The 136,896-nt window shown below is 44.6% G+C and overlaps 1 protein-coding gene across 4 annotated transcripts; it reads left to right on the top strand.

Moving 5' to 3' along the window:
* The first annotated feature begins 27,924 nt into the window (after window positions 1-27,924).
* On the top strand, window positions 27,925-129,954 carry UBE2R2 (ubiquitin conjugating enzyme E2 R2). Of its 4 annotated transcripts, none has more exons than XM_045020728.1 (5): window positions 27,925-28,116; window positions 107,355-107,441; window positions 116,585-116,682; window positions 124,151-124,285; window positions 129,077-129,954. In XM_045020728.1, the coding sequence occupies exons 1-5, from the start codon at window positions 28,036-28,038 to the stop codon at window positions 129,294-129,296; spliced, it is 621 nt and encodes a 206-aa protein (XP_044876663.1). In that variant the 5' UTR covers window positions 27,925-28,035; the 3' UTR covers window positions 129,297-129,954. The 4 variants fall into 4 exon arrangements, with proteins under 4 accessions (XP_044876663.1, XP_044876661.1, XP_044876662.1 ...); XM_045020726.1 differs by lacking the exon at window positions 27,925-28,116 and adding an exon at window positions 32,603-32,844; XM_045020727.1 differs by lacking the exon at window positions 27,925-28,116 and adding an exon at window positions 33,241-33,379.
* Window positions 129,955-136,896: the final 6,942 nt, after the last annotated feature.

Genomic DNA, 136,896 nt, shown 5'->3' with positions numbered 1-136,896 from the left:
GGGGATAGATCATTTGAGGATTGCTGTTCTGTTCATTCCCTCTGAAGCACCTGGCATGCCACTGGCGGAAGACAGGATACTGGCTAGATGGATCATTGGTCTGACCCGGTATGACTGTTCTTATGCGTGAAAAGGACGGTCTGAGAGAAAATTGAAATCAAACTATAGCTGGACAGTTGTGGATTTGGAATTATACAATAAAACAAAGAGCAAGACCATCAAATATGAAAACCAAGATTTATGAGTTTATCCATGGCAAATGGAGGCAGAGTGGGAAGGGAACAGCCTTTTGTATCCCTGAATTTGGAATGAAGAGATCTATTAGACTATCCAGTTTTGTGGTCATTGTGATGGCCAAACTGATGAGCCGACTGTTGGCATTGACCTGGATACGGGATGTATGACCAACCGTGACTGGTATCCTGACTCTTTATCAATTGGAAAGAGAGCCTGGAACAGCAGGGATGACTTCGTCAGTGAAATATTGTTCCCAGCTATGGAGCTAGTACAATTAGATATACACATAGTAATAGTGTAGATTCTGGCACGTCAGGATACCAGGCAATTAAATGGCAGATACAGCATGAAAAATGTGTGGTTTTTTTTTTAAGAGAGAGTAAAGAGGACTTAAAAAGTTTGGTAAAGAGAGAACTTAGGAAGGAATGGCGCAAACTGTGGACCAAAGAGAAAAAAAAAGATGAAGGTTGTATGAAATTTGTCCTAAACTTGAGTAATGGCACACTTAATAGCTATGATAGAAGTGAAGTAACTGTATTTAGAGCAGGGGGACAGATAGCTCAGTGGTTTGAGCATTGCCCTGCTAAACCCAGGGTTGTGAATTCAGCCCTTGAGAGGGCCACTTAGGGATCTGGGACAAAATCAGTACTTGGTCCTGCTAGCAAAGGCAGGGGGCTGGATTCAATGACCCTTCAGGGTCCCTTCCAGTTCTATGAGATAGGTATATCTCCATTGTATACGATAGAGCACTAACAGGTCACTCTGACCCAAATGGGAATTTATATTTACTAAACAAGTTCAAAGACAGGTTGTACAACACATTTTGAAGGCCATGAAAGAGTTGAGCATCTGCTGTGGCAATGCAGGGAGAATGACATAAACACCTTATGAAGAACTGAGATGCCTCAAGGTCAGGGCCGGCTCCAGGCACCAGCATTCCAAGCTGGTGCTTGGGGCGGCAGTCTACAAGGGGCGGCAGTCCCTGTTGTTTTGCCCCCAAGCAGCGCGCCGAATTGCCGCTGCAGACAGCGGGGGCAGTCCGTGTGCCATTAGGGCGGCAGGCGCTGTCCGCGGCGGCAATTCGGTGCACTGCTTGGGGCGGCGAAAACTGTAGAGCCGGCCCTGCTCAAGGTGAAAGAATACAGTCTGAAGGACTGGCGAGAGAGTACTGGGAAAGTGAGGTAGCATCAAAAAACCCATTGCTTTGCTTTTATAAGGCTACAGGACTGGGTGAGAGGATGTAGACTTTTGCTCATGCGAAAACTGCGGTAGATGCGGGTCAGAACCTCACATGCGGAGGCTGCTGCCCCACAAAATGACAAGAAAGTATAAGAACGACCATGCTGGATCAGACCAAAGATTCATCTAGCCCAGTATCTTGTCTTCCAACAGTGGCCAATGCCAGGTGCTTCAGAGGAAATGAACAGAACAGCAATCATCAAATGACCCATCCCCTGTCACCCATTCCCAGCTTCTGGCAAACAGAGGCCAAGGACACTTGACCATGGTGTTGAATCCCTGTCCATGATGGCTAATAGCCACTGATAAATTCATGGAGAATAGGTCTATCTAGTTCTTTTTTTAACCCTGTTATAGTCTTGGCCTTCACAACATCCTCTGGCAAGGAGTTCCATGGGTTGACTGTGTGTTGTGTGAAAAAATACTTCCTTTTGTTTGTTTTAAACCTGCTGCCTATTAATTTCATTTGGTTCTTGTATTATGAGAAGCAATAAATAACACTTCCCTATTTATTGTCTCCACACCCATCATGATTTTATAGTCCTCTATCATATTCCCCCATAGTCATCTCTTTTTGAAGCTGAAAAGTCCCAGTCTTATTAATCTCTCCTCATGACTAGTAGGGACTGCTGAAAAACTACCTCTGATTTCTGGGGATACTCAACTAGGGCCCGATCCTGCAACCCTTACACATGCAAGTAATCCTTACTCACCGAAATAACCCCATTGAGTCCCCCAGGTCTACTGCTGTGAGTACAGGTTGCAGGATTATCACATGATTCTAAAGGAACATATCCCCTATCCCCTCAGTAGGAACAGTTGCTAGGGTGGAGGGATACTACACACTGTACAGTTGTTGTTGTTTTGTTGTTATTCTCGGCTTTGTATCCCTTTCTCCAGGTGCTACGCTGAACCTGACTAAGGTTCTCCATCTCCACTCCATCAGGCACTGTCTTCCCTGGGACGACAGCCAGGTTTAAACATGGATCCACATCGCACCCCCAGAATTTCCAGTGGAGTTTTCTCACTACTGCTATGCCAGGGACTTTGGTTGATCTGGTTGTGATGCTGGCAGACAGGTGCCAGCTCATACCAAGGCCCCAACTGGATACTGATGACTGCATAGCTGGAAACCAGTCCGGCTCACCTGTGTGTTAGTATTATTAAAATAGCTATTAGATTTATAAAAATGTGTTTCATATTTAGACTCTCTGAAATGCTTGCAAGGTGCTGCATGCAGTAACCTCACTTAGAATATCTGTATCTCACATTATAAGGGAGTATTTAAGTGTTTGTTCTGTGATTGTAAAAGTATTTGTTCTTAAATTGGAAACCTCTCTCCCCAGTCAGGAGAGACACATTGCCAAGTTTCCCATGCTAGTTTACCGCAGAAGGTGTTAAGTCCTGCCCACAAGGTGGGTCATTGAAACCAAACGAGCCATTGTGGAACATCGGAGGACAAAAGACTTTGTTGATGCTCCTCCCACAAGCAAGAAGAGGAGACATGCATGGAGACTTGCCCCGTCGGCTTGAACTCTGGGGGAAGAGAATACAAATCCCTGACAGGAAAGGGCTGCATCTTTATGCCATTTGGACTCTGAGGAGCAAGGATTATTAAGCATAAGCAAAAGCTCCCCAGGGTTGGCCTGGGTTAGCCCTAAAGGACACACAGCTTGCATATTACAGAAGCTTCTATTGCCTTTTATAATCTAAGACTAACTCATTTGTGTGTATGTTTACCGGCTTTAACCTTGTAAATAACTCTCATTTCTTTTTCTTAGTTAATAAATCTTTAGTTAATTTATCATAGGATTGGCTTCAAGAGTTGTCTTGTGTAGGATCTAAAGTGAAATTGACCTGGGGTAAGTGACTGGTCCTTTTGGGGCTGGGAGTAACCTGAATATTGTTGTGATTTTTGGTGTCAGGGACCATCTGTCACAAAGGCAAGTTTGCCTGGGTGGCAGGATAGATCGGAGAGCCCAAGGAAAGAGTCTGTGACTCCATGTGAAGGTTGTTGTAGTGCCTGAGGAGTTCACACTTGATACTTGGTTGGTGAAATCTAAGTTCAGAACTCACAACCGGTTTGGCGTGGTGTGCCGCACTTCTTGGCAGTTCTGCCCTGATGTTTATACTCATTTTCCTGAGCCCCTCCAGACAGCTTGAAACTGGTCACGTAAAACAAGATTCATTGGACAACATTTCCCTATGCCATAGACACAGGTATAAAGATGTAATGGCCCAAGTCTCTTCTCATTGACACGGGTTTAAACAGAGCTGTCCTAACCTTTCACTGTGAAAACGTTTTTTGCTGCTCCCCTCTCTTAACCTAACCAAGTCCTGTCCACCACTACCACATGACTATGCACAGGAGTTTTAAGGAGGGTTAACAAGGCGATTCTTTGCAATCACACATCTTTAATGCAAGGCCAGATTCTGATATCCTCACTGAGTAGCAGTGAGACGTTAATGGGACAATTTGTTGAGTAAAGCCCTCCACAGCATGAGTAAGGGTATCAGAATCTGACCCACAGTCGACTCATTTGCTGTTCAAAGTGGGAGAATTCTGAATCTTCCCCCAGCCTCAGGCTGCAGGTGCCTGCTCCTTTCAGTCCTAGTGCTTGGTTTACACTAATGCGTAGTGTCAGGGCTAGCTTTTCAAGGTGGAATGAGACTGTGCACCCTGTCTCCAGGAGGCGCCGCACACATAGTTACAAACTAGAGAGCAGGAGAAGCCCCCTTTGCCCGATTGACAGGCTGGACTGGTTAGAGGACCAAAATGGCTCCCAGTGTAATTGGACTGCTCTAGGTTATGACTGGCCTGCCTCTGGGCAAGTCTGCAACCTGGAGCTGCCTGGATAGAACTGGTATAATGTGCTTAGCCAGATGACCTTACAAAGGGTAAAAAATCAGGGGCATAAAAGTCAAGGCAACATGACGAAAATGATGAGCTTCCTGCAATCTGCCAAGTAAAAAGGAGTGCCAATACCCGCCTAGCACATTTGATTGCTCATTGATTACGTGCTGCCCTGCATGAATAAATTATTTGTATTAATAATAATAATAAAGTGCTTCTATAGTGCTCTTCATCAGCAGATCTCAAAGCACTTTACAAAGGCAGTTGGTGTGATTATCTCCATTTTAGTGCAGCATTTACAGACCTCCACCCAGATTAGGGTTTTATTGCACAAGGCACTGTGTAAATGTAGAGTGAGAGACAGCCTCTGCCCCACAGAGCTGAAAGTCCAACATGACACGGAAACAGAGATGGGAAGTGATCCACCCAAGGTCTCGCTGCAGGCCAGTCGCACAACAGATGTCCTGAGTCCAAGGAGCAGGCCTTATCCACTAGGCCATGGTGACTCTTTGCAGCTCTGCTGTGCCTTTCAGTTGAGGATCTCAGAGCAATTTACAGCTTATTTAACTGACTTCCCAAATCTCCTTCATGAGTCAATATCCTCACTTCACAGGTGAGGAGACTGAGGCACAGAGCAGCGAAGAGTCTAGCCAGTGGCAGAGCCAGGCGTCCTGACTCCCAGCTTCATTCTACCCCCACCCCCTCCAATGTGTCTCGTTTTTCCTGAGCTTTGATTTTCTTCTATCCTTTGCTCACTTGTTTGTGCTGTTTTTAAAAGCATCCCTTATTTCCTCACCCGCTTAAATGCTGCCAAGCACAGACAAGATTTTGTTCTATTTCTCTTGACTAAGGAATTGGGAGGTTTGAAAAAGGGAAGGAGACTTTTTTGCAGCCTCTAGCTGGATTTCCCCCCTTTGATCTTTTTTGCTTTCTTTCTGTTTCTCATGTGGTTGGCTGATGCTCTTTGACTAGGAATTCCTGCTGTCACCATGCTGCACCATGGCCATTTTTTCCCTTTCATTCAGGTTCTCAGCCGCGCAGCACGCTGGGATCTGTAGCCTCCTATTAAAGAGGACTCCAGAGGGGAAGAGAAGAGGTTTGTCTCTCCCTCCCCCCAATCTTTTATGTTTATGATGTAGAAAGAAAGGCCTAGCAGTTATTTGTGTGTCTTTTACAGGTGGACAAGCCCCCTTCTTTTCCCTTGGCAGGTCACCTCTAACTGGGAGAGGGGCTGTGGCTCCATTTTGTGGAAATTAGGGGCAGCCCTTGGACTTTTGGCAAATTGTCCATAAACCCCTGGCTCTGTTGGGTGACATTAGGAATGTGAATAATAAAGGTGAACTACATAGAATAGGATGCGATTCCCTATATCGCCTTTCATATCCAGACTGGAGTCTCATCTTACTAGCAGTGGGGCATGTTCAGAGTAATGGGGTAAAATCCTCAGGCTTCAGTGGAGTTACTCCAGTGTAACTGAGATCAGAATTTGGCCCCAGGCATCCCAAAGCCCTTTACAAACAAGGAGCTGGATAGCAGCAATGCAGCACGTGAAGCCAGCGTTTGGTAATCTCTTGCCTGCAGCCTTGGACCTGTGAACCTGTTTTGTTCAGAGGGGGGATGTCAGCCAGAGCACCAATTATTTCAGCAGAAAACACCAGAGCCACTTTTCAAGGGTGGAGGGTGAACTCAGTGACATCTTGTCTCTTCTGTAGTTTTGGCTCACTGCAGGCTTCATAAAAACCTCCGCATACCTGGCTTTTCCTCTTCTGCACTTCAAAGCTGTGGTTATAATTCTCGCCCTGCACTTCCTAAGCTGCGAAAGGCAGGATGGAGTAGCTGCTGGCATCCCAGCCATCAGCAATTGCCAACGTGGTCCATTAATACGCCAAGTCACTAGCTCTTACGATTAAGACGGAAGAAGCCCAAGATGGAAACAGCTGCTCTGTTGTCCCCGACAGTACGTCACCCATCAACCATCACATGCAAAGCACCATCCCCCGCCTTGCCAAGTTCCACCTGTGAAAATGCACACACGCTTGCACACAGCCCCTTGTGCCCACCCGTGTCAGTTTCACTTTCTGTGCTTGGATTGCAAACACGGCGGTCGTGGAAATATTTCTGTTGCTCATGGATGGTGAGAGGTGGATCTAGTGTTGCCCTTTAAAACAATCAGATTGGCTACATAGTACAGTCCCATGGCATGAAGATGCCAACACCTCCCTCCTCCCAATTTCAGAGCCAAAATCAAGCATCACCCATTGATTAGAAAAAGGGATTCCTTCAATATGTGCACAGCCACTTCAGGGGGCAGGTTAAGGCACAGGCACATGATGCTTGCACTGCAACCCCAAAGTCTTATTGATCGCTGCCCTATTTCCACCCGGTATGTGCAACAATAGAAACTTCTTCTCCGTCATACCGGACCCTACATCACAACCTATGGCATGCAGGACCGGGAATAGAAGGCACGAAAGGCAAGTGCCAAGACCTGGCAACCCATGTGGAAACATGAGTAAGGTGCTAATATTACTCCTCCGTTTGGGATGAGACACAAAACCAAGGTCCTGACCACTCATGGGCATTAAAGGGCCCATGGCACTTTTCCCAACAGGTGTCCTGGCCAAATTCTAACTCGGGTATTTGCATTTTGCCTACCTAATTCCTCCCTGCAGTTTCAGTAGGCTATGGCATGATTTCTTACTTCCTGTCCTAAACTGGCATATAGTGTTGCTGTTGGTCCCAGCCCAGAAGATGCATTTAACTCTGGAATAAACCATTCCTCTAAGGTTTGTAAAGTGCTTTAGGATTCTTCAGGAGGATAGGTTTTTTGTCTGGGAATGATTAATAATCACTTTGTAGAGGTATAGAGTATACACCTGGACAATGGGATTAATAATAATTCATAGACACAAAACTCTTAAAGTGGAGAGTATTTAGCAGTATTTTAAGGGAAAGAAGACATTATGAGAATTCTGTAATTATTCCCCAAATGTGTTACATTATGTAAATGCACAACTGAGGCACCCAGACAACTATAACTTTGCTTTATAGTGACACCACAGAGGGGAAAAATATGTAAAAAACTAATTTTAAAAAATCAGTTCCAGCTAATCTGTCACCAAAAACACTTAAGTGCCTTTGGTTGCACATCAGCAAGGTCTTTAAGTAACAGAGAGTGGACAGTGCTAGACTGGGACTTGGGAGACCTGGGTTCAAATCCCTGCTCTGCCACAGACTTTGTGTGTGACCTTAGGCAAGTCATTTAGCCTCTCTGTACCTCAGTTCCCCATCTGTACAATGGGGATAAAATAGTCCTGCTCTAACTGCCAAGGGTGTTGTGAAGACAAGCGTATTATAGATTGAGAGGCTGAGGTGCTAAGGAAATCAGGACTCGATAAGTACCTGAGATAGATGGGAGTATTCCTGCTGAAGTCAATGGAGTGACTCGTGTAAAGTTAAACACATGCCCTCCTGACTCAGGGCGTCATTTGGCTAGAATGGATAACCTGGCCCATTGTGTCTTGCACAGGCGCTGCCTTTGTCATTTCCTGGGGGGTACTCAACCCCCACTCTGCCCAGGCAATGCCCCCACTCCACCCCTTCCCCCAAAGCCTCTCCTCCTGCACACCGCTGAACAGCTCATTGCAGTAGGTGGGAGGCACAGGGAGGAGCTGATGGGGGGAGGGCACTGGTGGGTGCTGAGCACCGACTAATTTTTTCCCATGGATGCTCTAGCCTCAGAGCACCCGCACACACATGGAGTCAGGGCCTATGGTGTCTTGTCTTCCCTCTCCGTTTCACACCAGCAAGCAATAGGAAGCCTTTATCTTCTCTACTGAACCACAGCAACGCTGACTCACCAAATCTCACGCTCTTAGCACAAGTCTCACTGTATTTCTTGTTTTCCTTAAAGCCCCACTTCCTGGAGTTCAGTGATTATGAAACTCTCCACTTTTTAAATTTGAAGTAAGTTTCTAGCCCTCAGGGTTGCGGAGTAAAGCTTGAAAACATGACCTCTACAGCCTTAAAAATCTGAAGGCAAATACAGAGAATCCCCAAATCTTTTTTTTTTTAAAAAGTCTCGTGAATTTTAAGCCAGTCTCATGATTTGTGTGGGAGGAGGGTTGAGGCAGGATTTTGAAGGTCTGGGGTCAGCAACCTTGAAATTACATTCAGAGAACAATCTGACCTGAATTAAGTGGGGATAGGGGAGCTAACAGATGGCTCCAGGGAATTTGCTAGCAAGGTTTTTTCTTTATTTTTTGGATTTGTTTACCTTGTGACAGGACTTTTCACCTTTTCTCCTGCATGGTCAGTTTGTTTTTCTTGTTGTTGGTGGGGGCGGGTCTCTTGTCTTACCCACCAACAGGGAAGAGCAAAACATTTTTAAAAGATACCATAAAGCTGCCCAAAACACAATCGGAGACTCAGCGGGAGGGATAGGACCTGAACCTACTTTTAACCCATTTCTTGAAATTGTTTGGTTTCTAAGTGCCTGGTATCCCTTTAAAAGGATCCTCTGACCTGTTTGGGTGAGGATTCCACTCAAATAAAACTCCACATTCTCTGCAGATCAGAATCTCATTCTGTTTCCCCCAAAACAGGCTTTTTATTGGTACGTGCAACTCCTACAATTTAGATTTTCTTGGAAAGAATCAAGAAAATGGAAATCCTGTGTTTATTTATTCATGCATTAAATCGGCTGCTGCCAAATTGGCCAGCAATCTGGGTACACTTGCTCTCTGACTCACTCCCTTCTCTGCAGGCAAAACCTGAACCGTATTTTGCTTGCTACAGTGAAGGCCTTTATTGCTGGCTCGTTGCTCTCTGCTTTGCCGCTGTTTGCTGAAACAGAATGGAAACAGTAGAGAAACTGTGCTGTGTGTGTTTGTTGTGCAACAAGCCATCCCGGCCCCAGTGCCTCCTTCTTCCAAATATTAACTGCGCTCTTGGCAACCGTGAGGAAGAGGGAATCTTGACTTTCTGCCACCTGCAGCCTGAAAACCAACTCCAGCAGCACAAATGTGCTAGAATATTTACATCACTATAGAAACCTGACACCCCTTTCATTCCCAAAGGATCCCAGAGCCCTTTGCTATGGATATCTAGGCAGCACCTCTGCAATGCAGCCACTTCTGGGGGGGGAGGGGAGGAGGGTGGCAGCAAACAAGAGATGAATGTCAAGAGATAGAGGGAGAAGTTTGGGCAAAAGCACTAAGGGTAACCCCCTGCTTCTACCAAAAGTGCCATGAGAGGATGATTGTAGCACAGCCCCCCACCGAAACTGATTGCGGGGGGGCGGGGGGGGAAAGCACCTGATGGGTGGAGCCGGGCCCTTCAGATGCAGAGGGGCAGGACAGGAAGCTTAAAAGCCAAGCCCAGTTGGGAGGGAATTGGTGAAGGAGACAGAGGTGTCCTGCCCGCTGCTGAGGCTGAGCCCTGCAGTGCCGAGGACCCAGAAGGGCTGCTGGCTTGGACAACTGACAGGAGCACAGAGGAGCTTCTGAGGCTGCTGGTGGCCATGTGCTCTGGGGAGACGGAAGACACCCACAAGACAGAGGCACATTGCAACAGGGTCGTAGGAAGTAACCCAGGGACATCAGCAATAGTCCAGTCGTGTGGCCAGAATACTGGTCAGTGTGTTTCAGTGTGACCCCATGGTGGAGCCTTCCGCCACTATCAGGGCCCTGGGCTGGGACCTGGTGGAGTAGGGTGGGCCCGGGACCCCCTATCCCCTGCAGCTGCCCCACCCCTGGGGTGGCAGCCTCCCCACATTAGGCGGAGAGACCTGCATTTGTCTGCTGTCTGCCTGGGCCAGGAGAAAACTGCCTGTTGCTCAGCCCTGTCCTGAGGGCCTGAACTCCTCAAACTGTTTGTTGCCCTGCCGTGCTTGAGGGCCTCGCCCATGGGGTCAGAGCCCTGAAAGCACTAATTCCCCCTGAAGCTTTGTTGGCTAGCCATGCGGTAGTGAGGGGGCCTGGCCCCCCCACCCAGACTGATGGGGAGGGACAACCACGGACCCTTGCGGTGATAAATAATACAGTTATCTTATACTTGGCACTTTTCATCTTCCAAATGCATTGCACCCATCCACAATGAATCCGCACCAATCCCCTTTGAGGGAGGGGAATGTTTTATTCCTGTTTTGAAGATGGAGAAACTGAGGCAGAGAGGATCAATGCCTTCCCCAAGGTCATGCAGGAAGGCAGAACAGGAGCTTGCGTGAGGATGCATCTATCTTTTGCAGAATGGACAGAAGCTCAGTTCTGAAGATCTCCCCTGTGGAATCCAACCATTGGAAATGCACAGCTCAGTTTCTTCAACTCAGCTGGATGACGGGGTTGAGTCAGTCTTACTGGGATTCACGCTCATGGTCCAAGAATCCCAGTCTTGTTGCTTATACCATGGGCACCTCCCTCTAGGAAAAGGCTGGATACAAATTAGTATCTTGACTTCAGATTGAAATAACCTTCTCTCCCCCACCCCACAAGATTGTGCTGATGTTATCATACAGTGTCTAACCTCCCAGTGACTTGACAGGAGCAGAAGCAGGCCCAAGTCTATAACGAGAATGAGTCAGAAGGCCCTGATGCAATCAGGGACTGAGCTGCCCTTCGTCCGGGAGATGCCCGCCATCTCTACACGGCAGCCAGTACCAATAATCTCGCCCTCAGCACCGCTGTGTGGCACAGGCCCCTCTACAAACACAGCCCACAGCGAGAGCCTGTAGGCTCTTTGGTCCGATCACACAGCTCAGTGAGGTGCTGTGGTCTAGGGCGCTGCATTTGGGACTAGGGCTGAGGATTTTCAGCCTGAGTTCTAGTCCTGACGTTGACCTCCTCTGAGGCCGTGTGCAAGTCACAGAGAATTTGCCAGTTGAACTTTAGGCACCTGAAACTCTAGTAGTGGTAGGGTGACCAGATAGCAAGTGTGAAAAATCAGGACACGGGGTGGGGGGTAATAGGATCCTATATAGGAAAAAGCTCCAAATATCAGGACTGTCCCTATAAAATCAGGACATCTGGTCACCCTAAGTAGTGGGCAGGTGCTGGGTGGTGTTGGTGGCTTGTGGTATACAGGCAATCAGCCAAGATGATCCCTTCTGGCCTGAAACTCTAAATTAGAGATCTAATTTTCAGGGGTACTGAGCACTGGCAGCTCTTAGCAACTCCCCCTGGAAACTGCGAGTGTTCAGCACCTCTCCTCATCAGACCACTGAGGGTTTTAGGAGCCTGACTTCAGGCATCCAGATTTGAAAGTTACAGCTTTACCTCTCTGCACTTCCATCTTCCCCTCGGGTAAAACAGGGACCAAAATACCAACCTACGTCCCAGCAGCTGTTGTGAGGCTTAATCAACCCCTGTTTGTAAAGAGTTCAGTGCCATTATTATTTATTTGTTTGTGCTGAGCAGGGCAGCAAGGACTGCCCTGAGAGGGCAGCTTCCCCTGCTGGAAGCAGTATCTACGTTTCACTTCTCCCTCTCTGACTGCAGCCACTGATAAGCTCTTGGGAAGTTCCCCTCTGCGGGCCAAGCTAGGACTTCGGAACAAATAAAGCAGAGGCAGCTCAGAGCACGCGGGAAGAGGACACTTGGAAAGCTCTAGTTAGCTCTGTTTGGCTGGACGACTGTTTCAATAAACGCTCGTTATTACATGCTAGTTCTTTACGTGAATACGGAGCCTGACTTCTGTATTCAGTTCAGATTTCCAGTGACTTGGCATGAGAAGAATATGCCTCAAGAATATTGTTACCAAAAATTAGTACCATTTTTGGGGATCCTGGGAGCGAAAGGGGAAGAAGGCAAATCAGTCAAAATCAAGGTTTAATTTTGTGCCAGGGCTGAGCCCTGGCACCTCTGGGCTTGGCAGTTCCTAGCCTCAGCACCTCTGGGCTTGCCGCATCAGTTATGAAAGTAAACAAATTGCTTGAGCCCCAGCACCTCTTTCATTACTGATTAAGCACTGGTCAAAAGATATGGAAACAGCATCCAAAGTGAAGCTGAAATCTGTACAGGTGGCAGAGGCCAGACCAGGGCTGCAGATGCCTAGTTCAGCACGGTTAGAAGGAACTGAAATGAAATGTCCTAGAGGGGACTGTTGGCTCAGAAGATGTCTGACCTGCCTGTGCCACCAACGTCCAGAAATCTTTGAGAATGCTCATAGAAGAGTTCCCTACTATAGCATGCGAGGGACCTGAGAACCAGGAGCAGGAATCCAATCCATGTGGCATCTTCAGAGCCCAGATCAGCAGTAATTCACACCCGAGGGTTGCCTAGGCACAACGGTGTGCACCCCTTTACATTCGTCGCTGAATGAACAAACCCCCATGAGGACACTGTGCTTTACGAAATCAAGGAGGGAAAGGTCACCCTTATCCCAGCCATTGATTAGTTTATGTCCTGAATGAAGATTAATAATAAGCATGCACCGAATCTGCCTCTCACCACTACTTAGCCAGTTGCCTCAATATGCAGCAGAGAGTTCCACAGTTTATTATATTTCTCCTGGGTTTCTGTAACATCATGGAGGTGCATGGCACATTAGAGCGGTGGCTCTCAACCTGTCCAGACTACTGTACCCCTTTCAGGAGTCTGATTTGTCTTGCGCACCCCCAACTTTCAGCTCACTTAATAATTACTTGCTTACAAAATCAGACATAAAAATACAAAAGTGGCACAGCCCGCTGTTACTGAAAAATTGCTGGCTTTCTCATTTCTACCATATAATTTATAAAATAAATCAATTGGAATATAACCATTGTACTTACATTTCAGTGTACAGTATACAGAGCAGTGTAAACAAGTCATTGTCTGTGTCAGGGTCTATGCACACTCCATCTCCATTTGGGGCAGGGCAGGGTGGCATTAATCCACTGGCATTAATCCCCCCTCGTAACCTTCGGGGTGACTGCAGAGTCAATATGGCGGCCCTCAGACACAGGGTAGCACAGCCTAATGGCTAGCGTCAATATGGCAGCTCTCGGAGTGTGGGGTTAACCAGGGGTGAGCTGGAGCCGGTTCGCACCGGTTCGCACGAACCTGTTGTTAAATTTAGAAGCGGTTTTAGAACCGCTTGTTAACTAGCTTCCCTGGGAAGCTTTGATGGGCTCTGCCTGGGAAGCCTGTAATTCCTCCTCCCGGCCGCCGGGGGGCGCTGCGCTGTGCTGCGAGAGCCATGTGAGCTGCATCCTGGCCCTGTTGCTGCTCCTGCTCTTTGGACCTCTGGCCCTGGGGCTCCTGCTGCTGCCCCGTGAGTCCCCGGCTGCGTCCTGCTGCTCCCAGCCCCCCCCCCCCGTGTGAGTGTCTGCGCCCCTCCCCCGCCTTCCCTGCCCCCAGCCAGCCCCTGCCCCCCCCGCCCCTGCCCCACAGCCAGCCCCTGCCACAGCCAGCCCCTGCCACAGCCACCCCCTGCCCCACCCCCTGCCCACAGCCACCCCCCTGCCCCCAGCCAGCCCCAGCCAGCCCCTGCCACAGCCGCCCCCTGCCCCACCCCCAGCCAGTCCCTGCCCCCAGCCAGTCCCTGCCCCCAGCCACCCTCTGCCTGCAGCCCCTGCCACAGCCACCCCCTGCCTGCAGCCAGCCTCTGCCCACAGCCGCCCGCAGCCACCCCCTGCCCACAGCCACCCGCAGCCAGCCCCTGCCCACAGCCGCCCTCTGCCCGCAGCCAGCCCCTGCCACAGCCGCCCTCTGCCTGCAGCCCCTGCCACAGCCACCCCCTGCCTGCAGCAAGCCTCTGCCCCACCCCCTGCCCACAGCCACCCGCAGCCAGCCCCTGCCCACAGCCAGCCCCTGCCACAGCCACCCCCTGCCCCACCCCCTGCCCACAGCCACCCCCCTGCCCCCAGCCAGCCCCAGCCAGCCCCTGCCACAGCCGCCCCCTGCCCCACCCCCAGCCAGTCCCTGCCCCCAGCCAGTCCCTGCCCCCAGCCACCCTCTGCCTGCAGCCCCTGCCACAGCCACCCTCTGCCTGCAGCCCCTGCCACAGCCACCCCCTGCCTGCAGCCAGCCTCTGCCCACAGCCGCCCGCAGCCACCCCCTGCCCACAGCCACCCGCAGCCAGCCCCTGCCCACAGCCGCCCTCTGCCCGCAGCCAGCCCCTGCCACAGCCGCCCTCTGCCTGCAGCCCCTGCCACAGCCACCCCCTGCCTGCAGCAAGCCTCTGCCCCACCCCCTGCCCACAGCCACCCGCAGCCAGCCCCTGCCCACAGCCAGCCCTTGACACAGCCACCCTCTGCCCGCAGCCAGCCTCTGCCTGCAGCCCCTGCCACAGCCACCCCCTGCCTGCAGCCAGCCTCTGCCCACAGCCGCCCGCAGCCACCCCCTGCCCACAGCCACCCGCAGCCCGCCCGTCTGCATCACCTGCCCACAGCCAGCCCGTGTCACTCCCTGCCTCCAGCTAGCCCTGCCCCACGCCCCTATCTGCAGCCAGCCCCACATCCACTGGTGCCCTGCAGTTCCCAGGGCAGTAACCCTGCACACCTGCTTTAATGAGGGGGGGGGGCAGGGAGCAGCTGGGACCCACACATGTGCACACCCTAGAGTGACCAGACAGCAAGTGTGAAAAATCGGGACGGGGGTGAGGGGTAATAGGAGCCTATATAAGAAAAAGACCCAAAAATTGAGACTGTCCCTGATCACCACCCACACATGTGAAACGGAGCTCATTTCTAGTTCAGCCCCATCTTTTTAAAAAAGAACTTTAGGTAGGGTTAAAATACATCTGTATTTTCCTGGACATGTCAGGCTTTTCGGTTCTTAATCACCTCCTGGGAAAATATGGACGTATGGTAACCCTATTGGTACAAAAAATACATGCTGTCGCACATCCCTTAAATCAGAACTTTTTATAGGGAACCCGTTGTTAAATCAGAACTTTTTATAGGGAACCCGTTGTTAAGATTTTGGCAGCTCATCACTGGGGTTAACCCTTTCTTCTTCGGTGCGGTGTATACGCGCCCCGACACAGTATGAAATTTTAGTTTGCACTGACTTTGCTAGTGCTTTTTATGTAGCCTGTTGTAAAACTAGGCAAATCTCTAGATGAGTTGATGTACCCCTGGTTGAGAACCACTGCATCAGAGAACCAATAGAGACCGCCTTCCCGGCCAGAAGACCTTGCAATCCAGGACAGCAGCAACAACAGAGGAAAGGGGACAGTGAAGAGGGAGCATGAGCAATAGGACAATGTGAGCTCACTGGGGAAGCTAGTTCATGTCTCTTGATGGTTCATTTTGATTTAATTTTTGGAACAACGGGTGTTTGTCGCTATAGAGCTTCATGGCTGGTGTCATTCCACGGGCTTCACAACAGCAGTCCTCAATCTTTGCCATACAGCAACCACATCTTACAACAGAAAAAAGTTTTCAGACTTTCTAGCAGGGGCAGCTCTAGCAATTGCACCGCCCCAAGCAGGGTGGCATGCCGCGGGGGGCGCTCTAGCGGTCGCCAGTCCCGCGGCTCCGGTGAAGCATCTGCAGGCATGCCTGCGGGAGGTCCACCCGAGCCGCGGGACCAGCAGACCCTCCGCAGGCATGCCTGCGGCAGGTCCACTGGAGCCACCGGACGACCGGACCCTCCGCAGGCATGCCAGGAGAGTAACTGGGACCTTCTAGCACGGTCATGACCCCCAGCTTGAGAACCCAGAGGAAACACCAATGGGTCAAGTTCATCCCTGGCATAGTTTCACTGAAGCCAATGGATTTTCACCAGGACTGGAATGGGCCCATTTGTTGAGACTAGCTCCCAGCCCCAGGGAGCTTATGCTGTAAACTGAATGGGTGCAATACACTGAAAGGGTGAGGGGCAAGGGTTGGAGAAGACAAAATGGTGGCTGAATAGCAATGGAAGGTGACAGAAGATGGATTTAAAGAGATAGGAGGGGCCAAATTCTGCTCATTTACACTGGTGTAAATCCAGAGTGACTTGGTTAGTGATATACACCAGCGTAATGAGCCGAGATGCAGGCAGGGGTGGCGCTAGGAGTAGCCATGGTATAGCGGAGGACAGCCTGGGTGGGTGCAGTGTTTCCAACTGTGTTGCTATGCAAGGAGTCTGTCATGGGCACGGAGCCTGGCGGAGGAAGGAGCAGCACTTGGCAAGTGATGTAAGAAGATAGCGTCAGGCTGAACTAAGTCAGCCAGCCAGTCCTTGAGATAGGATAATTTAGGGTGAATAAGTCTAGTGTGAAACCCTGATAAAGGAACAGCTGCTTGCTCTGAAGGGGAGAAGCCTTGTCTGAAGGCCACACGATAAGGGACAAGCAGAGGCCAGAAGACAACCACTTCAGAATCTCTCCTCGCTTTCTTGTAGGGTGACCAGACAGCAAGTGTGAAAAATTGAGACAGGGGCTGAGGGGTAATAGGAGCCTGTATAAGAAAAAGACCCAAATCAAACAGGCACTGAGCAGCTAGAGCAGCACGTCCACTCCAGTGTCCTAGAGGGCAAGACGGCCTATTTCGGCCTTTCTGCCACTACTGAGATTTCCAGTGGGGTCAGTGCTGATGGTGGGTTTGATGATGAAAGCACTGCACTGGTAGCAACGGGACCGAGCTGACCCAATCTCCGAACAGCCAGTGGCCAGTTGCAAGTTTTGATCATTTGGGCTGGGTTCAAGACCGTAACTAGAAGGTGAAAAGTTCCGTTATCCTGTTATCTTCCCTGCCCTAGTAAGTAATAATGGGGCTGTGCTCTTGTTTAGCACTTTATATCTATATATATCACAAAGCACTTTACAGAGGAGGCAAGTATCATAATCCCCCTTTCACAGGTGAGGAAAGTGAGGTGAAGCAACTCACCCAAGGCCAAACAGCAGGCCAGTGTCAGATATTGTAATAGAACCCAGCCCACGTGTCCTGAGTCCAGGTAATATAGGATGTGCTCATTTCCTTCCCAGTAAGAGATGAGTCTGGATTAAACAGAAACATTCACAATATGATGAACAGGAGCTATGACACCAATTCCTGTTAATAAATGATAACTCCTAGGCTTACCTGCTTAGCAAATCATTTGGAAATACGCCTCCCAGGGAGAGAATTTCCAGGAGGGCCGCCTGCTTATAAACATTGCAAATGAATGGTCCTGGCAGTCTCAGATAAAAGACTATTCTAATGTGTTTATTATTTATTAATCATCAGAATAATAAGAGTAACAGCAGGGCATTTTCATAGCCCTCTTTCATCAGCTGCTGAGCCGCCCCGAGTCCTGCGTGAATTTTAAAAGAGCAAACTAGATTTGAAAGAAAAAAATTGTCTTTGCTTGTCTTAATTTGAATGGACAAATCAAAATGCTGAGCAAATGTACCATAAACACCAGGATCTTACCCATCACCTCCAAGGAACCAGAACAGGATAGAAGGTAGAAAGAGTGGGAGGATCAAAAAGGAGGTGCAAGGAACCACAAAGTAACACTAAGGGGAAATATGATACTGACAAGCGTAAACACCCAGGTGTGACAGCACATGGGTAGGGTGGGCAGAGAGAGTATAAAGAGGAGCAATGGGATGAAGTTAAGCACCAACAACATAGGCTAAATATCAGGACAAGTTTCCCGAGGGTGAGATTGTGTCCCAGTCTCCCGAGGGAAGTATTACAAGTCCCCACATTGAGCCATTCAAAACTGGCCTGGAGCAGGCTCTTGAGGGGACAATCCTGCACTCAGAAGAGACTGGGATGTTACTAATCTTTCCCATCACTAATTTCTATCACTAATTACTGATAAGACAGTAAATATACAGCTCAGACCTGATGTAGCACTGCTCTGCCACAGACATCCTCTGGGACCTTGGGCAAGTCACTTAAACCCAGATCCTCAAAGATATATTGAGGCACTTAGCTCCTATTGAAATCAACAGGGATTAGGCATCCGAATACCTTTGAGGATCTGGGCTCCAGCAATTTGTGCCAAAGTTCCCCATCTCTAACCCAGAGATGATAGCACTTCCCTGGGATTTTGTGAGGTGCTCAGAGATCTACTGATGGAAAGAACTATATAAAAGCTAGCTATTCTTTTCAAAGCTGCCCAGACTGTATATGCTCCATTGCTACGTGGAGGACTTGAGTTCCCTGGGCTCTCATTTTAGGATCTTTTACTAGAGTTGCACTCAGGATAAATAAATAAAAATTAAAAACAGATGCCAAGAGAGGATCTAGATGTATTTCAAGAGAAGCATTTTCAGAGTTTTTCATTCTTTGCAGCATTTTGAGATCCTTGGCAAGTCCTTGGCCTCTTCTTTGTAAGGTATAAGAATCACTTTACCTGTCCATAGGAGTCTCAGTTACTAATGAAATCTTTCCGTTCCTGGGGTCAGTGCCACTCCCACTCCTGGTGTGTCTTTCCATACACAAAAAGAGCAAACGGATACTTTGTCAGAAAGACCCTTAATTCAGATTGAGAGCAAGAAAAAACAGAGGTATGGTCTCAGGCTGGGAGGAGGGGAGGGGAAGAAGTGAGAGAGTGAGCATGTGTCTTTTCTCAGTTTGCACTGGACCAGCCCCTGTAGACACTAAGGTGCAAGCAGGGAGCATGGTGCTGACTGGCTCTGTAACCTGTCACGAGGTAGGATGAGGATAGGCCATGAAGGGCGTTGAACGTGAACAGAAGTAACTTAGTTATGATATGATAAAGAGGCCGCCAGCAGAAGGATAGATGTTGAGAGAATTCTTGCACTCTTGACACTGGATCTATAAAGTTAGTTCTCCTATGGATGGGTGGGGCTTAGTGCTGAGCCTTCACTTTGGTTTCTTTCCTATGGATCGCCTCACATTTATTTTGGGAACTGCCATGTAAGGGCCAAATTCAACCCTGGTGCAAGTGGGACCAACTCTATTGACTCCATTTTGTCTAGAGTCCACAATGCTCCTACTTAAAAATGAAAAGTGAATCAATAGAATTTGGCTTGCTAATTAAATTTCTGCCCTAATGGCTGGAGGGGAGCTCTTTCTATTTAGCTTTCAAAGCATTGCTAAGGATTTGAGCTTCTGGGATAGCTAACCCTAGCCGGATGCCTTTACAGGCAGTGTCTGGTTACACTGCCTCTGGAGGCTGGCCCACAGAGTAACAGCCACTGGGGATTGTTCTTTAGCTCAGGTGGCAGAGGCAGTTGTTTCCTAAATCAACGGTCCTAGAGGCTCTGTCCACACTGATGACCATGGTATTGGTATGTATGCAGCACATGGTTTCAAGGCATTGAGGCAACTCTTTCAATGCATTCTGCTTTGCTTCTTCTGCTCTCTTCTTTCTTTTTGCAAAAGGCTGCTGCTGTTTTTTTCCTGTTAGGCAGGGCCGCCCAGAGGAGGGGGCAATTTGCCCCAGGCCCCGAGCCACACAGGGGCCCCCATGAGAGTTTTTTGGGGCCCCTGGAGAGGGGTCCTTCACGCGCTCCGGGGGCCCTGGAAGACTGTCACAGGGCCCGGGCCCCTGGAGCTTCTTCTGTTCCGGGTCTTCGGCGGCAATTCAGGACCTGCCGCCAAAGTGCCCTGAAGACCTGCAGCGGGGGGTCCTTCCGCCCCGGGACCCACCGCCGAAGTGCCGGGTCTTCGACGGCAATTCAGCAGCGGGTCCCCCGCCGCCGAAGGCCCCAGGCCCCCTGAATCCTCTGGGCGGCCCTGCCGTTAGGGAGATCAGTGGGTGGTGGGAGAAACCAGGCCTTCCCTTTCCTCTGGGTTCCAGTTCAGGGACCTAAGCAGCCACGGTTGGCTGCACAGACCCATTGGTGCCTCCCTGGTCCCTTTCCTATTTTGCCTTCTCTTAGGCCTTTCCCACGGCCTCGTCCCCATGCAGCCAGGGTATCAGCCCCTCTCTGCAAGCCTCTTTCCCCCCAGGCTCACTGCAAAGCTTCTCAGCATTTTCTCTACCCCAGCGGGTTCTGCTGCAGGGGCATTTTCTCCACTCTTCAGGCAGGGCCGTCTCTGACCCAGTAAGAATTCTCCTACTCCCTGCAGGCCCCTTGGCCAGCACAGAGAACCCCAAGCAGACTCACTTCCTCCAGCTTTCCTTCCCCACAGCCTTGTACGCCCTGTTGCAGGCCCCTCTACCTGTCAGGAGCCTGGACACCTTGCACAGACGCAGCAGGTTGGGGCTGACTGAGACCACAGCCACAGGTGCTCATTAACCAATTCTGGCCCACTGTGGGATTGGCACACCCCTCCTGCCTCTCTTCCCCCATTGCCCTGCACCTGCTGTCAAGCTACCTCCCGTCCCCAGAGAGAAAGAGGGGAGTGGGAGGCTCTGCGATTGGGGATGGGATTCCAGAGACTTTCATTCTAGGTCACTGGTTTGAAGGCAGCCCCATTGCTACGGGCTGTTGTAAGTTGTAAGTATCCCATGAAAAGCAACAAAGAGTCCTGGGGCACCTTACAGACTAACAGACGTATTGGAGCATGAGCTTTCGTGGGTGAATCCCCACTTCGTCAGACGCACGCGTCAGATGTCATGCGTCTGATGAAGTAGGTATTCACCCACGAAAGCTCATGCTCCAATATGTCTGTTAGTCTGTAAGGTGCCACAGGACTCTTTGCTGCTTTTACAGATCCAGACTAACACGGCTACCCCTCTGATACTTGAAGTATCCCATGGTCGCTCGGTGACCCATGAGAAATTAGTTTGGTGTGTCTCAGTCCTATTCCTAGGGACCTGGGGCCCATAGTACCAAACCACCATCAGAACGGAGCCAGTTCCAGGGGGCCTGGGGCAAAGCGGGGGAGCTGTGGCACTTGTACTCACCCGGCGGCGGTCCGGGTCTTCGGCAGCATTTCAGTGGCAGAGGGCCCTTCAGTCACTCCGGGTCTTCGGCAGCATTTCAGTGGCAGGGGGCCCTTCAGTCACTCCGGGTCTTCGGCAGCATTTCAGTGGCAGGGGGCCCTTCAGTCACTCCGGGTCTTCGGCAGCATTTCAGTGGCAGGGGGCCCTTCAGTCACTCCGGGTCTTCGGCAGCATTTCAGTGGCAGGGGGCCCTTCAGTCACTCCGGGTCTTCGGCAGCATTTCAGTGGCAGGGGGCCTTTCAGTCGCTCCGGGTCTTCGGCAGCACTGAAGGGCCCCCCACCGCCGAAATGTCACCGAAGACCCTGACCGCCACCGGGCCAGGGCTCACGGGGCCCCTATGGGGCCTGGGGCAAATTGCCCCACTTGCCCCCCCGGGCGGCCCTGGCCAGTCCACAGTCTCAGCTGTGTTCCTGCTCATAAACGATTATATCCCAGGTATACCTGCTTTGCAGATGCAGTGTCCATCATCATTTTTTAGCCAACACTGGGGATTGAACCAGGAACTTCTATAGGTAAGAGCATGAAGCTCTGCATCTTGAGCTAAAGGCCAGATTTTTAAAGGTTTTTAGATGCTTAACTCCCATTGATTTCAGTTGGAGTTAGGGGCCTAATTACCTATGAAAATCTGACCCTAAATCCCTTAGTTGTCAGCTCTAGCAGACATATTCTTCTGTGGGTCAGGCACTTGGGATGTAACATGCACTGAACAGAGGTTTACACACACTTTTGGAAATGCAAGCCATTGTCTCAGGGCCTTCAGGAGAGACATCAGGACATAAGCATCCAAATTTCAGGGTACTAGGAATCACAGATAAAATGGCATTCTAATGTGTTTATTTATTAATCATCACAATAATATGAGTAAGAGCAGGGCTTTTTCATAGCACTCTTTTGTCATTCCCTCCTCCCCACACACACACCCCCGACGTACCTCATGAATTTTAAAAGAGAAAGCTACAGTTGAAAGGAAAGAAAATGTATAACATAATTCCATTCAAATTAAGAGAAGCAGGAAAAGGGAGACATCAAAATAAGGAAGAAGAAATTAAAACCATTTTTTGTTTTTGTTGTTCTTCTAGTTTTTTCTTTGGCTTTATCTACCAATTTCTCTCAAACTCACAGACTCTGGGGTCCCATTTTGGCATCAATAGGTGCACGTGACTTCTATTAACATGAATAAGTGTTGAGTACTTGTCATAACAACATAGTGCTTTTGCATTCCTATAGTACCTCCTTGTGTCTGAGGAAGATTGCAAAGCACTTTGCAAGGTCGTTTGGTATCATTAGCTTAGTTTCATGAAAGAGGAAATTAAGATAAGTTGAGAGTAGGACCCATGTCTCCTGAGTCTTAGTCCCTGGTACTAACCACTAGACAAATCTGCCTCCCAAATACAGTAACTCTCCTATTGATGACAAAATCTACAGTTATAGTGGAAGTCATCAGATGATGCTGTTAAACATCGTCTTAAAAGTCCTTTTTCTTAGCATGCGAGCAGTGTTCAGTCTTTGAAGAAATGTTGATAGTTTTGTGAAAAGGGTTCTTCTGGGGAAGATGTTGCAAACTGCAAAAGAGTTTACTCTGTGCTTTAATCTCTCTAACTAGAGTCAGTTCTTGGAGCGGAATTGTTCCCTGTGCACCAGGCTTGGGTATGTGGGCTGAGATTCCTGAAAGAAAGATTTCCCTGTATGCTGTTTGTGACCACCTCTGCTCCAGGACTGGTGTATACGGTATAAATAAAATAAGTTGCATTAATAAAACACCCAGACTCCATGTCACAGATTTCTCCTCCAATAGGAAACCAACCTGCAAAGCCTCAAAATCTGCCAACATTTGGCAGATGAGCAGCAATTATCTCTAGACCAATCATCAATATGAGTCTCACACAGTTTTTCCAGGGCCTGTAGGAGGCTCTCAGAGAATCTACAGAACTAAGCAGAGTTCCCTGCCCTCTGACTGATTCTTCAATCACCAGAGTACTCTCTGTGCTGCCTGACATGGGTGAGGCACTTGGGGAGATGAGGGGTGGAGGGTTGGGTGTGTAAAGGTTGAGCAAATGCAACATCGTTACCAGGAGCTCAACCAAACATCCAAAAAAGTAAGAGAGGACATAATGGAGAGAGAGGAAACAGTGTCATTTAGAGTTGCAGGGAACAGGATGTTGACAACCCTACAAATACTTGAAGGGTATAAGTATCTAGGTGACAAATGCTTTGGGGAGAGCAGAGTAATGTGATGAAACCGAACACATGAAAATGTAAGCTAAATAACTGGAAAAATGTTCTGGGTGACACCTATTAGGCAAAGTTATAGTCTCCTAGAGGAAGTAATAGATGCCTCATTTGAGTTATTCAAAAAATAGATTGGCTAAAGGCGTGAAGAATATGGTGCAGGCAGGGGCCAATCACTCCCTGGTCAAAGAACAGACAAGCTGTGACCCCTTACCAATCTTTCCCACTTCTAATTTCTATCACTCTATTAACTGATGGAGCAGTAAAGAGATGCTTTAGCACTTTGCATTTTCAAAGAGGCTCGGTCTGGACCTGTTCTGTTGCTAAGCAGAAGATCTGATTCTCAGTTTGGCATCTTTCACAAGCGTGGCACTAGATCTACACAATGTCACCAGCAGAATTTCAACTCTTATTGTCAGGCCTAACAGGCCTTGGAGCTGGGTTAGCATGGGATCCTTGCAGCCAGCACACTCCAATCCTCCACCCAGCAGATCATGGACAGTCGTTGGGACCGGTCCCCATGAAGGACACTAGCACCACACCTACTCTGTGATTGGGAGAGCTCGAAAGCTTCCGATTGCTTTGCTCTGCTGCACCTATTTAAGCCAGAAGAGGAAGCAGGAAGTTGTTTGCACAAGTGGGTTCTACTCTGCTAAAAAGTCCTTCCCTGGTGTTTATTTGTTTCTGCCATCTAATCCTGATCTCGTGGTGACCTGACTATCCCTGTCTCCTGACACCTGTCTCTTGGTTCTGGCCCTCTGGTTTGTCACTGGACTCTGATCTCCTGGCGTTCCAAGCTGGCCTGGTTCCTGGCAATTGGCTCCTGGCCCCTGGATCATTGGCTTGTGCCTGATGTTAATCCCTAGATCTAGCCACCCATGCCCTGGCCTTGCCGCCTGCACATAGTGATAGGTTCTTGGACTGTTCATTTTAGATTAATTATTTATATACCCAGGATTCTTCTTTCCTGGTGAGATATTTTTCTCTTTCCATGCCTTAGTGTCTTTCTCATTTTGTGCACTCGTGTTACACTTTCAATACACAAAAAGCAAACAGAAACATTGTCGGAGCGACTCAAAGTCAGACTGAGAACAAGAAACAAAGTATGGTCTCCATGACAGGGCACTCAGTGTTTGTGTTGGAGTGTGTGTATTTCTTCTAACAATCTGCACAGTAACTGGACACCATATGGCTGCCAGTCTCTGCAGCACATAGAAGCCTCAGATATATAAAGATGGGAAAAGGCATAAATTTAATAGCTAAATGTTAGTGCTGGTTGGACTAAAAAAAATTTCCATCGAAAATGTTGACCAACACACATGCATATACAAATTTTTCATTAACAAATTCAAAAGAAAAATTTGACTTTCCAGTGAAAAATTTAAAACTAAAAAATTTTCTGTTGATAATAGAAAATCTCAATTTGAACAATGTCATCACACTATCTAATGGGAGTTGTAGTTTGGGTGCCTCGTGTCCCCATTTTCCTGTATGGGTCAGGCTCCCTAGCTGGACTACATCTGCCATGATGCATCATGCTTTCCCTTCTTGCTGTGCTACCACAGTGCATCATAGGAGATGTAGTTTGTCTGGGGAACCCAGCCCACAAGGAGAATGGGGTCATCAGGCACTCAAACTACAACATCCATGTGGCAGCCATTCAGAATTGAAACTTTTCAGTTTTTGGCCAAAACACCAAAACAATTTGGGGTATTTGGTTTCTTGGAGAAGAGTCTACATTTTCTGTGGAAAGCAGACACTTTTTGTGAAAGATCTTGTTGTGTCAAAACCCCAATTTTCTGTGTAAAAGCAGCTTTGATGGAAAATGTTTAGCCAGTCCTCTAAATATATCAGAGCTTTCTCTATATTCTGCCTCACACAAGTAACTCTGTTACTACATTCTAGAATGGCAGTAGGCACGGCTAACTCATGAGTAGTTGTGAACTCAACTTTTCCATCAATCCCAGCAACAGGCTAGTTCAGTCAGCTTTTGTTTGAGGCTGGCTGCAATGAAAGGTGCATTGATTATTGTGGCACTGTGTACCTCAAAGCAGCACCCACATTCACCCCTCTCATATAATTATTATATATTTAATACAAAGCATGCCATGTAAGATATCATATGAAAAGTCATGACCTTCCGAAACCCATTGTTCTGTCAGTGTGTATATCATTTGTGTGTAGGAAGCTATGAGGTTTTGCTGTATGGTTGTTACTGAACTATGTTGTAAATTAGAGAGTCTCCACTTCTGGTTCTCCAGTGACAACAAAGGAGGTGACCCACTCCTAGGAGGGTGTTAAATGACCATTAATCAGCAGGAGAGTTGTAATCAAGGGATTTCCAATGCTGTAAGAGGGCTGGGCAAGCATCACACAATGGGGTATTGCTCAACTCTGTGACTCAGCAAAGTCCACCAGGACATGTCTGGACTAGTGTGTTCCAGGAACCTGGACTGAGGATATAAAATAGGGGACAGTGGCATCATGCTTTTGCCTTTCTCCTTCCCCACCTACGCTGGAAGCAACAAGAATGCTGGGAAGACAAAGACTTGAACTGAGGAGACTGGTCCCAGGCTTAAAATGGAAACCTATGTATTAGAACTGTAACCTATCTACAGCATCCAATGGGAGGAGAAAACTGCTTCATACAAATACTGCCTAGTCTAATAAGGTTCAGGATTTAGATTGCGTGTTTACTTTTTATTTTTATTTTGGTAACTATCTCTGATCTTTTATGCCTACCACTTATAATCACTTAAAATCTATCTTTCCGTAGTTAATAAATCTGGTTTATATTTTACCTAAAACAGTATGTTTTGATTGAAGTGCTTGGGAAATCTCAGCTCAGGTTACAAAGGCTAGAGTGTGTCCTCACCACATCAAGGGAGGGGCAGACTGGATATTGAACTTCTACTGTTCAGGCTTCTGGCCAGGACAAGATGGTACAGTTCTGGGGGCTTGGGAGGTTTGCTGGTGCCTTTCTCTGTGCAATTCATGAGACGCTCAGGGAGTGTTCATGCAATTTAGCTGGGTGTGGGGCTCCACAAGCTGTTTTACTGAGTGATGATAATGTCTGGAGAGATTTGCTGCTTGTCACTGGCAAAGCATTGTGAGAGACAGCCCTGGCTGGAGGCACAGGGTACACCAATTCCAGGTTGTACCCTGGGGATCCCGTCACAATTATTGCAGAGATAGGGACAGCTCAAGCCAGAAAGAACTACTCTAGACTCTAGACAGTTCAGCTAAATATTTCCCATAAGGCACAAGTGAAGAAATGAGGCTCTTTGATCTGTTTTACAGCAGTATGGGAAACAAAGCTAGGCTAATTAGACAAAATGTGCAGGTAATCAAAACCCAACATCAAGGGCGCAGGAGGCAACATGGCCTCGTGGACTAGACCTTTGGGAATAACAGTTGTGAATGGGAATTAGGATCTGACCATTGGGAATGGCAGTTGGAAAAGGACAAGGGGAGGGATAGCTCAGTGGTTTGTATATTGGCCTGTTAAACCTATAAGGTTGTGAGCTCAATCCTTGAGGGAACCACTTAAGGATCTGGGGCAAAATCAGTACTTGGTCCTGTTAGTAAAGGCAGGGGGCTGGACTCAATGACCTTCCAGCTCTACAAGATAGGTATCTCTCTCTCTTTTTTTATATATAGACTTGGGCAGTTGGAAATCACAGTGGAGAATAAATTAGACTGGGGCAGTTAGGAGTAACAGTTTAAATGGAACAGTTAGATTTGGGTGGAATAACAGCTGGGAATGGCAATTAGAAGGTAGCAGTCATCATAGCATCAGTGATCATTGCTCTTTCACTACATCAGATGGGATCACTATAGATAGATGTGAAGCACTCTCTCTTTCTGAGGGCCCTGGTTCTGCAATACTTCCAGCCTTGGCCTAGGTCCTCAGATATTACAGTGATGAGGACAGTATAAGAACCTACATAGAGACAAATAGACTGCAAGTTGGGACTGCTTCAGAACCCAGTGCAGATCATACATGTTCTAGTACAATGTATTCCCAATTGCTTTGGACCCTGAGGGATTGAATATTATGTCCAGGGCACCTATGTATTATATTGAGAGGCCAAGGATGTATTTGAAAAATAAAGAAGTAATAATGTGGAACTGAACGCTTATCAGCAAAAATATCTATCATCACCTCAATGTCCAGTCTAATCGCTGCAGAATATATAGTATCTGTCAGAGGCACTGCAGGGAGACCACGCTGACAGTTTATGGGTATGTGTGCACTTGATGGCTGCCACTGGCTCTGAGGATGAAGAGTTTGAGAATTGGATTAAAGAAAGACTCTTACTACTGCAAACACTTTCATGTCAATGGCAGAGCAAATGCTTTGGAAGACAGTGACCCCAAATTTAATCCCATCAGTAACTATGTTCAGGAATTAGGTGCATGAGCAAGTATATCAGGGACTTTAAATGGTTCAGAAAATGTTGCACCTGAGTATGATTGCTCTCATCAGGAAGAATTCCACTGCAGTTGCACTGGTGTCAGAGAGAAAAGACTCACACCCATTAACTTGTGATCAGGGAAGGGGCTTGTCTGTCAGCCTCTGAGTAGGAACTCAAGTTTTGTGGTGGCCTAGAGGAAGGCTATGCAGGGAAGCCTGAGTGAAATGTAACAGGCATTCCTGTTACTTGTCCTCCTGCAGCTGCTCCTTTAGCTCAACAGCAGAGAATTCATTCAAGGACATGGGAGACTTGGATACTAGCTCCAACTGCGATTTCCACCAGACTTTGATCTCACTTATTCACAGTGCTAATACAATACAGGTATGGATCTCATTGGGGTATAGGCCTCGTGTTTAGGAGGTAACAATAATGGACCCAGGGCCAGTATTACAGGGTGGCAAGCAGGGCAGTTCCATGAGGCCACATGCCACAGGCGGCCCAGCAAAGCTAAGTTGCTCAGGCTTCAGCTTCAGCCCCTGGTGGTGGGGCTTGGGCTTCTGCAGGACCAGCGTTAGACTCACTGGGGCCCAGGGCAGAAAGCCCAAGCCCAAGCCCAAGCCCTACCACCTGAGGCTGAAGCTGAAGCCTGAGCCCTGCCACCCAGGGCTGAATCCCTCAGGCTTCCACTTCAACCCCGCGTGGCAGGGCTCGGGCTTTGGCTTCCTGCCTGGGGCTCCAGCGAGTCTAACGCTGTCCCTGAATGGACCTGTTTAGGCTTAAACGTTAGCTAGAATGACAACTTTTTGCTTTAACGGCTGATCCATGGAAGGCAAAATCATATATGACAGCTCATTAACGGTTGAACAGGGGATCCCATGCCATGTTGGAATTTTACTGGATTGTATAGGGGAACCCGTGTCTGATACTGACTCCTGAGGGATTCTGTGTGGTGCGAAGATGCTCTTATGTTTGCCAGTCACTGTAGAAGTTTTTGTGTTTCTCATGTTCTCTAGCTCAAAGGAACAACTGTAGTAGCCCACTACAAGCACACGGTTTTGATGAGGCACCATTTTTGGTGGGTGAGATGGCAGCTTGTGGAGGATTATGAGCGTGACATGTGAGGCGGTCCCACAAATTGGACATTTGAGAACCTCAAAGCAGCTGCAGGTCCCCCCCTCCCCCACTCCTTTGAGGCTGGGCACCAATGTCAGCCCTGCAAAAAACACCCTGTGTGCAGGGGGCTGTTTGGGACATGGGAGAGGAGGGGGTGGATCAGTGGTGGAAGAAGGTGTGGCTGGAGTGATTCAGTTTCTACTGATTCCCCACTGCTGCAGAAGCCAGGTTGGGAATTAGCCCCTGCAGCAGCAGATGAATAGGGAAATCACAAACTGCCTGCTCTCAGTGCCTCTACCTGCATTAGTGATGGTTCAGGGATGAACCTGGCCCCTAATCTTTTCCTGTCGTCTTCTCTTCTGCCCACTACCACAGGGATCGAGGGACCCAAACCTTCATAGCCAACCTTCCACCCTGGACCGCCATATTCCTGTCTGCCAGCTTTTCTGTGGGAGTTCAACAGGCCTCTGTCCTTGGTCCTCTTCTCCTGCTAGGCTGTATCTCTGGCTAATCTCATCTGCAAACACAAATTCCACAACCTTCTCTCTAACGATGATCCATTGGCTCCCCCGCTCGCAGTCCTGGTTCTGGAGGAACTGTCAGTTTCCCAGAGGGCTGAAGGAGCTCACTCTCTCCACCATGGCCCCGAGGCTGCAGTTCTGTGGTTGATTATTGCGAGGGGGAGGGGGTAACCCTACTTGCCCACCTTGTGCACACCCTTGGCTATATCTAAATCTTTCTGATTCTTCCTGCATAACATCCTTAAGATACAACGTACCTTATCCAGCCACACTGCTAAAAATCTCATACAAGCTCTCATCATCTTGTGTCTTATCACTGCAACATCCTTCTCTCTGGCCTTGACAAAGGCAGTCTTGCCTCCCTCACATCCATACAGAATGCTGTTGCAAAGCTCATTTTTCTAACCCGTCGCTTGGACCCTCTCACCCCTCTTTGAATCCCTCCACTGGCTCCCACTTCTCTATGGCATAAAACATCAACTGCTTGTCTTCACTTTCCAGGCCTTTCATGGACAATCCCCATTCTACCTATCATCTCTCATTCACTATCAAGCTGTCCATGATCACCTCCGATCGGCCCATGACACCAGCCTCCGTCACTCAGTCGTTACATTTTTAAACAAGCTTTGTGTTTGCTAGGCAGCAAGAGAGAATACGTGGGTGGTGCTTCCCATGAACATTCACAAAGCTACCAGCTTCAAATCCCTTCTCAAAATGCTCCTTTGCTATGAGGCCTTCAAAAATCTTAACAACAATTAGGCTGTTGGTGGGCTGCGACGACCACTGTCTGTCATGCTGACCAATATGTTCTCATTGTTTCTTTGTACTCCCCCGTCTATTTGTATCCATCTGTTGTCTCTTGTTTTATACTTAGACTGTCAGCTCCTTAAGGTCTGGATCCTGTTTTTATTCTGCTTGTACAGCACCTGCTACAATGTATCCTGGTCTATGATTAGGGCTCCTTGGTGCTATGATAATACAAAACATAAATAAAAATAGTAAAATGTGGCCACTCTCTTCAGCCATCTCATCCATCCTCAGATGACTATTGAAGAGAATCTGGTCCTGAGTGCCAAAGATTTAAGAATCCATCTATAATCCAGACTCCCCAAAGGACTACCCTTCCCCACCATCAGCCCCAGTTTTGTTTTATCTAGTTGGAACAAGGAGGAGAGGCAGATTTCTTTGGACCACCAGCATATGTTCTTCAGACCACTAGTTGCATGTGGGAGCCAGTATTGCCAACCCTAAATGTTTACCAAAAAATCACATATGGAGTGGTGGGTTGTAGCCATGTTGGTCCCAGAATATTAGAGAGACAAGGTGGATGAGTAAATATATTTTATCGGACCAACTTGTGTTGGTGAAAGCAACAAGCTTTTGAGCTACCCGAAGAAGAGCTGTGTGTAGCTTGAAAGCTTTGTCTCTCTCACCAACAGAAGTAAGTCCAATAAAAGGTATTACCTCATCCACCTGGTCTCTCTGAAAAAAATCATGACTCAGGCCCCAAACAGGGCCGGCTCCAGACCCCAGCGCGGCAAGCACGCGTGTGGGGCGGCCCTTTCCCCGGGGGGCGGCAGGCTGGGCCGGCGGACCTGCCGCAGTCATGCCTGCGGGAGGTCCACCGGAGCCCCGGGACGACCGGACCTGCCGCAGGCATGACTGCGGAGGGGGCGCTCGTCCCGCGGCTCCAGTGGACTTCCCGCAGGCATGACTGCGGACGGTTCGCTGGTCGCTCGGCTGGACCTCCCGCAGGCATGACTGCGGCAGCTCAAGCGGAGCCGCCGGACCTGCGAACCGTCCGCAGCTGCGGGAGGTCCAGCCGAGCCGCGCGACCAGCGGACCCTCTGCAGTCATGCCCGCGGGAGGTCCGCTGCTCCCGGGGCTCCGGGGCGTCTCCTGCGCATGACTGCTTGGGGCGGCCAAAAAGGTAGAGCCGCCCCTGGCCCCAAACACATACAATATATTTTGGGGTTAGTTTTTGTTGCCTTCTGTTTGTTTTAGCTTTTAGGATGCAGTCGGGTCACATTTTCAAGTTTTCTCTGCAACCATGAAGGCTAAAGCTTATTTTCTTTTTCAAATGAAAGCTGAGATTCTCATATATTGCCATACCTCCTGCAGCTGGGGCTTTAAGAAAATCACTAATTACTGAAAGACTCATGACAAAATCATGAGAGTTGGTAACATGGTGGACCACAGTTTGGGAACCTCTGCTAGGCAGATGGGAATTTCTGCCAATTATAGCCACCAGTATAGCTGCACCTGTGCACACTGCTAGTGGCGACACACAAAACATTATTTGCACTCATAACCTTTACCCTGGTGCCAAGCAGTCATTAAGTTTCATTGCTGCAAACAGCAGCTTTTCCTGCCTACTCTAGGGGTTGCGCTGATGCAGCTATACTGATGGCTGTGAGCAGGGAAAACACCAGTAGATCGCTGGATCAGTCCAGGCCAGCGGTTTCCAAACGGTGGCCCACAGCATTGCCCACTCTCTTAATGTTACCTCTGGCTTTGACCAAGAGAATCCCCTGGGCCGACAAGGCCATAGAGACTGGGCCAAATGTCCCCGAAGCCCCAGGCCAAGGTAACTGTTACCCTGCAAGTGATGAAGCCGGCTGCTCATACAAGCACCATAAAAAGAGGGAAACCACTTCCCTAGGGTGGGGGAATGATGGTGCCAGGTCCAAGCCATGCACGCCACGGTGGGCGGGAGCCATGAGCCCTGCAGGCGGGGTGACCTGGGGGGGCTGCCCCAGGGCCGTACAGGACGGCAGCCAGCAGGGTGACCCTCAGAGACCGGGTGGGATGGCCGGGGTGTTCACTTCTGCCCCCAGCAAATCACTAGGGCTCCAGCCAGGGGAGACCGAGGGGGAAGGGCCTGGTTCTTTGAGAGGGGGCGGGGCAGCGTGGGGGGAGCTAGCTATGTGGGGGTGGTGGGGGATGGGGCGAGAAGAATGGCGGGCAGGGGGCGGGGCTTCGGCGGGCAGGGGGCGGGGCGTAGCGAGGGGGCGGGGCCCGGCGCGGAACGGCGCGCTGAGGTCAGCGGCGAGCGGCGCCGTCACAAAAGGAAGTGGCGGCGGTGGCCGAAGGGGGGTCCGGAGCCGGGCGCGAGCGAGCGAGAGAGCGGGCGGGGAGCTGGGCCGGAGGCCCCGAGGCAGCGGAGCCGAGCCGCCCCCGCAGCCCGAGGGCGCGGGCGGAGCGCGGCGCCCAGGCCCCGGCGGAGGGAGGCGGGCGGGCGGGCAGGCAGGCGGGGGCCCCGGGGCGGGGGGCGCCCCGGCCCGCTCGGCGCCGCGCCATGGCCCAGCAGCAGGTGAGCAGCTCGCAGAAGGCGCTGATGCTGGAGCTGAAGTCGCTGCAGGAGGAGCCGGTGGAGGGCTTCCGCATCACCCTGGTGGACGAGTCCGACCTCTACAACTGGGAGGTGGCGATCTTCGGGCCCCCCAACACCCTCTACGAGGGCGGCTACTTCAAGGTAAGGGCCCGCCGCCGCCGCGCGCGCTCAGCCCCTGTGGGGGGGGGGCGGTGCTGTGAGGTGAGGGGGGGCCCCCCCTCTGTGTGCGGGGGTGGGGGGGTGCTGTGAGGTGAGGGGGGGCCCCCTCTGTGTGTGGGGGTCGGGGGGTGCTGTGAGGTGAGGGGGGGCACACGGGGTGTGGGGGGGGTGCTGTGAGGTGAGGGGGGCCCCCCCGGGTGTGGGGGTGGGGGGTGCTGTGAGGTGAGGGGGGGCCCCCCTCTGGGTGTGGGGGTGGGGGGTGCTGTGAGGTGAGGGGGGCCCCCCTCTGGGTGTGGGGGTTGGGGGGTGCTGTGAGGTGAGGGGGGCCCCCCTCTGGGTGTGGGGGTCGGGGGGGTGCTGTGAGGTGAGGGGCCCATGTACTCCCAAACACCTCTGTGGTGGTGGTGGTGCTGCTGCTGCTTCAAGTGTAATGGACCCCCAAACCCTTCTGCTACTTCAAGATAAGGAGACCCCACTTCCTCCGATCTCCTCTATTGTGGGGGAGGGTTGCTTCAAGGTAAGGAATGCATGGGTCTTGACACTTGTGCTTGGGTCTCCCATAACTCTTGGAGTGGACTCCTCCTCCACCCTGTATAGGGGGCAGCTTTAGGGCCCCCTGACACCACCCTCAGGATTCCCTGTGCCCCTCTGAGTAGACCCATCATCTCCGTGTATGGTGGTCCTTCAAGGTAAGGTATGGGCTCAGGTTCCTTGCCTCTCTCTGGGAGGGGAGTGGGGGGGATGGGCTGCAGGTGTATGGGTGAGTTGCTTCAAGACAAGGCATCTGCTGCCCCCACCATCCTGTATGTGGGGGTGTGCATCAAAATAAGGGCTCTCTCCCCCACTCACTCTCAGAATTAATTATCCCCTCCTTCTGGGCCCCCCAGTGTTCCAGTTTGAAGTACTGTACTCCATGAGGGAAGCTACTTCAAGGTGAGGGCCCCCATCCACTGGTTGCTTTTCAGCCTGTATGAAGGAGTCCTCTTCAGGATAGAGAACCTCCATCCCTGGGACTCCAGAACTCTGCATCTTAATTCAGAATAAGGGACCCCATAATTGAATCCCCATAACCTTTGTAATGGGGAACACCACCCTCTGCCTAAGAATAGCCTGTGGGGAGGCCTTTCCAGTCCCTGTGGAAGGGTATTTCAAAGTAGGTGATATCACTCATCCCCAGGTTGTTGAGGTGCCCCAACACTCTGCACAGGGGATCCCTTCAAGATAAAGGATCTAGGGGCTTCTGTTGTCCCCAGTGATTCCCCTATATCTTTCAGCTCCCCTATACTTGTATAAGGAGTCTACTTTAACTTGAAGAACCCAGAGTGGTCTGTCATCTCCTACACTGGCAATGGTGGTTTAACATTCTGTATACAAGAGGGCTGCTTCAGTATGAGGGTTCTGCCCTCTGTTTAGAATGGGGGCCATTCTTTCTCCTGATGGTTCTACTGCGAGCATCCCTTCATCCCCTTTACAAGTAATGTATCTGTGCCAACACCATATAGAAAGACAGCTACTTCATGATAACCCCTATGGCATTCTCCCATCCCTTCCCCCCAAGCTGTCCCTGGGTGAAAACATGTATGAATGTGACTGTTTCACAGTAATGGGTTGACCTTGGTGTCTCTTCTCCTCCCCCCGCGCGCCCCCCCCAACTCTTAACTTCTTTCAACAGCACCCTTTATCAGGATGGATACTTCATGCTAAAGGTTCTCCCTGCTGCAGGAATGCCTCGGGTCATCCAGTGTTTGATTTACCTGTTACCTCGCAGTGCATCCCTCCTCCATCCCAAACTTGGAAGAGGGGCTAAAAGGGCTATAAATCTGCTTCAGTGCAGAAGGCAGAGAAATGCTTTCAGTTCCTCTTTTGATCTTCCTGTCTTTCCAGAAAACTGCATATCTATTATTTCTCCTCTTGTGACTAAACAAGTCCTTTGACTTATGAGAAAGGAACTAAGGGGAGCGGGCTCCAAAAATGTGGAGACATTGGGGATGTTAGAAGAAAACTGCCCTGATGAAGGTATGGGGAAGTAGTTAATCTTCTATTTGTTACAAATAGCATATTTGAGGGTTGGCTGCTGCAGATGGTACCCCATTGGTCAAATGTGGCCTGCCAGAATTTTGCAGTGTCAGTGGCCTCTGATATGGCATCACCTGCTGTAACTTATTTCCATGGGATTCCCCCTGTCTAAGAGTGACTCCAGTCTGCTCCATTTTATGCCCACTAGCTGGTGTCCTTTGACTCCTAGCAAGTTGAAGAAAAACTTGAACATGTTTACATCCGGTTCTTTGCACCTTCACTGACTTATTGTGTCTCTGGGTCAGAGTGTTGGTACTTTCTTTTGGGAAACCAAAATATTAACAGCCTGTAGCTTTCTGAATAAATCTGAGTCACCTTTCGTTTAGCCTCATTGTTTTGAAAGAAGAGAATACTTTGGCACAAGTTGCTTTCCTTTTGTAATGAGTATGGTTGACTTAGTCATGGCAGTGTTATGTTTGTATTTTTAGCCTTACCGCCATTACTACTTAGGAAGCAGCCCCAGTTTTGGGCTAGTAACTGGGTCAGCTTTGCATCATATAAGGTGGGGTTAATCTTTCATACCTATACTTTGGAATTGGTGAGTAACACTAATAAAACAGGGAGGGTGGGTCTCAAGTATTTTGTATGTGTTTAGTTACTTGCTGGGTCCTGCATTTGTCTTTGGGCTTTAAAATGCTTGAACAAGCTGATAAGTGCATTTCCGAAGAATACTTTTAAGTTTAGGTTTCGGCTAGGAGGCCACAGTTGACTTGTAGTAAAGTAAAGCAGTGAATGATTATGGCTCTGATGCTCTTCCCCTTGCTGTACTGTATCTGCTGTAGCTTTTCCTGGGGAGAGATTTGTGTTACGTTTGGCACAACTGACCTATTATACAGGTCTGGGGTGCTATATTTAAAAAAATATTTTATTTCTATACTTCTATATATAGATTTATTCCACTCTCATTACTATAGTATCAGAATGTTTTCCAGTAGTGCAGAAAGTAATTTGACTAACATTGTCACATGTGATTTGTTCTCTCTCCTTTTCTCCCTAGGGGAAGACTTGTATGTGCTGTGTAAATGTTCCTTGTTTTGTCAGGATTTTTTTGGGGGGGGGGGGGGGGGGGGGGCGGGGGGCACATTTCTTTTAAATATACACATAGCTCTTTGTTTGAGAAGGCAGGTCAAAGAAGTGCACCTTGCAGTTGGAGCAAAAGGTGGTGAGGTTTGTGATATACCTCGCTTCTTGCGGGAATTCCCGAGAGAGCTTGACCATCTCCTGCACAAGTTGGCTTTACCATTACTGTACGCAAATTCCATTGTACCTCAGGAATGGAGTTACTGACAAAGGTTGTCATCCTGGAGCTTTGGCAATTGTTCAGATATGCTGGGCCCAGGCCACTGAGTGCCTTGAAGATAGGGACTGGGGCCTTGGACTTAACTGTGCTCTATGGGATGCTAGCATAGAGAGAGGAATGGAGACTTGATATACTTGTGGCAACCTGTGTTGCTGAGGAGACTAGGCACAGTGTTCTGTAGTAGCCGAATCTCTTGGCCAACTGGAGGTATTAAAAGTATTATTCATTGATGCTATGTGAGATCTTATTGTTGGCAAAGAATCCAGGAGCAGTCTAAACTACTGCTGGATTCACCAGGTGTGCGTGCACCTTTGCAGCTATGGAGTAGTCTCCCTTGGTTGCACTCCTCAGAGTGCTTTCCTCTGCCCACCAACATAATGTCCACCTTGTTTGGATTCAGCTTCAAGTAGCTGTTTATTTACCAGCTGATCCTGTCCAAACATTGGGCTATCTTGATGAGTGGTATGGTCAGAGTGGTAAAGGGTAGCTAGAATGGTCATCTACGTATCATTGACATGAGAGCATGTTATCTTGTCAGTTCACCTAGTGGCTGCATATAGATCTCTTTAAATAAGAGCAAAGAGATGCTCCTTATGAGACCTCCACAAGTGATGGGTCTAGTGGCAGAGATGCAGCTTACCACTACTCTTTTTTTAGTGTTTCCCTCCAGGAAGGATTTAAACCTTTTTAGAGTATAGGATCTCTGTCAGTTCTCCCAGGCAGTGCAGAAGTATCTTAATGTTAACAGTGTTGACTGGAGCAAAGAGGTCCAGTAGGAGGAGGATGGATGTCTCCATCCTCTGATAGCAAGAGATAATCTATCACTGCCACAAAATCAGTTTCCATCCTGTACCCTGGCCTGAATCCAGATTGTGCAATGTTCACTTCAGTTAGATAAACTTGTATTAGGCCTTTGGATAGAGTCTTGTTACACTAGGAAAGTTTTAGCTGGGATAGCTATACTTGTATAACTTGCTGGTAAACCCTTGTAGTGTAGATGTAGCTTATACTGACACAAGTGCTGCTGGTAACGTAGCTTGTACCAGTTCCCCAAAACACGTAAGTTATATCCGCAAAACACTTTCATGGCACTGTAAGTGCATCTACACTGGGACTTATACTGGTATAGTTATGCTTAGAGCCCTACCAAATTCACTGTCCATTATGGTCAATTTCACAGCCATGGGATTTGAAAATGTTTAAATCTGAAATTTCACCCTGTTGTAACCAGTGGGGGTCCCAAGCCAAAAGGAGATTGTGTGGGGGGTGTTGCAAGCCTGTTATGGGGAGGTCATGGGATTGCCACTCACTCTTGTGCTGCCTTCAGAGCTGGACTCTGAAGGTGGCAATTGCAGAGCGTCTTTCAGCTGCAGCAGATTCCCGGAGGTGATGGTGGGATCTCTTATCTCTCCCCCTTCTCCCCCAGTAGCTGTGCAGGAGATGGACAAGTCCTGTCCCTCCCCTGCCTCACCAGAGCTAGGAGCCCCCTTACCTGGGATGCTCCTGGGGACGTCAGATTTCACAGGGAAGGGCTTATTTCACAGTCTGTGACATGTTTTTCATGGCCCTGAAATTGGTAGGGCCCTAGTTAAGCTGGTATAAATTAAGTGTTGCCCACATATGGGTGTTTTAGCAGCTTGTTCAGGAATGGAAGTTTTGATACTGGGTAGTAGTTGCCTAGAACAAATGTAACCGGGTGGATTTCTTCTGTGCTGGTTATACTATTGTCTGTTGGAGGAAAGGATGATTCCTTCTGAAATACCAGTTCCTCATTCAGGATTATAAGCGGCACTGGTTGGTCTTCTCTCTTTCACAAGCTGAGAAGAGGTCTTGGGTTGAAATGCCTCTAAGGTATCCAGTAATTCTTGAATGAGTGTACTAGACTCCAGGAATTCATGTGGGCTCTTATTTGGCTGGTACAGGGGGAGTAGACCCATGTTTGAGAAGCATTCCTGCAAGTGCATATTCTTTTCCATCAAGTAGGATACTAGTCCTTTGCAGTGCTTGGTACTATGTTCTGATGTGGCCTGTCAGGATTGATGAAGGGGTTTGCCATCCTGGACAGCTCCTTAGGGTGGGATTTGGCAGCCTCATTGGAGGCTGATAGGAAGGTTCTCCTACCCTGCAATATAGCCACAATACAAGCTTGGAGAAAATCTTTCAAGTCTGTTTTTTCACCATCAGTGCTTAAGTTTCTGACCTTCTCTTTCTATTACAAGGTATAAAAAAACCCCAAGGAGATCTGTTGTGGGTGAAGAGGAGCTGGGTGTGTGTGTGGATGGTCAAGGTTCACCAGATTAACTCCTTGCCTTGTGGGTGGAGTGCTGTTGTCCATTGGCATGCTTTGGAATTCAGTGCAGTTTGCCTTTTATTGAATCAGGGTCATGGGTCTTTCACTGATTCTGGGAGCTGGGAAAACTCTTGACAACTGCTTTAATGAGATGATGGTCTGTCCAGAAGACAGTGTCTGGATTGTGGTCATCTTGATATTGGCATCTAATCTGAAGATCTGGTCCAAGGTGTGACTGGCTATGTGGGTTGGACTGGAGAGAATCAGAGAGGCATATGAGGAGATGGGATTTGGGGTTTTGAGAAGAGTATCAGACACATGTCTCCCTTTAATCCTCCCCAAAACTGGGAACAAGGTAATATAGGAAGCCTAAGAAGATGTGGGTGTAACTTTCTGCTAAGTTATATAAGCTTGTTTTTTTGTTTTGAACAGTGTTTCTGTATAAAACAGGCTTGTGGGCAGTAGTTAAAACTGGGTATATAAGTAATGTCCCTGATGAGGGATGATTAACATGACAGCATTGGGGTAGGGCAAACCAGAAAAGGGAATGTATATAATCCTTGGGATAAAAACATTTGGGAAGTTGATAAGATGCATCCAGAAGCAGAGTCAGATGAACCCGAATTCAGTCACACTAGTCAAAATTGCTTATGTAAAGGGTGTGACTTTCATCATGTTAATAGAAACAGTGGGTAGCACAGGCATTAAAAATAGTACATAGCAACTAATAGACTAATATATTTAGTAGAAGAGCACATTTTTAAATTTAAAGGGACACAGTTGATTTAAAAATCACACTTGTCTGCAAAGTTATATATTTGATATGATGTCCTAGATGTTTCTCCAGTCATTCAAGATGGGATGGTTCCTGCCTGGAGGAGCTCACAGTTTAAGTATAGGCATGTGGATAGAGGCTAAGGAAGGGCACAGTAAATAGAGATGGTTCTTATACAAGTCAGCTAGATTCTCTATAGAAAGCATGACAAGTGGAAGTTGAAGAGGGGCTTAAATGTGGACAGAGTAGTGGCCTTGTAGATGAGCTAAGAGGTCCTGCCATGCATACAAGAGACATAATCTTGTGAAGCTGACGGGTGGTCAAAGACATGGCTGTGGAGTGGAGGGAGCAGGGTGACGTGAAGCTTGACAAACAAAATGGGGCAGAATTGCATAGAGCTCTGAATATGGTAATAAGTTATTTGTAACAATTTAAGGTTAATACCTTTAAAATTTTTCTCTAATCCTTCACTTTATTGTGGGTTTGTGTATTTGGTGAAGTTGTGTTGTTGTTTACACAAATCATCACCCATCCATTTCCATTGCTACTATGATCAGTACTTTGCACAATAACTTTCAGTATCCCTGGGTCCTAAATATGCCTATCACAACATGTGGTATACCTCATCCTGTGCAGCAAATGTCCCAACTACTACTATGTGGGTGAAATCAGAGAATCGCTACACTGTGGAATGAACTCACTCAGAAAAATAGGACCAACACACCCTATCTGGCCCATAAGCAAACACTTTTGACAAAGCGATCACTCCATATCCGGCCTTTCAGTCTTTGTCCTCAAAGGAAACCTGCACACCACCTTCAAAATGAGTCTGTAAACTCAAATTCATAACTCTGCTTGACATTAAAAATCATGAACTTAGCAGAGATGTGGGTTTTATGGCTCATTACAACAATTTGTAATGCATCCTGTTATAGAACTGCACAAGTGTTAATTGCCCACTTCATTCATGGTCTACAACATGATTGAAGCACTGATACTTAACAGTCTGTCCTGCCTTGTATTTAGATAAGACCGCTTCTGGTATCTATTGGGTTTCCGGGAAACGGGGCGGGCAGAAGCCCGCCCCATGCTGATGGATCTCCCCCCCAGCCTAAGGGGAGGATCTACAGGACTCAGAAACCCACTAATAGCGGGGGACAACTAATAAAAGAACAGGGACAGGAGTGTGGTCAAAGGGTCATAAGAAGGGAGCCTGACGGGGACACCGAGCTGAGAACCCTGGACAGCGCCTACCGCTCCTCGAAGGCGTCAAGGGAGCCAGCGGACGCTGCCCAGAGGAACTCCGCCCGGAGACGTTGGTTACCTTCTCAAGGCCTGAGGAAGAGCTTTGTGAGGCTTGAAAGTCTCTCCAACTTCTGTTGGAGGAAGAGTCCAATAAGAGATACTGTCACCCACCTTGTTTCTCTCAGATCTTGGGGCCAACACAGTTACAACAACACTATAATCATTGAAGAAAGAAAGAATGGAGATATACCTTTTTTCTATCTCCTAGAACTGGAAGGGACCGAAGCGTCATCAAGTCCAGCCCCCTGCCTTCACTAGCAGGACCAAGTACTGTTTTTTTTTGTTTTGTTTTTCCCCCCAGATCCCCCAGTGGGGTCGCCTCAAGGATTGAACTCACAACCCTGGGTTTAGCAGGCTAATGCTCAAACCACTGAGCTATCCTTCACCCTGTAAATTGTTACAATCATTCTTGCTTTCTCCTGTATAGTGAAATTCTTTTCCTCTTTGTGGGTCTTTGTTATAAGAGAAGAGAGATTATGGTTAAAATAGGGAAATATTGTAAAACCACAGCCTGGCTGGAGGATTGAGGGGGCAGGTTTAACCCCTGGAACTGTTTTATATTTCTTTTAATAGATGCTGCCAACTTGCTCTTTAGTCAAACTTTTCTAACAACATTCCAGATTTCAGGATCTATTTTCAAGTATTCCAGAATCAATTTTTTAACCTTTTTATCTGGAGTTGACATGTCACATTTAGTAGTACAAAAAGAGGTAGAACAAACATATCTAATTGCTTGTACACGGTCTCCTTCAAGTCACCCAAATCTTCTAGTACATACTGTGTGGCTGTTAAAGTGCCTGGGGATGCGTATTTAGAAAAATAGACAAACTCATGGTGAAGGAAATTCAAGCAATGGTGACAGCTTCAAACACTTGTTTTCCACTTCACTTGATGACTGAACTTCTTCTAGCAAGGAATTCAGTGTTCCTTCATTAACACTTAGATAAAGCTAGTATCTGAACTTTCCTTTGTACTATCCTCTTATCAAACAGGCATTAGTGCCCAATATATCTATCTACACTTCATTTTAAACCTCTTTTATACTAGCATATTATTCTCAAAGAAGCTGCCAGTCATTGATTCACTTCAAGATTTTGGCTTACTAATATTAGATAGCAGTTGGCTTCTTATATTCTGATCAGTTGCAGGCTTGGTGCATCCAGCTTGAGCCACTACTAGTTTAACCTTACCGTTTATTCAGATTGAGGCCTCCCATTCACGCTTTCTTTGACCGCTTACTGTATTTGTCTCCAGTCTGTCTCTTTTGAACAGCTTGTGACCCTTGCTTTGGTTTTTCTCCAGTGCTCCAGAAAAGCCTCGTGTATGAAATACTACATCTAATATCTTGTATAATTTCTTGGATTTTGAAGCTAGCTGACTTCTTGCTGCTTTGTCTCTGACACTCAACCACTTTTCTTCATTGACCAATTAATAGGGCAGTGTGGAAGACCACAATGTTGCTGTGACATGCATGTTTGGTCTTCCACACTTAAAAGTAGCCACTAGCATAGTGTGCCCAAACCTTGCTGTCTGTTACTGGCATAGTAAAAAATCTTTTTTTGGTGGAACCAAGTATTAAACCAGCCAGAATAATGGTGGGAAATATCTGAACCCTCTGTCCTCCAATTTCCTGGTAGAGGAGCTATCCTGATTCACAGATTTCAGCAGATAATGCTGAAAGAGCAAATTATGGCTGGTGATCCCAAATAGTTCTTACAGCAATTCCTTCTATCTACAAGTATGTTCCCTGGAACAAAGGATCTTCCAGTTAACAATTGACTTGAGAGGTGACCATGAACCAGAGTAAAAGCTGTTTTTAATGGTGATGTAAGTATGAAATCATTATCTAAACATTTTATTGTTAATCAGATTAATTGAAATTTTAGGGAATGTTGGCCAAATACATCATGACAAGGGAGTCCAAAGTTCTGTTTGATGTACAGCAAAAGCCATTACAATTTTCAGTGACTTGTGTTGGGGGAAGATAGAAGTGGGTACTCCTAAAAGGCAATGTGCAAGATTAAAGACTACTTTTTCTTAAGGCAGTTCATTATTTCACCAGGTATTTTTCAAGAAGCATGGCTTGGCAAATGTAAATAAAAATGTGACTTGCCTTTGGCTGTCTTGAGCAATCAGTAGGCAAAGTAACTTTTAGCCATTGTTTTCCTTGATTCTTGTAACAACTATGTACTGTTGGGTCTTGGTTTCTTTCAGGTGATTTAGATTTGAGTTCTGTGTAATGTTCAATACGTGGGTATGTTTGTCTTCATTCTGGGCAGTCAGACAGAATAAATATTCTTAACAGTTTAGAGTGAGTAGAAAAGAGCACTATATTTAGAGATCAGAAATTGTGGACTACTTTCCAGGAAGCTTAAAATTCAGCAAATAGAAGATCAAATTCTTAACCATTCAGTCTACAGCCTGTTGGATTATTTAATGGGTAGAATATTAACATAAAATATTACACAGTGCTGTGGATGAATTGTGCTGTTGGTCTTCATGCACAGTAGATAAGGAAGCCTTAAATTGTCCTCTACAAAGCTGTCCCCTCTAACCACACTTCGGTGTCTTGCAGTTTCAATTTTTGATTCCTACACAGATCACGTCATAATCCTATTGTGCAAAGAATTGTCAGAACAAAGGGATGTAAATATTGTACATTACTGAAAGGTTGGAATTGCCTGCTGATCATTAATGCTTTAAAGCTTGTGGTGTTGCAGTGTGCTATAGCTAGAGTGAATAGTGACAGGTAGGCTGTTCCTATGTACAGGATTTTTTTTTTTTTCAATTCTTGCTGTTCTAGTACTAGTGAAGCTCCACTGGTACTAGATACAGTTGGAATCTGAGAAAGTACTGATTGATAGATATGGTCCCAGGGTTAAGGTAACCTGTACATTGCTATTCTGTAGGGACTTCAGTTGTCTTAAATTTTTCACCATTTGGGCTGAAAGTTTTCAACTGTCTGCCTGAAAATAATTGAGGAAGTTAACGCAATCTTTGAGTACAGTCAGCAGTGGGAAGAATTGTGACCTCTCTTGAAAGTTCTAGCACTTTTAAACTTCAGCATGGGTGGCTAGTCATTTGACCAGATATTCTTTTCTGGGGATTAGTAGAAATGTCTCAATTTGGCTGAGTTATCAAGATTGATGTGAAAACTTGACTTAATAAATATCTCCCAACGTTGTAATGACACTTGTGTGGTTGCGAAATGAAGTACTCAAAGCTAGGAAATGCCAACTAAACTCTGCCACTTGTTATACATTGATACTCTATCTGACCATGTCATTTAAAGCTATCCATAGTACCCTTTCTGTTCCTTATGTAGTTCACATGATGGCATGAATAAATGAGAAATAGTTGGTGAATGAGAAACCCAAAGGGCAAAGATCTGCAAGATCCAATTTTTTTGAAGAGGTACAAATTCATAAACTTGAATTTACTTGACTCTATACTAGTAACTACATTTGAGGACAGTATACATTGTGTATTTATTTGTATTAGCATAGTGCAGGGGTCGGCAACCTTTCAGAAGTGGTGTGCCGAATCTTCATTTATTCACTCTAATTTAAGGTTTCGCATGCCAGTAATACATTTTAATGTTTTTAGAAGGTCTCTTTCTATAAGTCTATAATATATAACTAAACTATTGTATAAAGTAAATAAGGTTTTTAAAATGTTTAAGAAGCTTCATTTAAAATTAAACTTAAAATGCAGAGCCCCCCGGACCGGTGGCCAGGACCTGGGCAGTGTGAGTGCCACTGAAAATGAGCTTTCATGCCACCTTTGGCACACGTGCCATAGGTTGCCTACCCCTGGCATAGTGCCTAGCATGCTTCTCATTGACCAGGACCCCATTGTGCTAAGTATAGTACAAACACACACACAAAAATTCCTGTACCCAAGAGTTTACAGTCTAAGGGTATGTCTACACTGGCAAGTTTCTGCGCCACAAGTTATACCACTTTTATTAAAACGCTGGAATTAAACCACTGTTGCATGTCCACACTGTGCTCCTTATGACGCTGGAGCACATCCACATTAGCAGCTCTTGCAATGGCAAAGATAGCAGTGCATTGTGGTAGCTATCCTACTGTGCAACTAGCCTCAGGATGCTTTGGGAAGGGTTTTCAGTGCCTCATGGGGCCAGGCACAGTGTAACATGATGCAGGTTGCCCAATCGCATTGTTCCATGGGCATCCTACTACATTGCCTGCTGATTTTCAACTGGGGTGTGTGTGAGGGGGGAGAGTGACAGGGAGTTTGTGTGTATGGGGGCAGGGGGAGAGTGTCAGTATGCTGTCTTGTAAGTTTAGACAGTGGCAGGAAACAACCAGTCCTGGGGGAGGGAGAAACCTTGACATCAGTCCCTGCCTCCCTCCCTGGACTCTGCACAACTCTCCCTCTCCATCGCACCGATGCCTCTGTGTTCAACAGCATGAGTGTTCCACATTAATGGTTTGCTTTGTGTCCCGGAGAAGATCAGCACAGCACGCAACAGCTGTCAGAAATGGTGCTTTGAAAGGGGAGGGGTGCATGTCTCCAGGGCAGCAGAGTTCAAAACAATGAGCTGAACAGTCACTTGAGGCATTATGGGACAGCTCTGGAGGCCAATTACAGCATAGAGAGCAATCAAGTGTCTACACTGGCAACAGAGCTCTGGAGCCTCTGCGCAAATAGCCTTACGACTCTTGTTGAGGTGGTGTCACGGAGTCCCCGGCTGATGGCTTTGTGGGGAGCAGTTCCAGAGCAGTCAGGACTTTGGGGAGCCGCCTCTCCCTTGGAGCAGACTGTCTTCAGGGCAAGAAGCTCACATGGCTTCACCTTCCTGGGTCTGACCTTAGTGCATTCAACATATGCCCCTCCGTGCGCTTCCCACAGCAAGTCCGCCCAGGCAGGGTCCTGGGGAAGCCAGAAGGTCCTGCATGCACCACCACTTTGCAGTCAGACGTGACTCTTAGCCAGCCAGTAAAAGAGGTTTATTAGATGACAGGAACATGGTCTAAAACAGAGCTTGTAGGTACAGAGAACGGGACCCGTCAGCGAGGTCCATTCTGGGGCCCAATGAGCCAGACAACCCCGTCTGCCCTCACTTCCCGTCCCCAGCCAGCTCTAAACTGAAACCGCCCTCTAACCCCTCCTTCTCTGCTGAGTTCCTTTCCCGGGCCAGGAGGTCACCTGACCTCTTTGTTCTCCCACACCTTTAGCATCCCCTTGCAGGGGGGAAGGGCCCAGGCCATTATTTGCCAGGAGACCGTGTAGGCCAGAAACTGAGGCACCCACACAGTATTCAGAGGAAACATTAAGAACAGTCCCACTTCGTCACAGGTAGGTTTTTTGCAGCACTGCAACTGAGGAGTTTCTGCGCACGAAGTGGCTTGGCAGTGTGTACACATCTGCAGTTTGAGCGCAAAAAGCTGCTTTATGGTGCAGAAACTTGCCCGTGGTTTTCATCCTATTTACCATTGTGGGTCTCACATGGGGCTCTGTTATGTGGGCCACATCCACACAATATATATTAATACCTGGATGGCCTTGAGGTTATCACATGGGCCCTGGGTTGAGAACCTCTAGTCTAGGACAAGTAAAAGATAGATACAAACTTGGGAGTACAAGAAAACAGTGTTAAGTAAGCATGATAGACAGTGGTCTCAGCACGCCAGCAGCTGTAGTGAGGGAGGTATTGATCATGTATGTATAATATCAAATGATCATGTAACTAAAAACTATACATAAATGCAGATACAGAAATGGGCAGTTAAGATTGTGTGGCATTTTCTGACTTGTGTGCTTCATTTTATAGCCTTAATATACCAGCTAAATTAAGCAATGTTAGAGGAATGTTAGCTACATCTGTGTAGACTGATGGTTCTCAGCCAGGGGTTTGGTACCCCCGGGGGGGCCACATGCAGACTTCAGGGGGTCTGCCAAGCAGCACCGGAGTTAGACTCTCTGGGGCCCAGTGCAGAAAGCCAAAGCCCCCCCGCATGGGTCTTAAGCCCAGGGTTGAAGCTGAAGCCTGACCAATGTAGCTTTGCGGGGGCCCCTGTGGTGTGAGGCCCAGGCAGTTGCTCAGTTTGCTACTCCCTAATGCTGGCCCTGGCTTTTATATGCAGAAAAACAGTTGTGGCAAACCTGGGCAGTGGAGTTTCTATAGCATGTTGAGGGGGCCTCAGAAAGAAAACAGTTGAGACCTTCTGGTGTAGACTGAGAGGTTTCTTTTTTGCTCTGTGCACTGAGTTGATGACTGGTTATATGGTGATAGAATTCTGTAACCTCCATTTAAAAGACGAGCAGTCAAGACTAGCCCCAGCACCTGCTATCAGTAACTTGATTTATTAGCAAAACACATCAATATACAAGACGACTACTACATCTTTCAAATCTATAGTATTGCCAAAAGTGAACTGCACACAACTCTTTGAAGTCCCAAACACTCAAGGCTTTTTTTAAAAAAAAAAACATGGCTATTGTTAAATATAATTGGCACTTTAGCTTAACAGAACAGTTTGAGATCCTAAGAAATCTGACCTGAAGGCTTTTTGTGTGTGTGTGTGGTGTGAGCTCATTCACTGGCTTAAAAAACAACAACACAAGTGCCACAAACAAAAAATGAAAATAGTGGGTGTTTATGGCAGCTGCCATAAACAATGAGGAAGATAGCAGGGTGCAGCTCAGATTCCTCAGGGTCTCGAGGTGGTAATCTGACTCTCTAATTGAATTACAGTACTAACTATAGTTCAGTGTCTTTTAGAATCTTACCTGTGATTTGGAACACAGCGAACAAAAAAAACACTGCTTAAACAGTTAACCTAATTTTTTTTTTAATTTCCCCCCTCTCGGGGACAAAATTGAGTCCATTATAGTGGATGCATGCTTCCAAGAGGTAAGTAAAATTTGTCCAATTAAAGAGGGGTATCTGTGTTTAAGAGCTCATCAAAATTTAAATATAGGGTTTTCCTTATGCCCTAGTCCCACCAAGGTCTTTGAAAAAGGCTGGTATTCCATAATATGAGACTATTTGTTAGATGGCATAAGAATACTGTACAAGATACACATTTAGTGGGGCAGTCCAGCTAACCATTTAGGCCATGACTTACACCGACAAAAGTGGCAGTGTATTTATGTTGCTCAGGGGTGTGGAAAAAACTCACCCCTCTGAGTGACATAAGTTACACCAACAGAAGCACCAGTGAGGACAGCGCTGTGTTACCTGGAAAGTTGCTACTGCTGTTTGTGGAAGTGGTTTTATTATGTTGATGAGAGAGCTCTTTCCTGCTGTAAGCTCCCTAGTGTAGATGTGGCCTTTGACTGAATGACCTGCTATATTTCTGTGCCGGTGTAGGTTTGTCCCCTACTGTAAACTTTCTGTTAGTCTGATTTCTAAAACTCCAAAGCAATGGGGGTTATTTCTTTGGGAGACTCTTCTACAGCCAAAGGCACATCACTATCAGATTTCTTTAGATATGGTCACTATAGAAATATCTGAAATGTGATTCTTTTCTACATCCTTGGGGCTCTTATAAAGAGAGGTTATACCACTGTGACCCTACTGGTGCAGTTTCAGCAATACTGTGTCCACACTAAAGGGGTTGTATCTGTATAAAGGTTCTTATTCCAGTATTCACCTTCCTTCGTGGGAATAAGTTATACTAGTATAAGGCACCTTTGTACTGATGTAACTGCACCCAAAACCCCCCTCCCCCCACAACACACTCCCTGTCACACTCCACCCCACCCTACCCTCCAATTTGAAAAGCATGTTGCAGCCACTTGCATGCTGGGATAGCTACCACAATGCACTGCTCTCTGTGGCTGTTGCAAGAGCTGCTAATGTGGCCACGCCAGTGTGCTGTGATTGTGGACAGACTACAGCACTTTCCTGACTTGTGCTCTATGAAGGCCGGTTTAACTCAAAGCGCTCTACATCTGCAAGTGTAGCCATGCCGGCAGTGTACTCTACTGAAACATTACAGCAGCGTAGCTGCACTGGTGTAGTGCTTTGAGTGTAGACTTACCCTCACTCTTGGTGTCAAGTGGTTTGATAAGTATCCTGTGATGCACCCAAATGCCTTTGAACTTTTGTACACACAATCTAATGTTTTCTCTTGTATGGAAAGGCTAGTGAACGTTCAAATGTTGTTGCATATGAAGACGTTAATTGTTGTATTTTCAAACTGAGCTGAAAGCTTCATCTCAAATTGATCACTTAATTATTGTCTTCCACCAGTTATGATTTTAAGATAGTTCTCCTCTAAAGCACACTTGTGGGTGCTGTAAAAATAATTCTCCTTCCACTTAAATTTCACTACTTCAGACCAGCTACAGACAAATGTTATTACATATGGTCGTGACTGTAGCCAAAAAGGCTTGAGCCTTATGATTGCAGCAAGTTGAATTTGGATCTTTGATGTCAACTTGTTAGTGCTTAGACTGTAGTTAGCAAACTTGTCTTCTTTCTTTGTTGTGCTGCTTGCACTAAAGTAAGGGCTCCCAAAGCTTTCCCTTTCATGCATTTTGATGGACCAAATATGTGTAATGCCCCTTCTGTGTATATTAATGAATCCCAGGCCACTGGGCTGAATGTGGCAAAGCTTGAACATTGGAGGTGTAAAATGGGAAACAGAATTATTTTGTGGAGTGGCCTAAATTCTTGTGGCTATAAATCAAAGTAGCTGCTTACTGACATACAGGGCTATTATATCAATATTGCATCAGTGCCTAGGAACCCCAGTTATTGACACTGACCTCATTGTGCTAGGCACTGCATACACACCCACAAAAGATGATGTATGTAATATACAAGTTAGGTAGTACAGTAATAAAAAAAATAAACAAATTCACTCACATTTAAAATAACAATAAATGTATAACACCTGTAATAAACTCCTCCACTCCTGAAATCCTCCTCTTGCTAAAAGACTGAGGGGTGGGAAGATGAGTGGTATGTGCTTTGGAAGATTAGACTGTAGCTTCTGGCAGACGAAAGGTGGGGAACAAGTTCCAAAGCAGAATGCCCTGCTATCAGCAATCCCTAGCGTGTATCGTGGAAGTGCCAACTCGGCTGCCTCTGCTGATCTCAACAGTGGCAGTATTGCTGCAGGGAGGCAGGCAATCTCAAGTGAAATGAAGATCCAGCCACTCAAAGCTACTAATGTTCGTATCTGAAACTTCTGCATAGCCAATGCAGATCCCAGAGCACTGGTGTATGTCTACGATAGCCCTTGCACTGGTGACAGAAAAATGTGGGATACTGTCAGAGGACACTGAGCTGCCATATTCTACTCTAGTTTCCATTTAAATGGTCTCTGCTAATAGCAATCAATCTTGAGCTCATAAAATTGTGATTACTATGGCAAGTCCCAATTGAAGAGGTCTTCTCACTAGGTACAGATACGGGAAGAAGGGAACAAAATTCTATTGCGCTTGGCCACATCTATTATGTCGGCATCCAGGAGCAGCTCAAATTTTAACATGTCTAAGTTGAGCATCAGTGTTCCAAATGGCAGTCACAATCCCTCAGTTAGAGGTACCCATACATCTTGACTAGTTCCCCAGTCCAGTAACATTGGTCTTACACAATTTGAATGTGACTGGTATTTTATGCTTTTAACATAAAGTGGAGTAGTGGGCCTCTGTTCAAAGTCAAGCAAAAATCCTTCTATTTTAAGGGTAGTGGTTAGTCTAAATGCTGCAGCTGTTACAGTGTAAATACCATGGAGATTCTATGTTAACATAATGTAATGAGTGCCCTGTATGTAGATGAGCACCTATCGTTCTAGTCTTCAAAATAACCCTTTCAGGGCAGGATGCTGTATTTGCTCCCTTGCTCCTGCTCACATCCACTATAGAACAATAGTACATATCCTTCTGGAGCATACAAGCACACTGTGTACAATGAACAATTGCCTTTGATACACTACATTTCATTAGTCTAAAACTAACTTCCAAGAGACCACGTTGGCTCATTAGAGGGGCAGAGAGCATGCCAGGAACTTCCATTCAGTTTGGGAAAGGCTGTTAAAGTGCCACTTCACAAAATGATCACTCCATATCCTACCTCTCAGTCTTTAGAGAGAAAAGGAGGGTGAGATAATATCTCTTACTGTACCAATGTCAAGTCCTGAAGAAGAGCTCTGTGTGGCTCGAAAGCTTGTCTCTTACTGGACCAACTTCTGTTGGTGGAAAAAGACACTGCCTCACCCACCTTGTCACTCAACAAGAGTAGCCATAGTTAATGTAGTGGATGGAATTTCTTATGCCAGGAATGATGGGACAAAATTGAGCAAAGCAAAACTTTGACTGAATATCAAACCATCCTACCATTGATCTAATTTAACTGGAAGTGATCTCCTAAGGGAAGTTGTATGACACGTCTGTATCTAGCACAACATACTAGGAAAACGCACTGTATGTAATCTTGCTTTGACATGAAGAACTGCTTAGTACTCTTCCAGGTCTAGTTCCTGTTTTATTTGTGTTGTGAAATCATGATGCATCTTGATACTCCCAACCTTTGGATTTTTAGGCTATGTAGAGGATTGTGGAACTCTGTAGAACTGGCAGACTGGTTCAAGGGGTAATGATAGGCCTGTAGCTGTGATGGTGTGGAAGTTAGCAGAGATAGCTGTTGGCTTGTAGAAACCTTGCCTTTTCAGTTCTTGGTAATTCACTAAGTCCTCTCCACACATGTACTTTAACACCATGCTGCATGGTGAACTCTTATGAATCTCTGAACCTAAAAACCAGTGTCTAGAAGCAGTCAGTTTGGTGGACTAAAGGATTAAGGGAAACTCTAACTGCTTCATTCCAGCAGAAGGACACCATATGTCTTTCAGAAGGTATCAGATGCTTTTATGTCAGACAATGCCCAGTCAGTCCTGTTGTAACAGCAGTAAAGATTGTTTCTTCTAGTTTCTATACTGCTGATCTCCCTTAGATAGTATACACCTACCCTGATATAACGTGGTCCTCTGGAGACAAAAAATCTCACCGTTATAGGTGAGACCGCATTATATCAAACTTGCTTTGCCCCCCCTTCCTTGTTCCCTGTCCAACCCCTATCCACCCCCTGACAGGCACTCACTGGCAGCAGCGGGAAGTGGAGCAGCCTGGCCCCAGTGTGCTCCACTCCGCCAGCTCCCAGCCACGGTGCTCTGCTTCCAGCTGTTGGGGAGGATGGGGTAAGGACGCCCCCCGCACTCACCTGCGGCAGGAAGCGGAGCGACGTGGCCCCAGCCCACTCCGCTTTCCTTGCCCTGGCCCCAGCTGTGTCGCTGGAGGGTGGCTGGGGAAAGGTCCTGCACTCACCTGCGGTGGGAAGTGGAGTGCCATGGCTGGGAGCTGGTGGAGTAGAGCTGGCTGGGGCTGGGCTGCTCCGCTCCGCTTCTGCTGGTGAGTGCGGGAGGGATCTCTTCCCCCAAGCCCTCTCCCCCGAGCGACATGGCTGGGGCCGGGGCGAGGGAAGCAGAGCGGGCTGCTCTCAGCACCTCTAATCCCCCGGGCCACTCTGGGACTGCAGGGCCCCCAAAAGTACCCTCCCACAGCTCCTGCCCCCCCCGACCCTGAGCTTTATCGCATTGTATGCAAACCCGCTTTATATCGGGTCGTGTTATATCGGGGTAGAGGTGTAATATTAAAGTATGACACAACTTTTTTGTAGCTACTATCCTGAATTGTGATGGTCTCAGCTTGGTGTCAGACTGAATGAAAGGGACAACAAAACCCAGAATTCATCTGTTATGCTCGTTGTTTGCAGAGCATACTCTGCCTAGAATGGTCTGCAATTACCACCTATGTTGTGTGAAAGGAAAACCAACACAATGCATCGTTTGAGATCTTTTGGTGGTTGCATAAGGTACTCATGTGAGAGACAGGTGGGTTGGGTCAAGGGCAGGGGAAAAATGCAGAAGCCACGAGTCTGTTGCCTTTGTTAAATATAATGTAGGACACTATACTGAACTTGTTATGAAACTAATTAGCGAATATACCACTAGGATACAGTGTGGTCTAGTGCAGGGGTTCTCAAACTTCATTGCACTGCAACCCCTCCTCTGACAACAAATTTCTACACGACCCTAGGGGGGGACCGAAGCCTGAGCCCACTCAAGCCCTGCCACCCTGCGTGGGAGGGCCAACGCTTGAGCACCACTGTCCTGGGTGTGTGTGTGGGGGGGGTGTCAGTCGAAGCTCAAGGGCTTCAGCCTGAGGTGGGGCCCTGTAACCTTTCTTAATCCAAAATGTTGTGTGGTATCAATTCAGATACCTTACAGAAGTCTATATTTGGGGCATCTAGTAAAATGTTTTTAAACAATCCTCAGTTTTCACTCACTTTCCATTCCAATAGTAACTCAGGATGTCAAAAGTTTGCCAAACCATCAAAGAATTCTTGAACTGCCCTGTCTACTCTACCTTGTTTTCTCAGAAAGCCAATCCATTATACCATCCCTACAGGAAGACTCAGATCTTCGAGCATTCTAAGCAAGGCTTGTTTGTCTTCATTATAAGTGAAATCTTAAGCTGGGAAGGAGCCCCCTACTCTGCGGATATTATACAGTTCAGACATCTTGGGGAGAAAGGCATGAAGTGCATGTTCAGGTCTCTGGCCATATCAGTCTTAAAAAGCCCAGAATGACTTTCACTGGAGGCAAAACTCCCTTATTGGCTGCCTCTGGAACAGGTGTTGCTGCATTTAGGCATCAACTTTTGAGGATGTGCCAGAGGGCCCTGTGCTGGTTTTAGTGGAACTGTATCTTCTACTTCCTTCCCCTTCTACACCTCCCTTTGAGGGTCAAATGTTTAAATTTTTTAGATATTGCAGGTAACTCTTGTGCTATAGCTAGGCTGACTTTCCTTCTTCCCTGTGTGTTGAAGTCTAGTTTACAGTAAGGCTTCTGGAAGTAGAGAAACTGAGTGCCTAATAGAAGAAGATTGGTATGTATGCCCTTGGCATGTAGGGCTTGAGGGATCTGTGTGTCTTAATGCGACTGATACGTAAAGATTCTGTAACCACAAGGTCAGGTATGTGCTTTGCACAATGTGGTTCTGAATAAACTGGTAAGTTACAAATTGCTAGAATAGTATTGCTGGTTATAGTTTGCTATTAGCAGAACCTGGTGAAGGCATGTTATGCTTGTCTAAGTGTAATTTCCCAGTCTATGCCATAATTTTGAGTTTAAAACACATGGTCAGAAAACCAGTCTCTACATTTAGAGAGTGTTTTAAATAGAAAACTACAACATGGATGACCTGCAGGTAATTCTTTTCCTGGTTGTAACATAGCTAGTATTTCCAAGTTTTAAACTCCTGTGAATTTAAACTGATTACCATATGTAGTGGCTTAATGCTTATTATTTTAGGCTGAAAAATGACTGATTGCAATGGAGAGTTTAAGAACTATGCTATCAAATTCAAATGTTTGTTCAATTTTTTGCTTGTATTAATAGGTACAATGCAGGAACACGCGCTTATTACTGTCTCTTAACAGGTCATTTGATGCTTCATTCTATCATAATAAAGTTTCACGGTACAAAATTGTTCCTGAGTTCCCTGATACAATGTTATAATTTTCTGTTCTAGACTCAACTCCTTTATGCAGCCACACTTCCATATAGTAAGCCGATTAATATATTTTCAAGATAAAAATATGCAGGTAACTATGGAAATATCCACCCATAGAACTCTGAGAGAATAAACATCATTTGTAAAAATGTGTGCGCATGGATATTCACTTCTGAGTCGTCTTGGCCCTGCCACATGTTCTGATGGATATTGAAAATCATTTTACATTTCTCTTGGTAACATTATAAAAATTATTAAAGAATGAGCTTCCATGGCTGCTTCAGTGTTTACTACAGAAACAGTAGATTCATAAACATGGTGTGGTGATTGGATACCTCTTTGGATATGTCTACTCTGCATTGAAAAACCCACAGCTGGCCCAAGTCAGCCGACTCAGGCTTGGGACTCTAAAATTGCAGTGTATGCATTCCAGCTAGGCTGGAGCCTGGGCTCTGAGACCATGCAAGTAGAGAGGGGTTCATTCCATCAGCACACAGGATGGACTGTACTCTGGGAATTAATCAGGGTTGTGTAATGAAGGAGTCCATCCTGTGCACTGAATGAGGCAGGAGTCTGGGGGACTTGGGTTGGGGGAGGAGTATTTGATCATGTAATTAGTCTGTTAGAATCCATATACACAATGGAACTGAATTAAGGTGGACCAGGCATCAAGCATTTTTCAGCCTTAGGGTATGGCTACACTGGCGATTTGCAGCGCTGGAAAGCCTCCACCAGCGCTGCAATTAGTAAGTGGCCACACCTGCAGGGCACTTCCAGCGCTGCAACTCCCTGGCTGCAGCGCTGGCTGTACACCTCACTCAGCATGGGGAATAAGGATTCCAGCGCTGGTGCTGAAGCGCTGGTCATCAAGTGTGGCCACACACCAGCGCTGTGATTGGCCTCCAGGGTATAAGGTGTATCCCAGAATGCTTTTATAAATTACTCTCTTTGTTTTGTTATGCAGCCTCTCTTTGTTTTGATCGGAGCTTGGTTGCTTATCTAAAAAACACAGAGCTCCTGTTTGCTGTGATCATCTGTACCTGGCTGTAAACAATCAAATGAGAGGCAGGGAGGGAGTGAAACAGCGGGGAGTCGTGTTGGCTGCAGGCTGTTTGCAATTAAGAGTTAAGACTAAGGGGTCGGAAATATGTTCTGATTTTTCAATGCAGGAAGCTAAACACACAGTGTTGGCTCCAAAAATCCCCTCTCTCTTTCCCCCACTCCCTGTCACACTAGACCCTACTCCACCCCCCTCTTTTGAAAAGCACGTTGCAGCCACTTTGAACGCTGGGATAGCTGCCCATAATGCATCACTCTCAACAGCGCTGCAAATACTGCAAATGTGGCCACACACCAGCGCTGGTAGCTGTGAGTGTGGCCACACACCAGCACTGGCCCTGCACAGCTGGATGACCAGCGCTGCAAACCGTAAGTGTAGCCATACCCTTTGAGTGCTTGACTTTACTACCTTAACATTCTGACTGTGGTTTAATCGCTGTAAATGCATACACCTTTTGTCCTCTATCATGCTCTAGATAGCAAAACAATACCAAACTTTATCATGAATCCATAACTTGGTTTTAATCTTCTGCCTTTTTCCTTGTGAAGCACTTAATTAATTTGTGCCTTGGCAACAAAAACTTGACATCTGAATAAACTAAACGAAGTTTGAACTAATAGCTTGTCTTTTTGCCATAAGGATGCATTTGTATCTGCCAGCTGTGACATGTTTGTAAAGGCACCACTTCATGTTAAGCAACACCAGGTGTTAATTTCTTGGCAGAAGAAAATTACAGAAGGCTAGTCATAAACTTTCTGAATCTCTGATCTGCTATCTGAACCTGTATTTGTACAATGTCTTTGTATAAGAGAAATAGTGACGGGTGAGTTGTAATGGTTAAGCTCTGTATTCAGATGGAAGCAGGGATTTTTCTAGTGCACTTTCAGCTGTGAAAGAGCTCTGGGCAAAAGTAGGTGGTAGGTTCAAAATCTATTATGAAAATGACATCTCTGTTCCTAGTTCAATAAAATAGCTTTGTGTAAATGCTAGCATCTGTTTAAAAGCTGCCTCATTACTTTGCTAGTGTTAAGGATTTGTCTAAGGTATCTTCTGAATTCAACTTGTTCTTAATTTCCCACCAGCGCTTCTATGGTGCAGCTCTGTGGGTGGTAGCAATTTGAGCACTCTAGCTCATACAGAGTCCTGAAGACCTTTTTAACAATGTCATCTAGACCTGCTCTAAGCAGAACTAGATGACATGGTGGTTAAAATGTTGTATGATCTGCACTAGCAACATCAGCAAGCCTGTGGGTAACAATTAATACTTTGAAAGAACTCAAAGCGATACTGGAGCTTCCATTTAAAATTTTAAAAAAGGACTACATACGTAATCCTTATGGCTGTGAAGGTAATGCAGTGTTTTCTTCCAAAGTCTGTTTTTGTGGGAAGATGCATAGTAATACAAAAATTAATTCATTCTGGCTAGGAAGCTAATTCCTTAGGCTAGTATGTTTTGGATAAGCTTTCCTAACCCAATTCTTGATATGTACTGTAACTTTCATCCATAGATCTCAAAGCACTCTATTAATTGAAATGGATTAAAAGGGCTAACAGTGTTAACATAACCCAATCTCTGTTTAATATTAAACAGTGTTCAGCGAGGTCCAGGGATTGTTATACAGATACCTAAGCCTGGCACCATGGCACAAACACCATTAAAAATCTTTTTAACCTTTTTACTAAAAATACAGAAAAGAAGGAAAAGCTGTTTAAAGCATTTGAAATATAAATTATGAAATACGGCTTTCATTTTAGCAACATCCCCTTCTACCTTTTCCCTTTAGCTGGAAACCATCTTTAGAAGGAAAAACTCCCTGTTTGAGAGCCTTAGGTGTTATGAGAGAAGGTGTCACTCCAGAAGATGTTTGGGATTCATCAGGAACTGGTAGGGGTGACAATATCATCCAAGTCCCTCTCTCTCTGGCCTGTTCTGGTTCCAGAAAACCTGTGGGGGACAGCCATAATGGTGGAGCTTGGTCCAGTAGCCTTTGTCTATATTTCCATCAGTTTTTTATTTATTCTTTTCCCCCACAATATTTTCTACCCACCACTCCCTTTTGGATATTTAATCGTCCATGCCCTCATTATTTTATCTTCCAAATAGGCTTAATATCTGACACCAATTTTGGCTCTAACGTTAGGCTCCACATCTGTTGGTTTTATCTTCAACGCAGTCCTTGAATCATATTAATCTCTTCTGTTTAGACTAGACTAATTCGGTTTTTGCCTCCCTTTTCCAGTCAACGTTTGTTATAGGATATTATGACATCTTATAAACATTTTACATACTTCTTACAATTGAGCTCACAACTCAGGTACATTTGTAGGCCCAGTTGTCACAACAATTCACAAAGCTGCTTTTATTAATTTTCAAGGCCCTTTATAGTCAATCCCCACCCTATCTCTCATTTGCTGTTGAGCTATTGGTGCTTGCCTCTGATCAGCCGTGATGGCAGCACCCACTCCTCACGTGTTAAACTTTGTGCTTTCTCATATGTCTGCCCCACGTGCTTGGGAGGAGATCCCAGTAAATATCAGCAAAGTTACCTCATTGTTAACGTTTTGAGTCCCTCCTCAAAACTCTCCTTTGCTATGAGGCCTACAAAAGACTTGACACCGGTTAGGCTGTTGGTGGGCAGAGACCACTGCATGTTATGCTGACTAGTGTTGTCTCATTGTTTCCTTGTATTCCCCCATCGGTCTATCAGTCAGTCTCTTGTCTTGCAATTAGATCAGGGGTCTCAAACTCAAATGACCCCGAGGGCCGCATGAGGACTAGTGCATTGGCCCGAGGGCTGCATCACTGACACGCCCCCTTGCTGCCCCTGGCCCCACCCCCAATCCACCCCTTCCATGAGGCCCCGCCCCTGCCCTGTCTCTTCTCCACCTCCTCCCCTAAGCGCGCGGCTCCCCGCTCCTCCCTCCTGGAAAGTGCTAAGCGCCACCAACAGCTGTTTGGCGGCTTGGCGGCGGGAAGCGTCTGGAGGTAGGCAGAAAAAAAAATGAAGAGTAATATAGTAGTATAGTATTAAAATATAGTATGCTATTAAAAGTCAATTTATTAACTTTTTTATTAACTTCTTTAACTGTAATGTGAAACGTCAGTGCTAATTTTGACAGTCATTTCATTTTTGGCCACTTAGCTGGCAGTGTTTTGCATCAACCAGAGCATCAATATTAGGTTTGATATCCTGAGACGAAACCAATCTCAGTGTTGCTTGCAAATGTTCATCAGTGAGCCTTGACCTTAACACAGATTTGTTAATCTTCATGGAAGAGAAAAACTGTTCACATATATATGTACTTCCAAACATTGCCATTATCCTTGCAGAAGCAGAGAATAACATGGGAAATCTTTCTTGTGAAAGAAACCTGTAGAATTCTGGAATTCCAACATCTGTATACTTCTGCTTCAAAATCGTGTCACACTGAAGCTCCACTAACTCCATCTGCATTTCCTCTGCAACATTGTCAATTTCAACAGCAAATGGTGTGGGGGAAAAAGTTGAAAATGTGGTTCAAGTGCCTTGAAATCTTTAAACCGCACATCAAACTGTTTGTGTAAGTTAGAAATGATCTCTGCATATTCTTTCAAGGATTTGGGTTCAACTTTTCCTAAGGAATTCAGAGTTGAGAAATGGACCAAATTGCCGGCAGTCAGCTGTTTCCCCCCATAAAGTAAGCTTGACTTTGAATGACTTAATACTGTCATACATCTGTGTTATCACCTGTTTTCTACCCTGAAGTTTCAAGTTCAGTGCATTCAGGTGATCAGTTACATCTGTTAGAAAAGCAAGGTTGCAGATAAAAGTGGAATCAGCAAGCTGTGGAACCTCCTTGTTCAGTTTCATGAAGGAATCAATCTCCTCTTTAAGTGCAAAAAAAACGCTTCAAAACATTTCCACGACTCAGCCATCTAACTTGAGTGTGATACAGAAGTTCCCCATATTCACTGTCCATACTTGCTAGAAAAGAAGTGAACTGTCTGTGATTCAGCCCTTGTGCACTTATAAAATTAACAGTTTTAACAACTACATCCATAACTTCTTTCATTTGTAGACTTTTACTACACAGGGCTTCTTGGTGCAAAATACAATGTATACTGGTGAAGCTAATTCCTGGTATATTGAGGCTGTTCAGTTTGGTCTTCAATAATCCAACCACACCAATGTTTTCAGAGCACATTGATGGCGCACTGTCCGTAGCCAAAGATACGAGTTTGTTCCATGGCAGCGCAGCTTTTTCAATGCACTCTTCCAATCCTTGAAATATGTCCCGTCCCGTTGTGGTACCCTTCAGTGGCATTAAGTCTAGCAATTCTTCAGTTATATTCAAATTGCAGTCCACACCTCTAATGAACACTGCACACTGTGCGGTATCTGATACATCTGTACTCTCATCAAGAGCAATTGAAAATACTTCAAAGTCTTTTGCCATTTGAATCAATTGTTTTTGCACATTATCAGCTAAATCCGTTATCCTGCAGGCAACTGTATTTGCAGACAAGCTTATGCCTTCAAAAACTTTCTTCCTATCAGGACATAAAATTTCACTGGCCTTCATAAGACATTCTTTTATGAATAAGCCTTCTGTAAAAGGTCGCGATGATTTAGCTATCATTTCGCTTATCACAAAACTTGCTCTTACTGAATCTTCGCTAGCCTTGTTAATCCCTGAAAATAAATTTCTTTGCTTGGCAAATGCTGCTTTAAGTTGCTGAACTTTTTCCTCTCGGATTTTTCCGGTGAATGCATCATATTTTTCACAGTGCATCGTGTCATAGTGCAGACGCACGTTATACTCCTTGGGAACAGCAATCGTTTGCTGACAAATAAGGCATTGAATTTTATCTTTTACCTCTGAGAAAAAATATAAATTCTCCCATTTGTCTTGGAAAACTCTCTTTTCTTCCATGAGTGTTCTTTTTTTTAAACGGTCATTTCCAAGCAGTTTTAATAAATATATACACTCAGTAATGCACCTCACTCAAAGGACAAAACACGCACTTAGATTTACTGCCTAAGGCTCTGGGCTGGAGTTTGGGTGGGGGAGGGGGTCTGGAGTGCAGGCTCTGTGCTCGGTTCAGGCTGCGGCAGGGGGTGGGGGTGCAGGCTTTGGGATGGAGTTTGGGGATAGGAGGGGGTGCAGGGGTGAGGGCTGTGGGGCTGAGGGGTTTGAGGCATTGGAGAGGCTCGGGGCATTGGAGAGTCTCAGGACTAGGGGGGGAAGGGAAGCCTGCCCTGGCCCTAGTGCAGGGGGGCGCTAGGACCCTGCGGCAGCAGGTGATGCCGGAAGCCGGCATAGCGGAGGAGTGGAGTCAGCGTGAGCTCCCGGGCGGTGAGGGGGCAGCAAGTGGGGGCCGGGAGACACTGGGGGGAGGCGCGTGGGGGCGGCAGGTGGGGCCAGGGGAGAGACCCGGCCCCAAACATTGGGGAGCAGCGCGCGGGGAGCTTAGGCACAGAAAATAACTCGGGGAGGGCGGCGGGGGTGAGGGGAGTTTGGCGGCAACAGGAAGTAACTGGGGGAGCTCCGCGGGCCGCAGGGAAGAGCTCCGAGGGCCGCATGCGGCCCACGGGCCGCATGTTTGAGACCCCTGATTTAGATTGTAAGCTCTTTAGAGCAGGGGCCATCTTTTTGTCCTGTGTTTGTATAGTGCCTATCACAGTTGCATCCTGGTACATGACTCAGACTCCCAGTTGTTATGGTAATACAAATAATTTAAAAAGGTATTGCCGATGCAGAGGCATTAAGAAACTAATTTTTTTTCCCCAGAGGAACTGAGAATCTGCTGCTGCCATGGACTTCAGTTGAATGAGTGCTCAGTAAGTGTGAAAATTAGGCCCTACAGTAAAAGTGCCAGAGACCCATTTTCAAAAGTCACATCTAAAATATGTGCAAATCATATAGGGCAGTGGTCCCCAACGTGGTGCCTGTGGGCACCATGGTGCCCGCTGGGGCATTTATGTGCACCCACTTAGTGCCCAGCAGGGGAGAGAAGCCACGGCCCTGCACCTGCCAGGGACAGAGAACTCCGGGGCTGCAGGAGCCAGTGTTCTCGGTCCCTGGCAGGCGCGGGGTTGCGGCTTCTCTCCAGCTTCTCCGGGGCTGCAGTCTGCAGCCCCCGGTGTTCTCGGTCCCTGGTAGGCACAGGGCCGCGGCTTAAGCCGGAGAGAAGCCATGGCCCCACGCCTGCTGGGGACAGAGAACTCTGGGGCTGCGGGCACCGCTGTTCTCAGTCCCTGGCAGGTGCGGGGCCGGGGCTTAAGCCAGAGAGAAGCCGCGGCCAGAGAACTCTGGGTCTGCAGGCGCTGGTGTTCTCTGTCCCTGGCAGGCACAGGGCTGCGGCTTCTCTCCGGCTTCTCTCCAGCTTCTCCGGGGCTGCAGACTTCTTCGGTGTTCTCTGTTCCCGGCAGGCACAAGGCCCACCTAGTGCCCAGCAGGGGAGAGAAGCCAGGGCCCCGCGTCTGCTGGGGACAGAACTCCGGGGCTGCAGGCTGCGGGCACCATGTTCTGTCCTCCCAGCTTATCTCTGCACTGCCCAGAACTGGCACCAAAACCAAAACAAAACAAATAATGCTCTGACTCTGCAGAACGGATGGAATGTTGCCCTGTAGCATGTGCTGCCCCAGGCACGTGCTTGCTCCACTAGTGCCCGGAGCCGGCCCTGTATGTGAGTAATTGTTGGTGCCCGCCATGCTCTTCTGAAAACATGAATGTGCTACTGGCCACAAAAAGGTTGGGGGACCACTGATCTAGGGTAAAAATTTCAATAAATGCCTAAAGTTGAACAGTGAGATAGTGGCTGGTCTAGGACTTAACATCTAAGTTATATTATCAGAGGGGTAGCCGTGTTAGTCTAGTTCTGTAGAAGCAGCAAAGAATCCTGTGGCACCTTATAGACTAACAGACGTTTTGCAGCATGAGCTTTCGTGGGTGAATACCCACTTCTTCGGATGCAAGCAGTGGAAATTTCCAGGGGCAGGTGTGTATATATAAGGAAGCTAGAAATAACGAGGTTAGATCAATCAGGGAGGATGAGGCCCTGTTCCAGCAACTGAGGTGTGAAAACCAAGGGAGGAGAAACTGGTTCTGTAATTGGCAAGACATTCACAGTCTTTGTTTAGTCCTAAGGTGATGGTGTTAATTTTGCAGATGAACTGGAGCTCAGCAGTTTCTCTTTGAAGTCTGGTCCTGAAGTTTTTTTGCTGTAGGATGGCCACCTTAAGATCTGCTATTGTGTGGCCAGGGAGGTTGAAGTGTTCTCCTACAGGTTTTTGTATATTGCCATTCCTAATGTCTGATTTGTGTCCATTTATCCTTTTCCTTAGAGACTGTGCAGTTTGGCTGATGTACATAGCAGAGGGGCATTGCTGGCATATGATGGCATATATTACATTGGTGGACGTGCAGGTGAATGAACCGGTGATGGTGTGGCTGATCTGGTTAGGTCCTGTGATGGTGTTGCTGGTGTAGATATGTGGGCAGAGTTGGCATCGAGGTTTGTTGCATGGGTTGGTTCCTGAGATAGAGTTACTATGGTGCGGTGTGCAGTTGTTGGTGAGAATATGCTTCAGGTTGGCAGGTTGTCTGTGGGCGAGGACTGGCCTGCCACCCAAGGCCTGTGAAAGTATGGGATCATTGTCCAGGATGGGTTGTAGATCCCTGATGATGCGTTGGAGGGGTTTGAGCTGGGGACTGTATGTGATGGCCAGTGGAGTCCTGTTGGTTTCTTTCTTGGGTTTGTCTTGCAAACAAGTCAGAACTTAGATGTTCTGACTTGAGCTTGTGCTCTGCCTATTTGGATCATGCTGCTTCAGGGTTATGAGCGTTCTTAATGTGTTTGCAGGCTTTTAGTTACAATTCTTAGTAGAAGGCATGAACATGTAAAGCTTACCTTCTATTGATAGTATAGTGACCTATTCAGATTCAGTTGGTCCAGTAATCTTGTTGTGAACTTTGTATGGTACTTTCTATTAAAGCGGTACAAAAAACATGGCATAGTTGACACTGGCCTCTGGAGCGATGTGAACCTTGGTATACCAGATCTTGCTGAAACTGTGCACTAGAGTATTCCATGCTCTTACTACATGTTCTTTTCAGAATCTGATATTTCAGCTGGCACTAATTTTGATGATAAAGGAATTTTAATCACAATTCCAAAAGGCCCGCTTTACTTCATGGGTCTAACATCAAATTTAAGCAGATTTCTAAAGAGCAACAGAAACCAAATATTTTAAAAAGAAGGCTAACCCATGCTTTAAATGTCCCTAAAGAACCTTGCATGTGGGATGAGTGCACATATCCCAAGTATCAGACCTAAGTGTTTAAATTTGTCTGAAACAAAATTTGATAGCAATATTAACAAAAACCCTTCATTCTGCTTGGTTATGTTCCCTCTAAGCTGCGCAGCACCCTATTAAGTGCTGCGCAGGCACTCAGGGCTGTGGCGGGGAGAGATGCCTCTGCCGCAGCCGGGGGAGAGGGCCGGGGGGGAGTCCTCTCCCTGCTGTAGCCCCAGGACAGCCTGCACCCCAAGCCCTCATCCCATCTCAGAGCCCTCTACACCCCAATCCTCTGTCACACATCACCTCCATATTGGTGCACATAACAATTCATTCCACACATGCGTGAGGAAAAATTAGAGGGAACATTGCTGCTTGGTGAACCTTGGTGCTTCCAGTGATTAAGGTCTTGTTTAAATGATCTTTTTTTATAAAGCACCCCTTGCAAAAGCACACAGGGTGCTGAGCAACAATTATAAATCTGACTTCTTATTCATTAACAAAAGAACATCCTGACCTCGGTGAAATTACTGACGAGGTGGGTAAAGGGTACATTTTAAGAACATTTTAGCTAATATGTTTTCAAACCGTGTAGGCGGGGTGAGGTTGAACCTCCAAGGTTTCTAAAGATGAACCTTTAAAAGCCTAGTCTAGACAAGCCCCAAATGACACTTAATCACTGACAAGAGCACTTCAGTGCTCCCTTGAATCCTAAAAATGTCATGTTGCGTTGTACAGTCAGATTTAGGGCTGGTCTACACACACAAAATTGCACTGAAATAACAAGGTATTACCTTTAAGCCTGTTTAGTTGTCTTGCTGCAAGTCAGTGAATGAAAGTGGTTACAGTTGATTTAGGCAAAGTTGGTTGACTTTGAGCCACTTTTTTCCCAAAATAACTGTCTGCGAATACTTTTAAACCCATCTAGTTATTTTAGTTAAAGGGAACTGACTTGAGCTGATTTAATTAAGTTTTTGTATGCTAGCGCTTAGTAAATTGTTTATCCCATTGGTCTAAAAATTGTAATTAGCTTCCAATGCTCTATTCCAATCACGAAGGTTTCCTGAGACTGATATGGCACTGCAGTTAGTTGCTGACGTGTGTCCTGAAGCATGAGAGTTGGTATCCCTTTAATCCTTTTTATAAACTTTTATCCTAGCTGATGTAATTGTGGATGTTGTTATCCATATAAATGTCTAATCCTTTTTTGAATCCTGCTAAGCTGTTGGCCTTGTTATTGCTTAGCAGTTATTTCCAGAGGCTGCTTATGAATTGCTTGTTTCCTAAGATCCGTTTTAAATTTGTTATTTAGTGCTGAAATCCCAAAAGTTTTGAATTACAACATGTATTGTTATGAGGTGGATGTCAAACCTTCCTGGTTGTGTAACGCCAAGACGTGCCTTATAGGTGTCTCCAAACTTCCAAGAGGCCTTGTGTGTCTCACCTTCTGGCCCCCCAGAATTTTTACTTTTTAGTCCCCTCCCCCCGTTTCTTGAAGCCTATCATCAAATACATTAGATGGCCTGCCTTGTTACTCAGAAGTCCCCAGCGAAAGGCTTCCTCCTCTTCCTTTGGGCGTCTGTAAACTCTGAACACTCATACTTTTTTCCTGTAGACTTGAGAAATGCCCACACTGAGACCAGTGGGACTTTTTTCAGTCTTTTTTTCCCCTTGAATTATAAAAAGGAAGGAGAAATTATTTCCTTGTTGGTACAGGATGATAGAGGGCCCCCAGGGCAAAGTGACGGGTTCAGTTTTACTCGCGGATAGCTGTTAGTTAGAAGTCATTACAAAAGATGACTTATTTAGGAATTGCTCTGTTTAAAGCCTAGCAGAAGACCCCACATTTGTTTTCTCTTATCTGCTGTTTCCTCTCTTCCCAAACACAGTGCTAGCTAGTGTTTTGAGCATGGCCATTTAAAGGCAAAGTATGCTGCAGGATTTTGTACTCCTTTCTAATATTTTAAGTGTTTCTACGAGTGTGGACACAGAGGATACAAATCATCAAATACTTTCCTTGTGCATTTTTTTCTGCCCTGGTGATACTGATTATATTTGTTTACAAACAAGTTTCATTTCTGGAAACTGCCTTGGCTAGAGGGTGCAGAATTCCTTGGTTCTTAACTGCTACTTACCTGTAACTGAAAGGTCTACCAATAATATGTATTGGTGTGAATAAGGATCCAAGGGTATGATATCCACCAGCACAGATTCTTTAGTAATCGAATGGTGCATGCTGCTGTCTTTTTTTATTTTTATTTTTTAACCTTCCCTTTTTCACCTAAGGAACTTAATCTGAAATGGTTATCTAAAATCTGGCCCTGTAGCAAAGCTCTAGCATCCCTCTTAATTTTTCAAGTATCAGAGGGGTAGCCGTGTTAGTCTGGTTCTGTAGAAGCAGCAAAGAATCCTGTGGGCACCTTATAGACTAACAGAAGTTTTGCAGCATGAGCTTTCGTGGGTGAATACCCACTTCTTCAGATGCATTGGATGCTTGCATCCGAAGAAGTGGGTATTCACCCACGAAAGCTCATGCTGCAAAACTTCTGTTAGTCTATAAGGTGCCCACAGGATTCTTTGCTGCTTAATTTTTCAGTAACTTCAAAGCATAGTTCATATGTCTGGCTTCATAATGTCATTGGTGAACATCTAAGAATATACAAAAATGCCTTTATTAGTTTACTGTCTTTAGTTTTTTTTAGATGCAGTCCTGACTTAATAAGGAATGGCTTCATTTTAACACTAAACTGTTTTAACATCCTATAGCAAATGCTGACTAATTTGACTTTCTAGTACATGTTTAATTTGCAAACTAAAATCTTGCTGTTGTGGCTTTTGTGTTAAACAACTGAACTGTACAGGATAATGAACTAATGATGCAGACTCACAGGATCATTAATCTGTTTTATTGCTCTAGCTGTATTAAAATCAACTCTAATCACAGTTGAAAAGCAAATGAACTGTGTTTTACCTTTAGGTATAATTGGACATACTGCCTTGTAAGTTTGTTTTTTGTGCTTCTGTTTCATCTGTAAAATAATGGGCTATTACATATGCTGCAAAGCCTAATACATAATTGATTGTGGGATACACACACTGCAGCACATACCATTATCTAGGCTGCAGGGGCTGTTTTTGTATCTGATTTGCTCAGAACAATTATTTTTATAATAAAAGCTAGAGGATTTTCAATCCTGTTATTGGGGGTACCTGATTACTCTTCCCCTATCCTGATAAAAGTATCCAAAATGAAATGCTAAATCCCTCATCCAAATGCAGACTGACTTTTTTTGAGGATCCAGTGTCCTAGTAAACATCAAGCAGTTAGCACTGCACATGCCATTGCTCACATACTCCTGAGGTCACTTCCCCAACATCTGACTCCTTGGTTTTTCCATATGAGGAAGATCCGGGTACTGGAATCTGGAATCCTGTCAAACATACGTAGTGCTGCTGTGCTCTGTAAAGTTGCTATGTTCTACTTTCTCTGTATCTCTCCTTGGGATCTTTTTGTTCAAAAGATGCTGTTCAAGTGTAGCTTAATGTACGCATATCAACAGGTACTTACATGGATGTCCTCCAGACATTTTATTATTCCTTGTGGTGGAAGCCTTCCTTTTAAGGCCATAAAATATTGGCAGTTTCTGATGCAGATCTTGCATACCTGCTTTTTGGGATGGGTGCCCTCTTTGGGACTGCCTTCAAAACTGTGGTGTGGTCAGGTACAGCTTAGTTTTTCTGAAACAAGAAACAGCAGGTAGTACTTTAATTTAAATGAGCCTACTAGTATATGAGGAAAGGTCTCTAATCCAAACACTTAGGATGAACAAACACTCCCACTATGGAAATTCATTTTTTTTCCTGAAGGTAGAGTAATGCTTCCACCCTCCCCGCTCACAAGAACTTGGTAGCTTGTAAAGCAGAGCTCAGTCAATTCGGACAAGCAGCAAAAATAAGTGCCATGTACAATCTATAGCATGGATAGTGGCTTTTTTTGTACCTACTTATTCAAGGAACATTATAAACTGTCGTCAGATTGTTGGGCACAAAAGAGCTTCTCTTCTTCCCCAGTCTCTTTCAGTTACAGCAACACAGTACCCAAAGAATAAAATAGGGTCAAAACTGACCAGAAAGCAAGAAGTGTCCCACTTTGAGATTGAATTTTCTAAAACACTTTTAAATTTACTCTTCACTTTTGCTGAATATATTTGCAAAATACTTTTAGCATTAAAATATTTATACACATTGGGGCTGAATTTTGCCTCGACCTTCTTGTGAGAAAATTTTGTGACTTAAATGCCATTTGCATATAGCCAAAAAAATCTAACTGTAAACTCTTCAGGGCAGAGATTGTCACTTTATTATTTTTTTAATAGAACCCAATACTATGGGGCCCTGATCTGACTGGGAACTCTGGGTGCTGCAACAGTATAAATAAATCTGTGAAGTTAATCCCAGTACATGATGCAGTAAAGATTTTCTGGATATTAATGTGCTGCACAAAAAGAACACTTGTTCAGTTAGCTGTACAGCTTGTGTGGATGCAAATATAGGCAAATTGATTAGTGTATTACATAACACTAAAATTCTCTGAGTTTCTATTTGGCAAGCCTCATGCATACTCCTCTGAAGCGAACAAGTAATTTTTTAGTGACTGGGTTATGAGTGAGCAGAATTTTGCATAATGTTTGGTTGTTTTGTAGCTTTGAAAGAGAATTTATGTACAACAGAAGTAGATATGGCATCTTTTGTTCTTGTACAGGGGTTAGTGTTTTTTAGATTGTCAATTACTAGATTAAGACAAACTTTAAAATATCCAAGACTGAAGCAATAACTTAAGTCTGGTTAAAATGGTTAGTTTGGTCTTGTATATACCTATATTTGAATTAGTGAGGGAAAGTCCATTAAACTGACCAACTTGGAATATTCCATTTTCTTGCAAGTGGAATAGTCAACATTGTGTGTATCTAAAATAACACCATTACTGTTTAGATAAGTAAGGTATCAGTTGAGACTGAATGCATATCACTTGATTTTGATAAATGCTATAGTTTACGTATGCAAACCCTAAAATTCTTAGTCCATGGATGAGTCTTGTACACACTCTGCCTTGAGAGAGTACTGAAAAAGAGTGCAAAATTTTATTATAGTAGCATCTAGAGGCTCTAATCAGAGTCTATTCTGTGTGCATACTATATGCAGTTTCAAACGATAACATTCATCAAAATCTGGCAAATACTCCATCTAAAATGTTTTCTAATTGGAAAAATACAGATATATCAACACTTCACTGGTCATTGAACTCCTGAGTGTTTACATCCATAGAATACTGGAAAAATGGTTGACAACTGTGGCTCTAGAGGTTTATTAGATCTGAAGTGGTTACACCACTTTTCAATGGAATGCCTTCTTTAAATTATGCAGTTTGAATCTTTCAGAAGTGTGTAAGTGTACTGACACTTCCCTCAGTCATACAAGATACCTCCATATTAAGCCACCATTTCACTGTTGCTTGTATAACTAATTTAGTTTACTAATCCCATTTCACTACCTGTTTCCCAGAGTGTGTGGATGCAAACAAAACTTAACACTGTTTGGTAAACCTGTTGTGATGCTAGGATGCCACACTTAGAATTCCAGGCGGCAAACCTTCAGTCCTTACTTGGCTGAGTCCTGTGAGCCTAAATAAAAACTGGTTCTTCATTCTCCTGGTATTAATGCCTCTTTTCCTCACACTGAGGTTATTGGCAGTTTTCCCTAGCAACCAGCACACTGCAGCAGTTTACACATGAGAAGCACAGCTGTACAAGGCACAAGAATATCAGTAGCTGCAACTTTAGATACTCATGGGTTGGGGAGAAAGCATGTTTATTGAACAAACTTAGCACCATGAAATGGACTTCTGTAGAGTTCCTTGATTTGCTCTCCAGAACTGACTTTGTTCATTAATACTAGAGTGGAATAATTAACTCTCAATTTGAGGCTTCTCATGAACAGAATCTTAGTTCAAAGCCTCTTTACTAGCACTCATCTTCAATAGTTAATACTTTTTCCCATTCACTGTGGAAAAGCAGTGACTTCTGTTTCTTGTAGAAATATAGGCCTTGATAAGAGACTTGATAAGTCATCAAGTCTAGCCACCCGTGCAGAGGTAGGACCAAACATACCTAGATTTCTGACATGGATCTTGTCCAAGTGGTTCTTAAAAACCTCCAATGACTGGGATTCCATAACCTCCCTTGGAAACCTATCCCAGAGTTTAACTACCTTTATAGTTGGGAAGTTTTTTTTCCCAGTATCTATCTTAAATTTTCCTTTCTGCAGAAGGTTTGTCCATCTCTTTCTTAAAATGTGGCATCCAGAATTGGACACAGTACTCTAGTAGGTTCACCAGGGCTGAGCAGAGCGGGACACTGCCTCCTGCATCTTGCATACAACACTCCTGTTATATACCTCAGAATATTAGCCTTTTTTGCCACTACATCGCAGCTGTATTACTGCATAGCCAGTTAATCCCCAGTGTGTAGTTGTACACTTGATTCCTTCCTTGTCCTTGTTGATTTCAGACCAATTCTCTAATTTGTCATGTTCATTTTGATTGCTAATCCTGTCCTCAAGTGCTTGCAACCCCTCGCAGCTCAGTGTCATCCACAAATTTTGAGTGCATTCTCTTGACACCATTATCCAAATCATTAATGAATATATTGAATAGTATTGGACCCAGGACTGACCTCTGAAGGGATCCCACTGGGTCCCCGCCTTTCAGTTTGACAGTCAACTATTGATAACTACTCTGAGCTTAGGTGCTGACTCCATGGGTGCTCCAGCCCTGGAGCACCCATGGCGGGGGAAATAGTGGGTGCTCAGCACTCACCAGCAGCCCCATGGATCAGCTCTCCCCCCCCCTCCCTCCGAGCACGTCCCACCTGCTATGATCAGCTGTTCAGCAGTGTGGGGAAGGGGGAGCAGCGGGGTGCAGGAAGAGGAAATAAAGAACTCCTCTCCCATCCCTCCCTCCCCGCCATGCTTTCCCTGCCACTCTATGTAATTTGCATCATTGTAGCTTCAGCACTTTATAACACAGGGAAACTGAGTGCGGAATAGTTCTTGGGCTCAGGACAGGATCTCTTCTCCCTGTATGGTTAGAAGCAAAAAAGGCCTAGAGCCAAATTCAGGTTTTTGCCTCAAGCCATGCTGGCTTCCACCTTTACATTTGCAACAAATTTCTCCCTGTTGGTTAGAATTGAGTCTAAAATGGAAGAAACCAGGGGGACAGCCTCCACTTTCTGAAACACAATGTTGTCCCTGATACGTTCCAAGAATTTAAGGGAAATTCTGTGTATTGCTGTATTAAAGCCCCCATTACTACCGGGTCTTGGGTATTGGGTTTTTCTGTTCATTCTAGAAATGCCTCATCCACTATCTATTCCTGATTTGCTGGTCTGTAATAGACACCTACCATGACATCCCCTTTATTTTTTTTCTCCTTTTATCTTTATCCAGATATTTTTCAACTTGTCTGCCTCATCTCCTTCTGGACCGTAGAGCAAGTGTATACATTCTTGATGTATAATGCAACATTCTCTATTTTTTTTTCCTTTGTGACCAATCTATCTCCCTCGGTACCAATATTCCAGTCATGAGATTTATGCCACCAGGTCTGTCAATACATCATCATTTAGTTTATATACTAATACTTCTAGTTGTTCCTGTTTTGTTCCCCATTCTCCTATTTGTTTATAGGTATCTGATATTGAGCAGATTTTCCTCTTTTTGCTCCCAGCATCCTATTGCAACTTTGCATATCCCCCCCCCCCTAAATCTAGCCCTTTGCTAAAGTCCCTTTTTTATTCTTTTCTGTGAGCTTTGTCACTTGCCCTCTTTGAATCTAGTTTAAAGCCCTCCTCATTGAGTTGGTGAGGAAAGATGCTGTTCTCCTTCTTGGCCCCATGGACCACATCTCTTCCTAGCAGTCCTTCCTGTGACCACATCCTGAGGTCAAGAAAGCTGAAGCCATCCCATTAAAACCTTCTCTACAGCCATGCATTCACATCCAACGTGTATGTGTCCCTCCTTGGGTCCTTACCCGCAACTGGGAGGATGGACTAGAACATAACCTGCTCCCTGAACTCCTCCATCCTTGCTCCTGAGCTCTGCAATCACTGTTGATCTGCTCAGGGGCATATCTGGTGGTAATAGTGCCCATGAAGATGAGCACCATGTGGTAGTGGACAGAGGGACACCCTTTCCATTATGTCTTGCCTGCCTGGATCCTGCATCCATCACACTTCGCAGGATATCATGTCGTTGTCAGGGTGGCAGATGGATACCTGTTACGCCAATCACCAGCACCATTGTTTCCTCCTCTTCAGTGTGAAGACTGAGCCTCCCAGTTCTCGGGGGGGGGGAGGTGGTTCCTCCTTACCCATTGTGGGATCTGCTTCTCTCCTTCTGTTGCCAGTAGAATATACAGGTTCTTGACCCAATGGGCAGGGTACAGAGCCATGAGTTCTCCTTCCTCCTCTGGTGTTACTGTAGTTGGCTAGCATCCTCTTGTCCCAGATGTTTCATCGACAGGATGCACACAGCAGTCCATGGGCTCTTGGATGATGTGCATACAAGCCATCTTTCTGCAGTTCTTACTTGCTTTCTGAGGGACTCCACCAACAGACCTCTCACACTGGGTGTTTCCCCCTACCTGGCTTTTGTTGGTGGGGACATGCAGGCCACGTTGCCAGCAAGTCAAGACTGTGGCCTGGGTGGAAGCCTTGAGGGTTAGGATACTTGTCTGGCAGGGCTCCCACAGGTGCAGGTAGAGGAAGAGCTTGTGGTGGTGATGTGTAACAGTTGAACCCATACAGTTCCAGCCTCCTTTCCCTGAGTTGAAATCTTCTATCTATTCACCTGGGAAGTTTTTAGGTTCCATTTCAAAATCACATCAGTTTTAAAAGAAGCTAAAAGTAGTTTGTGTCCCACCCCCACCCCCCAAGTCTCCCCGACTATTTTTATGGCGTCATGATCACATTGTTTTTAAAATGCCTACTTTTTTTCCCTACTGCAGTGTGAAGGACCCGTGGGGGTGGGTGGAAAGAGGGGAATGAAATTGATCTTGCATAAAGTAAGTTTAAGATTCTCCATATTTTGTTTTTAATCTATAATCTTAGTGTTAATTCTAAGACTAGTTAGTGTTCAGATAAAGTGACTCAAGTTGATGTCCCTTTAAGTCCTGACACCAATGTATGCATTACATTTCAGATTGCATGCCTTCTTCAGTTCATCTTCCCTGCATTATATTTAAAGAGGATAATTTTGTTGGTAAACACCACGTGACTTGCTGAACATGTCTACAAATTCATTTCCTTGTAAATTCTTACCTTTGTATGTTGCTTGGTAAACTGAGTGCTAAATTAGTATGTGGTTATGCATTTTGGAGGAGAGGGACATGATGAAATAAGTGTGTGAGTGTGTGTTTTAAAGCCACACTTTCTGAAATAGTCTGAACATGGCCTTGCCTTCTCTACACTTAAACAAATACAGCCTGGGTAGTCGATAGGTGGGCCGTGGGCCAAATCTGGACTGCCAGATGCTTTTGAACGGACTCCAAAAATCCTATTTACTTATAATTGTTTTCTCTGGAGTCTGGACCTTGACAAAAAATGGTTGACTGCCCCTGAAGTACAGTGTATCTCTGCTGCAAACAGATGTCAGCAATAGGTAGCCTGTCTTGTCTGGGCAGATATTAAAGAGCTAATGTAAGTAACTGTAAGACAATCATCACTGTCAGAAAGGATGTTGGGCTAGCTAGCCCAGTATGGTTTTCCTTATGTTCTTAAGTCCCCTTTAAAGTGCATTTGTACTTTGAATTGTCAGTGTGAAAATGGCACTACCAGAGTTGACAGATCTGATCTAGGTCATCTCTTTAGTAAGCAAAACTCTTTTCTGCAGTTTAGCCCTACTAACACTGCAAAGCCAGTATAACTGGGCAGAGAGATTCTATTTTGGCTTGTGCATCATCAGAACTGTTAAATCATTTCCAGCTACGGGAGCAAATTCTGGCCTCAGTAGTTGCATCTTTACAACCAGATGCTACTGAAGGAATGCACAGATGTAAGTAAAGGGTAGATTTGGCATGCTGAATCTATTACTAATGCCTGAGCCAGAAAGAACAGTGTGACAATTTTGTTTGCAGCACTGGAAGTCTAAAAACATTTTTTTTAAAAAACCTTTTTCAGTTTGCTTGTGTTTACTTAGTTTCTAAATGTAGCTAGTTCAAATAAACAGTTTCTTCTGTGTGTAGATGCTTCATACAGTAGCTGATGGATGTGCATTTTAAAAACCACAAATTGGTAGAGGACTAAGTAGTAGGCATAGTACATGAAACCTCTTTAAATAATAATAGCCCAGATATCCAGTTCAAGTCCTAGTAATTTAGTAGCATAAACAGTCCTAACCGCAAAGAGCATACAATCAAATTAAGACAAATATAGCCAGGAGTAAGGCTTTCACAAAAAAAGGACACAAGGCTATATGCACTTCTTCACTGCGTTGGGTAGCTTTTTAAATTTTCTTTTTTGATATAGGAGTCTGGGTCTTCATTTGTCACAGGGCTGTGAAGGAAGAGGGTAGGTTGGTCCCAAGTGTAGAGGTCTTTTGTGTAGTCTTATGTGTTTTTAGAAATGTTAAATGTCTAGCAAAAGAATACTAGACCTGATAAAATTGGCTTGGTTAGACTTGAACTATCACTTCACAGAACTGTAAAGCAGGGATCTCAAACTCAATTTACCTTAGGGCCAGTGCCAGTCCTCAAATCCTCCCAACAGGCCAATGTCACTCATGCTGCCTGGAACCCGCCCCACCCCCTAAAATAAAAAACGACAAACCTCTGTCCCCACCCACCTAAGGCTCTAGGATGGAGTTTGGGTGGGGGAGGGGGCCTGGGGTGCATGATCTGGGAGGGAGTTTGAGGGCAGGAGGGGGGGGGTGTGGGGAGGGGGTTGGGGGTGTGGTGCTTGCTTGGCGCTGCAAGGCAGGGCGGGCTGGGGGGGCCTCGGCACGCTTCTGCCTCCAGGCACTGCCCTCACAGCATCTCATTGGCCGCAGGGGCGCTTGGGGCAGGGGCAACACGTGGAGGCACAGCCCTGCCCCTCGGCCGCAGGAAGGGGCTGGCAGCTACTGGAGTGAGCAGGCAGATGCTGCTCTGCTCTGCTCTGCTGCTGGGGCCCCTGAGGGGGGAGCACCTGGGGCCAGCAGGTGGGGCCAAGGGAGAGACCCAACCCCAAAACTGCTGGATCCCTGCGGGCCACGCTGGGGAGGCTTGTGGGCTGGTAGTTTGAGACCCCTGCTCTAAAGGATGGAAACTGTTCACTTCACTTTGAAAATATCACAAAATATGGGAGTGCAGTCAGCCAGGCATGCAATCAAACAAGGGATTTGGGGTGATAACTCTTTGTTCAGCAGATGTCTCTGAAAAGTTACAGCATGATAAACAAAATATTCAGATATTTTATGTGGGTATCATGTTGCAAATACCACATGACCGAAACTTATCTTAGTCAGCTGATGACTTAGCAGAAAATTTTGAAATGAAGTGTCCTCACTTGACATTGGATAGCCATCTGTCTTGGATGGTTGAGACACAACAAATCCTGCATGTTGGCAGGGGGTTAGACTAGATGACCCTTGTGGTCCCTTTTAACTCTGTGGTTCAATGATTCTATAAAATTGTCCACACTTTCTCAATAGTTTATATTGGGTATGAAGTAGCTGCTATTTGAGGGAAAGTCTTGTCTTGCTTTATAACCACAATTTAGTGGTGGTGGGTGAGGCCTTAATTATTAGAACTGAATTGCAGGCATTTCTGTCATAAATGCTAACTGAACAAGCAGCTGTATCTGGTTTCCTGGGATACCAATGCAGAAACAATGAACAGATATTAGATGTTGTGCCCCTTCCAATGTCTGTCCATTGTAGAATATGGTAAATGCACTTACCAACCATATTTTGTCAAAGTGCTGTCTAATCAACGGAATTGCTCCCCAGGTTTATCATAAACCTCTAGTATTTGGACAGCAGTAAACACCTAGTGGTGGAATGATTTTTATATTTTGTAATGCACAAAGTTATGATTGGTAATGCAGTCAGTGACTAGGCATGTATAGCATCCATTTAGTGCTTAGTAGCTTTTTTCATAGTCTCTCACTATAACCTCTCACTAAGAGGGAATGTTGGTCAGCATGCTGGATTTAGCCATACTCTCGAGAAACTCACGGGATCTTCAGTGTCACTGCTAGTCTCTCAAACTGGAAGGACCTCTGTTTTAATGACAGCCAGGGGCGGCTCTAGGTATTTTGCTGCCCCAAGCACGGCAGGCAGGCTGCCTTTGGCAGCTTGCCTGTGGGAGGTCCCCGGTCCCATGGATTCGGCGGCACGCCTGCGGGAGATCCACCGAAGCCGCGGGACCAGCGGACCCTCTGCAGGCAAGCCGCCGAAGGCAACCTGCCTGCTGCCCTTGCGGCAACCTGCAGAGCGCCCCCTGTGGCTTGCTGTCTCAGGCACGCGCTTGGCGTGCTGGTGCCTGGAGCCGCCCCTGATGACAGCAGCTACTGAATAACAGTCTAGTGCCCCACCAGTATTGCATTCCATTGTTAATGTCCGCTCTGAATCAAAAACCTGGCATAGGGAATAAAACTCTCTTCAGGCTTATGCTACTAGTTGTGTTAAGTGGAACTTGTGTGCTATTCCTGTGTACTTGTACTGAATTTCTTATAGTGAATTTTGACTTGAGTACTTCAGTATAGCATCTGAAGTGTAGGGATGTCCTCTTACTTTAGAACCTTTGCTCCCTATTTGGTATATGAACTTAAATGTTGGGGCAAATAGCATATTTGCCATAAACATTTGAAATAAAGCTTAGGGAGGAAGCTATAGGAATTCTGAAGCATCTCTCATTGTTTGCAATGCATGGTAATTATTACATAGTGTGAAGTAACAGTAAATGAAATTTGGATATGGGTTTTTTCCCCAAAGCATAGTACATTAATTTAAGCCTTCAAGGAAAGGGGTGTGTATGGGTGAATTCCAAGCTATATTATTGGAAGAATAAAGTAACTGTTTTGACCAAAAACCTCAGTTGTCTTAAAATCCAATTGTCTAAATTAATAGCCAGTTTGACTTGAACAAGTACACTTAATTCTAACTCCAAATCTCCTTCACTTCAGTAACTGAGCCTGGCCACAATGTAAAGAGGTTACGGTTTGAAATCTGTATCTGTAAGAACACAAGTGCAATTCTGCCTGGTGAAGAAAGGTCTTTAGGATGCGGCCCAATTGACAGCATTTAAACTTGACCTATATGAAAATAACTTCTGGAGAGCATACACCATAACTACTCTCTCTACCAGGGGTGGGCAAACTTTTTTTTTTTTGGCCTGAGGGCTGCATCAGGTTTTGGAAAATTGTATGGAGGGCCGTTAAGGGAGGTGGTTGTGGCCTAGCCCCCACCTCCTATCTGCCCCAGGACTCCTGCTCCATCCAACCCTCACCCCTGTTCCCTGACAGCTGCTCTGGGACCCCTACCCTATCCATACACACCCGCTCCCTGTCCCCGACGGCCCCCTTGGGACCTCGCTACCCCATCCAACCCCTCCCCTCATTCCTGAGGGGACCCCCCCGGGACTCCTGCCCCATCCAACCACCCCTTCTCCCTGTCCTTTGATTTCCCCTGGAACCCCTGCCCTTGACTGCCCCCTGCCACCCCATCCAACCCCCCCTCCTTCCTGACTGTCCCCCAGGACCCTTGCCCCCATTCAATCCCGTTCTCCCCCCCCGACCACCACCCACACCCCTGACCACCACCACCACCTTGAACTCCCCTGCCCTCTCTCCAACCTTCCCTGCCCCCTTACCGTGCTGCCTGGAGCACCGGTGGCTGGCGGCGCTACAGCTGCACTGCCCAAATGGAGCTGGGGCACACCGCTGCCACCACGTAGCACAGAGCGCTGGGTCAGGCCAGGCTCTGCAGGCTGCGCTGCCTCAGGAGCTCACAGCCCCGCCACCCAGAGCAGCATGCTGACGGCGGAGCGAGTGAGCTGAGGCTGCAGGGGGGGAGGGATATCAGGGGAGGGGCCAGGGGCTAGCCTCCTGGGCCAGGAGCTCGGGGGCCAGGCAGGAAGGTCCGGTGGGCTGTAGTTTGCCCACCCCTGCTCTGTAGGCTCGGCTACTTACTGATAGAGAGCGCGCTTAGGGGGAAAAAACAGTTCACGCCACAATTGTATATGAGCTTTTCTTTTGCTTTGCAGTAATTTTTTTAAAAATACCGATTCCTGCAGACCTTACTGGTGGTGTCAAAGGCAATGATTGTTACCTTGGTGTGAACATCCTAGGTGATATGGCCATAGCTAGGTAGTTAATTTCTGTGTATTAATTATTGTAATGCATCTTGATCTTAAAGTATTTATTAAACTAAAATGTATAAACTGTCAGCTGATGCATGTATAAAATGTGCCAAAACTACTAAAATGGGAAACTGAATTTTATTTTTACACTTCCAAGAGATTTTTCTAAGAATTGAGAAATCATATCCAGCTATAAAACACAGCTTAAGACTTTAAAAGAGCTCATCTATATCTTCTGATACGAGATGTTAATGGTGAGGAAATCTTCTGTTACAATAAGGGCATGTCTACATGAACACTTGGTGTACAGCAGGTGAGTGCAGGGTAGATTCATGCCCAAGCTTGCTATGACGTAAGGTTATGGCTACACTACAGTTGTGCTGCTGTAGTGACCTATTGTAGATACTTCCTACATGGATGGAAGGGTCATTTCAATCTACCTGTCCAAGAGGTGGTAGCTAGGTCAACAGAACAATTCTTCCATCAATCTAGCCGCCTCTATGCTGGGGATCGGTTGACCTAACCATGGCACTCAGGCTATGAAACCTTTTAGTGCCCTGAGCAACATAGCTAGGTTGATCTAATTTTTAAGTGCCTTAGTGGTCATGTAGAGTAGCCCTATGTGTAAGTGTTCAAGTTCTTGGAGAAGCAAGTCCATGCTAGGGGGGAAGAAGGCCTGAGGTGGCGTGTGGTGGTTTGCTGAATGGTTGCGTTCCTTGAGGTGTTTAAACTTCCACAACTTAGTGTTTTTAAAATGGTATTTTTAAAAGTGCTTAGCATTGGCCTTGCTCTGTCATATTGAAGTCAGTGGTAAAAGCTCCTACTTTTCAAGGGGGGGAGTGAGGTAAGCCAACCGTGAGCCACTTTGAAAATATAACCATAAGTTTCTAGCCTTTGTAGCAGAGAACATTCTGAACACAAACTGATACAATTGTCTGTTCCAAACTCACTGTAAGGGCCAAATGTACAGAAGGCTCTAAATATAGGAGCCACTGTAGTTCGTTTGTGCAGAGAGGAGATACTTCCCAGAAGAAGTCCTTGGTGGCATGGCAGACTGTGGTCAGTAGATGAGTCATTACCCTTTTGTAAAATGCTGTACATATAGCTCAGTGTGGTGTTTGGTGCTGCTCAGTCTAAGCAGAGCAGGTGTTGCAGCCGGTAAGGAAGCATCTGCAGCGGGTTACCTCTGCATTCACTCAAGGCCAAGCTTGTTGTTTGGTGGGTGAGACCTTAGAAACAATTGCCCTTAAGATCTTAAAAATGCCTCACTCTTCTCAATAAGTTGATAACAGTGATGCCTAACAACTTAAATGCTAGAACTACATATTTCCCTGATGATTTGAACAGAAATATCCTTCTACTCTGGGATTAGAGGCACAGTTTGGGAAGATTGCCACTATTTCCTTCCCTTCCCCCATCTTCAGTGTGGTCTCCGGAATCCATTCTGTGCTTCTTGGATGAAAATTGTCCAATTAAACATTTGCTCCAGCAATTATGAAAAGTGTTTGTGAACAGTGGGGGGAATGTTACTGGTTATATAGTGATACGTGCTGACGTTTTCAAGAATGAAAACAAAATCCCTTTTTCCTGAGAAGGAACTTGGAATCAGTTATTTTGCAGTAGCATCTGTCCCCTTTTTGGCAGGGATGCAGTGCAGGTAGTTCACCAACTATTACTTGAAATTTTCTTAATTTGCAATTTGAGACGACACATAGTGTCCCTTAACACATTCTTCCATTAGCTGATTAAGTGTGTTCTGCAACTTGCTCTTTTCCCATCACTACTTATATGGCTGGAACGCTAAAAAGTTACACATACAAGAATGAAGATTGTCTAAACTGAATACAGCTGAACAGAAGCCAGATATCCATTTCTGAAGTCAAGTCATCACAAGAGTAGAAACATAGTATTTTTGACAAGATGGCCTATGAGAACTTCTGACAACTAGTGGAAATCATCTAAGGGCTTGGCTATACTCGAAACTTCAAAGCGCTGCCGCGGGAGCGCTGCCGCGGCAGTGCTTTGAAGTGTGTGTGGCCGCAGCGCCAGCGCTGGGAGAGAGCTCTCCCAGCGCTGCACGTACTCCACCTCCCCGTGGTTGCAGCGCTGGGAGCCGCGCTCCCAGCGCTGCGGCACTGTTTACACTGGTGCTTTACAGCGCTGTATCTTGCAGCGCTCAGGGGGGTGGTTTTTTTCACACCCCTGAGCGAGAAACTTGTAGCATTGTAAAGCACCAGTGTAGCCAAGGCCTATAAGATTCATTGTCAGGGTACACAGTGTATCCTGCTATTTTTTCCTAGTACCACCACTGCATGTAAAAATAGCAAAAGTAGCTTCTAAAATGCCACCTGCCCACTCTACGAAGAACATAAGAATTTGCCATACTGGGTCAGACCAAAGGTCCATCCAGCCCAGTATTCTGCCTGCTGACAGTGGCCAATGCCAGGTGCCCCAGAGGGAGTGGACCTAACAGGTAATCCTGTCATCCATGTCCACCCTCTGACAACCAGAGGCTAGGGACACCATTCCTTACTCATCCTGTCTAATAGCCATTAATGGACTTAACCACCATGAATTTATCTAGTTCTCTTTTAAACTCTGTTATAGTCTTAGCCTTCACAGCCTCCTCAGGCAAGGAGTTCCACAGGTTGACTGTGCGCTGTGTGAACTTCCTTTTATTTGCTTTAAACCTGCTGCCCATTAATTTCATTTGGTGGCCCCTAGTTCTTATATTATGGGAACAAGTAAATAACTTATTCACTTTCGCCACACCGCTCATGATTTTATATACCTCTATCATATCCCCCCTTAGAACTTTTCAGCTTGGAAAAGAGGAGACTATCTTATTTAATCTCTCCTCATATAGAACCCATTCCAAACCCCTAATCACTTTAGTTGCCCTTCTCTGAACCTTTCCTAATGCCAGTGTATCTTTTTTGAGATGAGGAGACCACACTTGTACTCAGTATTCAAGATGTGGGCATACCATGGATTTATATAAGGGCAGTAAGATATTTTCCGTCTTATTCTCTATCCCTTTTTGAGTGATTCCTAACATCCTGTTTGCTTTTTTGATTGCTGCTGCACACTGCGTGGACGTCTTCAAAGAACTATCCCCAATGACTCTAAGATCTCTTTCCTGATTAGTTGTAGCTAAATTAGTTCCCATCATATTGTATTTATAGTTCGGGTTATTTTTTTCCAATATGCATTACTTAACGTTTATCCAAAATAAATTTCATTAAATTTTACTTCTGCAATAATCGGTTAACTATCTTATTTGTCTTAAGATGTCAAACCTCTTCCAGGAACAGAATTTTAACAAGCTGAAAGGCATTTTTTTTTCCTTTTTGAAAACCTGGAAAAATGATCAAATGTAACCCCCTAACCACTTCGTAGCTAAACTTGCATTGGAAGTACATGTGGAGAGCTAGAACTCCCAACTTAATTTACAAAAAAAACCCAACAAAACAAAAAACTCAGGACTTTTATCACTAGTCAGAATGTCTGGAGGGGTCTCTACTTTTAATATAATGTCTAGTTCTTTTAAACTGAACCCTCTTGGGTGGCAATTACTGTAAATGTGTTATATTAGTATGTATATCTCGTCTGAGAGCTTGTCAGGTGGCCCGGTCCTAATTTGTATTACTTTCTGACAAGATTTAACATTTGTTTTCAGTGGGGCTATAGGCACTTTGGTCCCAGGATGTGAGAGAGGATAGGTGAGGTTATATCTTTTATTGGACCAACTTCTGTTGGTGGAAGGAACATGCTTGCGTGCTTCACGGAGCTCTTCCTCAGGACCTTGTCCCTTCCACCAACAGAAGCTGGTCCAATAAAAGATATTGCCTCACCTGTCTTGTGTGTCTCAGGATTTAAAAGGAAACTTCAGCCTCTCCCTCAATTCTGTTAATGATTTTAGATCTTGAGAAACAGGCTAACAAATCCTTCTCAAGTTTTGTTGTTCTAGTGACCTACAATTTCTCCATCTTGCTGTCCTAAAGAAGCTGTTTTTTAGTCACTAAAAACAAACTTTTTTTTTAAATACTTTGACTAAATCTAGTTTTGGAGTTGGTAGGGAGAGAGAAGTGCTGAAATGATTCTTAATCCTTTTTAATATTTGAAATTCATCTGCATTCTCCAGCATCTGATGCCTACAGGCCCATATAGCCCAACAGTTCATTATGCTTTTGTTATTTGTTTAAATAAGTAATAACATGGATGGGTCTGGTTTGATACTAAGCAGATGTGACAGGGTCTCCAGGGTGCAACCTGAACTGTGCCCTCTGTCCCACCAACCTGGTGTATCCCTCTCACCCTGTGATGCTGTTGGCAGGCTACAGACCTTACATAGACATCCACAGGTAGGGACATACCGAACTGAGTTACATAAATGCTTTTCCAACCATGAACCAACAATAGAGAGACTCCAGCCAATTCCTTCCAGTTCCCTAGTCTTGCACCCCAGAACTATACCATCTTGCTCTGGTCAGAAGCCTGACCAGTATAAGTTCTTTACCCAGTTCACCCCTCCCTCGGTGTGGAGAGGACACACACCAACCTTTGTAAACTGAGCTGAAATTTCCCAAGCGCTTCAATCAAAACACACTGTTTTAGATAAAATATAAAACAGATTTATTAACTACAGAAAGATTTTTAAGTGGTTATAAGTAGTAAGCATAGAGATCAAAGCTGGTTACCTAAGAAATAAAAGTAAATTTGCAGTCTCATTTATAGAACTCAAACAGGATTTGAATCAAGCAGTGTCTCTCTGCTAGATGATACAAACAAGTCGCAGATCTTCAGTACACGGACTGGAACTCCAGCCTGTGACCACCCTCGCCAGTTCAAAGTCTTGGTCTCCAGATGTTTGTTCCAAGTTTTGAGTTGTGGAGGGAGTGAGGACAAATCATGATGTCACTTCCCCTCTTTATAGTTTCTTCCAGCTTGCAAGAAGCCTGGGAAACAAGCAGGGAGAACTCGAAGTCCTGGCATAGTCAAGGAATTATGATGTGGGTGGGATAACTCACATGACTGGAGTACAGTCATGGAAGGGTATAAACTGTTCAGGAAGGACAGGCAGGGCAGAAAAGGTAGGGGAGTTGTATTGTATGTAAGAGAGCAGTATGACTGCTCAGAGCTCTGATATGAAACCGCAGAAAAACCTGAGAGTCTCTGGATTAAGTTTAGAAGTGTGAGCAACAAGGGTGATGTCATGGTGGGAGTCTGCTATAGACCACCAGACCAGGGGATGAGGTGGACAAGGCTTTCTTCCGGCAACTAACAGAAGTTACTAGATCACAGGCCCTGGTTCTCATGGGAGACTTGAATCATCCTGATATCTGCTGGGAGAGCAATACAGCGGTGCACAGACTATCCAGGAAGCTTCTGGAAAGTGTAGGGGACAACTTCTTTGTGCAAGTGCTGGACGAACCAACTAGGAGCAGAGCTCTTCTTGACCTGCTGCTCACAAACAGGGAAGAATTAGTAGGGGAAGTAAAAGTGGATGGGAACCTGGGAGGCAGTGACTATGAGATGGTCGAGTTCAGGATCCTGACGCAAGGAAGAAAGGAGAGCAGCAGACTAGGACCCTGGACTTCAGAAAATCAGACTTTGACTCCCTCAGGGAACTGATGGGCAGAATAACCCCTGGGAGAATAACATGAGGGGGAAAGGAGTCCAGGAGAGCTGGCTGTATTTTAAAGAATACTTATTGAGGTTGCAGGAACAAACCATCCCAATGGATAGACAGAATAGCAGGCAACCAGCTTGGCTTAATAGTGAAATCCTTGCTGATCTTAAACACAAAAAAGCAGCTTCCAAGAAGTGGAAGATTGGACAAATGACCAGGGAGAAGTATACACTTAGAGTTGCAGCTAGCAAGAGATGTTAAGAGTAACAAGAAGGGTTTCTTCAGGTATGTTAGCAACAAGAAGAAAGTCAAGGAAAGTGTGCGCCCCTTACTGAATGAGGGAGGCAACCTAGTGACAGAGGATGTAGAAAAAGCTACTGTACTCAATGCTTTTGTTGCCTCTGTCTTCATGAACAAGGTCAGCTCCCAGACTGCTGCACTGGGTAGCACAGTATGGGGAGGAAGTGACCAGCTCTCTGTGGAGTAAGGTGGTTCAGGACTATTTAGAAAAGCTGGACAAGCACAAGTCCATGGGGCAGGATGCACTGCATGGGAGAGTGCTAAAGGAGTTGGCAGATGTGATTGCAGAGCCATTGGCCATTTTTTTGAAAACTCATGGTGATCGGGTGTGGTCCTAGATGACTGTAAAAAGGCTAATCTAGTGCCCATCTTTAAAAAAAGGGAAGGAGGAGGATCTGGGGAACTATAGGCCAGTCAACCTCACCTCAATCCCTGGAAAAATCATAGAGCAGGTCCTCAAGGAATCAATTCTGAAGCACTTAGAGGAGAGGAAAGTGATCAGGAACAGTCAGCATGGATTCACCAAGGGCAAGTCATGCCTGACTAACCTAATTGCCTTCTATGATGAGATAACCGGCTCTGTGGATGAGGGGAAAGCAGTGGACGTGTTATTTCTTGACTTTAGCAAAGCTTTTGATACGGTATCCCACAGTATTCTTGCCAGCAAGTTATAGTAGTAAGGGCTGGATGAATGGACTATAAGGTGGATAGGAAGCTGGCTAGATTGTCGGGCTCAATGGGTAGTGATCAATGGCTCCATGTCTAGTTGGCAGCCGGTATCAAGTGGAGTGCCCCAAGGATCGGTCCTGGGAGCCAGTTTTGTTCAATACCTTCATTAATGATCTAGAGGATGTTGTGGACTGCACCCTCAGCAAGCTTTCAGATGACACTAAACTGGGAGGAGTGGTAGATATGCTGGAGGGTAGGGATAGGATACAGAGGGACCTAGACAAATTGGAGGATTGGGCCAAAAGAAATCTGATGTTGAACAAGAAGTGCAGAGTCCTGTATTCAGGATGGAAGAATCCCATGCACTGCTACAGACTAGGGCCCAAATGGCTACGCAGCAGTTCTGCAGAAAAGGACCTAGGGGTTAGTGGACGAGAAGCTGGATATGAGTCAACAGTGTGCCCCTGTTGCCAAAAAGGCTAACGGCATTTTGGGCTGTATAAGTAGGGGCATTGCCAACAGATCGAGGGATGTGATCATTCCCCTCTATTCGACGTTGGTGAGGCCTCATCTGGAGTACTGTGTCCAGTTTTGGGCCCCACACTACAAGAAGGGTGTGGAAAAAATTGGAATGAGTCCAGTGGAGGGCAACAAAAATCATTAGGAGGCTGGAGCACATGACTTATGAGTCGAGACTGAGAGAACTGGGATTGTATAGTCTGCAGAAGAGGAGACCATTGCTCCTTGTTCTGTCTTAAGTTGAAGTAGGAGAGGTTTAGGTTGGATGTTCAGAAAAACTTTTTCACTTGGAGGGTGGTGAAGCACTGGAATGGATTACCTACGGAGATGGTGGAATCTCCTTCCTTAATGGTTTTTAAGGTCAGGCTTGACAAAGCCCTGACTGGGATTTAGTTGGGAATTGGTTCTGCTTTGAGCAGGGGGTTGGATTAGATGACCTCTTGAGGTCCCTTCCAACCCTGATATTCTATGATTCTATGATCTTTTGCTATGATGTGGGTCCTGCAGTCTCCATTGTATATGTGCTGTCTCTGAGAAGTCTTCTAAGATGATGATTGAGAGGGTGGATTCCTTTCAGTGAGCTATCTGTGCATCTTGCTACTGCATTGTACTTGGAATGCTGGTTGTGCGTGTTCCTCATCTCGCAACATATTTCAGTAACTCGTAGCAAAACTTCATAACCTCACATACAGTGATAGAACATAACATCCAACAGGATATTAACGTTCAACAGATCAAGACTTTTAAAACGATACATCACAAGGCATATTTTGTACAGAACATATAATTCCATGACAGTGGTGAATATGGGGGTTCCAGGATGCTGCTTTGAGTTACAGAATGCCACAGCAAGTGTTCAGAAATTTTTGGAGTTCTTGTTTTTAGTAAAGTTTGGTTAATTAGTTGCTAGTTCTTATGAACTGTCTTATCTTCACTCCCAAACACTATCTGTTTATATTAAAAAAAAAAAAAATTGAGTGGGTGGGGGATGGGACCCTTACCATATGTTTGGGCTGTTTCCCGTTAACACTCAAACCTAACTTTTCATCTTCCTATTTCACTTCTGCCTGTCTCACTGAATGTGGAAGCTCCTAGTTGTGATTCCTGGATCTGAGCTATTTTGTTCTTGACATGTAATGTGTAGCGGATAAGTTCATGTTCAGTCCAGTGGTGAACTCTTAGAACAAACAAATGCTTAATGGTTATTTAGTGTGAACAAGCCAGTGTGGCTTCTACATAACTAGGGCACGGATGAAACATGTAACAACGTAACTGCTTTTTAAAATTTTAGTTATTTTTACAGAGCGTTTGAGTTAGGCTAGCCTTCTCTATATCAAACACTTTACTGCCAGTGGCATTGCCAAAGCCAAAGTCCCAAGCTGTGATTGGACATGACTGGGGTAGGAGGGCAGATGGAAATCCCTCTCTACCAACTCTGCACTTACCTGACTTATAATCTGTTCCTGCCGCTGGTCAGGAAGGAAGTGGTTTTTTTCCAAGACAGTACCTGGCATGTGGTAGACCACTTAGCTGACTCTTTTTGTCTCTTAACCATGTAAGCTTTCTTCAGTGCAGGAGCTTAAACTGTCAAATTTCGCTTTGGTATTTTAAGGTACAATATTAGCTTGTGAAAATATAGGACCTTACCTTTAGCATGCAGTCTTTGAAGTATTAAAAAGTGAGTCTAACAACTGTTCTATGCCCTGTATGAAACCTTAGATTGGAGTGCTAAAAATTGTAGATTCTATATTTATCATGTTGAAAGGTTGACTCCTGCCTCTGATCAGCTTCCCTTGCCCATTTGTTAAACAAGCACCTTCATGCTTTCTCCTGTGCGGCCCCTCACACTCGGGAGAAACTTCCCATAAATGTCTACAAAGTCACTTCACTGTTCTCCTTAAAACTCTCCTCTTGCTAGATCTCCAAAAACAAACCAACCACTTGAAAATGGTTAGGGTCCTGGTGTGCTGAGACCACGGTCAGTGATGCTGACCAAAATTGTTTCAGTTTCCTTGTACTTCCCAGTCTATTTGTATCCTCCTGTGTAAGCTCTTTGGTGCAGGGACTATCTTTGTTCTGTGTTTGTACAGAGCCTAGCATAGTGGGGTGTTGGTCAATGACTAAGGCTCTTAGGTGCAATAGTAACACATTATTTGTAACTCCTCATTCCAGTCAATGTTGTATTTAATACTTGTCCTGGTATCTAAGGAGGACATAGGGAGAGAGTGAATGGTTCATAACATAGTACAGTAAAGGGGTACAAAACTTAAGTGCTAAATTTAAACTTGGGCCTAGGTTGTTACTAACAATAAACACTTAATCTGCAGCTTTCAAAGTATTCCAGTAGTTACTAATGGTTTCAATCAATTTTTTCAGTGGATAGATATAAAAGTAATTAACAACCTTGTTTGTGTTTACAGCAGAGGCTGAGAATTGGCATATATACTCATCTATTTTATTACCACTAGAGGGTCCTCCAGGTCATACTTCATTCATTTTAGCAATATGAGGAAGCTTCTACTGGCTGTACTGTGGACAGAACTTCAGTTTCCAAAGCTATCTGTTCAGCATCTTTTCACAAGCACTAAATTATTCTCAAAATACCTGTAACCCTTCACCCTCTTACTGTTATGGATAAGGCTATAATTTAGTCCGATTTTGTGGAAGTCATGGAATCTGTGACTTCCAGCAAGTTCCGTGACTTCAGCCTGTAGTGGTTGAGAGCTGCAGGGTCCCCTGCCTCCCGCGGGTGCCAGGGGACCTCCCCCCAGAGCTCCTGGTGGCCCTGGGCAGCAGGGGAATCCCCTCCCCCTGGAGCTCCCAGCTGCCACAGGCAGGGCTCCTGGTCCCTGTGCTGCTGCCCTGCTTCAGGCAGTGTGAGGACCCGCATATCTCCCATTTTGTCTCAGATATTTTTACTAAAAGTCATGGATAAATTCACGGAGGCTGTGACCTTTCTTTTTTGCCTGTGACCTGTCCTTGACTTTGTCACGAATATTTTTAGTAAATCTTAGTCTTAATTATGGATAATTGAGGCATAGAATACCATTGTGACCTAGTCACTAATATTGTTGTAGTACTTAAAGCAATTTAAATAGAGACCTACATCATCAGTGGATAGAAACACATTATTTCTAATTTACCATGAACTATGAAAAGTTGGAGACAGTTCTCCTTCTGAAACAGGTAAAAGATCAGATTAATTTAGGCAAAGTTGCCAATCATGAACTACTCCTAGGCTTTAAATAATTGCTCCATATTTTGGGTCTAGGATAGGATACCATTGGTTAGGCTGGTACTTGTAGCAAATGTTCAGAATCTGTTTTGGCAAGGACCAAGCATATCTTTGGTGCTACTGGAATATCATCATATGCCTCAGTCCCATTGTGCTAGGTATTATACAAACATAAGACACCTTCTTGGAGGTGAGGCTGACTGGTGTGTAGTTTCCAAGATTCTCCTTCTTCCCTTTTTTTTTTGAAGATGGGCACTATATTTGTCTTTTCCTAATTGTCCAGGACCTTCCCCAGTTGCCATGAGTTTTCAGAAATAATGGCCAATTGCTCTGCAATCACATCAGCCAATTCCCTCAGCACCCTCAGATGCATTAGATCTGGACCCATGGACTTGTGCATGTCCAGCTTTTCTAAATAGTCCTTAACCTGTTCATTCACCACTGAGGGCTGCTCACCTCCTCATACTGTGTTGCCCAGGACAGCAGTCTGGGAGCTGACCTTGTCTGTAAAGACTGAGGCAAAAAAAGCATTGAGTACTTCAGCTTTTTCCACATCTGTCACTAGGATGCCTCCCTCATTCAGTAAGGGTCCCACACTTTCCCTGACCTTTCTTGTTGCTAACATACTTGTAGAAACCCTTCTTGTTACCCTTCACATCCCCGTAACCTCTTTTTGGGCTAGAGAAATGCTGTCTTGCTCTGATTAATTATCCAAAAAGTTCTTGGAAAGATTTTCTTGGATTGTCACTTTGACCATGTCATCCCTCTCTGCTTCCTTTCATTGGCTCCCCCTTCTCTGCTATATCAAACATAAATGACCTGTTCCACATCCATAATTTAGCATAATGTTGACATCATGTCTTATGTTGTTGAGCCAATGACTCTGCCTCCACCCCACCAACAATGCTAGCCTCCATTGTCTGCTTGTCAGATTTTCCAGAGTTCCTTCATGCTTTCTCCCTTCCTGTCCTTTATTCCTGGAATGAGGTCCCTTTTAAACATCCACAAAGCCACATTTTCCTCCTTCAGATCCCTTCTTAACTCACTTCTGCTGTGATGCATACAGTGTTCTTGACAGTGGTTAGGTAGCTGGTATGTCATAACTGCTGCTCATTGCAAAGATCCTCACTATTACCATGTGCTTTTCCCCATTTGTTTTTACCTGTTCTCTTCTGGTACTTGCATTTGTAAGCTGTTGGTTGGAGACTTTTTTAGGTATTTGTACAGTGAGATCCTGATCTGGATTGGGGCCTCCTGCTGCTACGGTAGTACAAATAATAAAGGCTAGCACAGGTGGCTGTCTCTCTTCTTCTGTACTACAACAACAGAAATAACTAATGGCGTCTTTCTGTAGGAGTAGAAGTTCAGACACTAAGCACAAAGTTTACTGTTCTAAAATACTGGTTAGACTTGAGAAGCAATTCATTGGAAATCATAGTAATAAGTCTGATGTCCTCTCTGCTGCTTCTATCTGTCTTGCAGAGCTAGAAGACCACCTTGGTGTATATTGATAAACTTAGCACTTAGACTGTCTTCTGTTTGTAGATTCTATCAAAGCTTCTGTAATAGAGCCCATCACTATAGTGTGTGAATGCCTTCAGAGTTAGTCCATTTTTGGCTATATAACTAACTTTCCTCCCTACTACACTGAAACAATTTGAGTCATTTCAGTATCTCCCTGCTACCAACTGAAAGTATGCAGGGTTCTGGTAATTTTGAGTAGTTTCTTTTTTTAATGTAACTCTCTAACGTAAGAGTCAGCTTTTTTTCCCATTCATCAGTTCCTTTATGGTGCAGCTTGCTGTGAATTAAGTCATCACCTACTTATGAATAAAGCTGTCATTTAATCTGGTTAGCGTTCTCCAGAACATCCTCTAAACTTGGAGTGGGAAGAGGGAGGAGATGGGGAGAGAATGTGAACCTCTTACAAGTCAGAAATGGAATCTGACAAATGGGACCATTGTTTAATAGGCCTTATACTATGGAACTTCAGGGTGACTATCTCCTTTGAGGAGGCTTTTGCATTAGTTTAGTCATAAGTTTAAAAACTAACAGTGATATAGCTGAAACAGCCCATGCTTATGGAGATGCCAGGCATTCAGTTTTACAAGCATATCTTCAAGTTACCATGCTTATTTAAATACAGATTTTCACCAGTAGATAACTGCTGGCATTTCACTTGTTACCGTCATGAACCATCTGATCAGCATCGTGTGTAGATATAACTAACCTAACTTGCTGAGAGAAGAATGTCACCTTACAGTGTTTTGTAAACTAACTGTTCACTAGGACTAAGAAACCAATATAAAGTTTTCAGATTAGAATAAAAATCCTCAAAACTCAACACAGTTTCCATAAGAGGTGGTGTAACTATTTAGCCCTTCCTGTAATAAATTCCACTGTAGACCAGATCTGCTTATTATTGCCAGTGTTAACTGCTTCCCCCTAGTTTCCTCACCCATGTCCACAGCTTTAAAAAGAAGAGTTCAGCTATTTGTTAATGCAGTAATTTGAACATGAGCAGAATGGTAGCATCAGTTCTTACATGGTTTCTTTTTTTGGGGGGGAGGGGGGTTGGTATGGCAGTGAAATGGAGACTTCAAATAGTTCTAGTTCTTAGGTATCTAGCTAATCTGGTGTGTCACATTAGTCTTCAGAAACCATATTTGGTTTGTTTAAATTATAACCAGTGCCTCTAGCTTCAGAATTTTCTCCCTCAAAAGAATTGCTGCTTGAACTGATGGTGAGAAATACCAAGTTGTATAACACTGCAGCAGTAGTGCTTTGGTTTACACTTACAATTCTATAAATAATTCTCTTCCCTTGCTGCTTTCAGCAGGGGGAGAGGCTGCTTATGAAAGAGGTGACTGCATCAAGACCTGCCTTGTGTTTTTAGCTGAACATGTGATTGTCTGTCTCTCTTGGGAAAGCTTAGCTGATACAGATTCTGAATTGCATATGAAGAGATGGAATCAAGGTGGTTAGTCAGTGAATGACTCATGAATGTTCAGAGGTTAGGCTGATATTTATTTAAAGCACTATCTAAAAATATTTAGTTAAACATGAGTGGCATGAAAAAGATGCTTCCAAAGCAAACCATTTCCTATCTACTGTGAATGGAAGGGTGACGTACTAGATTACATGGCATACCTGAAAGGTTGAATGACTGCATCTACTCATTTCATTTCAGTTTGTACATGTAAAGCCACAAAGCAAAGAAGGAAGTTGAATTGCTCTTCAAAATCTGTCAACTTAGTAGAACCTGACAAACTGTCTGAGGAATGCAGATAATAGTAGGGTGAGGAGAAATGGGAGAGCTGATATTAAAATAGATCTTGGTGTGTATTCCATTGTGGCTTCTCTCTTCGAGTGATTGGCTGTGTAAAAAATAATCTCTTACCATTATGTTTGAGTCAGACTCTGAATAAAGTAAACATATATATGATCAAAATAGAGCTGTGTTTTAAAAACAAGTCTGGAGAACTACATGCATCACACTTTTTTTTTCACATTCAGAAGCTGAGTCATTTATCCAGATCATTGAAGTTCGAAACACAATTCCATAGATCAAACAAGATTCATCTGGAATGTGTAGAGAATTCAATCACAGACTGATGCAGCCTTAGTAAATGACACCACTCTCTGGACTTCTGAATTAGTAAATAGTGACGATGCTAACATGGAGTCCTCTTTCACAATATTGCTATCAAGGCCCAGCACAGATTCTAGTGGGTAGAAGCTTACTCATGACTTGCTGAGATATCCTAAACAGCTGGCTGGATTGCACTGTCTGCCCTGCGTCTGGGAGCAAGCTTCCCAACCCAGGTCCACAGACTTGTGTTAGTGTGGCTTGTGCTAGGGTGCTAAAAATGTCTGTGTAGATGGTGTGACTCAAGCCTACCCCTTTGAAAGCCTGAGAGCCCAAGTCCTAACATCAAAGCATAGTCTACCGACCTATTTTTAGTGCACTAGTGTGAGCCCTACTAACACAGGTCTGTGGACTCAGGTTGGGAGGCTTGCTCCCAGATGCAGTGTAGACATCCCCTTAGTATCTAATGTAGCCTGCCCGTTTTCTCCATCCCCACCACACCAGACACCACAAGTGGGCCCCTCAGCCTGAACAACTTCAGATGCTATTGTTGGGTCCTGTTCAGTGTTACGCTGTAGTGATGACTGCCTAGACTTCAATTTTCTGCAAGAAATGCTGCTAAGTTTTGGGAGTTTGTGCCTTTTTTTAAAAGCATCTATAGTTGAGTATTGTTTCCTCTCAATGGGTGCATGAATATAATTTTTATGAAGGCCAGTGTAAATTGTCTAACATGACTAGTGGTTTAATGAGAGAGCAGAATGTCCCAGTACGAACGGTAGTTGCTTAATCATAGCAGCAGCATTGCTGTTAAGAATGGATTGGAAGTAGAAATGTTGTGCATTTGTGCCTGAATGTGTTCTGAAAAGTATTTTCTCATCTAACCAACAGGTAGTGCAGGCTGTGCATAAACTGATTCTCTCAGAGGCTTAAGGATCATTCCTGAAGTTGTTCAAAGTAAATTCTGGCAGATATTTCATCATGGATTCAACAGAATGAAAATTCAGCTGCTAGACTAACAAACTTTCTTTTCCGCCTTTCATACTGCTTTGTTGTTTGGATAGTGTTGACTACACTCTTTCAAAGCCCCTCCTTTAAAACACATTTGCACAAGGCCTATTAAACCATAGCCCTCACTTTGCTGAAGCACTGAGTAGATAGTAGAATATTTTTAAAGTGGAACTAGAACTAATGAGGCCTATGCTAACCTTCACTGCTTTTTTCCAGCCAGGTGCACCACGGTTTTCTAATCTACATGAAGAAATGGGTCATTGAAGGAGGAGGCTAGACCTCAGGATACTTGTTGATGCTTTATACTTACACACCTTTCAGCTATAACTCAAAATGCTTTAGGGACATCAAGTATCTGTTTCCCATGTTGGGAGTGGTGTTGCCGGCACAGAGGCCCGAGGCGACAGCAACAGTGGTTCGTTGCCCGGTGTGCTTCGCTTCCAATAAACACACCAAGGTGGAGAAGCAAAACCAAGGTTTATTTGAGCCCAAATCAGGTGCCAGGGAGACATAGCATTCTCAAATCCTGCACACCCATACAAGCGGTTTTCCTCTCTTTATACATAACTTCAGCTAAGCATTCCCATCACCCCCACACTCCTCCTCTCCCCACCTTTCATTCCCATACAGCAAATACACTTTGCAATAGCAGTTACCTTAAGCAATTAAGTCATACTTGGCAAAAACCACTTTAGCTCGTTAGCAACTCTTCTGTGATCAGTTATCTGTACTTTCCCACTGTGGGGGCTACGTTCTCATGCATATAACTTTAATTACAGCACCTGCTTTCCGCCTATCTTATTTAGTATTGGCTACATCTAGTATCAAGCAGCCTTACCACTGCCAGTAATTAGCACATAACACAAAATGTTACAAAAGTTTAGTAAGGCTAACAAAAGCACTTTACATAAAGGTACTTTGGGTCACATAGGCCCAAAGCCATCCTCCCGAGTTACCTAGATTTATGCCTAGTGACACCAACAGTGGGGTTGGCAGCTTAAACTCAGGAATGGTTTGTGACTTGCTCAAGGTCACACAGCATACTGGCAGTCTGGAATATAAATTACCTTTTTACTCCTGGATCCTGCCTTCAAATAAGCTGTCCATGACAACAGCTACACAACTTGTTTGCAAAAGAAAGCAATGGCTAGATAATAGCTAGAGCTGCAAGTGAAGGGTCAGGGAAAACCCAGATAACCTGGCAAATCCTACACTGAACCTAGCTGGGAAGCTGTCTTCCAGCATGACTAGAATGGACCTATTTCACTTTACCCATATAATGTTACACAAGCCAATGGATGCTAGCACTTTGGCAGTACTAAGGTATTGATCAGACTGAACGTTATTGGAATTCAGCCACACAGTTCCTCATCCTTGGGTTTGTTTAGTCTGGAGAAGAGAAGACTGGGGGGGGGAAGAACATAACCGTTTTCAAGTATATAAAAGGATGTTACAAAAAGGAGGGAGAGAAACAACAATTCTTAACTCCTGAGGATAGGAGAAGAAGCAATGGGCTTAAACTGCAACAAGGGCAGTTTAGGTTGGACCTTAGGAAAATCTTCCTGTCAGAGTGGTTAAGCACTAGAATAAATTGCCCAGGGAGGTTGTGGAATTGCCATCATTGGAGATTTTGTAAGAGCAGGTTGGACAAACACCTATCAGAGATGGTCTAGATCAGGGGTGGGTAAACTTTTTGGGCCGAGGGCCACATCTGGGTGGGGAAATTGTATGCAGGGCCGGGGCGGGGGTTGGGGTGCAAGAGGGAGTATGGGATGTGGGAGGGGGTGTGGTGTGCAGGAAGGGGCTCAGGGCAAGGGATTGGGGCAGAGGAGGGGTGCAGGGCATATGAGGGAGCTCGGAAGGGGGTTGGCGTGCAGGAGGGGTGCCGAGTGCGAGAGGGGGCTCAGGGCAGGGGGTAGGGGTGCAGGAGGGGTGGGAGGTGCAGGCAGAGGGCTTAGGACAGGGAGTTGGGGGGCGGGGTGCAGGAGGGGTTTGGGCTCCGGCCCGTGCCACTTACCTAAAGTGGCTCTGGGGTGGCAGCGGTGCGAACCGGGGCCAGGGTAGGCTCCCTGCACGCCTGCCCTGGCCCCACGCTGCGCCGTTCCGGAAAGCGCTGTGGCCCCTGGGGGAAGAGGGGTGGAGGGCTCCGCATGTGCTGCCCTTGCCGCGCCTCCAGGTACCTCCCCCAAAGCTCCCATTGGCCATGGTTCCCCGTTCCCAACCAATGGGAGCTGCGGGAGGCAGTGCCTGGCGGCAAGGGCAACACATGGAGCCCTCTGCCCCCCCGCTCCTGGGGGGCTGCAGAGAAGTGGTGCCGGCCGCTTCTGAGACCGGTGTGGGGCCTGCAGCACCATGGGGGGCAATCCCACGGGCTGGATCCAAAGCCCTGAGGGGCCGGATCCGGCCCGTGGGCCGTGGTTTGCCCTCCCCTGGTCTAGATAATACTTGGTCCTGCCTTGAGTGCAGAGGACTGGACTAGAAGACCTCTCAAGGTCCTTCCCAGTCCTATGATTCTATGCTACCTATAGCTGAGGATAAGTTTAAAGCCTATTGGGCTCTGTCCTATTTTTTTTTTTTTTTTTGGTCAACTTCAAAGTTCTTGTGTAGTCACCTTGAAGACTTAATTATATTCTTGTCTGAGTAAGAGAACCACTCTACTAAACTACCACTTTTGGCAACGCTTAAGTGTTCATGGAAGTTCTTCAGTCAAAGCATGCAAATGAGTTTGAAATTCGTTGAGGATTCCTGCCCTCATTTGCCAAGCCTAACTTTCAAAGCAAAGATATATCAGTGGATGATGTAAGATTGTCTTAGGGCTTTGGAGAGGATGGGGAACTCTGAAGTGTATGTACTCAGTATCCATCTGTAAAAACATATGGGCCACAAATGTACTTTGTCCTCTCCCTCACATGAAGCAAAAGACTTGGAACTGACACCCTGAAGCCTGGAGAACAAGGCTTTGGGAAGACCATAAAAAGGTATTTCCATTAGAGGAAGGGAGGGAAATAGTAAGACATGATGTAGAAGAATTTGAGCAGAGATAGGGTCCATGGACTAGTTAAGGCAATAGGCACGCTTGTAGATTACACATTTGGGGGAAGCATTCAGGACCAATGATTGCTCCAAACAAAGATGCTGTTACTGGTCAAATTTCAAAACTAAATAAACAAATAGATTTAAATTCTTGCAAGTGTAGGAGGGTAGGTGGGAACCAAGTTCAATGATATTCTCTGGACAGTTATGCAGAATTAAAGTGACCAGATGTCCTGATACTTGGGGTTTTGTCTTGCCTATTACCCCCCATCCCCGTCTCGATATTTCACACTTGCTGTCTGGTCACCCTATGCAGAATGCCAGATACTAGATTACCATAATAGTCACTTTGAGTCTTAACTGAGTCTAAAATATTTTGATCAATCTAAACCTTAACTCAAGTATTTCAAATGTTCCCTTTTAGATTTGTGATGGAGTGGGAACAATACCTTATTTTGTTGATGGGGCGGGGGGACCAGTAAAGTCCTTCTGTAAATGTCTGTTTTTGAAAGGTTGCTAAAGCTTTGAGATTGACATAGTAAAAGCATGGCATATATAGCTTGCCACATACCTTCATTCTGACCTGCAAAAAATTCTAATCGTAGTATCTATGTATTTTATTAAAAGCTAGATTTCAACTTTTAATCCTATTTGCACTTAATTTCCCTTTCTGGGCTGCCTATGCTGAACTAGGAGGAGGGAAGGGATAGCTCAGTGGTTTTGAGCATTGGCCTGCTAAACCCAGGGTTAAGAGTTCAATCCTTGAGGGGGCCATTTGGGGATTGGTCCTACTTTGAGTAGGGGGTTGGACTAGATGACCTCCTGAGGTCCCTTCCAACCCTGATAGTCTATGATTCAGACCTCCAATGGTTAAAATGTCTGTCTTGCTGCATGTGACAGAATCTGATATTCTATGATTCTATGAACTACATTTATAACAAATCACCATTTTTACTATGATATTGGCTGTATTATGTGAAATCATCTTTGGCTTAAGGTTTCAACACTAACTACAGAACATGTGCTGCAGAGCTTCTAGGTTAGTGATTTGTAGTACAGAAGGAACCAAATAACTGTCATTTTTCTTTCCCATGTGCTTTAATTGCAGTTTTCCCTTTTTCCCCCCTTTTCCTGCTGGTGCTGCTGAAAAGTGTGTATGTGAACACAGCTCACTTTGAGCCTGGGATATAACTCTCTCAACAGTTCACTAGTCCGGCCCAGCTTTGAAATAGGCCCTTGCTTTGTCCAGTTCTTATTGGTAGTGTATACTGCTGAGCTAGGAAGGCTTTGTATTGAAAAATGGGCATTGCAGAGTTGGCTTGGTTAATACAGGCAATGGTAGCCATGTGCTGATCCCAGTGCTGACAAAGCAACAAGAATAAATAGCGTGGTAGGGGAAGGGCACTGTTTCAGGAATATGCAGTTGGCCTATTATCAAGGGAGGCAGGTCATTCTGCTTTCAGCATACCTCTGCCATTTTAAACAGCTCTACAGCAAGATGTCAAAACTAAAATATTTTAAAGATACATTTGCTATGTTTAAGGCTGAACACCTATCTAATGTAAGGAAGCTGACCATGAGTTATCACAGTAAATGTAGTCTTACTGCAGATAGTGCCTTTAGTTGACCTCTGGTATTTCAAGAGCAGTTTATCCTTGACTCATCAGCATTTGAATCAGCTGTCCTATAATTCATACCTAGTAGCAATATTTAGTTTGGCAATACTGTGAACTATCTCTAATAAAATTTCACTCGAAGGTAGAAGTGACTTAACTGAAAATTTCTTTAAGATCCTAAACATTCTACTGATTTGCCCCAGATTAAGTTTCTGATTAGCTCAGGAGTTTGTAAATGAAGATTAAGAGCTGTAATACATCACAAAGACTAAAATATCTGAGCTTGACTCCTCTGACACAAAAGGGAGAACCATTTTAAAAAAATAAATTGTTCCTTCTCTTTGAGTTAGAGTGTAGGGAAATGACAGAATAACTGCTCAGCTCTTCACCCATTCCTTGTTCATGACACTTGGAGGAAAGGACCAAATGTGGCTCAGTTTACACAGATCCCCTAAAGACAGTCCAGACGTGAGAAATGAGGAAAATATGTATGTCACTTGTGCGCCATTCTCCTATCGGACTATATTTTTACCCTGATTTTGTAAGTATGGTGCAGCTGTAACTTTGAACTTGGTCAGTATGTGGACTTGCTGCCTTATTTGTCCATTTCCTGTCGAATTTAACACTGCCCAAAACCATTAGAGTATTTAACAATCACAAAAGCCATAACTACCCATAAATATGAATTGAAGACAGACATAGTATTTACTGAAAGTGGACATTTTCTATAGGCTATTTCTTGCTTGTAAAATTTACAAATTACAACACAATAATAGTAAAACTCTTAATTTGTAAATTGTAATGTTGCTATTATAATAGTTCCTAGATGCTTTAATCAGAATCGGGGCCCCATTGTGTTAGGCACTGTGCAAACCTATAACATGGTTCCATTCTCAAAACGCTTGTAACTTAATATAAAAGGTTCACTTTGTGTTTAAATGACCTACAAAAAAGGATTTATCCGTTATTTTAAAATGTATAAAGGACACTTTTCAACAGGGTTTTTACCTGGAAAATGCTATGAGTGTCCAAATGGGTTTTCCTAGTGGACCTTGTGGATGAGGAACAGTAGGCAAGGTGGTTTTTGTGTGTATCATGAGTTATTCACCTTAATTGTAGAAGAGCAAGGGTTGTAGGTGTTCAACAAAGGTTTATCATGGAAGTTTTAAACTTTTTGGTGGTGTGTAAACAACCAACAGTTTGACTAAAATTTCCTTCATCCTTCCAATAGCTTAACTTTCATTTCCTGTGATGTTTCACTAGATCTTTAGTCTTCCAGATTAGACTGTGAATTACAGGTCACCTTTATAATCATAAAGCAGCAAAACTTGATACAATCCCAATTTTTTCCTTTATGGATTATCTTCGGGAGTGCATATCCTGTGTTAAACAGTTGCTTTCTAGTTCTATGTAATGAGCATCTTCATTCAAGATTCCCAGAACTAATTTGGCTGGCTGTCTTGTTTGAATTCATTCAACCACTTGTTTTTTCTGGCATGCATAGTTGAAAGCCAAGCTGTCTCTAATAGAACTCCGACTTGATACTTTCTGATTGTACTACTTTAGTTTAATGTGATGTCTGAAAAGTGAAGTAAATTATGGGTGAAGTCAGGTGCTATACTGGGAACTCATGTTCAGGCATGATTTCAATCAGGACTTGAAACTTAGGACCCGGGGTGAAAAGCTGGTGTATAGCTCACTACATACATCACTGGGAACAACTTTTTATTGGAGAGGCTTGCAAAGACCTTGCACTCAACTTGACAGCATTTCTGTGTGTAATGCAGTAGTGTTTGAATGCCACATCGGATCAATTCCAAAATTCCAGGGAACGTTCTAGGTATCAATGAGCAGAATGCAATTGATTTTAGGGGAAATGGGTGATACATTGAGCTGCTGTCATCTGTTTAGCACAGTCACTGCTTCAGGTACCTCTGCAGTTGTCTATAGATCAAACCACTGGTGTCTGGCACCTATTTAGTACCTTCTAGCATAACAATTCCGCTCCATCTGGTCCTGATAGTATTCAGCATGTGATGCCCTGGATGACTTATCTCCCAGACAGAAGAGAGATCCGAGCTCTCCCTGCTGGAAGCTGTGTGACGTGGATGCTCAGTCAGCAGGGACAGCCAGAAGAAGTAAGAGGAAGGAATGAAGTGTCCTCTCTCCTAGTGCCCTTCCTGGTCTGTAGGGGTAGGACACCAGTCATCCACTCCTCCTTTCCAATCCAGGGTTGGGGGGAGACACTAAGCCATTGGCATGGGTGAAGGTGGGAATGGAGGGAACAGGGACCCTGCTGTGGTGGGAGATGGAAATGGGTTGGGGGGGAGGAGGAGGAGACAGAGCGCCAGGTATGGTGGGGAAGAAGGCAGGACCCTCCTAAAGGAGAATGGAGGGGCAAAAGCCAAAGCATCAGGGAGGAAGTGGGGAAATTTTTGCAGAATCCCTGAAATAGAGGGGGATCGGGAGGGTGGCAATACAGGGAGCTTGTTGGGTGGAATGTAAGGATGCAAGGAACCCCTGGTGTGTTTAGTGAGCTTGGCCTACACAAACTACAAAGTGTGTGACCCACTACTTTGTATTAATGGCAAGTCAGCCTAGCTAGTTTTAATAGTAATGGTGGTCTTGCAGGTTCTGAAGTTGGACAGCATCAAGGTGCTTCCGCTTCTTGACTGACTTGCTAAATGGACTGTTAATACTTAAGATGACCTCCACTAAATGTTTTCCAGGATGTAGTATTAAACACCACATTTCAATAATCCAGCTTAATGTGGAAGAGCAAATCCATTAGGTGAGTTTTAAAAAGTTGTGATGCACCAACCAGCAATAAGGCATTTTGTGGGACGATATTAAAATTAACATAGCAGTGGTTTATATAGTTCCTGTACTTCTGTTGGCCTTGTGCCTTGTGTTAAGTATGTGCTGTGCAGATACAGCCATTTTGGCTGAAGGCTTTCCTCTGGAATGCAACTGCTGAAAACAAGGTGTATAGGTGGAAGCCTGAGTTTCCTGCTTACTTGCAGCATACTTAGCGGTCATTGCACTGTTTACCTATGCTAAAAATTGTTAGTCTGTAGAAGTACCGTGTATACTTTGGCCACTGATATTTGAGCACTAGTCCCACGGTCTGATATGAGCAGACAACTGAAGACTCCGCCAGTACATAATAAATCATTGATGGGAATTCTCTGCCTTAGTTTCGCTCAACTGAAATACCCAAACTTTCAGTTGTCCAAATGAGAATTTCCCATCTATTTCAAAATTTTGAATTACTGTAGCACAATCTGCCCGCACTTATGAAGATGAAAACATTTAATTTGCACTGCGCAAATGGATGAGTACAAAGTTGCTTTAATTTTTGTTTGTTCTGGTGTGGAAAGACTGGGTTACTAATAGCATAAGAGAACTGGCTGGAACAGAAGTGGGAAATCATCCGTGCCAATATTCCAGTTAACTGCTGGGAAACATCAAATATGTGTTTTAAAGTGAAAACCTAAAATTAACAAACATTTGATTGCTGAGAGAACCCTTTCTGTAAACAAGCACTTTGGGCCTTAGTAGTGGTTAAGTCCTTTACACATGAAGGAATTGGATGTAATCCAAACTATTGGCTGACAGTTGTGCACGCTGTGAGATAAACTAAAGCAGTAGTTCTCAACCAGGGGTACATGTGCCCTTGGGGATATGAAGAGGTCTTTCAGGAGGTATCAGCTCATGTAGATACTTTACAACAGGCTACATAAAAAAACCCAAAAACTAGCAAGTCAGGACAAACTAAAATTTCATACAGACAATGACTTGTTTATACTGCTCTATATGCTAGACACTGAAATCTAAGTACAATATTTATATTCCAATTGATTTTAGAATTATATGGTAAAGGAAAAAGTAAGCAATTTTTCAGTAATAGTGTGCTGTGACACTTTTTTGTATTTTTAGGTCTGATTTTGTAAGCAAGTCGTTTTTAAGTTAAATGAAACTTGGGGTACATGAGACAAATCAAACTTCTGAAAGGAGTCCAGTAATTGGGAAAGGTTGAGAACCACTGAACTAAAGAGATAAATTTGTTACAACAGTAGCCCTTGCAGTATCATCTTGCGTATGAAGTGCATAAGCTAACATGCTTGAGTTTTATGCTTTCTCCTGAGCTTACCTGAAACAGCAATAACTTTGTGTAGTAAGTTTTGTTTTTTTAAAAAGGGTTTTACTGATTACAATAAAACAGTTGACATAAATGGAGACTAAGGGCTTGTTTGGACTACAGGGATGTGAATAGCTGCGTGGGATCAAGTGCTGTGCTGTAACTGCTGTGTTAACGCTGTGGGTGCAAACTGAAAGGTTCCAAGGTCACTTTAACATAGTCCTCTTCAAACAGAAGTTAAGTGCCTTTTCTAGGAGGCAGAAGTTGAGTTGAAAGTATCTAGAAATGTCAACAGTTTCAGTGATGGTTTTTTATACAACACTATTAGTGGGTAATACATTTCTAAACTGCCATCACCTGCCCTTGTCCCTCCATACCACCCTATTAAGAAACCTATGTAGCTAATGAGGCATGTTGTAGTATGAATAAATAATTAGTTGTCTTTTGGAAAGCTACTACATGTTACTTTTAGTGTAAGCATGGCAGAAGGTATTCATTGTGCATTAGTATCTTCACACTGAGATGCAAAGAACATCATACATTCAGTGCCCATGCACACGGCCCCCCTCCCCCCCCCCAACCTGGAACAGTGTAAATTTAAGATCGATTTTTTTTTTTTTTAAGTTAGGCTGTCTGCTGTTCTGCACCTCAGAGGAAGCTAAGTTTCAGTGATGCTGCATGTTCATAGCTTGTAAAGAGTGTTGGGAATAAAAAGCAAGACCTAACATTTTATTATAGAGAATGTAGCTTTTTTTAAAAAAAATTATTTTCAGAGGTGCTGAGCATTTGCAGCTCCAATTGATTGCTGTGGAAACTGCTGGTCCTCTGCACATCTGAAAATCAGCTCAGTAGTCTTGAGTACTTTTATGCAAAAAAAAAAAAAAAACCATGCACTTTTCCTCAACAAATTTTAACTGTTGTGTTAGAGTAATATGTTCATATTAATACTGGTCATAGAGGGGACAGTGGTAGGTAAATATTTTGGATGGGGTAAGTACTTAACAGTTCTAGAAATGAAAAGCAACGGTAACTACCACACTCTACCCATATTGATTGGCTCTCCGAATGCATTTAAAAACTGACTAGAAATTTTTTTAGTAAACACTTTTAAAAACAAATGCACAGTAAAAGCCGTTTTATCCAGCACTTCAACTGGAAAACTCTATAAACGGTCATTTCTGATCTTCATTGACAGTCCAGATTATAATCTGGTTGGTGCGGAACTAGCAGGAGGTTGGGATGTGGGAGGGGGTGTGGAATGCGGGCTCTGGGAGGGAGTTTGCATGCAAGGTGGGGTGCCTGATCCAGGGGGCTGTTCACCTTGGGCAGTTCCCTGCAAGCAGCAAACTGTCCCGGCTGCTCTTAGGTGGAGGCACGGCAGGCGCTGTGCGCTGCCTCAGCTGCTGCCCATGCAGCTCCCATTGGTTGCTGTTCCTGGCCAATGGGAGCTGTGGAGGCAGTTCTCGGGGCAGGGGCAGAGCTGTCTGCCATGCCTCTGCCTAGGAGCAGCTGGGAGAGGTCAGAGCTGCCCCAGTTGAGCTGCCTCCAGATCCGGCACCTATGCCCCAAGCCTCCTCCCACACCCAAACTCCCTCCCAGAGCCCGTGACCCACACCTCCTCCTGCACCCCAGCCCTGCCCCCAAACTCCCTACCTCTAACTGCCATTTTTCACTTACCAGCACCCCCCCATTTCCACAACATGCTGGATAAAACTGCTTTTACTGTAATATATCTAAATGGTTAACTTAGCTGACAATTGCTTTCTGAGGTTTCCCTTGAATGGCTTCCCTATGTGCATGTGCTTTGTTTGACCCATTTTAAATATAAAGGAATAGAGTAGCAGGAAAATGCAGGCAAAGCCAAATAATGTACTTCAAATATGGAACACTGACAGCATCTGGAACATGTAGGGCAATAAACAGGAAGCAATCCACTAAAATAGCCATGCTTTTTCTACAAATGTATTTAAATTGCATAGTGTAGTGTGTCAGCAATCTAGTTGAAGAGACTGTGTATGTCAAATAATTACATGGGTTGGCTGCAGATTCCATCCTATTTTATCAAGCATAATATCATAGTGATGTTTAATTTACCCCTTAGAACCTCTTAACTAACATGTGCCTCGGAATTGGCAAAGCACAGATCTAATCCTGACTTCTACTTTCCATCCTGCTACATCTTCAAGTGTTTCCAAGAACTATAGTGAGGGAAGTTAAGTGTTCAGATCTCTGAAATCTAGGATTTGCTCTGGTCCCTTTCTATAGTTGGTTTAAGGTAAACTTAAAATGGCTCAACAGCTTGCTGGCGGGGTGTGTCTGTGTGTGTGTGCGCGCGCGCCGGGGGGGGAGGAATATTGGGTATCAAATGTTTTTTCCAGATTTGTGTATTGGGGCTTTCTGGATACTCACTCTAAAAAATAAATTCCACTTGGAATTTAACCAAAGGTATACTGCCTCAGATCTGTGCTACTCTGACAATATATACAGTAGAACCTATCTTAACCCAGTTCAGGGTATGTCGCGTAAAAAGTATCCAAATATCTTCCATTCTTCACAGGTCAGTGGGGTTGTATAAACTTATTTGCCACAAGTAAGACAGTCACTCAAAAATGAGCTTTATATAATCCTTGGTCTTCTGACGTATTTAATCCAGGAAATATTTTAAATGGCAGTTTGTGATGATGCTGGATTCCCAGCTATGGCGATTAGTGAGTCTTCACCAGCTATGTGGCAGCTTGCTCCTGAAACTCCTGGTTTCCTTCACCAGTTCAAATGAAATATATTAATGCTCAAGTGGTAGAAAGCTGCTTTAAACTGATCATTTCTATTAGGAAAGTAAAATGCTGAGTAATACCTGGAAACCTGTTTGTGAAAATTCTAATGAATGTCCTGGATATGAGTTCAGTTTCACTTTTCAAGCCAATGATCAGGAGGAGGAGGAGAGGTGAAAGTGAGCTAAAAAAAAATTGGGGAATTTTACAGTGATCATTTGGGTTTCCCCAGTGCACTTAATCCTTCTGACTACAGCTTGAACAGCTGGCACAGTGAAATTCTGACCTCTAGTGCTAAAGAGCTATTCACTGGAAAAGCCAATTTCTGTATCTGGGTTGCTACACTAGAGCATCTCTGTACTCAGTACTTCAATTTAGCTAAATAAAATGGAGCAGGAAATAATTGCTTGTTTCCAAATTCTGTAGCCTTCTGATCTTTTGTGAAGACATGACTGGTTACAATGTAAATTTGATGCGTAGGCAGTTGATAGATTTTTAAAAGTGGTTCCCTAATGTATACTTTTTATCTGCTACCCCAACAGTGTTGTGTGGCACTCTACAGCAGTGGTTTTCAAACTTTTTTTTTCTCATATGACCCAGTTGAAGAAAATTGTTGATGTCTGTAACCCAACATAATTATATCTTTTTGACTAGTTTTCATAAAATCATAATATTGCAATACATTCCAGCTTAACCCACTTCACAGAACTAAGACTATCCTTAGTAAGCCTATGGTAAGGAGTGTGGGAGGTGGCCCAGGGTGGGGTGCAGGGGTGAGGGCTCTAGGACGGAGCTGGGGTTGAGGGGGCTCAGGACTGGGGCAGAGGGTTGGGATGCAGGGGGGTGAGGGCTCTGGCTGGGGGTGCAGGCTCTGGGGTGGGGCCAGGGATGAGGAGTTTGGGGTGCAGGCAGGACTCCCTCCAAGCCCTCTCCCCACTGGCAGCAGCTAGCTCCAGGGGAGGGGGAGGGGTGTGTGTGTGTGTGTGTCCCTCTCCCTCTCGGCAGGCAGCACGGAGCTGGCCCCGCAGCAGCCCTGCAAGCTCCAACTTGCTCCCCTCCCCAATTCCTGCTCACCCCCTACCTCTCTCCTCTCCAGGTCCCTTCTGCGCAGCAACAATCTTTATCATTTGAATCAGCAAGGCGACCCAGTACTTTGAAAAACACTGCTCTACAGTGTATATTGATTTTTGTGTACACAGTGCATTCAATTTGTTCAATTCTGGAGTGTTTGTGTCTTAACAAGCAGTTCAGTGGTCAAATAGCCTCCCGGTTTACCCTACAGTTGCGCATGCAACCCAGAAACTGCGTAATAATTTATATGAAGGCACTGTCTTTGGATCTGTGTGATTTCTGGATGGAATACGATACAACATAGCAGTGGGAAAGTGCCTGTCAAAGTTAAATAGACCTGTCTAAACTGGTTTTCAAATTTTAAATCCTCTGCATTTAAATAAGAATAAGACTCCAAGTTGAAGGCACAAAAATCAAAGGAAGTTTAGGCTGAAGTTGTCTGGGACATGCCTAACATCCTAAAATGATGCTAGGCATCAAACAAGAGATGCAAAATTATGCAAGCAAGCTTTCTACCTAGCTCAACCTTGGGTTTTTTATTTCTGGATTTAATTTGGACTCTTGAGCACTACTTTTCTCTCTTGTTCTAATAAAATGTCAGAACTGTGGGTTGAATGGGCTTAGAAGCTGACTGATGATCACTGTTGCATTATATTGTGAACATCCAGTTAGCATTTTTCTAAGTGTATACTCCAGTAAACCCCCTCTGCTTAGGATTTGACATTACTGTACTTCCATAATACAAGCTGTCTACCTGTATGTGGACACTCTGTGAAAGTGCTTAAAAAAAAAATTCAAGCTACTGAGAATGCTGGTTTTGCTTTAAACTAGAGGAACCTAAATTGCAAAACAGGCTGGATTTTTATTTCAATGCACCTTGCTTCCTTACCAAACCTTAAGAGTCAGTTTTAAGATGCTGGTTTGTACCCACTTCTAGTTTTTAACTGTAACTAGAATCTATCTAGTTGAAATCTAAAGGTCTATTTGTTACTTTTTTATTTAAAAAAAAAAAGCTCCTCTACGGCTTCAGGCATGCTAACCCACCATTAGTACAATAAAATTCTCTTATCAAGGTTCTGGTTTATGTGGCAGGATTACGCAGCTCTGCAAAATGTAAGCCTCCGAATACCTGAATTTGTGAAGTGCTCAGATGCCACGGCAACAAGTGTAGTATAAATACCCAGGTTGGTAGACAAGTTAGTCTGCCTGAAGTAGAATTTCTATTTCCTCCACCAACCAAGTCCTTCAAAACTGCCAACAAATATTCCTTGTGCCTATTCACAAGCTTTGTGCCGTGTACAGGTATTGATGTAAATGTTCTTTAGTTACCTCTTTATGCTGTGATCCAGATAGTCCCACTAACGTGCTTGGAACATTAGAAAATTTCTCTTACTGGGGCCAAAAGGCTTAACCTATTTTGAGGTTTAAAAAAAGGAAACTGATAATATTGGCCACTGAATTCTTAAGTGATTTTTAATTGTCGGTGGTGATTATTTAAACAGTTAATTAAGACATCTCGGGACTTTGACTTGAGTTAGAGCTACATGAAGTTGAGGCAGTTGCTTGCCTGTCTTTCCCTCTCTATTTACAAGGATTGCCAGTCCAATGAACCTCAGTCCTGATCTTCAAATTCTCCTGTTCAAGTACCACTCTGCTCACGAGACCCAATAATGGAGCTAAAAACTGTGTAGATTTGTCAGGTGCTTAATGGCCATTGAAGCACTAACAAAAAATGATCAACTTTGTTTCCTTTAAGACTGAAATCACTTTGGACCACCAAACCTTCCAGTGTGAAAGACTAACATGGATTAATTTGCTGGTCTCCATGTGTTCTGTTACATGAAAACTGAGATTCACTTTATTTGTTGCAGGCTCACATTAAATTTCCTATCGACTATCCATATTCACCGCCTACCTTCAGATTCCTGACCAAAATGTGGCATCCCAACATTTATGAGGTAAGATACTTTTAGTGGTTCTTTTTATCTTCAGGTGTACTAGACATGGTTTTAGTTTTGAGACTTACATAATGCATTCAACGTTTGCTTGTCTTCAGTCACAATTAAGCCACATTCTAGCTGTTATAACTTAGGCTTCATATGTAAAAAGCTAAATCTAGATTTTTCTGGTAAGCACTCTAATTCAGAGAGCGGTGTTCAACCCTTGCAGATAACCCCAGGTGTAATTGCCTCAAATTTACTACAGTTGTGAAGCTCTGCTGTTACTTGGAATGTTGGCAGTTCCCTGTTTTTTCCATCCAGAATCGTTTGGGATCTTATTAATGGCTAGCAATTTCTCCAATCAACTTTTTATCTGACATGGCTTCGTCAGAAATTTGACGAACAGTGAACTTTTAATTTTAATCTAAATCTTATTTTGAAGCTGTTTTTCCTTTGGTATTAAAGCAATAAATAGGCGACTGTTAGGGTTTGGGGTTGTATACTGTGTAAGCAAGCTAGAGAGTTGAGATTTTTCAAATGTATGGGGAAAGCTTGCCTCACGTTTAACTAAATGTGAATGCTCTTCCCTCCAGTTATGCTCTCCCCTGCACTCCAGAAAATCCTTACTCTTCATCACTAACTATTGTAGATAATTTCATGATAAATTATAGTGGTTGGTCTAGCCTCTTCAGCAGTTAGTGAAACTAGAGAGACCCTTTTTACTATATCACACTTCCTGATCTTTCAAGTACCATGTCAGTCTTAATTAACTATTGGTCTTGGGTTAAGGAATTTAGCAGTCTGCATCAGGCATCGTGAGACCTATCCAAGAAGCAGCTCTAGGCAGATCCAGCTCTTTGTCAGTGCAAACAAATGTGACACTTAGTGTGGATTTCTGGATTCTTATGGAAACTCTTTATCTTCCTCCTTTTTATGACCTGTACTTTTTCTTAGCATGTTTTAGTCTGTAAAGCCTTTGCCACTGGAGACCTTGCAGCAGCACTGTATGTTTGACAGTGTGTGTGCATGTCACAGAATTCACAGAAGTACCTAACTTCAGCAGTCTTGTTTGGAAGTTGAGAGCCTATTCTGAAATTTTAGATTGACCTTTAGTGGAGGAGTCCAGACAAATCCTTGGGGAACCTTCCGCCTTTGACTATCTTAACAAATTTCTGTTCTTAATCTTTAGTCTTGTCAGTCCTCTCTCATGAGAAATAAGTGCACTCCAAGGATACTGCCCACTCCCCCCCTTCAAAAATTTTCTACCTTGTAAACCCTCCCTTCTTTCAACAATGGCCTTAATACAGTCTTTCCTACGATGAATAATATTCATATATGCTTCTGCGTAATGGGCTCAATAGAAAATGAGGAAGGCGTTCCTTCCTAGGGTCTGAGCACGCTTCTTGGATCTCTTGAGGAATGAGGACTGCAGCCCAAGTCTTGGACTTGGATGCCCTTACTCCAACATTGAAGTGCATTGTGCTGCTCCTGAATGCCCAGTCCTGAACAAATGGTCTTAAACGTTGTTTTCTCAGTAATCTCTCTAGACTGGAGGCTAGTTATTGAGCTGATGGCTTAGTATTACCTGTTTGACTGGTGGCTTTTCCAGATCTGTACTGGCAAATAAGATCATACTCCATATTAATTTCTTGGTGCTGAGGAGGGGGGCTGCTTTCTTATGCAAAGGACTATCCTGGGTTCAGATAGTACATGGTGATTGGTATCCTTGTAGTGGCACTTGGAAAATCTTCCAGCTTTTGTCGCCTCCTCTTATTTAAAAACTTAAAACAGGAGATTAAACATATGGCTACGAAGATGTTTTCCTTTCTCAGGGCTCTGCTTCAATGGCATTAGATTTTTGTGACCCGTAAGACCAATTAAAAACTAGGGCTGTCAAGCAGTTAAATAGAATTGTGATTAATTGCACTGTTAATAGTAGAATACCATTTATTTAAATATATTTGGATGTCTTCTACATTTTCAAATATATTGATTTCAGTTACAACACAGAATACAAAATGTACAGTAGTCACTTTATATTTTTTATTACAAATATTTGCACTGTAAAAAACAAGATAGTATTTTTCAAACCTAATACAAGTACTGTAGTGCAGCTCTTTATCATGACGGTTGAACTTACAAAAGTAGAATTGTTAAAAAATAAAACCGTGTAAAACTTTAGAGCCTATAAAGTCCACTCAGTCCTACTTCTTGTCTGTCTCAACAATTGGCTGAACAAGTTTGTTTACATTTGCAGGAGATAATGCTGCCTGCTTTTGGTTTACAATATCACCTGAAAGTGAGAACAGGCGTTTGCATGGCACTGTTGTAGCCAGTATTGCAAGGTTTTTATGTGCTAGTTGCGCTAAAGATTCCTATGTCCCTTCGTCTTCAACCACCATTCCAGAGGACATACGTTCATGCTGATAATGGGTTCTGCTCGATAACTATTTAAAGCAGTGTGGACCATCTGAGTCAGTACGACAAGCAGAAGATTGATTTTCTGTTTTGGTGGTTCTGGTTGCTCTTTTAAGACATCTGAAAGCATGCTCCACACCTCTTCCCTCTCAGATTTTGGAAGGCGCTTCAGATTCTTAAACCTTGGGTCAAGTGCTGTAGATATCTTCAGAAATCTCACATTGGTACCTTCTTTTGTTTTGTCAAATCTGCAATGAAAGTGTTCTTAACACAAACATGTGCTGGATCATCATCCAAGACTGCTGTAACATGAAATATATGGCAGAATGAGGGCAAAACAGAGTAGGAGACATACAATTCTTCCCCAAGGAGTTCAGTCATAAATTTAATTAACACATTCATTTTTTAATGAGGGTTATCAGCACAGAAGCATGTCTTCTGGAATGGTGGCCGAAGTATGAAGAAGCATACAAAAGTTTTAGCATATCTGACACACACATACCTTGCAATGCCAATTACAAAAGCCTGCCATGCAAACACCTGTTCTCACTTTCCGGTGACATAAATAAGTGGGGCAGCATTATCTCCCATAAATGTAAACAAACTTGCTTTAGTGATTGGCTGAACAAGTAGTAGGACTCAGTGGACTTGTAGGTTCTCAAGTTTTATATTTTGTTTTTTAAATGCAGTTATGTAACAAATCTACATTTGTAAGTTGGACACTCATGATAGAGATTGCACTTCTGTACTTGTATGAGGTGAATTGAAAAATACTATTCCTTTTGTTTATCATTTTTACAGTGCAAATATTTGTAATAAAAAATAATACATGAGCACTGTCTACTTTGCATTCTGTTGACAGGTTTCAGAGCGGTAGCCATCAGATTAGGCCTGAATAAAGACTGGGAGTGGTTGGGTCATTACAAAGCCTAAACTTAATTTCCCCATTACTAATTTCTCCCTACTGTACTCTCACCTTCTTGTCAACTGTCTGTAATGGGCCACTGTTACCACTTCAAAAGTTATTTTTCCTCCCTTGGTATCCTGCTGTTAATTGATTTATCTCGTTAAACTGACCCCACGCTTGGTAAAGCAACTCCCATCCTTTCATGTAGTTATACCTGCTCCTGTATTTTCACTTCATGCATCTGGTGAAGTGGGCTCTAGCCCACGAAAGCTTATGCCCAAATAAATTTGTTAATCTCTAAGGTGCCACAAGGACTCCTCATTGTTTTTGTATTCTGTGTTGTAATTGAAATAATTATATTTGAAAATGTAGAAAAACATCCAAAATATTTAATAAATTTCAAGTGGTATTGTTTAACAGTGCAATTAAAACTGCAATTAATCACAATTATTTTTTTTTAGTTAATCGCGTGAGTTAACTGCAATTAATCAACAGCCCTAATAAAAACTAATCCATACTGAATAGGGAGTGGGTTTAGCTGTGGATTCATAATCCCCAAATCCTCACTCAGGAAGTGAGGGCATGTGAGGATGTGCCAGTTCAGTTATCTGAATTCCCAAAGTGAACCAAAGTTTTTTTAACCCTTCTTGGGTTGAAGTAGAAAGACCTTTCCCCAGTAGTTATGAGTGGGGGGAAAAGATGGCATTCCTATAACTAAAGGAAGAAACTAGCTTAAAACTCTGTTCTTGTTTTTGGAGGTCACTTTTTGAGCAAAGATATGGAAGCTGTGAAAGTAAAAACTATATGTGAAACTAAGGACCACGAAGCTTCCTGAAATCAAAAACCTGGAGTAGTATTTCAATTGGCTGGCTGTGGTGTGTACTGCAAGACTAAGTGATTATCAGGAGGAGGAACTGGGACACCTACAGTTGCATGTGATGGCATGCTGCTGCCAAGAGTGGACTGAATCAAGGTACTGCAGACAAAAGGAACCAAATATTCAGTTTTGCTGATGAATGCACATGAGGAGGTGTCAGAGACAGCATTCTGATTACAGTAGTGAGAGCATAAAAGTAAACCTTAATTCAATTATACCCCGGTAGGAATAATACCGGTAGATATTTTCCATATTGAGCTTCTGTTAGGCCATCTAGTCCACAATCTTGACAATGCTATGTTTAAGCCCAATTTCTGATGCCCCAATCAATGTGGCTTCAATTTGCCACGAGAAATAAGTTTAAATAAGTCTAAGTTTAATAAGCTAACTCAGGATGTTTTTTCTAATATTCAGTCTAACTTTTCCCTTGTATTACATCCAGTTACTTTTAGTTATGCCCCATTATGCAGTCCTCAGGTCCTTTCCATCCTCTGTTTACAGCTTTCAAATATTTATCCTGTTCTTATGTCCCCTTACCTATATTTAAATGGTTTTAAAATCTCTTAATCCGTATGGCCCCCTATTCACTTTTGTTCTTCTCTGAACTCCTTCTCATCTGTCTGAAGCGTGAAGCTTCACACATGTGATGTTAAACTTCCCACCACTTTTGAGCACTGGAAAAAGGAACTTCCCCTTTCCCTCTCTTCTGTTCCACAGAATAGTTGCTAGTCTGAGCACTACTTGTGGGTTAGACCAGCTCTCACTCCATCACTGGAGCAGGGGTAGGCAACCGATGGCACGTGTGCCAAAGGCGGCACACGAGCTGATTTTCAGTGGCACTCACACTGCCCGGGTCCTGGCCACAGGTCCTCGGGGCTCTGCATTTTAATTTAATTTTAAATGAAGCTTCTTAAACATTTTAAAAACCTTATTTACTTTACATACAACAATAGTTTAGTTTTATATATTATAGACTTATAGAAAGAGACCTAAAAATGTTAATGTATTACTGGCATGTGAAACCTTAAATTAGAGTGAATAAATGAAAACTTGGCACACCACTTCTGAAAGATTGCCGACCCCTGTACTAGACAAAGCCAACAGTGCTGAGGTACAGGAGGGAATACCATGTATGAGACGTTAGTTCCTCAGCAGATGATTTTGTATAATGGAAGGTGTCAACGGGCTTGGACAGTCCATCCATATTACAGCAACATTTCCCAAGTAAATGTAAGCTTCTAGATGTTGTATTAATCCTATGGCCCACAAGGGTTTGATTAGTGTTTTCTATTGCTTATGTAGTTTCAGCTCTGAAGTCTTGTCACAATGCAGTGCTGCTATAGTTAACAGAGGGAGTCTGAACTCGGCAAAAAGCCTCCAGAGCAGGGTTCGGCAACCTTTCAGAAGTGGTGTGCCGAATAAAGCAGAAAACTTAATTTAAATTATCTGTTTTAATCTTGGTTTGTATTTGTATATTTTCTTTCCTAAAGAGAGGCTGATTTTCATTGGTAACCATTAAAAGATGGCCTTTACGCTAAAGCTGCTTTTTGCTAGCTGGGAGGATACACGATATTGATTTAGTTAAGCAATTATATAGTGTAATTTATCCAGAGTCTTAATTTTTAGAATAGAAAATCATGAATGTTTTATTTTACTAAATGATAGATTTTTTTTAATTTGATTTGTCAAGCTGTATTTGGAAACTAAAATGCACAAAAACAGCATTTTTAAATTTAAAACTTTTTAGAAAAAAAAAAGTACCTTAAATGTGCTGGATACACAGACACTTTCAGAAAGTTTATCCAAACACGCTTTGCTTTAAAACTGATTTTTATTAAGCAAGGGAAGTACTAGCTGTAGTTTAATTAATTGAGATGGCTGATTTGTTTCTGGTTACCATGTCCTTCAAGATCTTAGAATTAGTAGATCTCATACCTAGGTTTTATTGATAGTTTGGAAGAGGAAAACAAGCTTTCCTGTTTTAACTCCTAGTTTTTCTTAACTTTTTTGAATGAACCTAGTAATTGAACCTAAACCAATTGAATAAACTGAAATGAGGCAAGTATTCTTTCAGCAGCTACAGAAGAGGCTACTGCTGTCAAACACTGGTTTACACTTACAGGGGGAGGGATAGCTCAGTGGTTTGAGCATTGGCCTGCTAAAGCTAGGGTTGTGAGTTCACTCCTTGAGGGGGCCACTTAGGGATCTGGGGCAAAAATTGGTCCTGCTAGTGAAGGCAGGGGGCTGGACTCGATGACCTTTCAAGGTCCCTTCCAGTTCTAGGAGATTGGTATATCTCCAATCATTTTATTTTATTTTTTTTAGTTTCTGGTGTCAGGTGCTTAGCCAGTGACTTCCACCAGTTCAGTTGTCTCATTTTGTCTTTAAAACTTGGTAACAAACATGTACTGCTTAAAGTCATTTACGTTTAAAAATATTTGTAAATCTAGGTCTTAACGTAGTTTGACATAATTTCAAATTTAATTTAAACACTTTTTTTTATTTTTATCTGCATAAATCCACTTGTAACATGTTTCATGCCAAAGAAGGGGGTGGTTATGCTAATAGGGAATGTTACTGAAAGTGGCAAAAAACTGGGCTTTTCCTTGAGTTAATCTGAGAATCAGAAATGAAACTTTCTTCTCATTTTTTGAGGAAATGCCAAAAAAATTGAAGTTCCACCTAATATTTAATAGGCTTTGCTTCCACTGAATAATGCCACCACAGTGTATTGAGTTCATCTTTGTGGTATGCCACAGGACTGTGGTGGTCCATAATGAATCAGTGTTCAGTCTGTCCCGTAGAAGAGGTCACAAACCACAGGGCAATATAAAGCTTTTAAATTCATGCCTAGTTCCTATTTGTGTCATTTGGAGTTGGGCTGTAGATTACACCCTTACAGACACACAGTCCTTTTAATTATGTGCTGTGAAAGTACCTCTTTCTTCCTCTGGGATGCTGGGAGGGAGTCTATGTAACCTTCAGAGAGCATCTCTTCTGTTTCTCTCCTCTCCCTGATGATCTTGCATGGTGCAGGAGCCCATTTAAGAGTTCATCATGCTATCTGGTCAGTTTACTCTGCTCCCAGTGAGGAGCACTGCTGTGATTCCCTGGGTTAGGACAGAATGCCAAACTCAGCTGAGCACCTTAGCATGGGAGTGGTGTTCAGTTGCTGATGACAGGAAGTGAGCCTAGCCTGGATGAGGGAGCAAATGTGAATGGTCTTATGTTTACAAACTTATTTTGCAGGTGTGACTTTAGAAGAGGGTCAGTATATGTGCTCAACTTCTAGTTGTGATGTTCTGAGATCTTAACCTATACTTTAAAAAATTTCATATTGTAATCCCTCTGAAGTTTTCTCTGACCGAGAGAGTGCCATTTTATACTTTATAAAACTCTCGGTAGTCCTCTCGCGTTTTATCCTCTCAAAAGGAAGCAAAGTAATATAAGTTTATTAGGTTTCAGAGTAGCAGCCGTGTTAGTCTGTATCCGCAAAAAAAACAGGAGTACTTGTGGCACCTTAAAGACTAACAAATTTATTGTAGCATGAGCTTTCGTGAGCTAAAGCTCACTTCTTCGGATGCATAGAATGGAACACACAGACAGGAGATATTTATACATAGGCCACTGTGTTCTCATAGGGTTTCAGTGATTTGGCTGGATATTTCAGTAGCCATTTGGAACTACGTAACTTCTTGTCATGCCTGGAATCCCCTGTGACTGCAGTTGACCGTTTTTATAGCAACACCTTATGAACTGTAAATTTTGGGGGGATTTATGTGACTTTTGGTATTTGTTACCTTTTGTCTTTAAATAAAGACTGCAGCAATTCAAAATGGTTAACCCTCTTGAATAGAAATTGGAGTGTTGCATAGTAGGGTGGATTGTTTTAAATCAGATCACTTAAAATGAGTGTTTTTTAATCCACGATTTAAGCAGGAAACTTTGATTTAAATCAGTCTTAATCTTGTTTTGCATTTGTGTATTTTTATTTATTTAAGTTATAGTAGACCCTCAGAGTTGCAACCATTTTGGGAATGAAGGATGTTTGTAACTCTGAACAAAACGTTATGGTTGTTTTTTCAAAAGTTTACAACTGAACGTTGACTTAATACAGCTTTGAAACTTTTACGCAGAAGAAAAATCATGCTTTAAACCATCTTAATTTAAATGAAATAAGCACAAACAGTTTCCTTACCTTGTCAAATCTTTTTTAAACTTTCGTTTTTTCTTTTTCTAATAGTTTACATTTAACACAGTAGTGCACTGTATTTGGTGGGTTTTTTTGCGCTCTGCTGCTGCCTGATTGCATACTTCCGATTTCCTAATGAGGTGTGTGGTTGACTGGTCAGTTCGTAACTATGGTGTTCTGAGATTCTACTGTATTTTCCTAAAGAGAGGTTGATTCTCATTGGTTTGGTAGCCATTAAAATATATTGACTTGTGACTAAATATAACCTTTACATGAGATTCCTCTCTTGCTTAAAAAAAAAACAAAAAAACCCTTTTAATCTACCCTATTGTTCACTAGTCTACTTCTGAGGCACACTGCGCATATGCTAAGGTGGCAGGTGACCAGGATTCATCTCCAAATTTGATCCGCTGGTTGGATCGTTAGCTTCCCCAGCTTGGTTCGGGTACTGACGGGGAGTGCGACGTGAATGCTGATCCAGTTTACACAAACTGCGAATTTACATTGTCTTCATGCACAAAGGCCTTCATTTGAAATGTGTAAAATGGCTAAAGAAGAATTTGGTGGTATTCCTGGCCCTTTTACAACTGCACAGGTTTGCCATACTTTACTGTTTAATAAATATTTTGATCTTGGGTAAAATTGCCCAGGAACCTATCCCAAGTGGCTGAAAGCACTTGGTCAAACAGTCCTCAAGTGTGGTGTTCCAAATTGTTAGTCCAATAATTCTGCTAATGTTTACTGAATCTTTAACCTCTGTCTTGCAGAATGGAGATGTATGTATTTCAATTCTTCACCCACCTGTAGATGACCCACAAAGTGGAGAACTGCCATCCGAAAGGTGGAACCCCACCCAGAATGTCAGGTAACAAAATACGGAACCACTGACTCCACAAATGTAGACCTCATGAAAGTTCTCTTGTGGTCCATATGTCCATCCAGACCATAGCCTGTCTTCCGGCCTCCGATGGAAATGGGAAAACTGGCTTGGCAACAATCTCTAAAAATGGCTTGTCTGAATCTGGCAGAAATAAGTATCTCAAATTGGAAAAATAATCTTCTAGTTAGTTACTGGAGTGCAGTGTGTTCAGATACTGTGCTACCTTGTTGAGATTTCCACTCTCTGTGGTGATGTATCAGTGTTTTAAAAATTGCTCAGAATAAACTTGCTGTCTCAGATTTAGACTAGCCTTTCCAAATCACACTGTCCTTCGTGTTTAAACTACCATTCTACTTTTGAGTAAGTACTCCACTGAGATACCAGAAGTAGAAAAGACCCATCTTTCAGGATTTGTCTGCATACTCATTTACTAACGTTTGAGATTTGTCCTGAGGGATCGTGCAACCAAAAAGGGTAGAAAAATCCTCTTTAAAAGGCATTTCTGTGGCCTTCTGTCTAGCCCTGGTGACAGACTAAATCAAGCAGGGGGATCCAGCCTGTGGGCCAGGATTTTGACACCAGTTGCTTATGCTCTCTGCTTGTACCTTGGGCCTTTTCCTACTTTTTCCCCTGCCTTCCAGTATTTGGCAATCTTGTCCTTTTTTAATGTTGTCCTAAGCAGATGGTTTCCAGGTATTTCCCTTTGGTGCCCAAAGCTGAATGAGTCACGAGTCGCCAAAAGCATTCCAGGCTAACCAACACTTTCCTTTCTTTGGGCAGGTCTACATTTAAAAAGCTGTATCTGCACAGCTGTAGCACTTTAATGAAGATGTTGTATGTCTACAGGAGAGAACTCTCCCATTAGTGTAATTAAGCCACCTCTGTGAGAGGTGGTAGCTGTGTTGACAGGAGCTCTCCTGCCAACATAGCGCTTAGTTTGATATAACAACGTTGCTCAGGAATGTGGATTTTTCATACCCCTGAGCAACATAGTTATACCAAAGTAATTTTGTAGTGTAGACCTACTCTTTGAAAAGCCTAACTCTGTATATCCTCTCTTGAGTTTATAGTGCTCCATGCTACAATATGCCTCTAATGACACTGGCTTTATGTACAGGGGTGAACCATGCAGTGGTAATAGCTACCACTGAGGGATAGCTCAGTGGTTTGAGCATTGGCCTGCTAAACCCAGGATTGTGAGTTCAATCCTTGAGGGGGCCACTTAGGGATCTGGGGCAAAAATTGGTCCTGCTAGTGAAGGCAGGGGGCTGGACTCGATGACCTTTCGAGGTCCCTTCCAGTTCTAGGAGATTGGTATATCTCCAATTATTACCTTTTTTTTAATTACCTTTATTACTATCTAGCTACACAGTGGAAAGTATTCTTGCTGGGATATTAAGAACTTAGAGTAAAGCTTTATGCTGTGTTTTAAGTTTGTCTGATTCACAACCAAAAGATAAGTTTTTTTTTTTTAAAAATAACTGTCTCTAATTTGCATTATATTTTTAGAAAAGTATCAGTAAGTGGAAGTATCCAGTGTTTAGTGTTACTTATTACTAAACAGTGATTCCCCTATTTCAGATCTTGCTCTATCCCTTGATTTATTTTTTCTATTTTTATTGGTAATGTGTATTGAGGTCCCAGCCTATTGGAGAGAAGTCTAATATTTGGAAGGAGTCAAACAATGACACTATACAGGAGAGTTTCTGCCTTGATAGCTTAAGTAGCCAAGTGATGGCACTTTTGCTGTTGTGATCCTTAGGGCATGGAGCTCTTTCTCTATTCCTCAACCAATTTCTCCACTTACTATTAGCTTTCAGAAGATTGTCTCGTAGTCCATGATTTTTAAGCTCTGACTAATTTGGGGTTTTGTTAATTTATCATTAGAAAGAACTGTTGTCTAACCAAATGCTTTGGCAAAGAGGGGATAAGGAAGATTCCTGACCCTTAGGGCAGGTCTACACTACAGGGGTAAGTCGACCTAAGTTATGCAACTCCAGTTATGTGAATAACGTAGCTGGAGTCAACGTACCTTAGGTTGACTTTTGGCGCTGTCTACACACTGTGTCGACAGGAAAAACTCTCCCATCAACTTGCCTTGTGATTCTCGTTCCGGTGGAGTACCGGAGTCGACGGGAGAGTGATCGGTGGCTGCGCATCAGTCCCCCGGTAAGTGGAGACAAGCCCGTAGAATAGGCTAGCGAGCCACAGTCTGCAAGGTGCTGAAGTAGAATGGTCTTGGCTGAAAATGGGGCATTTTAATGAACCATTGATTTATAATCCCAACTACACATACAAAAGGTTGGGGTCTAAATTAGCTGTTATCACTAAGAAAGATCTTGGAGTCATCCTGAATAGTTCTCTGAAAACATCTCATCAGTGTGCAGCAGCAGTCAAAAAAGCGAACAGTGTTGGGATCCATTAGGAAAAGGATAGGTAAGACTGAAAATATCATGCCATTGTATAGTTCAGGATATGCTCACATCTTGAATACTGCATGCAGTTCTGGCCATTCCATCTCAAAGATGTATATTAGAATTGGAAAAAGTACAGAGAAGAGCAGCAGAAATGATTATGGGTATGGAACAGCTTCTGTATAAAGAGAGATTAAAGACCTGGGACTGCTTATCTTAGAAAAGAGACAACTAAGGGACACTGATAAGTGTATAAAATCATGAATAGTGTGGAGACAGTGAATAGGGAAATGTTAATTACCCCTTCACATAACACACAAACTAGGGGTCATCCAGTGAAATTAATAGGCAGTAGGTTTGAAACTCACATAAGGAAGTCTCCTGACAATATTAACTGTCTCTGTAATCCCTGCTGCCTAGCCATTAGTTGGCAGTGTACTTACTCTAGATCCCACAGTGGATCTTCAAGAGGGATTTAATTCTTCCACTCCTAAAGTAGCTGCTGTTCGTGTTTCTTTTGAAAATGTAGAGAAGACTTAGCCCACTAGAAACATTAATTTTGTTGGTAGTATATGGTAAAAACGTCAGGCAGATGAGAATTACCAGATAGTTGGTAGTATTTCTCATTGGTGACCCTTGGGGCCAGTACTTAAGGTACAAACTTAAGTCAAATGAGCTTTGCTGGTTTAGGGAGGGTAGAATATCTCAAGCCACTTCCCCATATCCTATTCCTTGGGAATCTTTTAGGCACTATCCTAGACCATGTCTTTGCTACAGGGACTATCACCACGTAGCTATGTCAGCATAACCCTGTAGCATAGACTCAGCCTATGGTGACGGAAGGGTTTTTCCATCGCTGTAGGAACACCACTTCCTCAAGCGTTGACAGCTAGAGCAATAGCAGCATTTTTCTGTCCATCTAGCTGCATCTCTGCTGGGGATTAGGTCAGTATAGCTATGGGGCTAAGGGGGGGGTGTCCTATGCAACAGGGATTCACTAGTGCTAGGCCCACCTCTTCTCACAATCAAGGCAGAGTGTCTGGAGAAGGGCACCCAGTTTGAAGTCAAGAGATCCTTATGGCTCTGCTTCTTGTTCTTGTGTGGCCTAGTGCAAACAGAAGTGGGTAAATCACATCAATCTGTAAAAATGGGGATATTCGTTAATCCATCCTCAGCACCCCTAGGATATTACTGTCTGTACAGTGATTTGAACAAGACCACCAAGGCATTCCTTTGGACAATAAGAGTAAAGCTTGTCTGTGCAGGAGACGGAACTTTCTCCAGTAGTGGTCAGAGACTGGAATGAACTCTTCCAGAAACTGACCATCTTTCACTGCCAGTGCAAGGCTGTTTTCTTTTACCTTGCATTCAAAGAAGGTTAAGGAGTGTCTCGATTACAGTCGAAGCTACCTACAGGAGGAACAAATATTTAATAATGGGCTCTGCAGTCTAGCACAGAAAGGTATAGCATGATCCAGTGGCTGGAAATTGAAATTAGACAAATTAAGACTGAAAATAAGGGATACCGGTGAGAGTAATTAACCATTGGAACAATTTACCAGGGCTTGGGGTTGATTTTTCATCACTGACCATTTTTAGATCAAGATTGGATGTGTTTGTAAAAGATCTGCTCTGAATTATTTTGGGCAAGTTCTGTGGCCTGTGTGGTACAAGTCAGACTAGATGATCACAGTGGTCCCTTCTGGCCTGGAATAAATGACCATGACCTCTCCATGTGATCTCCTTGATATTTCTAATTAGAAAACATAATTGTTGGACTACCTACAGGTAACCATAGAATATTGGGGTTGGAAGGGACCTCAGGAGGTCATCTAGACCAACCCCCTGCTCAAAGCAGGACCAATCCCCAGTTCCCTAAATGGCCCCCTCAAGGATTGAACTCACAATTCTGGGTTTAGCAGGCCAATGCTCAAACCACTGAGCTATCGCTCCCCCTCCAAACCAGTCTGTTACCATGTTTCCTGTTGAAATAGGAAATTCCTGTAGTGTTCCATATATCATAAAGATCCAGTATGTTGATGCACAACTACTATGCCATCTGCCTATATACACTTCATATACAGGGTTTATTTTAAAGTAAGATGTGAAAAGCAATGACTTCCATCTACCCCTCTTTTTTTCCTATGGAGTGATGACACCCATGTGGGTTGTCAGTAGTGGGGATTAAATTTGTGACCTCTGGATCTATACTGGCTGAGCTAAAAGATCCATGTCCCTTAGCCAACGCTGTAGCAAGCTCATCAACCTCTGGGGCCTTGCTACCACGAGAGGGAGACAATACCACACTATTTGTGGGTATGGCTTATGCTTGTGTATCTGGCTGATCTTTATATTGCTGCTATTTTGAATCCCTACTAAATTGTAACAGTTTCAGAAAAAGCCATCGCAGAGCACTGATGGTGACCTGTTTGACTGAATAACATAGAATCATAGAATACAAGGGTTGGAAGGGACCTCAGGAGGTCATCTAGTCCAACCCCCTGCTCAAAGCAGGACCAATCCCCAGATCCCTAAATGGCCTCCTCAAGGATTGAACTCACAACCCTGGGTTTAGCAGGCCAATGCTCAAACCAATGGTATGTGTTTCTTGAAAATACCTTACTTGAGACCTAAGTGAACAAGCATTTACCTAGAAAACATGTATCCCAAAAATATAGTTATAGGCATAACACTTAACACTCTTGGACAGTAATCTATACCTCTCATGGTAATGTTTCACTCTTTAGAGCAATATAATTAGCAGGTATGACTTATTTCTTAGCCTGATAAGAGGAATATTCCCTGAGTTCTGTAGAAGCAAGTGTTTAGGCACTGTCTTCTCAGCTCTTGTCTTTGGTATCTCCTTCTATTTCATATATACTTTCCTTCCACTTAACTTCTAATGCATTTGTCTCTAGTAAGGCTTCAGAGCAAGTGCAGTAAACATAACAGTAACTGCAGCCATGTGGCTGGGAGTATAGAATTACCTAGTTTAGTTTATTCTTTTTGTCTTGTGCCTTTGTCATGAGGTGTGTGCATGCACCCAAGAGCACAGGCTCTTAAGCTTTGTTGTATGAAATGTAACATTTGGCCTTCCCGTTCTTGTTGTCTTGTTTAGAACCTTGTCTCCTTAAAATAAACTGTCACTTATGAACACATCCATCCTACTGAAGTGAGCTTTGCTCTCTTTTGGCTTGTTATTGCTGCAGATAAAGGAGGCTCTCTGCTAGGAGTTACATAACTGGCCTTGTGCTGATTCACAGCTCACCAAGAATCACTCTTGACAGTGTAACTGGATACTATAGAATTCTTGCCTTGTGTGTTCTCCTTATGTTGCCCAGCAGCTGTCACCCATAGCACTGTGTGGGCTGGGGGAATCCAGGCAGGACCTACTGGGTATCCAAGACATCCCCAACAGCAGTCAGGCAAGAAAAAGCCAAGGCCTGGAATCCAGACTGTAGTATGAGAAATCCTTCTCTGGAGGCATCAGACCATAGCAACTGCCATCTCCTTCCCCACTACTGGGGCTGAACAGACAGGGTTTCCTGGGAGGCTGGAGGAGGTAGCTCCCAGGAGCATTGGGGATTTCTCAAGTAGCCTGGCTCCTTGGGCATACGCAGCCCCTGGATGTCAGCTGACTGCCTTTTACACTGGAACTATGGACATTATTTTTGTCTACCAGCTGGCTGTCTGCCCCAAACACATCCCACTCTGTCTCTGCAGCCAGCCTTGCACTGCCTGCCTGGCTGCCTTTCATTCCCTGTAAGGAACAAGTAAAAGTAAATGGAACTGACAGGCCTGGTGCCCATCACCGCCCTGAACATTTTACTTTACGTTGGGCTCCCACCCACCACTGTCATGTCTGCCTTCTCTAGAATGTGAGCCTTGGGGCACAGGCAGTGCTCTGTCAGTTTGTGTGCGTGGGGTGCCCATCACAAGGGGGAACTAATCCTGATTTGGAGCATTTGGCTATTTAGGAAAGAATCTTGGGTGGATTCTTTAAATGATGAATATTCAGTTGCTAGGGTGAGGTAGGGGTGGGGTGTATGTGTTTAAACTCTTAAAAGCAAATATGTATGTTCTTAAACTCTAAACTCTTTACGCCAGGGACTCTGGCTGTGCAGGTTTCTGGTACTATCTTATAAACGCTTAAGCACTAAAGCTGGGACTACAGCACATTGGTGCTGAAAGCCCCCACTACCTCAGGTGTGTGGCGGGGATTATATTCAGCACCAGTTTGTACAGGCACCTTAACGCTTTCTCCTTTCAAATCTTCCTGGTTTGAAAATCTCCTAGTGCATCATTCATGGAGTTGGTCAGAGAATTTTTTCACAAATCACCTTTTTTGTTGGAAAATGCAGATTCTTCAAGACCTCGTGGGAACTTACCAGGTTCAATGAAACTTCCACTGGGAAAGGTTTCTGACTCCTGTTTGGAATTTCTGGTCAGAGACCATTCTAGCCAGTAGCTCAGTAGTTAGGGCGCTCACCTGGGATGGGGGAGACCCCAGGTTCAAGTTCCTGCTCCAAATCAGGCAGGACTGGAACTTGGGTTTCCTATATTCCAGGTGAGCGCCCTAACCACTGGGCTATTGGCTGTTCTGTGTGAGGGGTGTCTCTCGCTGGCATGATTTATTTTTGGTTGAAAAACTTCAAAAGGTCTTGGGTCCATCCCAGAACTTAGCAGGAACAATTTGCAGTCCTAAATATTTGCTGGATGGGGAAACCCCCCCTCCCCCCGTTTTCATTCTACAATATCTCCAGTGAAACATTTGTTTGTTCTCTACCACCCCATTCCCCTCCCCTGCACACACCCCTCTAAAACTCCTGGCTAGTGGTGGTGTGAGCGCATAAATCCTGTCCTGCTGCTAACTCTGCTTTCATTCCAGCTGTGGGGTGTGAGTTTGCACCTAACTTTATTCCAAGTCTCAGGTCTAAATGTGTTCCTAAAATGGCAGCCTTAATTCACGTTCGAGACTTCTACCATAGCTCCATGAATGCTTTGCCCTGACTTCTAATGTTGCTTTTTTTATTTTCCAGGACTATTCTACTGAGTGTAATCTCCTTGCTTAATGAGCCCAACACCTTCTCTCCAGCCAATGTGGATGCATCAGTCATGTTCAGGAAATGGCGGGACAGTAAAGGAAAAGACAAAGAGTATGCTGAAATCATTAGGTAAAGTCCTGTTTGGGCAGGAGACCTTGCAATAAGAATTCAGTGTGGTGCGTCACACCTTTTAAAACCACTTTAAAATAAAGTTTCTGGATGAGCTTGATGCTTACAGAGCTAGATGTTGAAGGGGACATGGACAATTACAATAGAGTCATAAGAGCAATGAATGAAATCAGTGGGGGAATCTGCGGTACATCTTAGATATGTGTACACAAATGCAAGGAGTATGGGGAATAAACAGGAAGAACTGGAAGTTAGCACACAAACTATAACAGCTGGCATCACCAACTTGGTAGGATAAGTCTCATTACTGGAATATTGGTGTAGAGAGTGATAGCCTTTTCGGGAAGCGGGGGAGGACAGAACACTTGTTCTGAGGTCCAAAAGAAGGTGAGAGGCAGACCAGTTGAGTCTCTGGATAAACATAGAAGAGGCAGGAGGGGTGATTTCATGGTATGGAGCTACTGTAGACCAGCAAATCAGAAGAGGAGGTGGATTTCTAGAACAAGTAACAGAAATATCCCACACACAAAGCCTATTGGTAATGAGAGACTTTACTAATGGGACCTTCCCAGACATTTGTTGGAAAAGTAACATGGCAAAACACAACACAACACTTCCAATAAGGTCTTGGGGACAACTTCTTGTTTCAGAAAGAGGAGGAAGTAACCAGGGGAACTAGCATGTTGGACTTGATTCTGACCAACAGAGAGATTGTTTGCAAATTTGAAGGCAATTAGAGTAAAAGTGCTCATAAAATGTTTCATGATTCTAAGGAAAGGAAGGAGTGAAAGCAGCAGAATAGGAACAGTGAACTTCAAAAAAAAAAAAAAAAAAAAAAAATCAACAGATTCAGAGCTAGTAGGTAGGGTTCCATCAGTAGAAAATCTAAGGGATAAAGGTTCAAGAGAGCTGGCAGTGCCTCAAGGAGACAATATTAAAGGTACAACTGCAAACCATTCCAATGTGAAGGAAAGACAGGAAGAATAGAAAAAGGCCAGTATGGCTCCATCAGGAGCTCTTTAATCTGAAAATCAGAAAGGAATCCTACAAAAAGTAGAAACGTGAATGAATTGCTAAGGATGTCTACAAAAAAATAGCACAAGCATGTAGGGACAAAATCAGAAAGGCTAAGGCACAAAATGAGTTACATCTAACAAGGGACATAAAAGGCAATCAGAAGAGGTTCTTTAAATACATTAGGATCAAGAAAAGGATAAAGGAAACTGTAGGTACTCCACTTAATGGGGAAGAGAAGAGCTAATAACTGATGCCATCAAGAAGCTGGCGTGTTTAATGCCTCTTTTGTGTCCGTCTCACTAAAAGGATTAATAATGACCAGACACTCAACACAATATCAATAAGGGGAAAAGAACACATTCCAAAATAGAGAAGGAATGGAATAGGCTAACGAATATTTAGGTTAACTTAGATGCATTCAAGTCAGCAGGGCCTGATGAAATTCATCCTAAAATACTTAAGGAACTAGCTGAAGCAATCTCAGAACTGTTAGCAATTATCTTCCATGAGTTCTGGAAGATGGGTGAGGTCCCAGAAGACTGGAGAAAGACAAACATGGTACCGATCTTTAAAATGCAGGAACGAAGAGGATCCAGGGAATTAGACTAGCCAGCCTAACTTTGATACCTGGAAAGATATTAGTACAAAATATTCACTAATCAGATATACTAAACACCTTTCAGATAATAGCATTATAAGGAATAGCCTGCATGGACTGGTCAAGAACAAGTCATGCCAAACTAACCTACTTTCCTTCTTTGACAAGGTTACAGGCCTAGTGGCTGTGGGCGAAGCTGTAGATGTGATATGTATTGATTTTAGTAAATCTTTTGACAGTCACGTGCCATTCTCCTAAGCAAAATAGGAAATGTGGTTTAAATTAAACTTTAAGCTGCGTGCACAACTGATCGAAAGACTACTTGGAGTAGTTATCAATGGCTTGCCATCAGAGTGGGAGGGCGTACCTAGTGCTGTCCCACAGGGGTCAGTCCTAGGTCCAGTACTAGTGAATATTATCCAAGTCATGAATGAAAATAGAGTGGAGAGTGTCCTTATAAAATTTGGGAGGGCTTGCAAATACAAGGACAAGATTAGAATTCAAAATTACCTAGGCACATTTGAGAATTGTCTGAAATCAACAAGATGAAGTTCAATAAAGACAAGTGCAAAGTACTACACGTACGAAGGAGAAATCAAATGCACAGCTACACAATGGGGAATAACTGTCTAGACTCTAGGTAGTAGTACTGCTGAAAAGAATCTGGGAGTTATCTGGATCACAAATTGAAGGAACCAACAACTTGATGCAGCTGCAAAAAATGTGATTAATACAACCCAGAATAGGAGTGTTGTGTGTAAGACACAAGACGTAATTATCCTGCTTGGCACTGTGAGGCCTCAATGGGAGTACTGTGTCCAGTTCTGAGCGCACACTTTAGGAAAAATGTGGACAAATTGGAGAGTGTCCAGAGGAGGAGAACAAAAATGATAAGTTTTCGAAACTTGACATGTGAGGAAAGGTTAAACTTGGCATGTTGAGTCTTGAGAAGAGAAGATGGGAGGGGGACCTGGTAAGTCTTCCAATATGTTAAGGGCTGTTATAAAGAAGATGGTGATCGACTGTTCTACATGTCCACTAAAGGCAGGACAAGAAGTAATGGGCTTTAATCTGCAGCGAGGGAGATTTAGGTTAGATATTAGAGGAAAACTTTCTAACTACAAGGGTTGTTAAACTCTGGAACAGGCTTCCAAGGGGGGCTGTGGAATTCCCATCATTGGAGGTTTTTCAGAATAGGTTGGACAAACACCTGTCAAGGTGGCTTAGGTGTACTTGGTCCTGCCTCAGCACAGGGGGTGAGATTTGGTGACCTCTTCAGGTCCCTTCCAGCCCTGCATTTCTAGGATTCTACATCAGATTCACATAAATGTGTTTTGTTGTTTTTTTTTTAATTGATTGGACCAACTTCGGTTTGTTTAGCATATCTCTTGCACTAATCTGTTCCATCTTGTACGTACTTAGCTGTGATACAGAGTACCTTTCACAGACCTGAAGTAGAGCTCTGTGTAGCTTGAAAGCTTCTCTCTCTTTCTCTCCAAGTTCGGTCCAATAAAAGATATTACCTCACCACCTTATGTCTCTGATATCCTGGTACCAACACTGCAGATATAAATAAGTTGTCACTTCTAACCTGACTATTTCTGAAAGCTGTTAACTTTAACCTTCTTAGGGCCAAAGTAATTTTAAAGCCATTTCTCTGCCTTGGTGGCAGGAGCGCCTGATAGAACACCCTTAGTGTGCTATTGATGCCGACTGCTGGCACAAAAAGGTCAACACATCTTTTGACTGCTTTTCTTTGTCAGATTGTTCTGGCATAATACTCATACAAAGTCCTTTGGCCACTAACAAATCCCCATCTGGATCACTGTTTCCCTTTGCGCATTGCCTGTGTGGCTTGGTGAATGGTTAATTACTCATGCTTAATGAATTTACTTGAGGTTGCACTCCTGACCCTCTTGTATTTTAAATGTTATTTCTGTACTGTAACCTTACTTAACAAAATTTGCAGTGTGTGTTTCTGAGCGTGAAGCGTCTGTTTAAAATCCTGCCTGTCTTTCGTTTAGAATGGTGATTCTTAGACGTCCCTAGTTCTGTCAAGTCACTAGTTACTGAAGACCCCTTGTAAAGGCAGTAAGGCCCTCTCGGTCAGTAAAGCTTTCAAGAGCCTTTTTGACTACTGGAGGATTTTCCCTTCCCCAGGTAGTAGCGACTAGACCAGCATGGAGCCAGCACACTTTAGGAATATGTTGAGAGTTCTGGATTAGAGCTGACGACTTCCAATCATTAAATCAGCCTCATAGTTGTATAAGTGTTGGAGCAAGATCCTCTGTCCATGTACAGTCATAGCTCCAACTCTCACCAGGTGTTAGGGTAACATGTCATGGTGTCAAAATGAGACCACCAACCCTTTCCTCAGTGAAACATGCGGATGGCCAACTGTAATTGGGAGTGTGATGCGTTGTCTCTTAAAGGCAGAACCCTAATTATCAGCTGGTTAATCTGTCCATATTTCTGTAAGAGGAAACTGTTTACACACATGCCATAATGGCTTCCAAACAGTGTTACTAGAAAGGATTGGATAGCTGTAGCTCAAGGTAGCCAACATTTAGTTAGACTGAATTTTCAGAAGCACTTGGCATTGACTCAGCTCTGTTTGCATTTACTTCAGTGGGAGCACAGCAGTGCTAAGCATGTCTGAAAATGCCATCCTAAGTATAGCTGGATAAAACTTTTAGTGGAACTTAAATGCTTTTGGAGAAACTTTGAGACTGTGGCCTCCAGAGGAAACCACCTGATATGTCTGCCACACCCCACACCCCACTTTTTAGGACCCTTTTTTGGAAAGAGGAAGATTCATTGCATTAATCAAACTTTCTACGTGTAACTAGCTTATGCAAGTCACTAATATTGGACCTTAAAATACAGTATCTTGTGTTGCTGGAGTTTTGGAAGAGTTTACTGGGACTGATGATAATTTGTAGCAACCCCACACTAGTGACTGGAGGAAAACAAACTTGTGTGTTAGCTTGACTTGCTATACTTTTGACTCAACTGCTGGCTTCCTATGGAATGCACGTGCTGAAATGGCTTCATTGTCTCTGGGCCAGGGATCAGGTTTATGTTGGTTCTTGGAGATTGCTCTGCAAGTGTTTTGGAAGGGAAAGCTACGGCTGAACCTGTGATCACATTGCTGCTTTCTCTTCTCTACCTTGCAGGAAACAGGTTTTGGCTACCAAGGCTGAGGCGGAAAAGGATGGCGTGAAGGTCCCCACTACACTGGCAGAGTACTGCATCAAAACTAAAGTGCCTTCCAATGACAACAGTTCAGATTTGCTTTATGACGACTTGTACGATGACGACATTGATGATGAAGACGAGGAGGAGGAAGATGCCGAGTGTTACGATGATGATGATTCTGGCAACGAAGAGTCGTGACCTGCTCCCTACATGCCCCTGTACTGCCCTGCCGACTCAGGCCAAAAGGGAGCAGTGGTAACCTAGCAACAGTCCAGCAAAAAATACACGGGGGAAATCAACAACAAACTCTTGTCTCCTGCTGTACGGATCTCTGTTTGCTCTTTTTTATGGACCTCTTAGAGAGAGAGAGAGACCCTTCACAGAATGTCTGAATTCTTGCATTCTTAACCCTTTCATCACTGCATTATGATTTCTTTTTTAAGAAAGAAACTCCCCCTCTCGCTTCTCTACGAAACGTTCACAGTGAAACAGGTTTGGTCTGTGTTTAAATACTTTAATTAAACACAGTCTTGCATCGAGATGTTTAATGTATTTAAAGCTGGAACAAACCCATTGAAGTTGGGTCCTTGGGAGTTCACAAGTGCTGCATTTACTGGGAAGAAAAAACAAAACCACACAAAAAAGCAAATTGCCAAGGTTTAGCTGCTCCATTTACAATAATAGCGTGTGCACATTTGTGTAGCTTTGTGGTGGTGGTGGTTTTTTCCTTTTTTCAAGGCTTGGGGCGGAGAGTGTAAGCTACTGTGTGTTGAGCTTGATGGAATGTGTTACTGAAAGGTACAGTATTCCTTTTCAGCCTGTTCTAGTTAGGAAGTAGACAGCCCCTGGAGCCTTGCGCCCAGAGGGCAGAATCAGCTGCCTTTTTACCAAGTGTATGATATGAACCCTAAAATAAACACTTAACACTTCACATCTGTACAACTGAGCCCTGGGTTGCTATTTATTTTTCAGACTGGTTGGGGTTTAGAAATCACTATGCCGTTTGTTAGAATGCTGCTGAGATCTGCTGCTGGCTCCCATTGTTGGGAGGGAATCGTGAAAATACCAACTTTAAATCCTCTCCTCCTTCAGAATGCCAAGTTGGCCACCTTTAAAAGTGGTGGCAGGTTTAGTCAGCCAGTATTAGTCCTAGGAGCATGTGTTCAGTGTCCAGAATCTGCCGTTTTCAATAAGCTACTACGCCTCTGGAGAGTCTAGTCTGTGCGTTAGTCGTAGCTGCCAGTTGCTCATCTCTGCGCCTCAAATGCCTACTATTGACTTTTAGCGTCTACCTTTTTGTTTATTTAAATGGGTAAGACGAGTTGTGAGTTGGCAAATGATAGGGCCCCCCAAGACTTGTTGCTGCAGATTGTGGGCCTTGAGGCAGAATCCAAAATTCCCTTGCGCAACAATGCGCTCACAAGAACTAGAAATACCAGTCCTGGCCTTCCCCATGCTTATCAGTGGGCAGACTTTCTGAATCGACCGTCAAACCAAGACTGTCCTCATTACTGGAGAGGGAAAGGGGGTCCTGGTGACAAAGCTTCGTTGTGCTCACATAGATCTCAAATACTGATGCCCAGCTTGTTCATGGCTGAAGAGCTGTGTCAAAAAAGTGCATGGACCCAGATGGCTGAAGGGAGCTCTGCAAACCAGGATTAGAAATAGCTGCTGCTAGGCTTTCAGCTTTCAGTTCATTGGGTGGTGTGCAAAGTTCAGGCAGTTCAGCCACTCAAGAATCTTTTGCATGTGCTGGGGAGCTTTTGGCAGAAGATCCGACCTATCATCCTCAGACTTTTTGAGGAGGGGAAAAATAGCTTATCTTTTCCCCCAGCAGAATTTGATTGCTTAACCTGATTGACATCACAAATCCATTATAAAGCACTGTTGTGATTTGGCTGCAGTGTGGCACCCTGAGTTAGCTTTTGGGACTACTTTTTGCCCACTGATTAGGACAGCATTTCAAGTATAGTGAGCCTCGAATCACTTCAAGAACCTACTCTAGTGGCGTGGAGTTGACTCATGGTGCTGTTCTGGCTTCAGTGGGGGTTTTTGCCTATGTGGGGGAAGTGAGGACTGTTGCATCAGGCCCTTACAGGCTCCTTTAATGACATTTTGGTTGACCCCTTGTCCTCAGGGTTTCCAGTGGCATGTCACCACCCTTCACTAACCCTGCCTCCTCAAAGTTGATTGGCTGGGGAAGCCTTCTAACTTGTTAATAAAGTGAAAGCTGGGAGTGCTGGATCTGTGAGCGGAAGGGCTGTGACGTCCTGGTATCAGAAGAGCAGATGTGTCCCCTGGGCTGGGGGCTGATTTTTTTTTTAATAAAAAGATACTGAAGTAAGGTGCCAGCTGTTTGGAGTTGAAAGCAGTCCAGCCTCAGCTACAAGGAAAGAGCAGGAAAATTATGCCAGGAACTGGAAACGCAGGATTCACTTCATATGTTTTTTAAAATGTTGGTTAAAGCCTTTTTTGCTGATAGAGGAAAATGTGACTGTTCCTTTCTGAAGGCTCCACTGTGAGATCCTATCAAGACATTCCAGAACATGGTATATGAGACATTGGCACCAGCTTGCTGGTGGGGAAACCCCCTCCCTGTGCCCCATGGCATGACCAGAAAAAGCACCCTGTTGTGCCTTATTGATTAAAGGCAGCCTCCTACATAAACTTGCATCCCTCCACCCATGTCCTCATGCCAGATACAAGGACCTGTCTGCGTGGCATTCCCTTGGGCGCTAGTCAGTACCGTTCCTTAAGCAGTCACATTGAGTTCTGCTTTGTCACATGAGGCTTTGCCCACCATCCTCTCCAGGAATGAGGAACCGTCTCCCTGCCGCACTTTTGGAGTGAGCAAATGGGGCTCCTGCATGAGGCGTGTAGTGCAGCTACCACTAAGGCGAACAGTTTCAGCCAGAAATGTATACTTCCAGATCAAGCACCTGTGGTGTACTAGCTTCTTAAAAACCTATAGGAATGTATACAGTGCGATTAGATTGCAAGAACCAAGTGCATATCCCTTGAACTCATTCATGGGAATAGTTCTTAGGAGAATAATTATTCCCTCTGAGGCAGTCGGTGCTTTCTAGGGAAACTAACCTCACTCCTTTTCGGTGTGGTGATGGTGGTGAAGGGGATGGGTGTGACTTAAGATAGGGAAGCAAACAACCCAATCAATGCAACACCACTTGTGCTGATGGCTTGGTTTGAAATGAGGATACTGCATCTTTCAGGATCTTTCCCTTGTACTTTGACCGTCTTCACTGTATACTCTCCAGTGATGTGTATTCTCAAGCTTGGTGTTGTAAGATGCGTTATCATGATTCTTCTGTTACCCTTTATTTGATTTGTTAAAAAGCCTGTTCCGAGAGCTCCTACGTTAGCCAGATTAACGTCTCTCCCCCTCCGTCCCCTGCAGCGTCATTGCTTGTTGACTTGCTGGTTCCCTTCTCAAGATACAAACCACCCAAGTATGACTATGAAACTATTTAAGAGATTATGAGGAAAAATGTTTACCTGACCTGTGTATTCTTTTCTTACCTCCCATCCCAACCAATGGTGACGTTTACATTTATAATTCAAGTGCAGTTTTCAACCATTCTGAGACCAGCAGGGTGCACTAGATTTTCTTAGTAGTTTTCTTAGCTGAAAATCCTGGATGTTTTCCTTTATTTTTTTTCCCCTTCAATATAATTTACCAGAAAGGATTAACTGATGCATTTTGTGTTGTCTTCCCCTTCAATAGTTTATTTTGTCTTTTCTGCACATCTGTCTACTAATAAAATGTGAAATAAAAATACCCATGTATTGTTACTTCCCTGTCAACCAGACCACTTTGTTGCATACGTTAAAAGCTCTGAATGCCAGCTCTTTGAAGGGGTCCTGAGGTTCTGTCTGTCCTTCAGAGCAGCAACACCCAGTGTTTGACGGTTGTGTAAAGAAAGATATAGACCCTGCCCCCAAAATGCTAGCCGTTAGCATTAATGTTGGGGTGGGGAAAATCCTACCTGCCCCAAGCATGGTCTTAGGAAGGACCAGAGCAGTATGGAGAAACTGTCACTTAGGCCCGAGCTACAGTAGTTCAATACTTTTCATACTCTTAGCATAGCTGAAATGTAGGGCTGGAAGGGACCTCAAGGTCATTTAGTCCAGCCCCCCACTGAGGCAGGATGAAGTGAAAATGGTAAATTTAACTGACAAAGAGAGAGGACTTAAGCTTGTTGTAAAATAAAGCTTAGTAATATAGGGTGTCCAGGTTTTCTCTCGGACTGGAATTAATCCAATGTCTCAATTGCCTAAATGTGTCTTGCTTTATACAGGGCCTGAGCATGTTCCCATTGAAGTAACAAGCTTTGCTGCTGATTTCAGTGGGAGCAAAGCATGACCACAGTGAAACCCGGCTTAAGTGGTCACAGCAGACCCTGATGGCTATTTGCTGAGTGGAAATGGACTTAAAACAGCTACTGGAGTGACCTGTACCCTGTCAGCTCTTAAGCCAAGACCTGGTTGAAGAAGGCAGGCCTCATGGACAGGTGTGTACTGGGTCAGATTAGCCTGACAGTTCTAAACATCAAGCTCCCTATTCCCCTCCCCTCTGACCTAGTATTTGCTGATGTTAGAATGAACAAATGCTACAATAGGCCTAAAATTAGATCAGGGCCAGTTCACACAGTTCCCTGTAGTGAATACCCTCTCCTGCTGACATGCAACTACTGCTAGAAAACAACTTACCGAAGGGTGAATTGCCCTGACTGCTACTCCACTTTGTTTCAGCAAGCAGTTCTCCCACTGTTGAGGGTGCTGCACCTCAGTGAAGATGGTCCTGGCATGACTGCCTGGAAGGGCTGGCCACTAGCACTGTAACTGCATTGCCCTGGATACATTGGATTAGTATCAAAGCTAAGGAAGGCCTTAACTATTTCCTATACGGTTATGTGTAACGGAGGGGACACCTGTCAAAGGCAGGTATGAATTTGTATATGGGGAAAACCTCAACAGAAGAGGTGAGACTATCCAGTCTTCACTAACACTGTAATGCTGCTCTCCTTTCATTTTTGTTACTCTAGCGTTGCCAAAGCACCTCTATGGACCCCCTGATGCAAATATTCCCTGTGCAGGGCCAGTGCCTGTACAAACCCCTGTACGAGGGGGGGAAACAACCCCACAACAAACTTAACTTAAGTGGAATATGCAACTAAAAGATACTTACCACCTTTAGTGTCTCTGCTTCATAAACTTAAGTTTCACACCTTTACAAATTCTTCTGGACCCTAGGCTTATGGTGACAGGATGATTTGGAAAATATTAATCCCAAATCTGTTCAAGTTTCTGAATAGCTCTTACCTTGTCAGTCAAGTGCTAGAAGGTGGGTAAATAAGCTTGTTGTTGTATTTAGTGCTTGTAGTCTCACCTAGCGGAAGGCCCCTGAATAACCATTATTGAAATACACTTCCTGCCAGCAGTGCCAGTGGCACTGCTCAGTAGTGATGCTCCAAAGAGCCTGCTAAATGAGGGGGGAAGCTGGCTGCCTGGGGACAGAGGGGGAGAAGTCACTGGAAAGCCGCTGGCCAGTCCCCCAGCTGTGGGGGAGCACCACAACTCTTAGTGGGATATTAGACAATAGAGGAAATCAATGTGTAGGCAGCCAGGGTGGTGCACAACAGCATTGATCCTGCTCTCAGAGGAAGGGAGCTTATTTCTGCACCAGTTCAAGCTGCCCCAGGGCCTATTACTCCTCCAGCTGGAGCTGATAAGAGCAGTGCAGGGAGACCAGGTCTGCAGCTGTGAAGAAGATACAGCTCTCCAGCTCACAAGGAACTGAGAGAGAGGCAGCCAATGCAGAACTGGTAAAGGATGCAGGTGAGTGCTACTTCCAGGAATGGACTGCAGGGCCTCAACCCCCCCCTTCTCACTTCCATAGTCTCCAGAGCTCAGGGGCCTAGCCTATTCAGACCGAGCCCTGGCCAAAGCCTGTGCTGCAAAGAGACATAGAAGGGACGATAACAAGGCAGCTCTGTGCTACAGGTGCCACTAGTGCTTTTCAGTATTAATGTTGAGGAGTAACAAAAGGCAGCAGGTTCCAGCTCAGCTGTGAAGGTGTCTACACTGCACCTGAACACCCTGTGAACCTGAGCTGGGTGCCATAGGCCAGCTGTGGGTTTTTACTGGCTGTGTAGACAGCCCATGCTGAATTCCAGTAAACATCTACTCTCTCAAGCTAAGGGGTTATTTAATTGCAGTTTCTCAGGGTATGACTACACTGCAATTGGACAATCTGTAGCAATTAGTAGCTGAGAGTTATACACTGTGTGATGACTAGCCACACTGCAGGCAAAGCTGGTCTCTGCAGATCCAGCTAATCAATGAACAAGCCCATCTTAATGCCAGCTAGCTCTAAAATCTGAGCTGGAATTGCCAAGGAAGCACCTCACGCTTCTCAAAAGGGAAGGCTTGACCCTTCATGATATAAGCTGGTCCATATATAGCCCCACTTCAAAAATCTATTAAATCCTATTGTCACCTATTCCTGCTTGATTGGGAGTACAGACTCAAACTGTTCTTTCCAGCAAACAAATACCCTCATCCACCTCTCCTCACTCATTGTGCCTAGGTTCCCTACTCTTAAATGATTCTGTGGTTGTACCAGTAACAGGCCTGGGAGAGCAAACCTGGTCTATCTCTGAGTAAGCTTCCTGAAGCCACACTTAGTAATGGGTGAAACTTACCCATATCTAGAGGGCTTACAGCTCACAACCCCCCCCCCCCCCCGGTACATTGTAAATGATGCTTTGCTTTGAGCACAGACTGGCTTGCTGGAGTGTGTGTTTCCAACAGGGAGCGGAGTAGTTGTGCACCTCCCATAGAGGCCTAAGAACCCCACTTAACTTAGGTCACATACATCATACTTCAAAATCTTGGCTCTGAACTTTGAGGTCTTGGACAATATTGCATCTCTGCCTGTAACTCTCCTTCACTCTTCCCCCAGCAAATAAATAAATGGGATGTTCCTAGTGTTTCCCATCCTCTGGGTATTCTATTAAAAGTCCAGAAAGACTTTCCTACCCCCAAGACCTGTTTCATACTGGAAACAGATGCAGAAAAGCTTAAGTAACTAGGCAGCCTGAAGGAAAAGCAGTTTTCAGGCTTGAGTAGCCACTGAAATTTAGACCCCAAAATTGTTTAAAATATTATTTTCCCTAAAGGAGATTCATTACTTCCTTAGCCTGAGGCACCTGGCAAGAAAACTGGCCTGTTGCCTTCCCCCAGGGAAGCATTAAAGGTGTCCTACAAAGGAACTTGATGTCTGGGTGGTTCTGTGCTGCCCTGAATTCCAACTGGAGCAGCTCACACAGGGCAAAATGCTGTTGCACTAAGTGGTCCTGCACTCTAGCAGTACATAAATCGCAGAGCTGATCCTATTGAAGCCAGCATGAAAACTCCAAGCCAAAGTGTCATTCCTCAGTTACACATGGGGCCCTAGGAACATCCTGACCCCCAGCTGTAAGCAGAACACACCCAGTGGTAGGCATCAGTGGCTTTTAGCACACAGGCAAAGGAGGCCCACTTTGGGCTGACAGCCATTTTCTAAGATACCTACTGAAAATGCCAGCAGGTTAAGTCTTCTGTATTCATTGCTTACTCTGGCCATACTCAGTTTACAGTAAGCTTCCGTTTTAGCAGTCAGGCAAGTCTCTACTTGTATCAGAGTAGCCTCTGCTGGTTGTAGTTCTGAGCTGAAGGCAACATTAAGATGTGTGTTTGTTAGACTCTGCGGCAGAGGAATCTGCTCTTCCACACCCTA

Source organism: Mauremys mutica, chromosome 6, assembly GCF_020497125.1.
Source record: "Mauremys mutica isolate MM-2020 ecotype Southern chromosome 6, ASM2049712v1, whole genome shotgun sequence".
Classification (NCBI taxonomy): domain Eukaryota; kingdom Metazoa; phylum Chordata; order Testudines; family Geoemydidae; genus Mauremys; species Mauremys mutica.
Note: the sequence above shows the minus strand (reverse complement) of the source record. Positions and strands in the feature narration are given on the sequence as shown.

Coding starts and splice junctions, on each gene's coding strand:
- UBE2R2 (XM_045020726.1), top strand. CDS start 32,668: ATGGCCCAGCAGCAGGTGAGCAGCTCGCAGAAGGCGCTGATGCTGGAG. Junction 32,845..107,354: donor ACGAGGGCGGCTACTTCAAG/GTAAGGGCCCGC, acceptor TATTTGTTGCAG/GCTCACATTAAATTTCCTAT. Junction 116,683..124,150: donor AACCCCACCCAGAATGTCAG/GTAACAAAATAC, acceptor TTTATTTTCCAG/GACTATTCTACTGAGTGTAA.